Source organism: Adiantum capillus-veneris, chromosome 20 (genome assembly GCF_014529385.1).
Source record: "Adiantum capillus-veneris isolate H3 chromosome 20, ASM1452938v2, whole genome shotgun sequence".
In the NCBI taxonomy this organism is placed as follows: domain Eukaryota; kingdom Viridiplantae; phylum Streptophyta; class Polypodiopsida; order Polypodiales; family Pteridaceae; genus Adiantum; species Adiantum capillus-veneris.
Genome location: NC_140950.1, coordinates 44,817,946 through 44,962,124, shown reverse-complemented (window position 1 = coordinate 44,962,124; position 144,179 = coordinate 44,817,946). Strand labels below are relative to the sequence as shown.

The window sequence follows — 144,179 nt, the reverse complement described above, 5'->3', positions numbered from 1 at the left end:
GAAGCTGTGGCATGGCAGCTTCATCAGCGATGGTGGCCACAGCCACAGCCGCTCTTGCCCACCACCTACGTAATAGAATGTGCCACACTGCCACGTCGCCTTGTCGAGGACTTCACCCACGTACATGACACTAGCCAGAAAAAATCTCTCTCTCTCTCTCTCTCTCTCTCTCTCTCTCTCTCTCTCTCTCTCTCTCTCTCTCTGTGACCCACCACTCTCCTCCATCATGGTCCCGAGGCCCGTCATGCGCATGGACATTCGAGCCAATGTTGGCCCATCTACAAACGCAGCAGAGAGAGACAGAGATGCGCTCTGTTCGAACTTGCACCGAGAGAGAGGGATTTTCCTGCTAACTGCAAGGTTAATCAATCAGTCGTGCAATGAAAGAGGCGGCAAAACCAAGATGAGCACGGACAAGAGATAGAGCGGAGTATCCATGGGAGCTGCACGTAAAGAGGGCCACACAGCAAGTTGATCCATTGCACTCCAGACATGAAGCAACGCAAGAATGTGCTGAGATAGGTTGGAAATAAGCAGTCTGCGTAGAGCCACTCGATCACAAGGTAGCCCGACTAGAAACGGCAGGCCTGGCTTCGCATCAAAACTGACCCCATGCGACGTAGGTCTTTCCACCCATCCTCAGACCGTGAGCGAGCTCCTCACCTTGCTTTGATGGGCCATCACTTCGTCCTCAGCACAGTGAGAGAAGAAGAAGAAGAGAATTTTAACGTCGCAGGAAAATATCCCAAAACACCTTAAATCATTTCTCTCTTTTACTCTCCCCTCTCCACGTGCCAATCCTCCTCCTTTGCCCCCCTTTTTCCTTTTTGTTTTCAAAAGGATCTTGCGTGATTCTTTTAAAAGGAAATGAAAGAAACGTTTTGGGCACCTACTGAGATTGCTCCACGACGAACGACGTAGACTCTACCCAAGTCAATTTGTGCATCTTTTGGGAGGGGACTCATTATACTTTGCATGATTGTCCCAATATGGAGCTTTTACCCTAGTAAAGAGTCAAACTAGTGAACTTTTCTAGGACTGAGTATTCCTTTGAGTTTTTTTTTCCAGCAAGGTGAGATTCCTTTGAGTTTTGATTGTTAGAATATATCCCCTACCTCTATTAGCTCCATGATGCACTATGAGAGTCGTGCCCTTTATCAAAGAGGTTTGCCTTAATAGGGAGAGTACACACACACATACATAGTTGGACCACTACTAGTAACTCTGATATCTCTTTTCACATAAACCTTGGAGCTCCATTGTAAACTTCGATCCAATGGGTTTCAAGAGATACATAATCGTGGCCTTGGGTAATTAATGTGGCCTTGGGTAATTAATGCAACACCTCTTAAGGATGGCTTTACAATTGGACACTTCTACATTGTTGATACTAGCATAAATGCCCTGGGCAACATTAGGATAGCAAAACTGTGCAGAGCCGCATGAGAGCTATGGAGAGAGATTTTGGGCTTGGAACGATGCAGAAGGTGCGCACAGGAGTCCTCTGTTCAACAAAATAGACATTTTTAGTTTTGAAGCATTATATAGGTTTTTCGTTTCATTCGGGTAGAGTATGAGGCAAGAATCATGCTTAAAATACTAAGGCCACACATGAGCAAACAACGGGACAGCAAAGAGAAAGAATTGAACCCAAGTTTCCTTTTTAATATTTACGTGATCACTCAAAAAAGTTACGTGATCACAAAGCATTAAGAAACGTTAACAAACCATATAAATTGGAGTTTTTCAAAATGGTTTCGTCCCCCTTCATCCATTAGTTTAAGTGCATGACTTTGTCAACATTATCAAAAGATTCATCTTACCAACTAGATGTTCACTCTAACAATTTGAGTGATTACGTGAATTTAAATCCCTAATGGGATTGCTCCACGGTGGATGGCATATATAGACCATGTGCCCAAGTCAATTTGTATGTCCTTTGGGAGGGGATTCATTATACTTTGCATGATTGTCTTGGTATGGAGCTTGAACCCTAGTAAAGAGTCAAACTAGTAAACTTTTCTAGGACATAGTATTCCTTTGAGTTTTGTTGTAATAATATATCTCCTACCTCTATTAGCTCCATGATGCACTGTGAGAGCTTCTGTCCTTTATCAAGGAGGTTTGCCTCAATAGGGAGAGTACACACACACACACACAGAGAGTTGGGATAAAGACCGTAGTGCCACTTTCCACCTTGGCTAACCCTACACCACTAACATTAACTCTCATTTCTCTTTTCACATAAACAATAAAGAAACACACGCACGGAGACTCCTTCTCATGTGTATTGTCTCCCCCCCCCCCCCCCCCCCCCCCCCCCCCCCTCTCTCGTATATCCTCTCCTCTCTTCCCTTCCCTCACGGACACACCGTCCTCACAATTGGTATCAAAGCCCGAGTGTGGCATTCTGACCTTGTGCCCCTCCTCTCGCACATAAGATGGATGAAGCAGAGAAGCTTTGGGAAATAAGATCTTGTAGATCTGAAAAATTATGTATATGGGCAAGCAAGGATTTCATTAACGTGATCACGATCGGGTGATTACGTCAATAACTTTAGTATTTACACAAAAAAATCATGTGATCACGTTAATTATTAACGTGATTTTGATTTTGACCTGCAAAAACCTATAGAGCCGGTTAGCCCTCCGGGGTTTCTATTTTTCCCTGCGAGGCCCGCTAGGCTTTTTCATTTTCCCGACGGGCCCGCCGGGAAAATGAAAAAGCCCGGCAGGAGTAATTATATATAGTAAACAGTGTGCTAACCCCACTCTTTTAGCTAGGCAAATCTTTGGGGAGTGTATCCGAGTGCCGGGTATAGTCATCTCCTTATGAAAAGTTCTATGTAAAAAAAGTGTATGAACACAATTTGCTAGTCCAATTAGTATACTTCCAATGTTTTAAATGTTTTTGAAATTTTTAGGTCGGTGTGTGCTTTGTTTGAATTAGTATGTGCGCACGGAGAAAAATATAAGTTAAAAATTCAATATATGATGAAATGTGTCAAACTGTTAACATATATTGTTTGATCTGAATTAAGTTCTTATAGACTACTTGTTTGAACAAATTTCTATACGTGTAACAGATTGCAATTTTAAGTGAAGATTACTTTTTTAATTTTTATCAATATTTCCTTGCACATTTGTTAAAGTCTTCAAGTGGTGGTTAAGAGTTTACCTGAGATAGTGTGAGAGTGTTAGTGTCCTTTGCAACCATGAATTTGTATTTGATATGCTGGTTTTTTGTTGTCCAGTGAAAATATGACGCCAGATCAAAAGAAATGTATTATGCGTGCCATTCGTAAAGAATGTATTTTGGCAATCTCATCATGTGCAGCTGATCACATACAAAAGATTAGTGAAAGCAATGTCTACATCAAACACATCACTAGCTCTATATGGGAGAACACAGAGTGTAGGTTGTGACTTGAAGGCCAATACGAGTTGTTGCTTCCATCTGGGATACGAGAATTTGACCCCCACCACAAGGTAAGGACAGTGTTGGGCAATATGAAAGTATGTTGCAGAGACTTAAAGGAAGATATGCCACCTGCCTGCGACATGTCAAAATTAGAGCTCTGGGATAAATTGTGGGAAGAACAGAAGGTAAAGATGAAGCGTGTGAAAGTGTAGGACCAAGCAGTCTTACCCAAGAGATTGAAGATGGCCCAAGATGCGCAAGCAGCTTTGGGAGGTTGTTCTGATACCAGTAGCACAGGCACAATCATGCGCACTGCTTTGAATGCAAAGTGCTTTCATCTTGTCGGCATCCCTCACGAAGCCTTGGTAGAAGGTATGAGGATTGGAGCAGGCTTCTTCGATGTGTGCACATTTTACACCATCAAAGGCATCTCATTTTTTTCAGACAACATTACATATGTGGGAAAATGTAACAAGGGAGGGAGTGAGGCAAAATTTGACAGCTTTTAGACAGATCAAGAAATGCAAACGCTTCACCCCTCCATTGTAAGTTGCATTGGGTTTACTACAGAAGCTGCTTGGATCACGATATTCCCATACTACAATGGGGGTACCGTGGGCGACATAATGTGTCGCTTACCGTTCGCTCACAGATTGTTCAGACGACACATGCACAGGCTAGAACACGGCTGGAGGTCATTCCCTGTAGCAAATCTTCCTGTAAGCGAGATAGACACGGTGCGGATCAAAGCAGTGATCGAGAAGATGCCATCATTTTGTCATGCCTTAATCGACGGCGTTGCAGCTGCACACTCGGCTGGTATAGTGCAAAGTGACCGGGACCGTTCAAGATAATGTTGGACTTTACTCGCGCCAATAAACCCCGCGTCGGCGTCATTGATTGGGGTATGATGATCAAAACACCAGCTAAGCGCGTAGCAAATAATTATCTGTATCCAAGCGCACAGTCGGACGAAGCACTTTTGAATGCACATAGAGAAAGGAATGCCGAGATGGCTAAGCGACCGTGAATTGCTCCCGAACTATACGATCCACGGTGCACAGATGCATACACAAAAGCGAGCGACATTTATGCATTGGGCTACCTATTCGACATGCTGACAGATTTTTGGAGTGCAGCCAGAAAAGTTTATTTTCCCGAAGGAGTTTTTTACCACTCGGACGAAGATGTTATGAGGGCTATTCCGAATTAAAGTAGATTGTTGGATGAAGTTGAAAGAGCGGGACCAAAGAAGGAATGCTTTTGACGTGTTGATTTTCAAAGAACGTTTAAAGATAGACCCTAACCCTATCCAACGTCCACTTATTGAACTTGCACCATCATTTTATCCGATTTAAATATTTCTATGATATACATATGTCTTGTCCAAGGTATTCTTTTTTTTATTGAAGTGTATTATCTGGTTTGAAGTGATTCACCTGATTGAGTCAATTATCTTTAGTCATTTCAAATTTGTCATTTAATTGTCAGTAATTCAAATTTGCCTTGTGGTTCAATTAGTCGCATTTGTTGTGGTTTGATTTAGTGGATTCCGTGCAGTGTCCCAATGAGTGAGAATATATATTTGCCAATGATATTGAATATTTGTCTATCTGTTGACTGCACCTCCAAGAGAAAATGGTTGATGAAGAACAAGATATTGGCACCCGATCACTGCCTGATGATCAACAAAACGCGGCTGTTAATGAATTTCAGTGCATGAAGTCTCTAGTACACGGCATGTCGGCACAACAAGCGACGTGTACTGCTCGCCGACTCTCAAAGTGGACAAATCCAAACCATATGCAATGGAAAGAGATCAATAAAGAAGTGACAAAGGACATGATCAAGACAATATGGCCATGTGAGGATGTAGAGATCAAGAAAAGAAGGTGGAAGGTTTCGAAGCTCATTCATGATGAGCATACTTCTGGTCGACTCTCAAAGTGGGCCCATCGAGATTCACCATTTTTCCTGCGGGCCCGTCGGGGATACTAAAAATCCCGGTGGGCTCTGAATGTTATATATATGCGGGCCCCGATCGGGCATGCTGGGTGTATTTTCGTCTTGCATTCATCTTCAGAGAGAGAGAGAGAGAGAGAGAGAGAGAGAGAGAGAGAGAGAGAGAGAGAGCGGTTGCAACCACCGTTGCAGGTACGTCAAGAGGAGACAGGAGAGAATGATATAGGGGGTCGTGTAGGAGATTATATGCGTCGCAGGTGCACGGTAGCAGCAGCAGAGTACCTGAGCACATGATCCGGGTATGTGTTGTATGTATGCGTATGCGTTGTGTGGTGGCGTTCCTTTTGTCGTAGTGCGTGGTAGTAATAAGGTATCGTACCACACAATGGGAGTGTGTGTGTTCGCTGTTCTACGGAACAATGCTTATCACGGGGACATCACCTCGATGACGCGGGGAAGATGGTGTCCTTGTGGTAAGTATTGGCTTACTGTCTGGGTACTACGTCAATAACACGGTGAATCTAGTATCCTTATGGTAAGTCAACTTCCCTTCCCCTTTCCCAAAAAACATATGGGCATCGATCGGTAATGCGGCTATATGATGTTCGTATGCAGGCCATTGTTTTTCCTTAGATTCAGGCGGCACTCGATCGGTAACGCAGCTAATAGAGTGTCGTTTGTTAGAAGCATCTATTTTTGCATAAATATGGCGTTCAGGGCGTTAACGCGACCTCACAAACGTCATATATATAATTTGTATGTGCATGTGCAATTAATTTTTTAAGTATGAAGTATATGAAATACTTGGTCGGTAACGTGGCTGTGAAAAGTATTTCATATACAAAATGTATGAATTGTTTGATTTTGTTGTTTTTAATTGTCCATTTGAAATTATATACTAGCTAATCATATTTAAAAGAATACTTTATTCATCAATCATCACTATTTTAAATGTTCCATTTATATAAATTACATGTAAAAAAATATTTGCACACAAATTGCATGTTTAATATTCTTTTTTAATCTTTTTAAAGGACTCTCAAGCATTATCGCTATTTTTGATGCTTCATTTACATAAATTCTCTATAAAAAATCTAAATGCACACAATGTGTATGTTAAATATTCTTTTGTATCTTTTTAAAGAGCATCAATTATCATCGCTTTTTGATTGCTACATTTACATAAATTCTATGTGAAAAAAGTTTGTAACACAATTTGTTAGTCCAATTTGTATACTTCCAATGTTTTAAATGTTTTTGAAGTTTTTAAGTCGGTGTGTGCTTTGTTTGAATTAGTATGTGCACACGGAGAAAAATATAGGTTAAAAATTCAATATATGATGAAATGTGCCAAAATGTTAACATGTATTGTTTGATCTGAATTAAGTTCTTATAAACCACTTGTTTGAACTGCTTTTTACACGCGTTGCAGATTGCAATTTTAAGTGAAGATTAATTTTTCAATCTTTATCAATATTTCCTTGCACATTTGTTAAAGTCTTCAAGCATTGGTTAAGAGTTTACTTGAGATAGTGTGAGAGTGTTAGTGTCATTCGCAACCATGAATTTGTATTTGATATGTTGTTTTTTTATTGTCCACTGCAAATATGACGCCAGATCAAAAGAAATGTATTATGCGTGCCATTCGTAAAGAATACATTTTGGCAATCTCATCATGTGCAGCTGATCACATATAGCAGATTAGTCCGGCTCACCGACACCTGGAAGTGAAATTTGTCAGCAAGGTTGTGTCGGAGGAGAGGAAAACTGCTCTCTCATTCACTCACAATATGAAGCTGTAGGAGAATGCTATAATTGGAGAGAACTATTCTTTGTGTGTGTGTGTGTGTTTGTGTGTCTGATACTCTAGTGTATCAACTCAAGTGCTACACACACATGACACATTCATGTTGCTACACGTATGTGTGTGTGTGTGTGTGTGTGTGTGTTACACACACTTTGTCTACTTACTTTTGAGTGATTGTGTGTGTGTGTGCGTGCGCGTGTACATATGCATATTTTTGTCAGTACAAGTTGTAGCATCAAGTAGGGTTATGTTTTGTGCTTCTTTTTCTTGAATGTGTTTGCATGTGCACAAGAGTGACTTTCCAATTTGTGCAAGAAAAAAATGAGTTTCTTTAAAGCCTTCAAAATGAAAAGTAAGGCTTTAAAAATGAAAAGTAAGGTCACCATTCCAGTTTTGAGGCTTGGGTGAAAGTCACACCCAAACTAATTTTTTTGCAACCGTCGAGATTGAAAAAAACAAAAAAAAGATTGAAAATTTGTACAAAGGTTGGAGAACTGCAAGGTTTTTCCTAACTTCGAGAGTGACAGTGTCTTTGTAAAACATCAAGACTAAGTGTGTGTGTGTGTGTGTTTTTTTTTTCCCTATAAATTTCATATAGCAATAATCTTGTTATTTTTTTCCCCGATAAACTTCATATGGCAATAATCTAACTCAATCTTTATAAAACTAAAGATTATGGTGGTATTAGTGTTTGTGCATATTCGTACGTGCACACATCATGCTTGCGTACATGGATTTGTATAGTTTATGTGTGTGTGTCACACACACTCTCCCAAGCTTTCAAACTTTCCTTGCTTACTCCCACACAATCATGTAGCTACGTGTGTCTGCTCGCGCATGCACACGCGCTTGTGTGTGCGTGTGTGTGTTACATCCACTAAAGGCTTACTCCCACACACTTGCACTACAGCAATACCTACCCATTGCATTGACTTTTCCCACTACGGCTTGCGTTTAATTATGAATTTTTACTTAAATTAAGTCAAAGATATCTAGTTTTACAATATGCTTAGCTTTTCCTTTACAAAGTTTCAATTTGATTTACTTGTGCTACATGTAGGAGGCACCACCCATAAGAAATTCAAAAAATGTTGGTATTAATTTGAAATGGAAAGGGTGAGAATAGGAGGATTGAGAAGGAGAGAGGCAAGGCACATGGATACCATGCGTTTCTTCTCTCTCTCTCTCTCTCTCTCTCTCTCTCACACACACACACACACACACACACACACACACAGGTAGAGATGATGGACAAGAGGGGAGAGCAGAGCTCCTGTGTGTGTGAATTCGTTAGGCGATGCTGCTACGCCGAGGGGATCTTGCTATAGAGATGGAGATGCGTAGACCTTTGTGCACAAGGCAATGGAGAAAACCATGCGCATGGGAGGGGGCATGAGGCACAAGGGAGAGGGAGGAGGACACGAGACGAGAGGTCCGCGTGAGCGAATATTCTCCCTTAATAGATTTTATTTACATGAGAACCAGTAGGACCCCCATAATCTCCTTTTACAAGGCTTTCTATTTCCAACCTTTTGATTCATGCAGCGCTACCCTTAAGACTAAAGATCTTCCAAACTCACCTTATGCAGACCTCTTGACCATAGGGATTTAATATTTACGTAATTACGTGAAATTTTGTGTGATCACAAGGTCTTATTGACACATTTACATGATCAAAGTAAACGTAATCACACAGAACCCGATTAATGGTGACCTGCAAACCCACAAAATTTCTGTCGGGCTTTTCAGTATCCCCGGCGGGCCTGCCAGGATTCACCATTTTCCCTGCGGGCCCGTCGGGGATACTAAAAAGCCCGGTGGGCTCTCAGCGTTATATATACGCAGGCCTCGATCGGACCCGCTGGGTGTATTTTTGTCTTGCTTTCATCTTGAGAGAGAGAGAGAGAGAGAGAGAGAGAGAGAGAGAGAGAGAGAGAGAGAGAGAGAGAGAGAGAGAGAGAGCGCTTGCGACCACCTTTGCAGGTACATTGAGAGGAGAGAGGAGAGAGGGAGAGAGGGGGTCATGTAGGAGCGTGCTCAGCGTCGCAGTGGGCGGGAGCAACAGAGTACCTGACCACACGATCCGGGTATGTGCTGTGTGTGTGTGTGTATGCGTAGTGTGGTAGCGTGCCTTTTGTCGTAGGGTACCTTACCACACAATGGGAGTGTGTGTGTAAGCTGGTCTACGGAACAATGCTTATCACGGGAGCATCACCTCGGTGACACGGGGAAGATGATGTCATTGTGGTAAGTATTGGCTTACTATTTGGGTACTACGTTGGTAACACGACGAATCTAGTATCCTTATGGTAAGTCAACTTCCCTTCCCCTTTCCCAAAAAAACATATGGGCATCGATCGGTAACGCGGCTATATGATGTTCGTATGCAGGCCATTGTTTTTGCTTAGATTCAGGCGGCACTCGATCGGTAACGCGGCTAATAGAGTGTTGTTTGTTAGAAGCATCTGTTTTTGCATAAATGTGGCATTCAGGTTGTTAACCCGGTCATACGAACGTCATATAATTTGTATGTGCATGTGAAGTTAATTTTTTAAGTACTAAGTATATGAAATACTTGGTCGGTAACGCGACTGTGAAGAGTATTTCATATAGAAAATGTATGAATTGTTTGATTTTGTTGTTTTTTACTGTCCATTTGAAATTATATACTAGGTAATCATATTCAAAAGAATACTTTATTCATCAATCATCCCTATTTTAAATGTTCCATTTATATAAATTACATGTAAAAAAATATTTGCACACAAATTGCATGTTTAATATTCTTTTTTAATCTTTTTAAAGGATTCTCAAGCATTATCGCGAAAGTATGTTGCAGAGACTTAAAGGAAGATATCCCACCTGCCTGCGATATGTCAAAATTAGAGCGATGGGATAAATTGTGGAAAGAACAGAAGGTAAAGATGAAGCGTGTGAAAGCGCATGACCAAGTAGTCTTACCCAAGAGATTGAAGATGGCCCAAGATGCGCAAGCAGCTTTGGGAGTTGGATCCGATGCCAGTAGCACCGGCACAATCATGCGCACTGCTTTGAATGCAAAGTGCTTTCATCTTGTCGGCATCCCTCACGAAGCCTTGGTAGAAGGTATGAGGATTGGAGTAGGCTTCTTCGGTGCGTGCACATTTTACACCATCAAAGGCATCTCATTTTTTTCAGAAAACATTACATATGTGGGAAAATGTTACAAGGCAGGGAGTGAGGTGAAATTTGACAGCTTTTAGATAGAGCAAGGAATGCAAACGCTTCACCCCTCCATTGTAAGTTGCATTGGGTTTACTATACAGAAGCTCCTTGGATCACGATATTCCCATACTACAATGGGGGTACCGTAGGCGACATGATGTGTCGCTTACCATTCGCTCACGGATTGTTCAGACGACACATGCATAGGCTACAACACGGCTGGAGGTCATTCCCTGTAGCAAATCTTCCTGTAAGCGAGATAGACACGGTGCGGATCAAAGCACTGATCGAGTAGATGCCATCAAGTTGTCATACCTTAATCGACGGCGTTGCGGCTGCCCACCCGGCCGGTATAGTGCAAAGTGACCCGCACTGTTCAACATAATGTTGGACTTTACTCGTGTCAATAAACCCCGCGTCAGTGTCATTGATTGGGGTATGATGCTGAGAACACCAGCTAAGCGTGTAGCAAATAATTATCTGTATCCAAGCGCACAGTCGGACGAAGCAGTTTTGAATTCACAGAGAGAAAGGAATGCCGAGATGGCTAAGCGACCGTGAATTGCTCCCGAACTATACGATCCGCGGTGCACAGATGCATACACAAAAGCGAGCGACATTTATGCATTAGGCTACCTATTCGACATGCTGGCTGATTCTTGGAGTGTAGCCAAAAAAGTTTATTTTCCAGAAGGAGTCTTTTACCACTCGGACAAGATGTTATGAGGGCTATTCCGAATTAAAGTAGATTGTTGGATGAAGTTAAAAAAACGGGACCAAAGAACGAATGCTTCTGACGTGTTTATTTTCAAAAAACATTTAAAGACAGACCCTAACCCTGTCCAACGTCCACTTATTGAACTTGCACCATCATTTTATCCGATTTAAATATTTCTATGATATACATATGTCTTGTCCAGGATATTCTTTTTTTATTGAAGTGTATTATCTGGTTTGAAGTGGTTCACCTGATTGAGTCAATTATCTTTAGTCATTTCAAATTTGTCATTTAATTGTCAGTAATTCAAATTTGCCTTGTGGTTCAATTAGTCGCATTTGTTGTGGTTTGATTTAGTGGGTTCCGCGAAGTGTCCCAATGAGTGAGAATATATATTTTCCAATGATATTGAATATTTGTCTATCTGTTGACTACAGCTCTAAGAGAAAATGGTCGATGAAGAACTAGATATTGGCACCCAATCACTGCCTGATGATCAACAAAAAGCGGCTATTAATGAATTTCAGTGCATGAAGTCTCTGGCACACGGCATGTCGGCACAGCAAGCGACGCGTACTGCTCGCCGACTCTCAAAGTGGACAAATCCAAACCATATGCAATGGAAAGAGATCAATAAAGAAGTGACAAAGGACATGATCAAGACAATATGGCCATGTGAGGACGTAGAGATCAAGAAAGGAAGGTGGAAGGTGCCGAAGCTAATTCATGATGAGCATACTGCTCGTCGACTCTCAAAGTGGACCCGTCGAGATTCACCATTTTCCCTGCGGGCCCGTCAGGGATACTTAAAAGCCCGGCGGGCTCTCAGCGTTATATATACGCGGGCCCCAATCGGGTCTGCTGCTTGTATTTTTGTCTTGCGTTCATCTTCTGAGAGAGAGAGAGAGAGAGAGAGAGAGAGAGAGAGAGAGAGAGAGAGAGAGAGAGAGAGAGAGAGAGAGAGAGAGAGAGAGAGAGAGCGGTTGCAACCACCTTTGCAGGTACGTCGAGAGGAGAGAAGGATATAGGGGGTCGTGTAGGAGAGTATATGCGTCGCAGGTGTACGGCAGCAGCAGAGTACCTGACCACATGATCCGGTAATGTGTTGTGTGTGCCCGTATGCGTTGTGTGGTAGCGTTCCTTTTGTTGTAGTGCACAGCTGTAATAAGGTACCTTACCACACAATGGGAGTGTGTGTGTACGGTGTTCTACGAAACAATGCTTATGACGGGGGCCATCACCTCGGTGACGCGGGGAAGATGGTGTCCTTGTGGTAAGTATTGGCTTACTGTCTGGGTACTACGTCGGTAACACGGCGAATCTAGTATCCTTACGGTAAGTCGACTTCCCTTCCCCTTTCCCAAAAAACATATGGGCATCGATCGGTAACGCGGCTATATGATGTTCCTATGCAGGCCATTGTTTTTCCTTAGATTCAGGAGCACTCGATCGGTAACGCAGCTAATAGAGTGTCGTTTGTTAGAAGCATCTTTTTTTGCATAAATGTGGGGTTCAGGTCAATAACCCGGCCGTACAAACGTCATATATTTAATTTGTATGTGCATGTGCAATTAATTTTTTAAGTATTAAGTATCTGAAATACTTGGTCGGTAAGGCGGCTGTGAAAAGTATTTCATATACAAAATGTATGAATTGTTTGATTTTGTTGTTTTTAACTATCCATTTGAAATTATATACTAGCTAATTATATTCAAAAGAATACTTTATTTATCAATCATAGCTATTTTAAATGTTTCATTTATATAAATTACATGTAAAAAATTATTTGCACACAAATTGCATGTTTAATATTCTTTTTTAATCTTTTTAAAGAACTCTCAAGCATTATCGCTATTTTTGATGCTTCATTTACATAAATTCTCTATAAAAAATCTAAATGCACACAATTTGCATGTTAAATATTCTTTTGTATCTTTTTAAAGAGCATCAATTATCATCGCTTTTTGATTGCTATATTTACATAAACTCTATGTAAAAAAAGTTTGTAACACAATTTGCTAGTCCAATTTGTATACTTCCAATGTTTTAAATGTTTTTGAGGTTTTTAAGTTGGTGTGTGCTTTGTTGAATTAGTATGTGCGCAAGAAGAAAAATATAAGTAAAAAATTCAATATATGATGAAATATGCCAAACTGTTAACATGTAATGTTTGATCTGAATTAAGTTCTTATAAACCACTTGTTTGAACTGCTTTTTACACGTGTAACAGATTGCAATTTTAAGTGAAGATTAATTTTTCAATTTTTATCAATATTTCCTTGCACATTTATTAAAGTCTTCAAGTGGTGGTTAAGAGTTTACCTGAGATAGTGTGAGAGTGTTGTGTCATTCGCAACCATGAATTTGTATTTGATATGTTTTTTTCTTATTGTCTAGTGCAAATATGACGCCAGATCAAAAGAAATGTATTATGCGTGCCATTCGTAAAGAATGTATTTTGGCAATCTGATCATGTGCAGCTGATCACATACAGCAGATTAGTGAAAGCAATGTCTACATCAAAGACATCACTAGCTCTATATGGGAGAACACAGAGTGTAGGTTGCGACTTGAAGGCCAATATGAGTTGTTGCTTCCAGCGGGGATACAAGAATTTGACCCCCACCACAAGGTCATGACAATGTTGGACAATATGAAAGTATGTTGTAGAGACTTAAAGGAAGATATGCCACCTGCCTGTGACATGTCAAAATTAGAGCTCTGGGATAATTTATGGGAAGAACAGAAGGTAAAGATGAAGCGTGTGAAAGCGCAGGACCAAGCAACCTTACCCAAGAGATTGAAGATGGCCCAAGAGCGCGAGTAGCTTTGGGAGGTCGATGCGATGCCAGTGGCACCGGCACAATCATGCGCAGTGCTTTGAATGCAAAGTGTGCTCATCTTGTCGGAATTCCTCACGAAGCCTTGGTAGAAGGTATGAGGATTGGAGCAGGCTCCTTCGATGTGTGCACATTTTACACCATCAAAGGCATCTCATTTTTTTCAGACCACATTACATATGTGGGAAAATGTTACAAGGGAGGGAGTGAGGTGAATTTGACAGCTTTCAGACAGAGCAAAGAATGCAAACGCTTCACCCCTCCATTGTAAGGTGCATTGGGTTTAGTACAGAAGCTCCTTGGATCACGATATTCCCATACTACAATGGGGGTACCATGGGCAACATGATGTGTCGCTTACCGTTCGCTCACGGATTGTTCAGATGACACATGCACATGTTACAACACGATTGGAGGTTATTTCCTTTAGCAAATCTTCCTGTAAGCAAAATAGACACGGTGCGGATCAAAGCACTGATCGAGCAGATGCCAGCAATTTGTCATGCCTTAATGACGGCGCTGCGGCTGCCCGCTCGGCCGTTATAGTGCAAAGTGATCCGCACTCGTAATGTTGGACTCTACTCGCACCAATAAACCCCGCACTGGCATCATTGAGTGGGATATGATGCTGAGAATACTAGCTAAGCGCGTAGCAAATAATTATCTGTATCCAAGCGCACAGTTGGACGAAGCAGTTTTGAATGCACAGAGAGCAAGGAATGCAAAGATGGGTAAGTGACCGTGGATTGCTCCCGAACTATATGATCCACGGTGCACAGGTGCATACACAAAAGCGAGCGAGATTTATGCATTGGGATACCTATTCGACATGCTGGCAGATTTTTGGAGTGTAGCCAGAAAAGTTTATTTTACAGAAGAATTTTTTCACCACTCGTACAAAGATGTTATGAGGGCTATTCGAATTAAAGTAGATTGTTGGATGAAGTTAAAAAAACGGGACCAAAGAACGAATGCTCTGACATGTTTATTTTCAAAAAACATTTAAAGACAGACCCTAACCCTGTCCAACGTCCACTTATTGAACTTGCACCATCATTTTATCCGATTTAAACATTTCTATGATATACATATTTTTGTCCAGGGTATTCTTTTTTTATTGAAGTGTATTATCTGGTTTGACTTGGTTCACCTAATTGAGTCAATTATCTTTAGTTAGTTCAAATTTTTCATTAACTGTCAGTATTTCAAATTTGCCTTGTGGTTCAATTAGTCGCATTTGTTGTGGTTTGATTTAGTGGATTCCGCGCAGTGTCCCAATGAGCGAGAATATATATTTGCCAATGATATTGAATATTTTTCTATCCGTTGACTGCAGCTCTAAGAGAAAATGGCCGATGAAGAACAAGATATATATACCCAATCATTGCCTAATGATCAACAACAAGCGGCTGTTAATGCATTTCAGCGCATGAAGTCTCTGGCACATGGCATGTCGGCACAACAAGCAACGTGTACTGCTCGCCGACTCTCAATGTGGGAAAATCCAAACCATATGCAATGGAAAGAGATCAGTAAAGAAGTAACAAAGGACATAATCAAGACAATATGGCCATGTAAGGACGCAGAGATCAAGAAAGGAAGGTGGAAGGTTTCGAAGTTCAACCATGATGCGATCAAAGATAAGCTGAGAGGATTTATTTGGAGGTTTATGGCTATCCCCTGCACAATGTAGATTGTGCGCGTGAAAATGTTATATGTACGCTTTGTGCAACAGCGACCAGTAGACTTCTCGTCAAAGGAGACAACTGTTGCCACTCATGATTTAAGGGATAGTTGTGTCACTTTCACCCGAGATGAGCTCGCATTGATAGTGGAAGGCGCCGACCTACAATTAAAAAGAGACGAGGATATTCACACGACACAGTTGGCAGAGAAAGATGTAGGAATAACATGGCTTTCTATAGCCACCCAGACACCGCAACCCTCACAAGTCCGGATGGAGAAAAGCATTCACCGCTTAAGTCAGGACGTTCAAAATTTGACACAGCGAGTGAATCCAACACCTGTATAAGGGACACACATCAGCCACCTTGTCTTGCATCCGGAGTTGGTCCCCTCGTCTACTTCAGATGCATCCTCATCTTACCAATGTCCAGTTTGCTACAAGAATTTTGATGGATGGAGTGGATATTATACATTGACATGTGGTCGTTATTATCATTTAGTTTGTCTTATTCGTTTGATGCAAAATAGTAGTCAATGCGCAATCTGTTCACAAGATATTCGACAAGGAATATATATTATGTTTGGCATAGCAAACGAATATAAATTCAAGCAAGCACGCTCAGATATCCCTAGCACAATTAGAAATCTGTTTGATGAGCAAGATGCTACTTCAGGGCAACACAATTGAGATCGACAAACTATGTACTATTGCAAATATGAAACATTGTAATTACTCAAAACACATTTGAATACAAGGTATTTTACAATGGTTTTTGACATTTACTCATTCTACTCTCAAGCTATATTGAATTAGTTGAGTTGTTATCTGGTTCTAAGTCCGAGTCTTGTGGTTCTCCTTGTAATTAAACCTCCACATCTATTATCAAATTCTCTTCTATTTCGTCTACAGTGCATTGAGATACACCAACATTGAACTCTTCTTCATCTTCGTTTTGACAATCATACAACTAGGTTGGCATTTCCTCCTTGTAGCCAACACTTTCGATGTGATTCAATATCTTTTTGTTGCAATACATATACACTAATTTTTCTGCTTTGTCTGCTAATAGTCTGTTGCAAATAGTGTTGTGAACATACTTGTTCATACTCTAGTTTCTCTTTGAACTTGAGTTTACTGCACATTATGCCAGTACTTTCATTGCAAGGTGACGTAAGGTAGAGTAATGCTCTCCACCATTCATCATCCACCACTTCCATGCAGGTTGCTCTTTTGCCATTACCTGTACAAAATCATTTGCAAAAGGACCTTCTTTTAATCTAAATGCACTCATTTCTTTGATGCAATCAATTCGGTCCTTAACGTTGGAGTAGAACGTGTTGACCACGTGATAGAAATTGCCTACCACCTCTGTATTGGACATCAGATCTAAATTCCAATACTCTGGATCGAGCATGTAAGCCATGCTATGGAGTGGACTATGAGCGCTCTTCCACCTTGCATGAAAATACTTAGCCAAAATTTTTTACTGTTTGCCAGAGAATGGTAATCGCCCACTCCTTCTCTACTACAGACTCTTTCAGCTCTTCAGGATTTTCAAGACTCTGTTGGACTGACCACCATGTCATCCACACTTTGCCCAAGTTTGGCGCCCTTTGATCAAGATTGCGGATCGCGAACATAACAACAGACATGTGTGACATTGAGAGACGACGATCACGTTCTTGTCGATACATGCGTTGTTGGCATTGCGGTGTCATTTATTACATGGTATGCATCCATTACACTTCTCCACCAAGCAACCTTGTTTACATTGCCACATAGACATGTAATTTTATCTTTCACTTTTTCTTTCTGGGCAAGCCGCTATTCATCAAAGGCCGCACAATTGAATGTCTCAATCATAGCATGTTTATTACGAAGAAGTGATTCCTAGGTATAAAAGTGTGTGCAGAATCGAGTTTCAATAGGAAGTTTCAGCATCACTGACATGCGCATCCCATACAAAATCGAGAACTCTTTGTTGTTTCACGATAAATTTCACAACCTAACGTGCTGTATCAATTATTTTGGTGAACCATGTGGTTTCTTCGCTAGTATACCAATCTTTTAGCACCAACTTCAAGCTGTGCGTATTACAACCATTGGCAAAAATGTGTAGAAAGCACTTCTTTATTAATTTACTAGCGCTTTTATAATTCTTTGCGTTGTCCATGACTACTTGAAAGACATGTTTAGCACCAATTTCTTTAATTACATTAATCAAGACCTCAGAAATGTATTTGCCACTTTTAATTGCACCAAAACTATCAATCGCCTTTATAAACGTGGCCCTTGGACAAACCATCATTAAATTGATCAACGATCTTTTTTGAACATTTGACCAGCCATCACTCACAATCGTACATCCTCAAAGCGAAATATTCCCAGGTATTATTTTGCCAACACGCTCTTTGACTCCGATGTAACATTTGTCCAAGAAAACATTTCTTATCGTGTGATAAGAAGGAGCTGAAAATCTTGGACCCAACTCACTGATTTTCTTCCAAGCAACCTTCCAATGATTGTTGTCTACCATATCCAAAGCATTTCCAATAAAGAATATTGCTTTGGCGAGTGCAGTTTGTGCTTCTTCTAGAGACTGCACTCAAAAACTTTGATGTAATGATTTTTGACGCATTTGACAAAGTCCACCTTCATTGGGACGTTTAAAAGGAACACTGCCTAGAATTTTCTCTCCTTGTGCAGGTTGTTCTCCAAGGTTAGTTGGCGTCACTACAAGATCTGTGAGTTAATATTTGGCTCTGGGAACTCTTGACTCGAAGGCACAGAGCTATATATCTATTGTCTCTTGCCACCCTTTTTGGCGAGCTCTTCTCTCAAACGCTTTGCAACTGCAGGTGCTTGAGAATGTTCACATTTCTTACAACTGTTTTTGGCGCTACCCAAAAAATGATCCCTAATACGGGGTGCACCGCCCAATTTTGTGGTGTGACAAAGTTTACATTGCCACTCCATATATCGGCCGTATATGTCGTGAGCATAATCCCACTCTTTGCCAGGAGCTTTTTTATTCTTTGGCTTCTTCGTACCACTTGTGCCCACATTTTGCTCCATTGCTTTTAAATTAAAACTGAAGACAAAAGAACAAGATGTTTAGTTTTTGAAACATTTTTCTTATTTTCAATATATATTATAATTTAAAAACCATTCAATATGAAAGTAACCATAATGCACAATATGAGATTTTCAATGCACGCTAGTCAATCCACATATCGATCACATATATTGTGAGCAACCATATACATTGCGATGTAGTCTATGCATGGCATAACGGCTATAACAATGCTATGAATCTCTCTATGCAATTATTATTATAATGATTATTTATATATCCACTTTGATTTGCAAACAATAAGACACATCTAATTTCATTTGCTACAAAAAAACAAACGAAAGCAATAAAACATATGATTGGCCATTTCATGCACTAATAATCTATCGTAATACATAATGCACTCTCTGTATAAACCAATACATGAACTAACGCAAATAAATCTTTAATATAATCACTCAATTGAGGACTACTTGTACCCAGTGAAGGATTGTAGCCCACCCATGCAACCAATTCAATATATAAAAGCTATTTTAACCCAATCAAGGATTATAGCTCTTATTTTGTGGAGTGACAAGTGTAAATCAACTCAAATGCAAGACTTCAAGGATCTTTATATGTCCGGTATACTAGTAGAGGACATCCGATCCTTGACTATCGACTCGTCATTTATATATGCTCATCTTCTAAAACCAATTACAGCCCTCATTTGGACACATGGCTTCTTCGCAATGAGCATGATTCTCCAAGTTTTCAGTTGTTTTGGTTTTGTACCTTTATGTCGGTAAACGAATTAAAATTTTTTAAAAGTGGTTACTGAATTAAGAATCACGTTCGGTCCAAAAAAAGGACCTGTGACTCTGTAACCTTAGGTCACATTAGGAGAAATATGAACCTTGCATGGGCCTTGTAAGGAATCCTAATTTTTAGGGATTAAGGCTAATGGTGTGTAGGGTTAAGGGGACAAGGGCATTCAAGAAGCTAGTTTTGAGTAGGCTTTTCTAGCCCTTTTTTTTGACACATGTAGGATGTGGACCTAAGAGGTCACCTTCTCTCTCTAGCTTTTTGAAAGTGAAAGGAGTAAAGAGGTGTAGCCACATCATCAAAAACGTGGATCACTAAGAGCCAAAATTTGACTTTTTTTAAAAAAAAGTTATTTTTGACTTAAAACTCCCCCCCAACATATATCCATATCAAAAAAGTATTTTTTGACATTTTTTTAAACTTACAAGCACTAAAAGTCCAATTTTTCAAAAAAAAAACTCCCCCAAAAAAAAAAAACCTTTCTTCTCTCTTCCTCCTCCCTCCTTTCTCCCTCTCCTCTCCCTCCCTGCCCCTTCTCTCCTCCTCCTCCTCCCCTCTCTCCCTCTCTCCCACTGTCCCCTTCTCTCCTCCCATGTTCCTCCCTCTCCCTCCCTGCCCCCTTCTCTCCTCCTTCTCCACTCTCTCTCTCTCTCCCCCACTACCCCCTTGTCTTCTCCCATGTTCCTCTCTCTCCCTCCCCCCTCTCTCTTTTCATCCTTTGCTTCCTCATGCAACAACTACCATGGTGCTCAAGGACATCACAAATCGTATGCATACATATTTGCTTGTTCGCAACGTTTGCATCGAAGGTCGCACGTGAGGGTGAGCAAAGGTCATCCCAGGAACGTCGTAGCATCGGTGAGATGAATGTTGACGATTCTTCAATATCTTGCCAATACCATCACATATTTGAATAAAACACCCATTTATGCAAGGTAACAATATACTTCTTACTTTTGATTGTGTTCTTCTTATCATAAACTTTGAAGTCTAAGGTGTTGCCTCTACTTGTTTTGTAGTGCTTGGCACAAAGGTTGCTTTTATGCACAAATAGTGAAAGGCTGCAGGTTAGAGAGGCCAAGTGTCACCACTTTTCCTCTAAAACAGTCTTCTTTGTTACATCTTGCAGGTAGGTGCTTCAAATCCATGCTTATTAGGGGTGGTAGTCTCATCTTAATGTATATTTTTATATTGTTTATTCCCAGCTAGATAGAAATACTTGCAAATTTGTACAACATATACTTAACAAGTGTCTTCATTATATAGCTTGCAAATGTTGAATTCATACATGTTTTTGTTACAAGGTGACCTCTTGCTATGCTAGTTGAGTGGCGTTGTTTGCAAGAACGGCTGAAGGAACTGGCATAACATGAAGCTTTTACGGTGGCACAAAGCTCTCCTCAGCGGCAATGTGGCTCCCACTACACCAAAAATCATTACGCTGACATGAAGAGATCCCTAGTAGGACAATGCAAAAACTTTTCATCAACAGCAACACACTCTTTCCTAACATGAGGGCACTCCTACCAAAGATATTTTTATGTGATAGGTCACCCCAGGAGCATACCATGTCATGGAATGGATGCAAGAACTATGACCACACTACTCCTTGTAAAGTGTTCACAGATGTATGTTTATCAAATTTAATGAGAAGAAATTTGGACTTTTTTGTTTGTTGATGTGTAAGAGCACTCTAGGTCTACCATATTTTAGATTGTTTGATAAGTTAAATAAAATTTGTAGTCATTTAAAGTGTAAGTTTGTTTTTGTTTGGTAAGATTGTACATGAGTAGACATAATAAAGTATAAGAGATCTTGACGGAATAAGCCTCGATTAGATTCCTACCATGCACTTGTGACACCAGACCTCTCCTTGAACCTTTTGATTTCTATCATTGTGGGAAGTCTAAGGGTGGTCTATTTTCAAATTTTTAGCAATAACTTTTTTTTAAAGGAAATTTTGGTTATTTTAAAGTTTGTACACAGTCTAGGAGTTCATTCTGATTGTTTTCCTTTAGTTTCAATTTTTGATCGAGGGCACTCCTTGGAAGCCACTTTTGAAGGTGTTAGGGTGAGATTTTGAGAAAGTTTTGTATGTAGGAAATGCATTCCTTAACACAATAAAAAACATTGGTTCTTTGAGTATTTTCAGATTCCATGGTTTTAATGCCCGTTCGAGCCCGTAGATTAAGGAAAAAGTAAGAAATGTCTGTTTTACATCATTTTTTGAGAAATTGCCAACTTGCACGTTGATTTTTGGAAAATCCGAGTAGGATATGATTTTTTTGCATCACACGATAGTCGAAGAGCGCGACGAGATGAACAAATTTATGTGAGACAAGCCCAGACAGATTCAGAGCCAATTGAACACTAGAAGCTCTTGAAAACAGCCTAAAAGTGCAACACTTTTAATTTAAAAAAAAACAACAACGATGCTAGAATCATCCAGCCGAGTGTCTTCCATAGATAATGTATTACAATTACATTATCACATAGTCATGTCCTATGAATCTAATGGTTCAGAGTTGGATAATCAAGTCGCATCAATGGAGAGAACAACTTGCATTTCCATCTCATTAGGAAAAATATATTCCATATGTGTAGCAACAAGGTACCAACAAGGAAGTATCTGTTGTAGATAGGTTGCGGTAGATATTGGGGACTCTAACAAGTCTGAACAATTGAGTATGACATATAGTGGAATAAAGGGCGTTCACCAGATGAGCTAGTTGTAAACCCTTCAACCTTAAAGATTGGGTATAGTAGGGTGAGTGGTTTTAAGTCCTTGAAGATAAGCCAATGATATTTAAAGAAGAGTAGCAGAAATTATTCAGGCTTAGGAACTGAGACCAAGTTCAAGTAGAGAGCATGTACAAAGAATTTCAAGGGTAGCCGCTAGAGCAAAGGAGGAATTAGGTGGCCGAAACCTGTAGCATTCCCAAAGATCCAAGGGCAAGTAGGGTCTGTCAATGTAGAAACTAGGATGGTGAGTGCCTCATGGAGAAGAGCTACAAGGCAAGAGAGCCAAGCTTGGGTAATATCAAGGAAACAGGGGCACATTGCTGAAAGTAACAGTGGAGGTTACTCCCAGAAACAAGGAGAGCATATCTGGAGGGCGTCATTGGAGAGCTTTGACAGATGGTAAGGGAACCTTGGCACATGATCAAGTGGGAGATGGCTGAAGTAAACCAAATTTTGGCATACTAGTGTGGCTTTGATTGATGGCGAAAACAGAGCTAAAGTCGACAGATTTGTGAATGTGGCATAGTGTCGGCTTCCTGGCGAGGTTAAACCACAGGACACGGACCTGGGAGAAGGCTGCCAAGGTAAAGTGTTTCAAAGCACACAAGTTGAAGTGGATGTTGTTGTAGGAGTTGACTCGCCCATTCCCTATTGAATGCGGAATCTGCTGTAACAGACGAGGGCTTGCTGAGAACGCAGAGAGAGAACGTGACCCTGTTGCACCCAAGGGTGCTATCAAGCAGGGCTATGGAGAAGGTACTGAAGGGGATGATTGGCACAATAGGTGTAGGGATTTTGCGAGGGTAGCTGAAAGGGGATCTCAGTCATTCAGAACGGAGAGGGAGGATGATTGGCGCATGAGGCAAAGGGATTCTGCAAAGGCAGCTGGGGTGGTATCTCAACCATTGAGAACGCAGGGTGATGGTGACGATTTTGCAAAGGTAGGCCTAGAGAGAGTGCAAGGGAGAAAGAGAAGGAAGGCGAAAGAGGATGCTGTTCAGCGCCATGCTCTTGAGCCTCCACCACAGCTAGAGACAGAGCCCAATAAAACTGTCGTGGCCTTGTGACCTTTACCCCTTCATCACAAGAAAGGGAAATTGAGACTTAGTCCACCAATTGGAACACGAGGGAAAGGATGAAAGGGAGAGAGTACGGGTGAAAGCTTTGGTATTCTGATGTGGCAATGTAGAAGGGTTCCAGTAAGTAAATGGGCAAGAAAAAAAAGACAAAGGCATTTGAAAGTGCAACGCTTTTAATTTTCATATCAAAACTATATAATAAAATAAGCCAAGCTTGCGAAACTTTCTAATAAAATAGAGCAGAAAAATTAGGGAAGAGGGATAAATGTACAGTTTGACTGAAGAGATTGCATTCGACATGGCCAACGCGTTTCGACCATTACTGGTCTCATCAGGGCAAAAAATACAATCTCTTACTGGGTTTATATAGGAAAGGGGGATGGGGGGGTTGGCTTTGGAGTTAACCATGGGTAGGTAGAGCACGGATAAATGTGTAAGGACGTTAGTTATTGAGGGTTTCTTTCAAGAAACTGATATGATGGGTTTCTCAAATTCATAAATTGAAAGTGGAAGTTTGTAGTTTTCAGGGTAAAGATAGTGACTACTACAAACTTTCAAGAGTGAGGTACCATAAATTGAAAGTGAGTTTGTAGTTTTTCAAGGTCAAGAGGGTGAGTGCTACCAAAAAAAATTATTGCAAAGGGAGGCTCTTTCAAAAATTGAAGGAAGAATTTTGGCTTCAAATAATGGGGCCATTGTAGGGGGAAGAAATCTAGGTCCATAGGTTAATGACTTAATAAAACCAAAGTTTAACAAGATTGAAATTATGGGGGTTGGGGTGCTTGGAAACTATGCTTATAAAAAATCTAGGCATGATTTGGATCTCAGAGGCTCAGTGTAATTGGAAGGGGGTTATATCAAGGTTTGTTTTGGATTGATCTGCGTGTTAAAGGTTTGATGATGAAAATTATGGAGGTTGGGGTGCTTGAGAACTATGCTATAAAAAATTCTAGGCATGATTTGGACCTCAGAGGCTCAGTGTAATTGGAAGGAGGTTATATCAAGGGTTTTTTTGGATTGATCTGCGTGATAAAGGTTTGATGATGATAATTAATTGCAATAGGAAGTTTAAAAATTAAGGATAGAAAATCCAACAGTAATGGGATCCTAAAGATGTGGAATCTTGCAAAAGATGTTGACTTTGGGATGGTTTCCATGTTACTAAATTGGCTCAGGTATGGCATGCCCTCATGTGAGAGGGAGAGAGAGAGACATTCAAATCATCACCAAGTTTTGCAAGGTTCTGAAGGAGCTCCGGGTATCTCGATCTTGACTTTGGTTATATGGAGGAAAATAAAGGTTTAAGTGAATGATGTAGAGCCAGATCTCAATGCATTGGGTTGAGTAGCTTTGCGACATGAGCAAGGGAAAAGGTTGGGTTTTGAGACGAGGTTCAACAAGAGGAATAGGTTCTACAACAATGTTGCAGAGGCATGGTGGCTTTCACCTTTGTCTTTGTTTATAAAGAACATTTACATGGTACATAGCCCCATCTCTATCATCTCCCGGGTTTCCCATCATAAATGGCTTGAACACAGGCATGGCTACTCGGATCTACATGTTACCCCTCCTTCCTAAAGAAAATTTGCATCCACCCCAACCCCCTACCCCCCCTTGATCAGTACAGGCTTTTTTTGATGCATAGCCATGAGATAGAATTGGGCAAATTGATGTATCCATAGCAAACTCCCCCCCCCCCCCCACAATGGCAAATAGCTAAACATTGTATCATGCCATGCATAAAAATAAATCTTGTACTTGTCATTTTAGGGCCCCAGGGACCCTCAACATGAGGGGCCACAAGGGCGCGCAAATCAGCCATCCAAAATTTTTGGATGGCTGATTTGCGCGCCCTTGTGGCCCCTCATGTTGAGGGTCCCTGGGGCCCTAAAATGACAAGTAGAGGCTTTTTTTGATGCATAGCCATGAGATAGAATTGGGCAAATTGATGTATTCATAGCAAACTCCCCCCTCAATCAGCTATCCAAAAAATTTTGGGCCACAAGGGCCGCGCAAAAATGAAGCCATCCAAAATATTTTTTTGATGCTTAATAGCCATGAGATAGAAAATTGGGCAAATTGAATGTATTGATTGATGTATTCATAGCAAACCTTCCCCCCCCCCCGCCCCCCAAATTGATGTATTCCCCCCCAACCCCATAGCCATGAGATAGAATTGGGCAAATTGATGTATTATAGCAAACTCTCCCCCCCCCCCCCACAATGGCAAATAGCTAAACATTGTATCATACCATGTATTAAAAAGCTTTGTACTTGTCATTTTAGGGGCCCAGGGACCCTCAACAAGAGGGGCCACAAGGGCGCGCAAACTGGCCATCAAAATTTTTGGATGGCTAGTTTGCGCGCCCTGTGGCCCCTCTTGTTAAGGGTCCCTGGGCCTAAAATGACAAGTACAAGCTTTTTCTATGCATGGCCATGAGATAGAAGGGCAGTTTAATGTGTTCATAGCAACCCCTCCCCCCCCCCAAATGGCAGATACCTAAACCTTGTATCATGCTTATCAACCATTTTTTGCTTCCTTGTGTCCATCCCCTGTTCTTGGAAATATCTTGGTCCCTATTTGTGCCTGGATGGGCATTCTACGCGCCGTTGTGGTCCCTCTTGTTGAGGGTCTCTGGGGCTTCAAAATGACAAATAGGGGCTTTGTTTTAATGTATGTCCATGAGATAGAGTTGTAGTGTTTGATGTCCGGAGTATTCACTATGTCAAATTTTCCTATATCATGTCCGTTCACCACAATGGATTGAAAGTAGCCCTTATAGGCCTTACCTACACATGTTTCTGTAACTTTACAAGAATATAAATTCCCTTCTGTTGAACACGTGTGCTATGTTACATATACTTTAGTGAACTCGCAAGGTCAAAGGCCTCACAAATTTTGTGCACTCAGAACATTTAGCACTAGAAATCAACCAAACAAGGAGCCAATTTTTGCTTCCTTGTGTTCACCTCGTGTTCTTGGAAATGTTTTGGTTAAGCCATTTCTTTGGTATTTAAAACCACATGTGACCCCTATTATTATAGTATCCGACCAAAGGTTTCTTGATTAGCAGTTATATAGGTTCGAGTGATACATATCTTCTATGTTAACAATGCATGTATCTATAATTTATGTTTACACTTTCTCTATCCAAATGAGCTAAATAGTAAAAACCAAATCCGCAATTCAACAATTAAGTTCACAAGGTGATAGCTATTGGTATGATCTTTAACAATACCAAATAAATAGCTACCAATAGTGAATGAATAGGGATATTTAAGAAGGTTTGATACCAAAAACTTGTCAACACTACTCAAAAAGGTGAAAACTCAAAGGCTTTATAATATATATGATGAAACAAGAATCAATAATAATTCACCCCTATATATCTACACCTCCATCTCAAGTTGTCATTTCTCTAAGTCAAGCTTGGCATAGGAATAGTATGGAAACAATAACATTTTGGAAAGCAAGAATTTAGCTTTCTCAACTTTTGAAATGTTGCTATTGATATATATTCAACATCCCCAAATGAGGACATCTTGACAAAGGTTATGATCCACTTAATAAGAATAACCATTAGTGATTAAACTAAAATCAAAATATTGCATGAATTTCTTCATGGTGGAATGATTAAGACTTGAAACTTCAAACATCTTACAGACAAATCAGAATATCCAAAAAAATCAACAATATTTCTCAAATCTGTATGAAACTCCAGTAATCTAAATAAAATACTCTCACTCAGTGCGACACCATTTAACAAAAAGAAATATTTATATTGCATTTATAGAGGAATCCAGCCTCATAAAAATAATTACAAATGGAGACAATGTTGTTGCTGTTAGGCTTCTCTTACGAGTATTTGTCTTTCTCATCTAGAGATTCATATACACGAGTATTTGTGTGTCTATGACACTAGGGAAGATAGTAGTACTATAGGGATGGCTTTTCTAAGAGCTCCTAGAGAGTACCTATTGGTTCAAGATTCTACAAAAATCCTACTATTCTTATCAAAATCTTTTAACACGGTAGTGAAAGGTTCCTCACGGAACAAAAATAGGGTGATTTCCATCTCTGCACATGGTTGCTTGCTCATGTCCTCTCAAAACAAGTTGACTCTGTAAGTAAACAACAGATTATGTGAGCACAAAGTTATAAAGTACAAAATGATATCATTCTAATAATCTAATGACAACTATACAAAGAATAAATTATAAGAAAAATCTTTGATGACTCTCCATAGATAACACAACTTACTTACATTGTGAGACTCAATCACATGCTACAAAACTATAGATGGCGCACCAAAGCCATCAACAAAATAGCACCACCCAATGTTATGAGGTGTGAAGCCTAAACATTGAAAGCCATAAAGAGGTTAATTCCCTCCAGCATGATAAACTTAAAGATGGAGATGATCTTAAGCTCTGAATGTAAGCTACAAGGGTAGTTTTCTAACCATTCTATCTTTATGTTGGAGATGAATCCTTGCAATACCCATGTACTATTCACACCTCCTGTTCTTGTGGTATGCAAGTCATGTGAGTTGATGTTTTTTCCACCTTCGGGAGTAGAGGTTTCTATGTAGTGTGAGTGAATGAAAGTAGAAGGAGGAGAATCTTGTTTCATGCTGTAATGGAGGTGAGAGAAGGGAGAGGAGTTAGCTTGGTGTGGAACTATGTGGTGGGCAAGGGGAAGAGATGGGGAAGAAGCTTGCTTGGTGCTACAATGGAGATGGGAGAAAGCTAGTAGAGAGATAATGTTGGACTATAGGGGGTGCATGTGGTTGTTGCAGCCATGGAGAGCTTGGAAAAGGGTTTGTAGAGAGAGAAAATCACTTTTAGCTATAGAATAGGTTTGGAAAGACTTTGAAGGGTGGAAAATGATGTTTTGAAATTTTTTGAAAAAATTTAATGTTTTGGAATTTTTTAGTGCACGTTTTTTACTTTTGGAGGTCAAAAATACTTTTTTGACCATGAAATAGGTTAGGGGACCTTTTAAGGAGGGAAAACTTGAAATTTGAATTTTTTTGAAATTTTGAAATTTTTAGTGTATTTTTAAATCCGGGCCAAAAAGTGGGGGAAAAAAGGTCAAAGTGGTCCCCCCCCCCCCCCCCTTTCCCTAGCCACCTCCCTTACCTTCTCACTAGGTAAGAGGCCATTAAGAGGTGTAAGGCTACCTTGTCCCCCTACTTTTTTGAGGGTATAGAGTGTGTCCACCACCCTCTTCCTATTGGCTGGCCTCTAATTAACCTTAATCCCAAAGGGCCCCTAGAGGGTTCATATTTTTCCTAATGTAGAAAGATCCAACATTTTGTCATGTACCTCGAGTAAGAACATGGCAAGCACATGAAGCACTGCAGAAGAAGAGGCCAACATGGCTCAATTTTCCCAGGCTACCAGCTCCAGAGAGAGGCCAAGCAATAGAAGAATACATCGTGAAAACCCTAACGGGCGCCATGACATTCTTCAAGAGTCTGCCAGATCTCTCCTATACAATGCTATATAAGATCTACAGAATGCTACTCACATGCATACAGGTTTTCAATGAGCTTGAACAGACAGGAGATCCATGACTCTCATTCTTGGAAGGGAACAAAGGCCTATGCTATGATCTAAGTGGGCAACCCTCATAAGAAATTCTTTATGGATTTTATGCCCGATGCATGTTCCTGCCCTCGCATAATATGCTGGCTTTTGAAGAGGCATTCTACACTGGCTTCTTCTCCTGGCGAACGAAGATATTTGCACCGGTGATAAGCAACCTCACGTCAAGATTTGTAAGATACTCGGCGGTGGAACTGAAAAACAGAGTCACTATGCAATTTTTGCAAGTGCCAGAAAAAGAACGCAAAATCAGATACGAAAAGGCACCAAAAGCATTGAAAGACCGCGTCACCCGCCGTCAACCCGAAGACTACTTCAGCCCATAAAGCTGTGTCAAGGGACGACACAGGCAAAAAGGGGGGGAATGTTAGTAGAAGCTAACGCGGACACTATTTTTTGGAGTTCTCCTTGTAAAACAATTATTATTTTGATAAATCGAGAATGTTGTAACTTCTATTTTATTGGTAAACTTTGTAATTAATGAGCCGGGGCTACAAGCTTCCAAATTGTATCAGTCAGTCAATTTTCAGCTTTGGTAGAACTCCACATTATCACTTTTGACCACCCAAAAACCTTGGCTAATTTTTGTAAGTTTTTTATAAGTTTTTGGATAAAAAATACACAGCATGAGCTAACGGCGCTCACTTGTCTCCTTCTCGCGCTTCCTACTCCCTCTCTGGTTGTCACATTGCGAAAGCGTTTGTTGCATTGCAACCGTAGGTAAGAGCTCCACGCATTGACGTAAGCCATTCATAGTATTTCGTAGCTTTTGACGTCGCCGACCCGTGGCCTAATTTCATCATAACTAGAAATTTACACTTTTAAATCAAAAACTGAGCATAGACAGGGTATCGGGGCATCATCTCTAAGCATTTAGATGCATTCTGGGTCGAAAACAACTAGGTCAAAATCCACTACTGTTAATAATCGCGATTTTGGAACTTGACCTAAAGTGGGGTTTGAGGCCATAGGCATGTGTGCTTAGGTCTTGTAAACTTGTACTAGAAGTTTTGTTACGTTTGGATGTCATGTGATGCTGTAACGGATGTGATTTGCTTGCCCATGAGTGATTGGCTTTTGGTGATTTCAGTCACTTGAGTGTAGCTTGAGTTATATGCGAGTTGTTAGTTTTTTTCCGAGAGATTGACAACCTCTTGTAGCCTCTATGCACTAGGCGAGTCAGCTTCGTCCCATGGTTTGACAAATTAATCGTGGTTCTCGCTAATACTGCAATAAGATAGGATGGTGAGGTTAGACATGCGTCCCACATGTTCTTATGACGAACAACACAAGAAGCACTACAATTATTACAAGCAAGGTTCACATGCAGCACAAATTGTGGAGCATACAAAACACTGTTGGGGTGAGCCCAACTTGGGCGGACAAAGTGTGAACCTATGCTTGTAAATGCCTTTATAAGGCACAAGAAAATGTAATCTAACTCTCTTTACATTTGTACAGTCCGTCTTCTTCTCCTCTCCTCTCTCACCTGCTCCCTCATCTCCCTAGCTATGTCTATACGAGAAGCTATCCGCTTCCGCGCCAAAGCTCAACAACTGGTATCAGAGCTTCGGGGCAAGTTCTTGAAGGTATTCATGAGTTGAGGTATGAAGACGAGTTGCCAAAGAAGTGGGGTTGGTTTGTGTCATACCAGATGCTGCTAGAGTGAAGGGACTTCTTAGGAGCCATCATCAGCATGCGTGGCTCCGACATTCCAGGAGATCTCATTCATGGCTTCAGCTATTGCCCGCTGAATGTTTCCAGTGAGAAGGCTGTTGCAGCAGTGCTCGCTTGTGGTGCTCTCCTGTCTTCCCCCTCAATAATATAGCCTCAGCCGGGAGCTGGACAGGCCAAAAGCCCGTGAGAAGACAAGCCTCGAAGGGGCATAGCAAGCCTTGAGACGAGGGCAACAGCCCAGGGCCTGAGCAGATGAAACTAGAGATGGCGAATTGGAAGCATGAGGCTCAGGCCCGGATCTGGTGATAGAGAGGGGCAGCAGCAGCACGCGATGAGCGAGGGCTTTGAGAGCACTCCAGAGGGGCGAGTGGTGGCCAGCACGGGTCACCATGCTGGTGAGCATCACGGGTAGGCCGACAGTCACATAAGCTCCAAGGGAACTAAGCTCCCAGGTGGCCCACCTCAGGCAAGGAGATGGAGTCTAGAGGCTACGAGCTGCAGACGGTAGCGATGACGCACATACACACATCAGTGCTGACGAAGGCATTGACAAATTCTCAGGGCAGCTGCTTTTCCAGCAAATTCTATTTCTCAAGCATTATCACAAATTACTATTATTTTTCATCAAAATGGCCTTTTATTTAAGAGGTTGTTCACACAAAGCAACGTGTGCAATGTGCATGCTGTCTTTAACGACCACGATGATGAAGCACAAATAATGAAGCGATGTATTTCAAACCATATTGATGTATATGTCAATTGAACCCGTGGCATTGAACCCTACATCGGTCTTCGTGAGTATGATGATATTTTTTGTCAAGACGTATCATTGAGATTCTTTACTAACGGGATTAGACACTGTCGCGCATGTGTCGGCGGTAAGACCTTCCCTGTGACAAGCCTTGTTTTGTAAATTCAGCTCTCATGAGGTTATTGGGAAAACCTAAACCCAAGGTTAGCTAGAGTTACCCAAAAACTCTAGGGTTTGGGAGTAAACCAAAAACTCCGTGTTTTGGCTGCTACGCCTACCTCTACCTACGAGAAACGGGAGGCTCTCTTGGTAGCGTCAGGTTATGGGTACACCTAAAACCCTTGGTTGTGAGAAAACCTAAAACTCACGGTTTACGAGTATACCAAAAAACTCGTGGTTGAGAGTAAACTTAAAACTCTGTGTGTCATGAGAGTGAGAATCTAGTTCGAAGGGGGCGTTGTGATGACGACTATGCCAAGTTTGGCTGAAGGGGGCGATTGTTGGGGTCAGCCCAACTTGGGCGGACAAAGTGTGAACCTATGCTTGTAAATGCCTTTATAAGGCACAAGAAAATGTAATCTAACTCTCTTTACATTTGTACATTCCGTCTTCTTCTCATCTCCTCTCTCACCTGCTCCCTCATCTCCCTAGCTATGTCTATACGAGAAGCTATCTGCTTCCGCGCCAAAGCTCAACAAACACAAAGACTTCAATTTCACAAGGTACAAGTTGACTATTTTTCTCTCTTTACATTAGTGCGTGTTTACCATGGCCAGTGAGGATATCCCACCTACACACACTTTTGATTTTGAGAACTTAGATCAAAATCAAGGCACCACGGGTGCTGCTGACACTAATATGCATGATGATGATGATCTAGGAGATCATGGGCTTGTAGATATGGCTTCTTTCAAGACTTTGGAACATCACCAAAGCATATTTGAAAGCAACCTCTCTGCACTCAATGCAAATGTTACCAATCTTACAAAGTTACTTTTGTGAAATTTATGAATTCACAGACAGCTCAAAGAGCCACAAGTGGCACAGTTCAAGGGAACCAAGCTTGCACAACTCAAGGAGTCCAAGAGACAAGTGTTTCAGAAGATGCAGAAGGTAGCAATGCATTACTTAAGAATATCACCATTCCTTAGTTTCATAGGGAAGAGCGTGATCACAACAAGGATGCGGTCAATACGTTCTTACACAACTGGAGTGATATTCATAGATTGAGACACACCCCGGATATAAAGACGATTGTGGAAACAAGTCTATCTCTTGAAGACAAGGCCTATAAGTGGTGGATGACATTTCCAATAGATGCTCATCCTCCGTCTTGGGCTCCGTTTCAAGCTTCTTTCTCCAAAGAGTTTTTGGACTCTAATGAAGAAGATAAGAATTGGTTAGCATGGGATGCATGCCGCATGGCTGGCCTCTCTCTCACACAGTACCTTTTGAAGTTTTGGGAAATCATCTTAAAACTAGAAGGTCTATATGAATTCCAAAAGATACGGGTTTTAATAGGGGTATTGACAAAGACTATCATCTTCATGTCAAGACCTAACATCCTATAACTTTGGAAGAAGCCATGAGTCATGCTTAAAGATATGATGATGACCAAGGGAGGAAAGGAAATGTTCCCTACTCTAAGAATAATTTTGCTAAGAGCAATATAGCTAAGATCTAATGGCGAGGTAGATCTCCCACACGTCCCAAGAATAAGAGACAATCTACCTCTCCACACCCACAAGAGGCTAAGAAGCCTAAGAACTCACGAGATACTCCACGTGGGTCTCTCAGCACTGCTGATTTTGAGCGTGCAAAGAAACACAATTTGTGTTTAGATGTCTTTTGGACCAACATAGCAAGAAAGATTGTCCTCTTTTGCAAGGCAAATAAAAGGCCATGCACACAATGCAATACCTCACATTATATTCATCTCCTAAATATTGTGTTGTAGAGGTTCTTCATATGGAAGAAAAGCACTAGTGTTGTGTGCCTGCTTCAATGTGGCAGCCTACCTTTGGTCCCCATGATTTGATTTGCATGCATGGCACTATTAACGAACAATGTGTTCGTATTTTAGTGGATGATGGTGCAACTCATAACTTCTTGAACTATAAGCTAGTCAAGAAATTGAAGCTTACACAGACTCCCTGCTCTCACAAGTATGTGGTGGAGCAGATGTCTGGGAATGATAAAGAAGTATGGGACACGGTAGTTCAAGGGGTTGAACTTATTGTTCAAGATCATACGATGACCCTTGACTTCCAAGTTATGAACATGGACCGTGCTGATGTAATTTTAGGACGGGAGTGGCTGCATGGTTTAGGAAACACATTGCACACTAGTTATGAACACAACTCCTTATCCTTCATGGCTAATGGTAAACATGTGCTTTTTCTTGGTGAGAAAAATATACCATCTGCACCTCTTATATGTACAGTCGAGCTTTCTATTTTGCAAAAATCATATTTAATAGATAAAATTTGTTTGTGTTATTGTTTGTCTCCAAGTCTTGTGAATTCTCAAGAGCAAAGTGCGGTGAATTCTAGTAATGGTATGCAAAGTGCAAAGAATTCTAATGATAAGCAAAGTGTTAACAAATCTAACGAGCAAAGTGCTCTCAATTTCAATTCTATAGAGCAACGTGCAAATGTTGTAAAACAAACATTACAGGAATTACAAGATTATTCATCCCAGCATAACTCTAGTTTACTTTCTCCTTTTGCACGGAAAAAGCAAACTCACTCACTCACAGAGTATAGTGATGTGTTCTCAAGTGATTTACCACCGGGTTTACCCCCTACACATGATGTGCAGCATGGCATAGATGTCTTGCCAAGCACTAAACCGGTGAGTAAACCACCTTATCGTATGAGTTCTAAAGAATCCAAGGAGGTTGAGAGTCAGTTGGCTGACTACCTCGCTCGTGGTTTCATTAGACCTAGCACTTTGCCTTGGGCATCACCAATTCTATTCGTAAAAAGGAAAGATGGTACTATGCGCATGTGCGTAGATTATCACGGATTAAATGTGATAATCATCAAGAACAAGTATCCTCTACCTCAAGTGGATGAGTTGTTTGATAAACTCCACGGGGCAAGATACTATACAAAGATAGATCTTCGTTCAGGATACCACCAGGCGCATATCCTACTGCAAGATATCTCCAAAACTACCTTTAGAACACGGTTTGGGCATTTTGAATTTTTGGTTATGCCTTTTGGTCTAACCAATGCTCCAGCTACATTTATGACACTCATGGATAGTGTCTTACGTTCCTATCTTGGAAAATTTGTTGTGGTTTTCCTTGATGACATTCTCATTTACAGTAAAACTGAAGATGAACACATAGAACACTTACGATTAGTGTTCGAACAACTACAAGCTCACGCATTGTATGCTAAGCAAAGTAAGTGCGATTTCTTTAAAACACATACACGTTACCTCGGTCATGTGATCTTTTATTCTGGAATCAAAATGGACACTGACAAGGTCGTTGCCATTCTTCATGGCCACATCCCAACACAGTTGAGAAGCTTCAAATATTTTTAGGCATGGCTGGATTTTATGGACAGTATATCCGTGATTATGCCAAAAATTTTGTTCCTATGACGGATCAACTTAAAGCAAAAGGTAAGACCTTTTCTTGGGAAGAAGACCAAAAACGTAGTTTCGAATAGCTCAAGGTAGCTATAGCCACTGCTCCCATCCTAGCAATCGTCAACCCACTTAAGACGCTTGTGGTGAAGACTGATGCTAGTGATAAATCAATTGGTGCGGTACTTCTCCAGGAGGGAAGACCTATAGCCTTTGAAAGTAAAAAGTTAGATAGAGCTCAACAGAATTATTATGTCTATGAGAGAGAGCTCTATGCCATAATTCACACTTTACGAAAGTGGAGACACTATTTATATGGTGCCGAGTTTGAAGTAGTTTTTGACCATGATAGTATCAAATGGTTTACTACTCAAACAGACTTGAAGGTCCGTAAAGCTAGATGGACTCAATTCCTTCAAGATTATGATTGTAAGCTACGATATTGCAAGGGCCAATATAATGTAGTAGCGGATGCACTAAGTCGGAAGCCTCAGATTAATTCACTTGCTTTCACAAAAATAAAGAGTGTATTTTTAGAGTCATTACATGGCAAGTGTGCACAAGATCAATCATGTGCTAAAGTGTGGAGTGCAGTTTTAAAAAGGGATCCCTCACACTCACATATCTCTGTACAGCCAAACCAACATGTCTTTGCACATGCAGATAAAAACTCCAACACATAGAGCTCCACCCCACTCAGGAAGAGCTTAAGCGATGGAAGAATTTTTCCATTCATGATGGCTACCTACTCCACAAAGGTAGAGTATGTGTGCCAAAGGACTCAAACACTAGGTGCCAAATCTTATTTGAATGTCACGATAGTCCAAGTGCTGGTCATCCAGGTATTCGTAAGACGTATGCCTTAGTTCGACGGAAATTTTATTGGTCGGGCTTACATCATGATGTTCAAGAGTAGGTACTAAACTACCAATAGTGCCAAGTTAATAAGGCAGAGAGACTCAAGGTAGGTGTCCTTTTACATCCTTTAGAGATTCCACGAGGTAAGTGGGAGAGTATCTCTATGGATTTTGTAGTAGGACTACCTACTACAAATCATGGCCATGATGCCATATGGGTAATTGTAAACCGTCTCACCAAGAAGGGTCGATTCATTCCCACTAAGACTATAGTTAAGATACTAAAATTAGCACGGCTATTTGTAGAGCATATATATAACATCTAGGTCTTCCAGCTAGTATCATTAGTGATAGAGATCGAAAGTTCAATAATTACTTCTGGAGAGCTGTGTTCCAAAAGTTGGAAACTAAACTTAATCTAAGTACGGCTGATCATGCAGAAATGGATGGTCAAGCAGAAAGAGTAATCAAGTGGATATTCTACGAACGTACGTTAGCAAGAAGCAAACCAATTGGGAAGACTACTTACCTATATTGGAATTTTCTTATAATAGTTCAAAGCATGTGACTAGAGGGTTTAGTCGCTTTTGTATGGATTTCAATCACATCACCTATTGCGGTGAGGTTGGATAAGGAGAAGATACAACAAGCCAAGGATTTTCTCCAAGACCATTTTGACATGCTTTGAGTTGCTCGACAGAATGTTAAGCAAGCTCAAGATCGATATAAGAAGTACGTAGATGAACATCATCGTCTTGCTACTTCTGAAGAAGGAGACAAGGTTTTCCTCAAAGTTTCGGAGCATTCAAAAAGTCTGAAGATGGGAAAAGTTGCTAAACTTTCACCTCGCTATTGTAGACCATTTACCATTCTCAAACGTATAGGTCAAGTGGCCTATAAGTTAGCTCTTCCAGAGCACTCACGAGTTCATCCTATTTTTCATGTTAGCCGTTTACAAAAACAGCTAGGACAGAATGATAATGTCATTGTTTGACACAGGTGTGTTAGTTGACCTTATCAAACCGCCAAGCATCCCTCATGAGCCTGAAAAGATTTTGGATTCTCATGAGCTTTGCATCAGACATCATGTCAGACAACAGGTGTTGGTAAAATGGCTAGATAGACCTGAAGAAGGTTCTACATGGGAGAATGTCTCCGGACTTAAGAAACGTTTTCCTACGTTCATTTTCTAGGACAAAAACGATTCTCCAAGGAGGGGGGGTAATCTAAGGACATGGGTCATATGGGAAAGGCCATCGGCACGGCCGGATAGTGTGTACACTAGGGGGAGTCTATAAGATAGCACGGTTGGGTGGAGACTAGCACGCACATTACCACCGCCCTTTGAACATTCAATCCCAAAGGTTATGTAAGGATCAAAGAAGATCATTGCTTGTACAAAAGGAGGTTAATGATGGCTCCCTCATCATTCTCATCTTGTATGTGGATGACATCCTTATAGCCGGGAAGTCTAAAGATGAAATTGTAGTTCTCAAGGATGCCTTAAGCAAGAAGTTTTCCATGAAGAACTTGGGTGATGCACATATTTTTCTTGGTATGCATATCAAGAGAGATGCATGGAATACTTGAACCATTATAGCAAGAGTATATTCACAAGGTCTTGCAACATTTTAAAATTCAAGGGGGGAAAGCATTGAGTACCCTGATGAATGCATATGTAGAACTTAGCAATAATGATTGCCCCAAATCGTGCAAAAAAGGTAGATATGGAAAAGGTGCCATATTCTTTGGCAGTTGGAAGTCTCATGTTTGCTATGGTTAGCATGCGACTGTACATTGCATTTTTAGTGGGAGTGGTTAGCAGGTATACAAATCCGGGAAAAAATCATTGGGAAGAGTGAAACATATCTTGAGATACATCAAGAGTTCATCCAGCAAGTGCTTACGCTTTGGGAACAATGATGCATCCATAGTTGCATACACTGATTTGGATGATGCAGATTTTTTTGACACTAGGAGATCCACATCTAGATACGTTTTCTTGTTTGCTAGAGCGGCAGTCTCTTGGAGGTCATGTCTCTCAAATTGCACTTTGTCTTCCACCATTGATCCTGAGTATGTTGTATTTTCTAGTGCTAGCAAGGAAGCTGTGTGGTTATCTCGTCTAGTGGGAGACCTTGGTGTACACCAGACTCTAATGTTGCATTGTGACATGCATAGTGGGAGTGAATTAGCAAAGAACCCAATGTTTCATTCCAAGTCAAAACACATCGAGGTCAGGTATCATGTGATACGGGATATTTTGGCTAGAAAACACATTGAGTCAGCCAAAGTTCACACGGATGACAACCTTGTAGATGCTCTTTTGAAGAGCTTAGCTACAGAGTGGTTTGAACATTACATTGAGATGATGGGTGTAGATTGAATCCTCATGATGCTTCACATTTGTATAGGTTTGTACTAACATAGGTCACTTGGGCCACTATGGACTTCAAGTGGGAGATTGTAAGGGTGCAAGCCATTTATTGGTCAGCCGCCACCCATTACATTGTCTGAATTATTCTTTAGTACATAAAGTAACAAGGGATTAGTGGAAGGATTTTTCACTGAAGCTCCACCCCAAACCCAAGCGTACTATTCCTTGCATAGCGCACTGCATTCCTGGACTTGCACAGGTGCATCCACTTGGCTCACACTCTGCACAAAGAAGCCCACTCAAAAACTCCCACACTCTCTCTTGGCTCTCTGCAGCCGGATTCCCAAAAATCCTAGGCCAAAAAGAATTCAAAATGACTTAAAATTGAATTTTATAGGAGGCCTCTTCTCGTTTTGGGCATCTGTCCTCTCATTGACCATCTGGCATCTTTTTTTGGTGTTTTTTGGAAGACCGGTCTCTTGCTCTCTAGGTGCTCTCACTTTGAACTTTGGGGGGGGGGGGGGGGGGGGGGGGGGGGGGGGGGGGGGGGGGGGGGGCACAAAATCACCCTCACCACTAGCAATGCCTCTAGTAGGGTTTTTTTTGTCCTCAAAAAAGGTTGTGGGATGCATGGCCCATGTGAAAAGCCCCTTAGCAGCAACATTGCCACGTCATCTCCTATGCAGCACATTGCATGTTGGGCTTGTGGCTATGGTGGATGCCACTGAGAAGGATCCATGGGAGATGAGATGGAATGCAGCAAGAAAAAAAAATAGAATGAGAGAGAGAGAGAGAGAGAGAGAGAGAGAGAGAGAGAGAGAGAGAGAGAGAGAGAGAGAGAGACAGAGAGAGAGAGAGAGAGAGAGAGAGAGAGAGAGAGAGAAAGAGAGAGAGAGAGAGAGAGCAGAGTTGGCACAATAGAAAGAGAAAATAACATGATTTCTTTGATTGATTAAAAAGCTACTATACAGGACAAAGATACCATGCAAAAAGGCTCAACTTAACTAATGTTGCATGCATGCCTTAGGATATGTTCCCACGGGCTCAAAACTAAATTGAACTAGGATTTGGAAATCCAACAATCCCCCCTCAAGCCTAAACCACTGACAATGGACTTGGTATAGATTGTGGCAGAGTTCAATCACCTGAAATATGAGTAGAAGTCCCCCCCTTGACAACAACATAGGTGTGTGTGTGCATTTCCCTAAGACAACAATCAAAGTGAGAGAAGAAGAACTCAACGACAAACATAAATGGGAGGTCTTACCACTTTTCTTTGTGGCAGTGTCTATAACCCGTACCAAATTTTGGCATGACAATAACTTAAGCTAAACCAAGGCTTTTGATAGAAAAAAGACATTCTGTTGACAACAAAACAAACATAAGTTATGCCACTGAACTGGGAAATTTGATGTACCGAATGCTCGAGTCAAATCATCCAAAAAGTCACCAGTTTCTTTCTTTCTAGATGGGATTTAATATTGCATTCACCCTTTTGATCTTCCTTGGAATTGACTCCAAATTCCAATAATCAATTTTGAGATCATCCATGCTATAATAGTATTTGGATCTATTGTAAGAGCGTGTGAATTGCCATCCGTTGGATGTTGTTAAGCATTAGGAAAATTTTGAACTCATTTTTGGGCCTTTTAAGAGTGCCACATCATCAAAGTTGTACAAAAGAAAGCAACCCGGTAGACCCCTCTAAATATTGCTTAGAACCCCATGATATGACCTATCATTGGAAAGTTCTTGAAAAATGGATTCTAAAGAGCCAAGGTCCGAAAAGTTTGGATGACTTCTATGAAAGTTATGCCATTTTTTTTCAATCAGCCAGGTTTTGTTACCGTTACGGTAATCTAAAATCACCTTTTTCTAGATCTACATGAAGGCAATGTCCGATACATGCATGCTATATATCAATAGATAGCATTTGAAGAGTAGATTCTTAATATCCAACCTCCGAAAAGTTTGGATCTTATTTGCAAAAATTTTACCAATCCCCACTTTTTGAAAGCTATGCCACATCAACAATTCTTACAAGGCCCATTTTTGAGTCCAAACTTTTCCTAATGCTTACGAGCAAACTGCCAACATACCCAACCTTTTCAAATGCACTGCAAAATTGTTTGCCACTTACCTTGATCGCTTGCACTATTTATAGGAATTAAGCTCATTGTTTTCTTGCAGCGTGTTGATATGCTTGCAAAAATTTCCTGAGTAGGTGTTTTAAAATGTTTTGGTAACAAGTATCTCCAACCTCTACAAAGTAGTACAACAACATTTTGAAAAGTTGTTGTGAGCCACTTCTACCTAGCACCATCAATGACTAGCTTATGTAGGACAACGTTTTGATATGTTGTATGCTCAAAGAACCTTGCCAGCTTCGCTTATTGCACCAAGCATTCTAAAACACAATATGGAGAGAGAGAACTACCTAGAATTCAAGTTCCTTTTGAGATGCTTGTCGAAACTACTGACAACGCCTCACCAACCCACCGCATGTTGCACTACCTAGGAACCGCTTGAGAGAGGGTTTTCATATGCCCATGCAGGACTACTGCCCACAAGCTCTATGCCTTGGATCTTGATGATGCCTTGAAAATCCAACGTGTATCATATACTATCCTACAATACCTTAGACGCCACTTCTTTTTGCTCACATATCTAATGGCTGAGCCGCAAAATCGTGTCGGATCTCCACAGTGTCAACTCCAACACACTTGGCCCTTGTCGCCTTTTGACTTTTTAGGCCCCACCAACTTAGGCCGCAAAAAAATAATCATTTGCAACCTCACTAGTGGGGTCACTATATGTAAAACCTACATATCTCTAGCATTCAGGGGCTATTTTTAAAACCCCTTAGCTATGAATTTTTCACCAATAAAGGGGACCTTTTTTCTATTCAATCTGTAAATTTTCTTTAAATCATTTTTTCAACATCCCTTTTGTATGTGAGAATGTGACAAAATATCCCTATTGTTGAACCCATGTGATCGTCAAGTTTTATTGTGACCCCCCTCCCCCAAAGCAACCTCATGACCCCATTGGGACTCCATTTGAGGAACTGTCACTTCTTGTCAACTCCACATGATGTGCTCTACCTTGTGGAGTCTGGTCGAGGCCCAAAAAACCTCCAAATGGCACACCTACCAAAGCAGTCAACTTGGCACACACTCGATCCCCAAAAAATTTAGACTGGCCATAACTTGCACTCTAGAGCTTTGACTAATGAGATATTCTCTCTTTGAAAGCTTTTGGTAGATCTTTTAGTTGAAGGCGACTCAAATAGGTCTTTACCTTCTTAGAGTGCTCTTTACCATTCAAGTCCATAAGCTGGTAATAACTTGAATTGAAAGCCTTCTTGATAATGTATAGTCCCTACCATCTAGTCTCAAACTTGGCATCAAAATGATTATCAAGATGATCGTCATACCTTAGCACAAGATCTCATTCTTTAATGCCTTTGTCTTTTAGTTTCTTGTCGAGCTTTTCTTTTGCTGTATATTATTTCTCTTATAGCACTCATAAGCCGCTTCTCTCTTCCACTCAAGTTCGACTAAGGTAAGAAGTTGATCTGTCCATGTTTCTAGGTCATTTTGTGCCCCTTTTTTGTGAAGCCGCATTGTTAGAATGTTGAGCTCAATAGATTGCAAGGCCTCTTGATCATAGACCAAGTGAAATGGTGTGAAGTCTGTGGATCCCTATATGTGGTTCGATACGCCCACAAGGCAAGTCACCCCACAACTTTGTCTTGTTTTGCATCATCTTTCTAATGATGCCTGCAATGACACCATCAGCCTTCTCCACCAAACCATTTGATTGTGCATAGTACGGTGTGCTATGACAATATAGAATGTGAACCTCTTCACACAAAATTCTATGAGTAAACCCTTCCTGAACCCTAAACCATTATCAGAAACAATCTCCAAATATGTGCTAAATCTGCAACAAATATAAGTGTAGAGACTATTTTCCCATTTACCCTTTCCACACTTGAGCCTCTACCCACCTAGTCATGTAATCTACAACCACTATAATGTAGAGTTTACCATTTTTTGTTCTATGCAGAGGATCCATAGCATCAATGGCCACTTTTCAAAGGGTCCATTTGTGAGTACAACTTGCCTTGGACCATGCACCAACCTTTTGTCTCCATTAACCTATCAATTGTGACAACTTCTGCACCAATGTTGAACATCCACATGTAGGCTTGGCCAAATATACCCCGCAAGAAAAAAAAAATCACAGTTAACTCTTGGGCAAAATGGCCACCACATGCCTCCTCATGCAAACCTTCTAGAATGCCTAGAATTTCCTCAATAGTTTGTCCTCTTCTACACACTAGATCATTTTCCTCTTTTATAGAGGGAGCTTTCTAGGAAGAGATAGACACTTGCCTTCATTATGAGTCTCCTCTTCTGAGCTTTTGTGAAGTCTTGTGGAAACACGCTCTCCAAAATGTAGCCAATAATGGAAGCCAATGACTCCAATCCATGGTATCTTGGCTGCTTGATAGTTGTTGCCACCATGATGACCTCCAGTTCTTTCTCAACACATGTAACTGCTTGTTGTGCAAGTAAATCAACATCTTGATTTTGTTTCCTAGGAATATGATACAGTTGCACCTCTTCAAATTGATTAAACAACCGATGGATGGCATGAGCTTTTTTCCTCAAGATTTCATTCTTGCATGCCCAAATGCCTAAAATCTTCTTCACAATGAGAAGATCATCCCCCTTTTACATGAGATGTTATATACCTTTACTAATGCACATTTTCAAACCATGAAATAGTCACTGTCGTACTCTACGTCATTGTTGCTAGTTGAACCTGGTATATTGTTGGAATTAGGGTTGCAAAGAAACGCACACAACTTGGACAAGACGAAGGAATCTCAAGGCACACAATAGGGAGTGTGTTACTTAGTGTGCAATGGAAAGATAGATGGCCCTAGAGTGATGGGCGTATATACAATGCTCGGGGGACAAAACCTCCTAAAGAGGAAAAAAATGCCCCGGTGGTCCTAGTGTGTTCACACACATCACTACCACATGTATATGGTAACAAATCCCCCCTGGAGTGATGTGGTGAACGAGAGCTGGCACATGAGTAAAGGGAAGTGCCATGCCCTGAGGACATGATCAGTCCACAAAGGGGAGTAAGCCCAAAGCTTTGCGGAAAGCTTCAAGCTTCTCACGAGACAATGCCTTTGTGAAAAGACCTACAAGGTTGTCCTGTGTTGGCACATAAGCCAAGTTGATCTCTCCTGCTGAGAGCCTCTCCCTAACATAGTGGTAATGCACCTCAATGTGCTTTGTGCGAGCATGAAAAACTGGGTTCCTTGAAACTGCCAATGCGCTCTGTGTGTTAGTGTAGATAGTGTTGGTAGTGTCCTGTCCAACACCCAAATCAGACATAAGGCATCTGAGCCATACACACTCAACTGTAGATGTGAAGATTGTCCTGTACTCAGCCTCACAACTCGAAGTGGCCACAGTAGGTTGCTTGTTGCTCAACCATGATATACATGAATTGCCAAGCATGAAACAAAAACCACTTGTGGACACTCGCGTGTCAAAACAACCAGTCGAATTTGAGTCTAAAAAAGCGTGTAAATCTTGCAGCAATGATCCCCCCTTGGGATAAAACAAGCCAAGATGTAAAGTGCCACTAAGGTAGCAAAAAATCCTCTTGACAGCCTACCAATGCTTAGAGCTTGGGCTATGCATAAATTTGCTGACCTGTGCAAACTGAATATCGGACCTCGTTTTGCATACATAAATGAGGTAGCCAACAGCAGTTTGATAAAGAGTGACATCAGCAGGATCGTCAGCATCATGTAGACTTAACTTCAAATTTGTTTCCATGGGAGTGGCGATAGGTTTGCAATCCTCAAGTCCAAACTTACATAGCAATGTCTCTATGTCACTTTTCTGACACAAGGCAATACCACCATCACACTGCTTAAATTGTATACCCAAGTAATGATGCAACAGCCCCAAATCTTTCATCTTGAAAGTAGCATTCAAATCAGCCTTAAATTCAGCAATATGTCTCTCATTTAGTCCAGTGATCAGCAAATCATCAACATAAAGAACCACAATGAGAAGTACATCACCCTCACGCTTTACATACAATTTGCTTTCTGTTGGACTCTTACGAAAGCCTCGTTTGACCAAATGAGTGTCATCTTTCTCATACCAAGCACGAGGAGATTGCTTCAACCCATACAAAGACTTCTTACACCTGCACACTTTGTCCTCTTGTCCTTTTATGACAAAACCACGAGGCTGCGTTACATAAACTTCCTCAAATATGTCACCATTCAAGAAAGCAGTAACAATGTCTGATTGATGTACATCCCAACCAAAATGAGCTATCAATGCACATAGAAAACACACAGTAGTCATATGACAAGTAGGAGCAAAAGTCTCTTCATAATCTATGCCTCTTTGTTGTGGATAACCCTTTGCAACAAGTCGAGCCTTATGGCAATCGATCTCACCATCCGGCTTGTGTTTCAACTTGTAAACCCACTTCATACCAATGACCTTTTTGCCAGGAGGCAAATCACATAAAGTCCATGTGTCGTTTTCTATAAGTGCATCATATTCGGATTGCATGGCAGCCATCCAATTTTTTGAATTCTGTGCTTAATCAAAAGACCGAGGCTCCTCAACATCATGTAAGCTAGACATAGCTAAATCATAACAATCTGATGCATAAGATGCATGGCAAGAGCCTGAACGAGTTCGACTAGACAAAGGTGCATCCAATTTATTGTCACGCAAAGTGTGCACCATCCATTTTGTCATACCTCTAGCCTCCTCATTTTCAGCCTTTTCCTCATCAAGTACATCATGTACATCTACATTAGTAATAGGCTGATCTGTAACATTTTCAGAAACCCCCATAGGTTGTACATTTGCCTCATTGGAACTTACATTCGTATTACCACCACTGAAAAGAGGCAACAAAGTGTCATAAATGTCCTGTGAGCTTACATTACTGTCTCTAGTACATGAAAGCAAGGGCTGAACAGAATCTTCCACAAACACTACATCTCGTGAAACCAAAATACATTTTGTTTGCGGATGATACAACTTGTAACCTTTGCTTTCAGCACTATAACCAACAAAAATACATTTGACAGCCTTATCATCCAATTTTTTGTGTTGTGTTTGTGGCACCAAAGTATATGCCAAACAGCCAAAAACACGCATGTGCTCAATAGAAGGCTTTTTATCATGCCATGCTTCATATGGAGTAATAGAGTGCAAAGCTTTTATAGGACACTTGTTTAATACATAAGTGGCACACATGATGGCCTCAAGACAAAAAGAATGCGGCAAAGCTTGACTTTTGACCATACATCGTGCCATTTCCGTAAGTGACCTGTTTTTCCTCTCAGCAGCACCATTTTGCTGAGGTGTATAAGGCATTGTACATTGGTGTTTTATCCCACGACTAGCCAAAAATGCATTGAATTCATGAGACATATACTCCCCCCCTCGATCGAAACGGAGGGTGCCCATAGTACATTTCGAGACATTTTCAACCATAGCCAGAAATTGTTTGAAGCACATAAAAACTTCGGACTTTGCTTTAAGCGGAAATACCCATGCATGCCTGGAGTAATCATCAATGAAAGTCACGAAGTAAAGGTAATTGCCCAAAGACGGAGTTTGCATGGGCCCACAAACATCACTATGTACAAGTTGCAACCTGCATGTGGCCCAAATTGAACCATCCTTTGGAAACTTAGAACGCTGCATCTTACCCAAAATACAGCCTTCACAAACATGTTTGACAGGTGCTTCAAGAGGTGGCAAAGAAGCAACCATATCAGATTTTCGCAAACACAAAAAACTGCCAAAATTTAGATGACCAAAATGTGCATGCCAAAGTTTTGCATCTGAAATAGTCCTTGAATCTGCAGCAGCAGCATTTGCAAAATTTTGTCCAGACTTGTCATACAAAGTGATCTTATACAACCCACGGTACAAAAGGCCAAATGCAACAATTTTATCACCAAAACTAAGATCATGAACTGTACATCTGTCATCCACAAATTTGACTACAAGTCCAAGTCTAGCAAGTGTGGATATAGATAAGAGATTCTTCTTGATCCCAGGTACATAAAGTGCATTAACAAGTGTGAAGGAACTACCATTTGCAGCAGTAAGCACAATCTTTCCAACTCCCTAAACCAGATAAGAGGCATTGTTAGCACAAGTGACTGAATTCCCATGAGGGACAGACTCGAGAGAGGTGAACAATTCACAATGTGAGGTAATGTGCTTTGTCGCACCACTGTCGAAATACCACACATGTGAATCTGCAGCAACTAATAAGCATGCATCATGGACAGCAGGATTGTAAGTGCACTCCACGCTAAAAGCCCATTCAGCATCGACATCAGCATCACAGTCTCCTTTCACAGAAGACTCAACAATGGATGCATTTGTAGTGGAACCAGCATTTGCAGTGGAACCACCCTCTTTCTTCTTAGCCTCTTTGGCCTTCAACTTAGGACACTGCTTGATCAAGTGATCATTAGCTTTATAATAATGGCAACGCATCTTCTTTTTGCCTTACACCAGAATTACCAGACGACGTGCTGCCAGTAGAAGCATTAGGAATAGAAGTTTTGCCACTCGCAGTAGAACCATAAGAAGCGGTTGCATTGCTGTTACAACCCTTTCTTTAAGAAGCAATAAAAGCCTGTTCAACTGCATGTTGTCTAGTCCTTTTTTTTTTGGAAAGTGACTCTTGCAACAGCAATGTGCATAATGCATCAAACTTGATAACTTCAGGATTTCCTTGGGTCATAAGTCTCCAAGTACTAGCAAAAGTCTGGTAAGAATATGGTAAGGCATCAAGAACAGTCTGCACAAGGGAACTATCTGAAATGACTTCACCTGCTGTGCACAAAAAAGTTGCTCATTGATATCCTTAACACTAGCAAGGAAAGTGTCCATATAATCTTCCTCATGCATAATCTTCGACTCCAGCTCTTTACACAGCGAAGCAATTTTAGCCTCATTGCGACTTGCAAAGACCAGCCAAAATCTCCCAAGCCTGTTTTGCAGATTTTGATGAACGGATGTGAGAAACAATGGTGCGCTTCACAGACAACGCAATCAATGCATGAGCCTGCGCATCCTTTACATCCGAATGAGCTTGTTCTACCGTAGGCAAAACAATTCTAATAGCAGCAATCCTTGCAGTAAGACCTGCAACATCCTCAACATCGCCTGCATCCTCAGAACCAGGACGTACATCAATGCCCTGCACAATATTCTAGACACCCTTTGACACAAGAATGTGTTGCATCATATAAGCCCACATAGGGTAATTGTCCCCATCCAACCTGTCCTCGGCAGCAAACATCTTGAAGACATCTGTGTTGTTGTCAGCCATAGTAAATGTTGCACCTAATGTGAAAATTGCCCGAAAATAGGAGAAACGGAGCAGGAACAACACGTACTATATAGCAAAAACCGTAGAAGACTGTAAGGCACCTGCTATGAAAAAATTGGCACTGACGGAAATTCTGCACAAAATGACGAAATTGCCTATGCATACCTGCCTGTAGTGGAAACAGAGGCCAAAATGAGCCCGAATCAAAAATCAAAAATTAGGGTTTCAGAGAAATGCACAAAGCTTGGAGAAGATGAAGGAATCTCAAGTCACACAATAGAGAGTGTGTTAATTAGTGTGCAATGGAAAGATAGATAGCCCTAGAGTGATGGGCTTATATACAATGCTTGGGGGAAAAAATGCCCTGGTGGTCTTAGTGTGTTCACACACATCACTACCACATGTATATGGTAACATATATTGACCACCTCTCCACTTGGGTTGATCAACACCAATCCTCTTCCCCCTGCTTTATTTGTGGCTCGTCAAAAAGCTCCATCAAAGAACAAGGTAAATGCACTTGGGATACTTTTCGGTGGTGGCAATGGTAGGGTGTCTACTTGAGGCACTTTAATCTCCTTCTCATGCACCCTATAAGTGAGAATTCGTGCCATTTTTGCATGCACACTATCTTCTACCTTGAAAGATTATTGGAACTTTTGCAATTCCATCATCCACATTGAGATCCTAGCACTAAGATACATTTGAGATAACACCCAAGGAAACAAATTTCTGTAGCGAGAATTACAAAAGGTGTTGGTAGAAAGTAAGATCTAAACTTTCTCACTGAAAACATGAGAGAAAGCATCATGAGTTCTTCTTTTGTGTAGCCTTTCTCCAAAGCATTCATGACCCACTAGCAAAGTGGCTAGTACTGTGGGAATCTTGCTGTAACAAAACATCTCCAATAGTTTCCTTCCCAACACTAGTGCTAACAAAAAATGTGTATTCCCAATAAGGAGGCATGAGTGCTGGTAGTTATGACATAATGACTTTAATTTTATACAAATATTCTTCAAGCCCATCAGACCAAACAAACTCAACTTGTTGTGTCAATTTTTCCAAGGCGTGAAGTAACTCCGAGGCTAAGTGAATGAAGCATGACATCATATACTTCACCTTTTGAATTAATGAGATGACCTCCTTAAAACTCTTGGGTCATGGTAACTCAATAAGATCCTTTTCCTTTGAAGGATCTACCTCAATGCCTTTCCGTGTCGGGGTTGAGTTGATCTCCCATGTGGTAGAGTTTCTTCAGATCTCCTACTACCTTTTGTAGATGCAATGATTTAGAGCTATATATGCAAAAATCATCTATAAACACTCTAATGGAATTTCCAAAGAATGCTTAAAACACCATGTTCATGAAGCATTGGAAAGTTCCAGGAGCATTTGTCAGGCAAAATGGAATGACTCTAAAAGCATAACAACCTCACAGAGTGATGGAGGTTGTTTTCAATCGATCCTCTAATGTGATACCTATATGAAAGTATCCTGAGTAGCCATCAAAAACAGTGTACCTCTCATGACCAGTTACTTTATTTGGTATCCCATCCTAAAACGGGAGGGGAAAGTGATCTCACTTGGTTGCCTCATTGAGTGGCCTATAGTCTACACACACCCTCCACTTTTTATTCGTTTTAAAGGTGACCACAACTGGAGAGACCCACTCAGAATTCTCCACTGGATAAGTGAAACCTATTTCTAAAATCTTTCCTACCTCCTTGAGTAAATCCTGTTCGTTGATGACCCCTAGCCTTTGTAGCTTTTGAACAACATCTACTCCATGCAAGTTTGTGTAGTCTTTAGCAAAAATTTAGGAAACTTTCTTAGCACACATTTGAACTGCTCTCTTTCGTCCTTTGTAAGTGTTGTAGACAACATACCTTTTAGCATTCCTTCATCTTCCACACCTTGGTTCTCTTGAGGACCTACCTCTTCCAAGCCTTGACAAGAGGTCTCTTGGTTGCTTTTATTAAACCTTATCCCCATGACTTTAATGGAAGAATCCTCTTCAGTAATACTACCACTATTTTCTTCTTCTAAAGTGCTCTTGGTCTAGTCTTCCTCGTCTCACTCTGAGATGATTCTTCATGGATCTCCTCTTGGTCTTGCTCCTTCATGTCAAAGACAACCTTCTTATGATTGTCATTCCTGCAAATTAACTTTCTACATTCCCAATCCTACAAAGCTCGCATTTTTCATTAGTTGCGGTATTTGTAAGATAAATGGGTAACCATTTCCTTTGGTATACATAACATAGAAATCCACTACCTTCTTAATGTCAAAGGCCTCCACAAAAACATTTTTAGACCTTTCCTAACCAACCTCCCTTTGATATAACAATCTAGCACGTATCATTTCCTCATTCATTGCATCTTGTGAAATTTTTACAATAGGCACACTCTCTTTTACCTTTTTGCTAGTGCTAACAAATTTCGTTAAATCCCTCCTAACATGTGGACACAATGCAAGAAACTGAAGCCATAAGATATTAGGGCCCTTACCTCTCATGTATTCCAATAGGTTGTACAGAGACATACCATGGAAGTCTTGGAGGTTGATACAACATCGAGTCCTCTTGGCTTCCTTGGTCTCCTTCGCCTTCTTTTCTTGTCCATGGTCACTTTGTGGCGTGACTCCTCTTTCTTCTTACCTTTTCCATGGCCACACTTAATTCCATTGTTTTCCATGTCAACCTCATTTGAATTTGTCACCTCTACCACATGCATATTTGGATCTGGCAAAGGTGGAACTCCTTCCAATCCTCGTGGAGGTGGTTTTGCTCCATTTGGTCTTTGTGGAAGCATTGGTTGTTGACTAGTTCCTTCACCTGCATTCATCACTAGATATTTCAATTTAGGTCTTCTTGGCTCTCCACGTGGCCAAGGACAATTATACATCCCATGTCCAGAATCTCCACAATACCAACATTGCAAAAGTCACCTAGGTCATGGCTCTCGCTCTTCAGGTTTCTTTGTTTGTCCCTTGGGACCTACCGCTTGTGTAAGATGAATTGACAAGTTTCTTAAGGATTCATTTAACTTTTCAATCACCTCAATTGTTCCCTCAGGATTATCTCTAGATGTTGATGATTGCAATTTTTCTAGGCCCCTTTGTTGGAACCTCTCCACTTAGGTGCACAAGTTTTCTATACTTCTCAAAAGCCTTAGTTTCAGTTGCATCAAAGATAGTAGGTGCACGCATCTTATCTTGAGTGTGGGAAGAGACCAGCTATGAACTTCTCCTTATTTAAGAACTCTGTACCATCACCAAGGTTAGAAACATTTCTCACCCATAAGCCCAAAGACATAGAAAATCTTGTTTATACATGCAGTAGTCATCTAAGCCTTTTTGCTTGTTCGAAACGATGTCTTGCTATAGATATTGAGCATTTTGGGGGTCAAAGAAGTATCTCTTGACATGATAAACAACTTCCTTATAGCTTCCCTTAACCTCCTGAGCTAGAGGGATAGCATCCTTCCTCAAAAACTATCTCAAATGTTTTTAAGCATTCCTCATCCCTATCACTCCTTTTATGCAGCAAGCCATTTTGAAATCTTTACCAGACTCTCCAAAAGAGAGAGGATATCTTGACATTTGGCGTTAAATCTCCATTGAATCAATTTCAAAGTGACAACACGTTTCTTTTTTTTACAAATATTTACACAATAATTTTTTTCTAAATTACAATCTATTCTACAACAAAATACAAATATGCACATCAAATGATCTATGATAGTCAACAAAAGGCAAGATGATAGGGTTTGGTGATGCGAGAATTTCTCCTACTCTTTGGACACCAAAATAAACTCCATACATTTTTTAAAATGGATCTTTCTACCAGTAGCAAAGTTTATTCTAATGTGTGGAGTGAAATAAAAGGGAAACCCTCTAGTCCTGGGCCATTATCCATAGTCTATGCATGACCTAATTCTTAAATTAGAATAAAAATGTATACGTCCAAACTAAGGTCGTACCTAATGAGAGGCAAAATAAAAGGATTTACTAAAGCATTTATTTCGACCAACCTTAGAGGGTCCAAAATTCTACGAATTACTCGTTGATATTGTAATTTACTGCTAACAATAATATGCACCTTTTGCCTTGCAATGGAAAAAAATGGTTCATTTTTTTTTGTGATTCATTATGCGAAAAGATAAGTATTCACACAATATGCAACAACAATAGACACCAAGCCCTCCTCAATGGGAGCACCAAATTTGAGGTGGTCCGGGGCAAGCAACAAGAGAGGCAACGTCTAAACACCCCTCAAGGCTCCCGTGCTACTCAATTGGTGCTCGAGCAACCATAAACATGAAAACAACAACAACAGATCCACAGCCAAACAAGTGAAGGGGCACCTAGTTATGGTATGAAAACTAGGACGCAAAAGAGATTTTGTCATGACTAAGAAGATGCGCAACAAAACACACACAAGCAATCTCACACCAAGACACACACTAAAGGAAGCTTGCACAAAACCTAACCCAATGCATGGTAAATGCTAAACATTGCCAACACATGCACACACTGTCTTAGGGTGTGGAAGACCTCTCACCATGATACCCTCTTACAACAAACACAAATTTGGCAATGAAAACACACTTAGCACTTATTTAAACAAGCTCAAATAATAGAACTTAAAAGACACAAGTCACTTTGCATTTGCCAAAGAACTTTACACGAGTGGAAGGACAAAAATCCTAGAGCCAAGCACACCTTTGAAGCACCAAAACCTCAATTGTTGATAGTGGAAGAGCATGTGCAAATAGTGGTTTGAGATAGGTTACTCACACTCTCTCACTTTGCAATGTGTATCATCAAAGCTTCTCTAACACCAAGTGTGAAACTCACAAGGTGATGACTACACCTAAATCTCTCCTTGCATATAGAGTGTTGGGGTGCTTTGTGAGATGTTGGTGATCATTTACAAGAAGGAGAGGATTCTTTTTATAGGTTGGAGACCCCTCATTAATATTATTAGAAATCCTAATTTACAAGCTAATCAAATCAAGGTTATGGTTTTTTTTAATATCAAAATATAGTGGACCTTCTTTGTCTGCTTGAGTCATGGATGTGGGCTCAATAGAAAGTCATGATTGATGGTAGATGGAGTGAAATTAGAGTGTTAAGAAAGAAGAGACAAAGAGAGAGAGAGAGAGAGAGAGAGAGAGAGAGAGAGTTTTTACTATGTACATGTCTTGATGTGAGGTGCCTTTTAAGGTTAGGTCAATGGATATTTTGTGTTAGTAGGTTAGTGGTTCGTGTTAGTAATCACTAAAAAGTTAATGATATATTTACAGTAGGTAGAACGAGGTGGATGGTTGAAGTAATATGGGTAAATAAAGTGAGAATCCTTGTGATGGTGAATCTTGAAGAAATTTTGAACTTACTTGTGTAGGTTCTCAAAATGACTGGTGATCCTCTTCTTCTTCTTCTCTTCTTGCATTGTCGTCGCCAAGGTTGAATCACCATGATGAAAATTCCAATGTTGTTTGATGAGAATCTCCAATTATCAAGCATTAGACATGGTTTTACATGCTGAATTATATCTATATATATATAGATATATACATATATATATATATATATATATATATATATATATATATATATATATATATATATATAGAGAGAGAGAGAGAGAGAGAGAGAGAGAAGGTAAGAAGAAATAGTAATTTAGAGGTAACAGAGAGATGCATAGAGATGGTGTATGTACATATAGAGCTCATATAAGAGCTATGGAAGTGAGAGGGGAGGTTAATGGTGAAGAGGGTTAGAGCAACCATTAAAGGTGCATATTTGAGTGAGGGATAGAGAGGAATGAGTGTGTGTGTGTGTGTGGAAGTGAATGGAGGTGAGAGAAGACAAGGGTGACTTTGTGAGAAAAAGTGGACAGACTGTGTTCACCAAAAACATCATATCTCACTGGTGGAAACTTTAGAAATTATGAAAAATTTTGAGGTGATTTTTTCATCTTGTGAGCAAAATATTTAATTTGGATCATCTCCTCAAATTTGGAGTTACATCAAAAATCTCACCAAAGTCCCTGTTTTTTCTCTTGCAAAAGTCTTCAGTGGCCTCCCTTTTGTTGAATTTGCACAATCTTACAAGAGTGAGTCCCTCCTTGCATGAGAGCATGAACTAATAGATTCTTGAGGGTTTGAAAATAGGCATGTATCAAGATTATTCACAAATACGAAATATGGATATGATGGAAAAAAACATGTTAGTATATAAGCAAGTCATGGAATTTAGAATAGTGTCTACTAAAAACAAAATGCATGAAAATATAGGGAATCAAATGAGGGGGCCCTCATTTGTTTTTATTGATTTAGGACTATTTACAAGAAGAAAGAAAGAATGCATGCAGAAAAATGATAATTTTGTAAAAGAGAATGACTAGGTGAAAGATTTTTTTTTTTTCTCGAAGTGGATTCACACCAATATTTAGAGAAGCTTGCATGAAAATATATCTTTATATACTAAAGAGTATGCACATTGGTAATAAAAAATGTCATAATGTGAGTATAGCATACTTAGGTAAATAACGCACACTTAGGTAGAAATAATTAAATAAATAAATATAAAATAAAATGCATATATTTAGGCCCTATATACAATGAAATATTTACACAAAAACGATCCATATTTGTTTTTATTTATATTTTTGGCTCAACTCACCCAATGATTGGCTACCTGAGGGTTTTAAGGAGATATTAGAAATGTCCCCTAACTCACAGACGCCTATTTACAGTGAAAGGGTGAGGATATCCATAATATTTGAGTGATTTTGATAGGGTGAGGTAGCTCATATGGCAATTTTGGATAACGAGAAAATGGCTATCACTATGACGCATGAGCCACAAGCTGGTTGTATCAAGTGCTAGGCCACTTAGGAGGGATATGCATGTACTTGAGAGAAGAGGAGGATAGTGAATGTGAGGCTCATTGAATGAGCCTCATACCCTATGGCTCATGTGTCATGTGTGTCATGATCATGGACAGATTAGAGATGATACCCATGGCTAGGTATATCCCTACAAACTCCCCCATAAACCTAGTCATGGTGATGTTCTAGCAAAAGTGGTACATCTAGGATATTTTGGTACATCGATACATCATAGTGGATCAACATGATTCATCACTATGGTTCACAAGGTTTTCACTTATCATACCTATGTTTAAAAAACTAGAGTACACCAATATGTTCACAAATGTGATTATATGATCCTAAAGTTTTAGAAGTCGAGAGTGCATCATGTCCTTCTTTATAATTGTCTCTTTTGTTTCCTTTCATTAGGAAGAGAATGGGGTCTAGGAGGATCTCTTTATTTGGAAATTTAAGGGAATCAAACCTCTAGTATTAAGAAAGAAATCAAAGGCATCTTTTGAATTCAAACATGCTAAATGGCTAGTTTATTTGAGTTCAAATTTCCCCCTCAAAATGAAATTTAAAATCTAGTGAACAAAGCCATGATCCTACTTAGACATGTACATTGTCCTTGTAAGATTGTTGACTAAGAAGTATATGCTCTTCAATTGCCACTCCTAAGCATATGCATGATATGTGATCCTACTTTGACATGTGCAGTGTCCTTGTCAGAATGTGATCCTACTTTGACATGTGCAGTGTCCTTGTCAGAATATAAAAATTATAGTTCTTAAGTTTTGGCCAACCGTCCAAATCTCAACTCCTCTAATCAAAACTATGGCTCTTAAGTTTTTGAAGTGCTTTGTCAGGCCACTTTTAATTATGTACCCAGGTAATAACACCCCTTGAAAAAATATCCTAGGGTTTGTTCCTCTGCACATACTCTCTAGGAGTTCATTAGGGTGGGGTTCTAGAGAAGGGTAAGCCGGAGTAGGTAAAAAAGTGTTTGTAGGTTTAATTAACCACATCATGGGTTTCCTAGTTAATCTAGCTAGTGTTAGGTCAATATAGAAAAAATATTTTAGCAGGGTCAGGTTAGTAATTTCAGTCACATGTATAAAGGAGTGAGATAAGCAATAGATGTATCATATGTGACATGTGTGTGTGTGTGTGTGTGTGTGGGTGTGTGTGTGTGTGTGTGTGTGAATATACCTAGAATAGTGAAAAATGGGAGATATGCTCTACAAAAGAGGGAAGAATTTGCCCATGTTTCCATGACATTAGTGCTTATAAAAAAACCCAAACAAGAACAACCTAGCTAATTGTTAATCTCATGAATCTGTGGTACCCGGTTAGGCCATGTAGGAATCTCATAAGAGTGAAAAAGCACTCTATTTGGTGATAGAAAAGGATGCCTTTTGGAAGACTAGAATCTCAAATAGAGAAGTTGTGGAAGGGCCAATCTCTTGATTTCTTTGCTCTACTTCTCTCTCTCTCTCTCTCTCTCTCTCTCTCTCACACTCATTAATCACAAGGTGCCTTATTTGTACTTCTGATAGGACCAAGGTTACCTCATGCACATCATCTCCTCACCATCTCATTCACAAAAGAGGGCCGCTAATTCATATTAATCTCGGGGGGTTCACCATTCAGTACCCCCCTATATAACGTGTGTTCGCGGGGTATTAAAAAAATCCCTCTTTTAACATGTCTGAATGAATAAAATGACCCCTTATTTTAGGATTTTTTCCCAAAATTGAATTTAAAAACCCCTTATTTTAATGTATCTCTATTAAATTGCTTAAATTTTTTGCATTTTAAAACCCCTCCTTTCGAACTCACGTTATACATTAACATGATAACATAGTGCACCCCCGAGATATTAATTAGATCCACAAAGGATACCTCACAGAAATGAATAGGAAGACCCTAGAAACGATGCAGCCCCAAACTTCCTAATTGATTATGACACCTCCCCCTCTCTTTTCTCTAGTCTTACCCTGTATTTTTGTAGACATCGATGACAAGTAGGTTTTCTATTGACACCTGTGTTCCACATGTTTACTAGCTTGATATGTATTGGTTGCAAGTAAGAGGGCATATCTTTGCAAAAGTGCTTGGTAAAACTAAGATTGTTATGCCACTACACCAACTGCCTTGTTCTCCCTTTCATTGTACTACATGTTCAAAGTGTTAGGGTTTAAGCCAATTGTGAGTGAAATGGTGAGGAGATGGTACATGAGGTAATGAATAATAAGGAGTGGTGATATTTTCTCGACAATCTCCTTATTCTTTGGTTATAATGAATAATAAGGAGTGGTGAGATTTTTTCATTGAGAGCTCCACCAAAATCTATGTCTTTTCTCCTCTCCTGCTCCCTCCCTTGCTCGCACTCACACACGCTCCCTCTCTCGCACTCACCAAGTGATATCACAAAGAGCTACGGTGGTTTCCCTATCCTCTCCTTGCGTGTGCACAAGCTTTGGAACGAGCCTGAGATTGCATACTTTAAAGCAGGGGTACGGTCAATTTCTTGAGCTCAAAAGTCTAAAGACATGAAGCTTCTCGGCTTGGTTTAAATTTCATAGTATTGCCACAGGCAATGTTAGTTTTTGAAGGCACAGTAGAGCTGGAGCTTAAACATTAAGCAACGCTGGAGGTTTCCTTTTACATTAGTGCAATCACTAAGAAAGTAGTAGAGTTGAACTTCTTTTTTGTAGTAACACTGGAGTTTTGCAAGCAATAGCGTTGGCAAATAAAAAGGAGCTCTGTAACACAACAAAACAACAGAGAGAGAGAGAGAGAGAGAGAGAGAGAGAGAGAGAGAGAGAGAGAGAGAGAGAGAGAGAGAGAGAGAGAGAGAGAGAGAGAGAGAGAGAGAGAGAGAGAGAGCTCTGGTGTTTTCTTGTTGTCTGTGTAGTCTAGCAGAGAGGGTGTGTGTGCAACAACACACACACACACACACACACACACACACACATTAAAGAAGCGAGAGAAGAGAGAGGGAAGCCCTCGGGTGGCCCCTCTCGGCATTCTGGCATAGAGAAGTGTGTACAAAGTGAGGCTCTGTGTAATACACAACACCCTGATTTTTAGTTTTTGGAGGACCTTCTTCGGCATCAAACCTCCTCGCTGATTTTCCTCATCTTTATGGCATCGGCGACTTTGGCATAGAGTGAGGAAGGGAGAGAGAGCACATCGACTCTCCTTTGACGCTTTCGGCATCGACATCAATGAGCATTCCCATCCCCATACTCGCATCTTTGGCGAGCAGTGTTTTGAGACACACAAGAGTGCGTATTGATGTATGTTCTATGTGGTTCAAAGATTTATTTTCTCTAATTTTCAACATAGTCGTGTCAACTTACAAGTACAGGTGGAGAAAGAGTCATAGGTACATGTCTTCTGCTATTTTCATAGAGCTTGTTACTGCTATACTCATTTTGGCACATGTATGGCATTTGTGGTTACATGCTTAGCAGTTGTCTATGGTTCACAAATTCTAGCTTCATTGGTAGCTATTTCATAAGATTTTGATAGGGTTCCCACTGTTTTAGTGGGAGGTTTTCAGTATCAGTTCTATGCGTGTGGTTCATGTGTGTTATCACCTTATGAGTGTTTCTCCTCTATTGAGAGCAATTTTCACTTCCAGTAGGGAGAGGTATCAATATAGATTTCTTGCACTCTTTTTGGTATGTTTATGCATGGATCATGCTACACTATCAGTGACTACCATTACATGTATATTGAGTTGCGGTTATTGCCATTGTACGTCGCTTGTGGAGTTGATTTGGCTTCATATTTTGACAGTTATCTGGTCGTTTTTGAGACTTAGTACGAAAGAGTTCTTTCTGAGACTGCGGCTAGTCATTGAGTCTGCCTAACCTTTTGTGATGGTCATTCCGTGAGGTTTTCTAAAGTCGAGCACTGGGGGCGAGGTTACGTAGTGTGAGGTGGATTAGTTTGTTAGAGATCCCCATTCGTGGCCTCGCCATAGGTTATGTATAGATGAGTATAGGTGCTTTTGACGTCGAGTTGGCGGTCATCCGTACTCTATTAGTGGTTTATACTACCATTTTATGTCATTTCATGCTCTGAGAACATTTGATTTTATTTATGTGTTGTCTTACATTTTTTGGGTTGAGATCTCGTTCCCTGAACAGAGGAGACTCTACTTGATTTTTCCTACTAGTCCTCCATATGCATTCTCGGCATACTTGATTGTTCACACAGCGATTTGTTGCATATTATTTTTGAGATTTTCTCTTGTTACAGGGAAAAATCTATCAAAATTCTCTCATAGATTTTGCCATAAGTGTTTTGGTCACATTCTCTTAAAATGTGGTTGCTAGTAGTGCTTCGGACAAGGATGAGTACTACATTAAGAAGTTTGACGGCCAAGGATGATTAAGAATATTGACTGTATAAACTTTGCAATCTGAAAGCAGCGTATACATGATGTGTTGATTAATAAGGATTTGATAGCACCATTGCGAAACAAAAAAGAGAATGCATACACTGATGATCAATGCGAAGATTTGAATGAGTGTGCTATGGCGACCATTCGCCTGCACCTTGGTGAATCCATTTACTTCACAATAATGGATAAGACCAATGCCAAAGATTTATGGATGCCTTATGTGCATCATGGGATGGTAAAAGTGCCTCAAACAAGGTCTTTCTCATGAAGAAACTTATGCTCATGAATATGAAAGAAGGCAGCAATGGTAGCTCTTATTTGAATGAGTTCAGCAATGTCGTTTTACATCTTACTTTCAAAGGTCTTAACTTTAATGATAAGATTAAGGCCATCTTTTTGCTATGTTCATCGTCATCGTCATGGGATACATTCAATAAAGCCATAAGTAACTGAGCACCTGGCTGAGAGCTAGTGTTCAGTGATGTTATGGGCATGTTGCTCACTAAGGAAATTAGACGTCAGTCTCTTGGTGCGAGTGGTCATGGTGATGTGTATATGACTGGTGGCATCTGTGACAAGACAAGGCAGCATGGTCATAGTTGTAGCAAGAGTCATGGAAGAGACATGAAGAACGTTGTCGTGCGGCTCTACTCCCATGCTAAGAAAGATACCAAAAAGATACATGTCGAGCTTATTTGAAGCTTACTTGATGAATGATCAGTGTTCAGGGCTTGGTAACAAGCTACCTTTATGATTAATGTATGTCAGATGATGCAACTTAAAAGGGCAAATAGATGTCTTGATGATGCTAAAAAAAAGTATGCTTAAAGTGAGAACATATGGGAGTTTAGGATCTAGAATTGTAGTGCTTGAAGTGCTCTACTGGTCTGTCTTTACGGCTCATTGATTGGAGCTATGATGCAAAAGTTATGACAGGTTGAAGTTTGAGTCAATTGCAGATCCATACCAGATTAGGCAACTACAGCTAAGATGACAGAAATAAAGTGAATGCATGGGCTTAAAGTGCTCACTTTGTGGAGCGCTTTGGTATTTTCAGATCAATGATCGGAATTACGGTTACCAAGGCATCGCCATTTTAAAATTTCATCGAGAGCCAGTTCCGTACCAGTCTCGTCGGCTCGGTCGGTGTGCCATCTAGGAATTTTTGAACGACCAAGTTTCGGAACTTTATCTTTTGTGGTACACTAATAATTATAGATGCGAGAGGATTTTAACTCGGCACTACTTTACTCAATATCTGTGTTATCAGTGCGCTTGGCAATGCTTTGATCTGAACTTATAATGCTAATTGTTACGCAATCCAATGGTTTGCAAGGAAATGCTTTGAGTGAATTATATGCCAAATGTGGTGCCTTATGAAAGCACATAAGGTTTTTGAAGAGCTTTGTGTCCGGAATGTCGTCTCTTGGAATGCAATGATTGCGGGGGATGCCCAACACGGCTATGGCAAGGAGCTCTGGTCGATTTTCATCAAGTGTGAAGGGAATTCCTATTGAATGTTGTGCTTAATGATGATTTGCCTGATATGTATACCAAATGTGGTGCCCAAGGGGAGCCAACCGCCCAAGGGGATAGGCTCAAAGGCCACCCAAGAGGGTGTGGCAAACCAAAATACAACCAAAAGTCGGCGGCCCAAGGGATGCCGCCTGTAAGGGCTTAGCCCAGTGAGTGGGAAAAAGAAGAAAAGAAAGCCATGGCGTGCAGGCAGAGAGGGACGCAAGGGATCCACACACACACACACACACACACACACACACACACAGAGAAAAGCGCTTGCGCTGGTCAGAGGAGGTGTCGCATGACGCCGAGCAAGAAAGAGAAAACACCTAGCTTGCTAGCGCGCACGGTCTCGGCCCCGCAAATTTCGTGTTGATCATCCTACCCGTTTCCACATCATCAAGGGATAGTTTTTATGCTCCCTAGCAACAACGGCACCGTCGTTGCTAAAGGAGGGAGGAAAGCTAAAATAGAGGGAGGGTTATATATGGCAAGGAACATGGGGGAAGGGGTAGAAGAGTATTGTGTATTAAGGAGAAAAGGAACATTGAGCCGTTGCATGAGCTGTGGCATGAGCAAGACGGAGGAACTCTCTCTCTCTTGTGCTTAAGCAAAGGAAAAAGGAGGCACTCACTCACGTTGCTTAAGCAAGGAAAAGAACACATGAATCTCTCGTGCTTGAGCTAGGAAAGGAGAGGCTCTCTCCCGTTCAGAACCTCAAGGAGGAGAGACACTCTCTCTCAATCTCGCTCTCAGATACAAGAAAACACACTCTCTCTCTCTCGTGCTTGAACAAAGAAGGAAGCCATTCTCTCTCTCTCTCTCTCTCTCTCTCTCTCTCTCTCTCTCTCTCTCTCTCTCTCTCTCTCTCTCTCTCTCTCTCTCTCTCTCTCTCTCTCTCTCTCTCTCTCCCCCGTTCTTGGTCGAGCAAGGGAGGAAAGAAAGAGATTATCTCTCTCTGCATGAACAAGGGGAAGAAACTCGATGTCTCGGTCTCGCTTTCAGATCTAAGCAAGGAGAGTTACATAAGCAAATTGAAGGGAGGTAAGGTAGGGCACAAGAAGACCATCGGATGAAGTTAAGTGGACTGAACCTGGAAGCCCAACATAGGAGAAATCTTGATCATCAACACAAGCTTAGATTTAATTAACCCGTTTTGCAGAATCACGGAGCTGTTGACGGCTCGGAGAAAGTTGTAAGGGGAGTTTAAACTCCTAAATCGTCAATTGAATTGTGTAACAACGACACTATCTCAACAATTCTGCATCAATTTCATCAGTATTATCAATTTTCAAGCGGTTTTTGTGCATCGTTAGCATTACCAAGTAAACTCTAATTAACATATTGTGAGGTACGGAAATTCTTGGCTCTCAATTTTCCTACAGCTAGTAGCCCGTTGGCTCACGTTTTGAACCCAAATCCCATGACAACCTGAACATTGAACACTTGAAGAAGGATTTTTGTGCATTGCAACGTGACAAAGGCAAAGAAAAAGTGAATTTTGACACACCTAAGAGCACCATGAAGATAAAAAGAACTTAATGTTGTTGAGTCTCTAGCTGTTGAGACTATTCTTGATGTGATGAAGACATCAGATGTGTTGATCTTCACCTCGAATTTGAGTCATGATACATTGTTAGCTCTTGATGAGTGTTATGCCCAGCATTGGATAGTGTGCTCAGGTGCTAGTTTCATGTGACTTCTCATGAAGAGTGAATCTCCACATATACTGCTACACATGGTACAATGAGGTTGGGTAATTCTTATCAGCTCGATATAGACGGCTTTGGGGACATAAAGCTTTGTACGCATAATGGAATCAAGTTTATGTTGCAAAGTGTTAGACATGTACCCAAATTGACAAAGAGTTTGATGTTTGTAGGAAAATAGACAATTTGGGTTACACTACTCTTTTCGCACATGGTTTTCAAATAATCAAAAGAAAGGAAATTTGGTCATACTTAAAGGCTAGAAATTTGGCTTATTGTATTCACTCTGTCTTTTGAGTGAAAGAGAGTTCTATTTTTGTAGCCGAGCTAACCTCTACAAAGTTGCGGCATCCGGCTGGGACATTTGAGTCAAAAAGGAATGAAGGTATTGCAAAGTTTTGATTATATCCCCATGTTAGATTACTCTAATTTTTCTTTATGTGAGCATTGCATTTATGGAAAACAGACTAGGTTGACCTCAGCTCCTTTAGATGAGGAGTTTAGAAGCCATCCAGATCTTGTTCATAGAAACTTATGCAAATCTATGCATGTCAAATCTCTAGGGGAGGCACTTTACAACCTAACATTCATAGATGACTCTACTAAGTCTACCCTTCTATTCATGACGTGACTTGCCACAAAAGCTCAAGAAGAATATCACCTTTACCCTCAAGCCCACGGTCAAAGTTGGACTGCTACATCAGAATGGCAATATTCCCTACGAAGGAGCACACCCCCATAAAGAGGATGGGGTGATGTAGGCCATGGTCAAAGAGGAAGAGGTTGGCAAGCCACACCTTAGAGACCATCAAGTTTAACATCTCCTCTTAAAAGACAGGGGCAAGCATTCTCACAACTAGACTCCTCAAGTAGCTACCATACTCTCAGCTTTACTCCATCTTACCTGAGTCACACCCTTGTTGTAAAGAACACATATGGAAAGCCATAGTATAGGATGATTCAGAGCTACTAAAGAGCTAGTTCATGTATGTTGTCATGGCTACTGGCCACTACAAAGAGTAATCAAGATCATCATTAACAAATTGATGCATATAGCATAATATATGAGTAACTCATCAAGTTTAGGGTAGATGGAGCTAGGATTTTGAAATGCAACTACAAGCCTGCTCTTGCTAAGTTGTGGCACAAATCCCTTGTTTGCATAATCATGTGCATCATCATACACATGCGACAACTCATCCCACCAAATTGGTGCGTGCAATCATCCATGTAATGATTAAAACTTACCCTTTACCTTCATTGATTTTCATGGCTCCTCCTTACATTCTTGTTCCGAGAGTATAATGAGAATAGTTCTTCATGGGCAAGTTTTTTGAGTTGCTTCTAAGCACTAATTGAAGTGGAATATATGAAGATTACAAAATTGAGGCAAAGCCCCTTGGAAGAGCTACGTATGCCAGTTATTTGGATCTAGTACACAAAACAAGTCACTTATTCACTATTGCACACTACTACCTATGATCTCCAAGAAAATGCAACTCTTTCCTTGAAGGTACTAAAAGGTAACGTCGTGTCTTCTGAGAGACATGAATTACAATAAGGTCAATTCATCTTGACAATGGGGGTTCTTTTGGAACTCGGTAGTCCAAAGATAACAAAAAGATTGTGGGTTTTTCCAATATTAGATGAAGGTACTAGAAAGGTGTCCTTTTTGTCGCAAAGCCATAGGGAAGAAGTATGAAACATCATCTATCTCCTGAAAGAATTCATGTCATTCTGAAAGGCTGGGTCTTCGCTTTATGAGCTAGTCTCTTTCATCTTTTGTTCTTTAGTTTAGCCTTAGTAAAATAAGTCTTTTGAAATAGACGTACATTCCTTTGAAGCTTATTTTAATATAAAATTCAAAATTTCAGCAAGTTCTTTGAAATACTATATCTTTTCAAACATTTACAAGGATGATTTTATTTCTTCTCCTTTTGCTTCGATCGGAAGTTTCCAAATTCAATGGCGGTCCTGTACATCAAGGCACTCTTTTTCAGGGGGCTTATATGTTTTAACATATCTACGTGATCTTCACCTTGTTTAGAGACCTTTCAAAGCACTGACCATCTTACTATATACTAAAGGACGTTGAACACCCTAAAAGTAGGGAGCTTTATATGTTTGACACATGGCAGGAGCTTTTCACTTCTAGAGCCTCACTAAACAATGCGCGCAACCAGAGAGAGAGAGAGAGAGAGCGAGAGAGAGAGAGATGAAATGAAATGTTATATTAATGTCTTCAAAAGGCCACAATGACCTATGAGACCTGAAAGTTACAAAGTGGTGGATCTGATACAAAGTCAAAGTAACAAAATAACCTAACAACAGTACAAAACAAAGATATATACTATGGGGTCCTAAGTTGGTCGATGTGAGTCAGGCAAAAAACTAAGCAGAATAATGGGCGGTTTATTGGGATAGTTGAATCACAAGAGATCTAGCATCAGTCGTTGGCGAATCTCATCAATTTCCTCCATGGTTAGTAGTCTGACCAGGCGTCGTGTATGCCTGGCCAACGTGCTCCAAATTTTCTATCGTAGCCTTCGTCGTGCTGTGTAGTTCTTCGTAGTCGCAGACGCCTGGATTTCCCCAGTTCAATTGCTCGGTCAATCAGTGTGCCTCTGGTGTGAGACGGGGGGGGAGCTCTGTTGTGGGAGTGGCTCTTGCGGCTGTCCCGTGTCTGCTCTGAAGAAGTCAGTGATCCGTCTTTGAGACTGGCTAGCCTCGAGCAAGAACAAACCCAGGCATCTTCGTATCCCATGACTCTTGAGAGTGGTCCAAAACCCTCTCTGAACAAGCAATGGAAGCGGCCTCGTATCTCATAGTAGACGGGGCAGCGGCATGTATAGTGTAGCTCTGTCTCAAGTTCCATGTTACACAAGGGGCATGTCCTGTCCTCTGCTGGTACTCCACTGTATCTCCCAGTCTCAATCCGCAATTGGTGAGAAGATGTGCGTAACTGGCCAATAGCACATCGTATCCCATGAGACAAGTGGGTATCCATGTATCTGGGTCTCGCCACAAAACCATCTTCCGTAAGTTGGAGGAGGTGGTCTCTGTACACAGCCATCTTCGTGCCCAATTCTTGTGCTGGTTGTATCCATGTCGTCCTGGTGTTTAGCTAGGTCAGGTCTTGGCGGATGAGCTTGGTGATCTCTGACTGTGTAAGAGTGAGAGATGGTGCATCCAATGAGTACTGGAATGGTGGCAACATGTCTATGTTGAACCCATGTGCCTGAAACCATGATGTCATCTCCCCATACAAGCATGTTGTATCTCCTTGTATGGCTAGCTGTCGAGAGGATTCAAGTGCTATGCGAGCATATCTGTCTCTAGGAAGTGCCCATGTGCGGTTCATGAAGGAGACTGATCTGGTGAGCGCCTCCACCACAAGTGGGGGGGACGCTAGCTCTGCTCGGATAATGGCCCGTGGTACTGATGCCTTGGCTCTAATGAGCCGCGAGATCATATAGGCGAGAGGTTTCTCCATGTTCCCCCATCCGTCTGAGCGACCCGACCTCCCGTGGTGATCCAATGAAGGTCCCTATATCTCGGTTCCATAGAGCAATGCTGAAGCCACCAAGGTGTCAAAGAGCCAAAGCTTCGTCCGGAGCTCCTGAAATTGAACCTGCGAACACATCCTCTCCAATCTACACAATGCTGCGTGGGCTCTAGTAAGTCTGGTCTCTATTGCTCTTCTGAGTGAGAATGCAAGTCCGCTAAAAACCACTCCAAGGTAAGTGTAAGCGTCTGTGTACTCCACAGTCTCCTGGCCGTATGTGAATATAGGTGTTGACCTCCTGATCCACTGTGGGGTGGTATTAAACACCATAACCTTGGTTTTCCCCACTTTCGTGGACAAACGTATGCAAAGCATCCAATTGACGTTGCATTCCTTATGGGGATTCGAAGATCAATACTATGTCATCAGCATATAACCAAAATGGAATCCATGTCCCTACCAACTGAGCACCTTTATCCCCATCGCTGTCAATGTAGTCAAAAACCTCATCCACATACATACCGAAAAGAGTACGAGAGAGCGGGCAACCCTGCTTCACCCCAATAGTGGAGTAAACCGGTGTAGAAAGTCCCTCCGGGGTGCGTACATACCCTACTACTAATCTGTACAATGCCATGATTCCGCAAATGAGTTCTGTGGGTACTCCCATTTCCTGTAGTCTGCGCATCAATCTAGCTCTGGGTACCATGTCGAAAGCTTTGTAGAAGTCCACAAAGCTACAATAGATCTGTCTCCCATGAGATCTACCTTCTTCGATGATGGCCCTGAGTGTTAGGATATGGTCAAGAGTAGAGAAGCCTCTCATGAATCCTGCCTGCCCAAGTGCACGTATCCCTTCCCTCTCTGCCCATCTACTCAACTGTTGCTCGAGAATGGATACATACAACCGTGCCAGTGTGTGCCCAATCATAATAGTGCGGTAATTCCCAGGCTCCATGGGGTCTCCTGATTTGAAGATAGGTACGATCCTAGATAGGCTCCAAGAGTATGGGAGGCCCTCACACATGGCCCGGTTAAACATAACTGCTAGAAGCTCTGCTAGTAGGTCTTTGGCATGCATGAAATGCTCAGCGACTAGGCCATCATGATCATATGCTCTCCCAATCTTCATCCTGTCAATAGCTTTCTTCACCATCTCAACGGTGAAAAAGACACATGCGTGTGGGCATGGATCGGGGGGGTTGGGGAGGGCCGGCTGTCCAGGTACTGTGTACAAAGATGATGCATACTACCCCCAGGTCTCTGTGGAGGAAATAGCGGGGGTGGGGGGGGGGGGGGGGGGGGGGGGGGGGGGGGGATTGCTCATGGAAGAGCCGCCACGCCTCACGCGAGTCCTGACTCAAGAATAGCTGATATAGAGAGAGTGTGTGTTTGTGTGTTGTCAAAAAGATGTCTTCTGAGGCCCTTTTCCGTCCGTAAGGCGGGTGTTGCACTCGTTTACACAATAACTTGATGCAGCCACCAACAATTATTTGCGGAGCAAGAAAACATGAAGTTCATAATCCACATTTCACTGCTCATTACTAGTTACCACAAACAAATGTGCACGATGGTACTCATTGGGCATGACAAAAACAGCTTCCAAGTGTCGATGAAAAACAATAAGATGGCATGGCATGAGAACAGAAGTGCAAAAACTGTTAAGGTCAACAAGAAAATATAAAGATAGACCCTGTGATATAAGCAACATCTTTCTTTTTTTTTTGGGAAAAATAAAACTTGGCTTCTACAGCGCATTATGCTTCACATCCAACCTAGCTGTCCAAATGGCCTATTGTCAACTGAGACAATCCTGAAAGCTTACAAAAATTTGGATAGCCCTTACACCTGCATTTATTGCATGCTAACCTGGGCCAGCACTCCGCATCACCCCACACTTTTGTGTATATTGGGTAGAAAGTACCAACAAATTGCACAGCTCATGGAGCTCCACTTTTGCAGGTATTAACCCTCTTGGTGAAAGGGAAAAAAATCTTAAGCCTCTCACACTTCAATTGCAGCATATCGCTCAGCCACCCCATCTCCTTTCTGTTTCTGGAAGCGAATGTACCGCAGAGTGCTGGCCAAGAAAGCATCTACCATAGGATCTTGGGTAGTGTTTTCACTTTGCAGTTCAGTCACAATCAATTCAATGAGGCCCTGGATAACACTGTTGGTTATGTGTTGATTTCCGTGTTCAAAGTAATATAGATACCTGCCAGAAGACAATATCAGAAGGTTGGATTCTTAGTCCAACACTACACAGAAAACCAAAAAAAACAAAACTCGAGAAGTTAAGGGATACACACTTGTTCAAAATCTCCACAAAAAGAGTGACTGGGCCGCCACTTCCCTTTGTCACACTTGCCATTTGTTGAGCAGCATTTGCAATACGCAAGGCACGTTTTAGACAAAGTAAGACCCTGGAAGGGTAAATTGTAAGTATTATCAATCCTGAAATGTTCACTACTATTCATATGATTTCATGATACGTGAATGAACTAGCAATGCCACTTTACCTTTCACCATCTCTGACGCCTCCTTCAACTTCCACCCAAAATAAATGAGAGCAAGCATAAACTGCTCTACATTGGTCTGGCTTCTTCAAAAGTTTTGCAGAATACTGCACAAGACCGACCATTAGCATCTTGAATCCTTGACTGCATTCCAAATAGGGCAACAACTTCTAAGTTACTGACCCCAGTTGCTTTGTGTGTGAGTGTGTCCCTGTTTTCCACGCCAAAGACATTCATCCTCTGAAGTGTACCGATAATCAAATGAATTGCTGTTACCTGTGCTTTGGAGTCCTGTTCCAACAAGACTCATCATTAGCTCTAGCAAAAACCCTAGTAGACAATAAAATTGATGGATGTTCTGAAAGGATTACTGATCTGCTAAATTATTTATGACAAGGAAGAAAACAGTGGCAACTACTTAATATGTCAAAGCATCCCTGTTGTATTACACTCAGAAAAGACGTGGTAGATAATATTCAATCTACAGCATACTGGTTTCACATGGCTGCTAGCAATACGAGATAACTCTCTGATGGCTATATTTTGAAAGCTTAGGGTGATGTACAGTATTCTAGCTCATCAAGCATACTTTGCACGTTGTTTAGTTTCATCCACTTAAATGTGCTGGGGTAAGTCTTAAACCCAAGCTCATCTGTCACACTCTCAAGGTACCACATGTAATGGAAGATGCTCTACATACCTCACATATGACGTCAGCCAACCTACTCCCTCCATGCCTATATAAGTCTTTACTTGGCATGAAGGTGATAAGAAATCAAGCTCTCTATTTGTCTCCTGAGTCTTAACGTTAATTTCATTATGAATGCAACATTGCTTAATCCCACAAGTGTAATCACAGCCCACCATCGATTTCCTAACCACCCTTCCTTATTACTCCTTTGATCACCTAAGCTAGACAAATATGGTCTTTGATCACATTGGTTGACATTAAAATCTAGCCTTATAGGACAAGAACCTCCTTTCAAACATCAAACAAAAAGCGGTTATCACCACTTTTTGGCCGGTCAAATGACCTTCCAATCCCTACTCCACCCTTTCCTAAAACTTGGGATCTGGACTTGGGAGGTTCACCACGAGCTGTACACACCATGTAAGTGTTTCCATCAACATGTGAATTTATCCTACGCTCCGGACACCTCTTTGTTACCCCAATTTGCTCGATTTTCTTCTGGAGATTTCATTTTTTCTCGATTTCCCACAAGCAACTTCACCTCAAATGGGATCAAGTGCATGGTTGCAATCTTTTGAAACAGAAGAGATTACAACTATGTGCACCCATGCTGATCCACACGCTGAGACCACACTACAAGCATGGCAATTCTAGAAAGTTTGTTGGGAGCAAAGGCTAAGCATAGTAGAATTTCTTTGAAGACACAGTTTTATGAATTAACCACGCAGGTACAAAAGCCTTATCAATAAGCTGAAGGGCATTTGGACACAACTCATCTACATTGAAGCTCCATTGTAGGAGACGGGAAACCTTGCAGTGCTTCTCAAAGCAAGGCGCTCAAGCTATGAACATATTGTGACTATCCTCAAGGATACATGACGTCAAGTATTCCCTTCAAGAAGAGGAAAGGAAGCTGACTACAGAGGACAAGAAGACTATTGTAGGTGCCTATGTTGCTGCTACATCCAACAAGAAGAGGTGTCATGTAAGATTTAACATTCAATGAGTTACACATTTCTGCTCTGGCTGTGATAGTGATGTACTTCAAGATCTCTGTTTGTACCTACACCCTTGTTTAGGGTTGTAATGTATCTGCTTTATGTACACCAAAGAGGAGGCTCTCTGTTTGTTGTAGAACCCATGTCTATCACTCTTTGGCTAGCTACTCTGTGTAAACAAAGCTTAAATAATGGAAGGGTTGTTGAGGTAAGCTTAGCTTGTACCCAAATTTCTCTCTCTCTCGCCACTACTGTGAATGCAACTTTTGATATAGCCTCCATAATCCAACTAATTGCTTACTAACAATACGAGATAACCTTCTGATAGGATTTAGATGTCAACATGTTGTGCTATTCGTTCATGGTAATCTAGTTCATGGGTGAGACTAGAAATGTTAAAAAAATAGTTCATGACTACTTAAACAAATAGTCTAGTCTCACCCCCTCTAGTTCATGACATGTTAAACAAAATAGTTCATGACTACTTAACAAATAATCTAGTCTCACCCCCTCTAACGCCTATTAGCAATATGACAGATCTATTTAGACAGCTTATGGCAACGTGCAGTCGTAAGTAGTGTGTGAGTTCAACACACATTCCGTAACTTCATGATTACAGCTCTAGCGAGAGATGAACAGCTGCCTTATTACACTGAACTTACAGCAATTTCTTCTTCGTACAGCACAAAAGCCTGTGTAAAGAATTCATAAGCAACAGGCTCCAAATCAGAATCATTGGCCGCCTGCAATCAAAATTCCTCCATTATAATTATTAACATTCTAAAGTTCAAAGTTACAACTGTTACACAAAGAGGACCTCAGGCTTGCAATCTCACCTCTGCACATTGCAGATATAGACGCAAAGCCAGTTCAGGAGCTGGAACAGCAGATAGTGCTTCCACAGTCTGTAAAACCCATTCTTCTATCAGTATTACGAAAAACAGAAGTGGTTTGATGCCCTGTGCAGTTTGCTCACCTGGAGTAAAAATTGGAAGACTTTTTGAGAAGATGCAGCACCTTCCTCGGCTTCACTATTTTCACCTTGCTGCTGCAGTAGCCTCACAAGCTGTGTTTGTCGTGCCATACAAGCTAGTTACAAGATAGCTCTACTTGGACTTCATGTTACATACAAAGGACGAGCTAACCTTAAGTGCAGAAAATACTAGGGGAGGAAGGGTGTAGCCAAGTCTTTTGGGACCCCCCTTCAAAAAGTGCTTCCTGGCAGTTAGAAGAATCTGCATCCACATGAACAAACAACATGCATAGGAAAACCAAAAGCAATTAGGAATGTAGAAGGAACCATTATCAAAATGAACTAATTGATTATCACAAGTCAATACCATTCACCTTAAACATCTCATCATTGTCTTTGTTTGTTAGCATTTGCACAAGTCTGGCGACTAGATTTTGTTCTTCCATGAAATCTTCTTCATCTAGCTGTAAAGTTGTAGTGCACAACCAACTGCATCAATCAGAAAAGGTAGCACCAAAGTCCTACGTTAAGGCAAATAGCATCTGCCCAAAATGCAATCAAAGCACAGATTTTTACTTCATCCAGTGTAGGAGCACCATCACTGTCTTGAATTATCTCTTTGAGAAGCTCAAAAAGTGCTTCAACCTAAATACACGGAGGAATGTAAGTAACATCAAACAAAAATTTGCGTACAAAAAATCGCAAACTCACGTATTCACTCACTTTGTCCGCTTCCATGATGAATGTGCCATTTTTCATAATGCTTTGAATGATGACAACAGCCATAACCTTATTTGTCCCATAGTCAAGATGTTCCATGACCTTTGGATAGTTCGTAAGTGTTAATACGGTCACAACATTGTTATATTTCTCAAGAGGTGCACTGAGAAGGGCAATGATCTGCTTTGTTGCTTTGCTGTCCTTCACTTTGCCTACCCCCTCTAGCTTCTTCACACATGCACCCTGCATGTACATTAAAGTCACAGCTTAACAAATTAACCCATAGGTCTTTTTGAGCTGCATCTACTTTAGAGCAACCATACCAGCACTTGATCCACATAATCCAAGCGATCCACATGAACCCGTAATGTAAACGTTAAGAGTGATACATGCAGACTAACAGCCCCGACCAGAGGCATATCTGGCTGGGCCTCTATCACCTGGCAGAAGATTGACACAAACACTAAAGCAACTGCTAAACAATGTCTCAATGTATTCAGAACCATGACTAAACAACTATTGCAGAAATACCTTTACCACAGCCTCACTCAGTTTTGAGAATGCCTCCACTTGCAAAAAATCAGCAAGCACCTGCTAAATTCAAGTGTCAAATCTTGTCTATTTCAAAAAATTGCCGAGATAAAAGTTTTACCTGAGGTGTAGAAGCGGCATAGTTTGAGAGTCTCTCCATCAGTTGTGACATGACCGTTTTCACATCCACTGTTGGCTGTTTTCTCAACCGGAAGGCACAATCAACTTACAGCTCATAAAAAGGATGCTCAATAAAATAGTGAAAGATTCTAGACCTGAAGCTGAGCACAGGCCCCAAGAAGGGTCTCTAATGTCTGAAGATGGTATTCATCTGGAAAGACCTGGATGATACAGTCCATCAGGTAGTACTGGGCAAGCTCATCCTTGCAGTTGACTACCTGAAAAAATACACTTCATTCTTTCAGCAATAGCTATGAATCATTGTACCTCATAAGCAATACGGCACCCTTTTCGGTATACTTGCTGACCTGCTCCAAAACGCGAGGAAGAACCATATCTCTATACATACCGAGATCAACACCTTCCAGTTGGCTCAAAACATGTAGATTTTTGCCCACCTTCAGAATGCCAAAAACCCTTGAGCCGTTTACACTCAATAGCAAAACAGACTTGTACATGCATGTCAGTGTCTGGCATCCAGCCAACATGCATGCCCCTACAGTGGATGAGGCACAATTTGATCTAGCTCACAAACTTTGGACTTGCTCTTCAGCAGTATGACGTACATACCAGATCTCGTAGCTCGCTCCTCTCTTTCTCCCGCTTTTCTTTCTCCCGAGCAGGCCCCTGCAGACCAGAAAACTTCCAAAATGGGAGCTTGCCACTGAATGGATCACCACATTACAACACTGCCTGCATGAGCACAACTATTGTTTAGCTCACTGGGGCCCCTCTATTTCTTGGGCGCATGCAGGAAAACCCAGGCCCTAACCTATGGATCACTAGTCAAACCTAATATTCTAGAACTATCTGCAATAAGTCAATAGAAGTAAACCTAACCTGGTGTTGCATTCGGACCCACAACTTGTTCATTTCAGTAAAATTTTGAATAACAAACTCTACTGCATCCACAACAGTTCCTCCCTCCCTGCAGAGATGAGAATGTTTGTTTTCATGCATGTGGGAGAAAAATAAATTTGCATAACAAATAAACAAAGCCTTGCAAAAGACAGCACACGGAAATTTAGTCAGACTACCCTTGCCAAAAGATACCTGTCTGTGCAAACAAATTAACACATGGAGACTCACCCTTCAAACTCTGAAGCTGCATCTGGTAGCTTGTCCTTGCTTATTTGAGATAAATAGCTTCTAAGAAAAAGTCCTCGAATAGGATGCTGTATCCCACGGCACATTTCTACCAGATCTTTGAGCACTTCTTTTGCAGGTGCATCTTTAGATTTTATATACACAGAGCCTACTGTACATAGAAGATACCTAAACCAACAGACATCTTCTTAATAAGTTGCAGGAGAATGAAACCACCTCAGATTCTTACTCATAACACAAAGCTTACAATCTGGGTAAAATGTTGCCAGCATGCTGAACAAGCTCATATAGATAGGCATTTGTGCAGCCCCGTTTTGTCTCCTCTCTGAAAAAAACTTCCAACATGCGTAGTTCATCAAATGTTTTCATATCTTTTGCATGTTAAGACAAACGTGCCATATGCCAACACTACACCTGATAAAAAAATGCTTTACAAGAAGTAATCAAGGCGATTCATTTTCAAACACTTCTAACTATAAATTACTATCCACAAAAGTCAAGTAAGGAAGACATCCCACAAAATGTTTGAGATTGGTCGCCCAACAACTTTTGTCTAAAAAAGGCAATTCTAAAATGCTTGTGATTGACCTAATGCATTTCATGAAAACCATCAGTTTTTTTGCTAACAAATCAAATGAATGTACGGATTTGACAGAAAATGTAGCCCTCAATAATAATGAGCCAAAATTACCAGTAGCACACCCTTGAGTTATACATGAGATACATCTATTGATTAAAGGATACAAAGCTCATAATATTTTTGTGGAGAAAGCTTGGACGTTCTGAGCTCTGCAAGCATCTGAGCAGAAAATTTTAATGCATCTCGCAAGTTGTTATTATCCTGAAATAAACAGGAATAATTAGCACATTTCAAAGATTTCATGACGAAAAAAAATAAAATCAGAAAGACACAATATATCCTGTGTGTGCCGTTTTACTTTGAACTTACTGCTTGCTCTTCAATTTGTAGTATGTATTATTTCACAAGAGATAAATGAGCCTGAATCGAGTAAAATAGGACCTTATGGGTACATAAGGAGGATCTTAAAAGGATGGAGTGAACAAATATCTCAATACAACAGAACAATCTTAAAAGTTGGCTACACAAATATGATAGCATCATAGCTGAATCGTGCAAAGAAGCGGAATAGCTTTAAAGATACTGCCATACAATTATTGGCTCAGTTAACTGATAGGTATTCAAATTTCTACTCTTCCTTGATAATTATGTCAAAGGTGCAGCAAAAAAGGTGATCGGATGAGATCAAGTCTGATATTGTAAGAAAAACCGCTCGATCTCCTCTATGCCATGCTTGCGGAAAGGTAAGAGAACATGATGCTTTTAATATTCTCTTTGACCCCGGTTCTACTCATAATTTTATATCTATAGAGTTGGCCACCAAGCTAGGCATACAAACCTACGAGATGGGAGATGTCCTACCCGCAGACGGTGCTTTCAAGGGGCAAGAAGCTTCAGCATTTCCTTTCAAATGCTATTTCCCAATGAAAGCAGCATGTGTCCCTTTAAGAAATTAAGAATTGAAAAGAAAGAAAGCATTTGCTTTCAATTTCAAATTCTAATCTTGAACCGTTTCAAGTGCAAAGACAAGCTTTCTCTTCTTAAGTTAAAAGCCGACGGCACCATGGTCCATAAGCTCTAGCATAATGCTCACTTGCTTTGAAAGACTATACCCTTGGAGTGGAGAAGGTAATCCTATAGCATAGCGCTCAGCCTCACACTGAACCCTCAAGGTGAGACTTTTGCCAAAAGGAAACTGAAAGTTAGACATCCCAGAATTTTTAACTATAATCTTCCATAGTTTCGTGGCTATCATGTTCAAGTTAGCCCATTCTGCTAGAAATTGTATTTGGAATAAAGATGTCACGTAACATTAAGCAAAAGCATGCTTGAATGGCTTGCCATGTCCTTGGAGCATGAGGCTACGTGGATAAAGAATACCACCATTGTCCAGGAAATTCCGAACTGTGTTAGAATTGTGCACAAGAATGAGCAAGCACTTGAATAAAGATGGATTCAAAGGAAACCTTGAGGAAAAAACGGATGCTTTCTGAGAAAGCCAGTTGCTTTTCGGGAAAGCAAATGCTTTTCCATGAAGAGGTCAATGTTAGCATTGCATTAGTGCATGAGACTACATCCAAGGACGCCTACGTTGTGAGTGTATAAGCATTATTTTCAACTTATAAGGTTTTGTTGAGTTTTTAGCAGGTTCAGATCGTTTTTAAAAGTAAACCAATCGCCCACTTAATAAGTGGACAGCCATCTCATTAAAAAAAGTAGCAAAAACCCAAGGCACCCCCTCTTTTTGTTGGGTCTAAAGGCCCTTTTGGACACCTCTCATATGTATTTCTTCATTCTTTTATACCTTGGGTGTGAACCACCCCTAGTTAAGTGACCCTCAAAATGTCCCACATAATAAAACCCAAGGCTTTTGAGTTTGTGCCTTATCAAACACACGAAACCAACGTACAATCTGTTCTCTCTCTCTCTCTCTCTCTCTCTCTCTCTCTCTCTCTCTCTCTCTCTCTCTCTCTCTCTCTCTCTCTCTCTCTCTCTCTCTCTCTCTAAGAAGCGTGCAAGGAAAAGTTTCCAACAAGCCTGCCACACGAACAGCATCGAAGCTTGTCTCTGCATGTTTGCACCTACCAATTTACTCGAGTTGAAGGTTTCTATCAAATAACACTGCAAAAATCTGTCATTTGTCGCATGTAAGACATGCATGCAAGCACCTCAGCTGAATATCGCCTGCTGGAGCAGCCCTCAAACACACAAAGGACCATCGTCACTCAAGCTCGCCATTGCATCCTCAGCACCTCAGTGCGCGTGCACACAGTCTACTGCAGGTAAAGCGTGTGCAAGCTTTGAGGTTCAGCAGGCCGCATGTTGGATTGAGCAGTGTCGATTGTGTGTTGGCCTGAGTAACACGCACAAGGAGCAGAGAGCAAGTGACGACCACGTGCTGAGCAGCAAATACGCAGCAAGGGAGTTTTCTCTCGGAGGATGGACCAACCAGATGAGTTGGATGATACAAGTAGCTTCGTCACCCCACAAAAAATGCAAGCGACTTTCAAGCGGAGGAACAAAGAAAGTATACTCTCGCCGGGTTCTCTACGGGCAGGGAAAACCATCAGAGTCAAGGATGATGTATTAATGGAAAGAATTCAAGTAATGATTAAATCAGAGCTCAGCTTTATGAGAGATGATATGAGGAAAGAGATGTATGCAAATGCGGATAACTATAAGAATTCTATGTATGCAGATATGAGGAAAGAATTGGATGAAGCGATGCTTGGTAAACATGATGAGATGTACGCATCCTTGAAAGGGGAGATGCAGAATTTAGTGCCGGCAGAAGTGAATGTTATGGAATGTATTATGCAGAAAAAATTAGATGAGGCAATTGCAAGCTTTGATGCCTGGAAGACAAATGTGGAAAAGTGCATAAAGGAAAAGGATGCAGCGATTGAAGAGCTTAAAGCGGAGCTTGCAGCTTGCAAGATTATGCCCAAAATGGAGAGGGAAAATCAGCCTTCGATGTTGAAGGAGCTTGAGGAAATTAAGGAGCAAGTGGAAACTTTGCACAAAGGGGAAGAGCAAAATTCGAAAGCGGCCTCTTCATGGGCGGAGCACCTTTTTAAAACACAAGAGCAGGTTGACGAAGCAGAAAAATGGATTGCGGGTGCAAAGAAAGGAAAGGCCCAGATGCCAGAAGCCGTACAGACTTCTACCATCATCAATATGACCATTGAAGAGGAACAGAAGAGGAAGAATAGAGCCCTACATGTGCGTATTACAGGTATCAAAGACACTGGAAATGTAGAGGATGAAATGAAGGAACTCTTGCAACGCATGGGCATCCCGGAACCTACGCATACAGGTGCTTGGAGAGTAGGAAAGAAAGGAATTGACGGAAAGGGAAATGTCAAAGAGAAAGCACTTATTTTGCGATTCCCAACTATGGAATCAAGGAAGGAATTCCTAAAGAAGAGACCAGCACTTAAGAACACAGGGATATTCATGGGGGATGACCTTACTTTGGCGCAAATAACACATATGCAAGAGTTGATGCCAGAGATTAAGGCAGCAAGGGAGAAAGGAAAAATTGCATTTTATAGAGGAGGGAAAGTAGTGGTTTTGGAAAAGCGCACAGCATGACGGTGCGAGACCTATGGGACCACACTCCGGATGGCGGCATGGAATTGTAATGGATCTTATAGGTTGGATGTGAGTGCTTTTGAGGATAGCTTCAGAGATAGAGACATTGTTTTTTACTCAGAAACGCATTTGATGGCTGGACAGTTGATGCCACGTGTGACTGGTTATTTATGGGAAACAGCTTGTAGAAGATCCCAGCACAGGAGCCGGGGTTCAGGAGGTGTAGCTGTCTTATTCAAGGAGGAATTGCAGCCACTATTACACATAGTTCGAAGAGATGACCAGGCGAGATACATGTGGGCGAGACTAAGAGCTGGGACGGGCAGATTCTTATATATTGCTATATGTTAGTTTCCCCCTAGTACTTCAGTCTATGCCTCAGCCAGAGGACAATCTCCTTTCTCTATACTTGATGATGACATATGGGAGTTTTCTAGAGATGGAGATATCATTCTCCTGGGAGACTTTAATGCCAGGACGGCCAACTCCCAAACGGTATTCTATGATACCTCAGAGGAGATACTCAAAGAAGTGGATATTTCGGAGATGGGGCTTGACAGACACTCAACAGATAGGGAGCATACAGAGTATGGGAGATATCTCATGGAGATGACGGCTATGCATGGTTTGGCCATACTTGATGGAATAGAGATTTTTCCTTCTTCTGGGGGATTTACATGCTTTCCACACAGACATGGGGCTAGTACAGTGGATTATGTCATGACTTCACCGAGCTTCATTTCTAGTATTCAGGATCTTAGTGTGGGATCTAGACCTGTTGGAATAGCAGTGGACCATGCTCTTTTGACTTTTTCAGTCTCCTTCCAGTACAGTGCTTCTCAGACACCACAAAGGATTGCACACACACGATATGCTTTTACACCAGAGACCGACTCGGTGTATGTAGAGGAGATTTACAGACGGATGTGGACAACCGAGCCAGTTTATACTGTGGAGGAGATTACTACTCTATTGACTGAGATCTTGCATGGGGCAGCAGCAGAGGCATACCCACATACTCGACCAGATCAGAGAAGACGTTCTGGGAGCATACCTCAAAATAGTTGGTATGATGATGAGTGCAGAGAGATGAGAGATCAGATGAAGCGCGAGCTTGTACTTGGGGTGATCACATATAAACAGTCTCGGAACGTGATTTGTATCAACTCTTTTTGAGTCGAGATTCAGGGGAGGCCTGGAGTTTCTTCCATGAGCACTCTCCCCCCCCCCCCCCAGTGATTACTTCTCCCGAAATTTGGGGTCGGTATGCAGTATCATTATATACAATATCGAGGCAACCGCCTCTACCAAACCCCCCAGAGCCATGCCCAAACACCAGTACCTTCTTTACCACTGAGACGGTGAAGAAGGCCATTGACAGGATGAAGACTAGGAGAGCATATGATCATGATGGTTTGGTGGCAGAGCACTTGATACATGCTAGAGATTTATTGTCAGAGGTTCTTGTGCGGTTGTTTAACCGGGTCATGTGTGAGGGACTGCCCACGTCTTGGAGTTTATCTACTATTGTACCTCTCTTTAAAGCAGGGGATCCCAAGGTACCAGGGAATTACCGTACTATTATGGTAGGGCACACATTAGCACGGTTGTATGTGTCCATCCTGGAGCAGCAATTGAGTAAATGGGCAGAAAATGAGGGCATACGAGCAGCAGGACAGGCTGGATTCAGGAGGGGTTTCTCCACCTTGGACCATATTCTTACACTCAGAGCCATTATTAAGGAGGGTAGGGCACATGGGAGACGGATGTATTGTTGCTTTGTGGATTTCCGCAAAGCATTCGACACAGTACCGAGAGCCAGATTGATGCGTAGGTTACAAGAGTTGAGAGTGCCCACAGAGATCATTTGGGGGATCATGGCTTTATACGGCTCAGTGATTGGCCACGTACGCACTCCTGAGGGGATTTATGACATTGTGCATTCCACTATTGGTGTGAAGCAGGGGTGTCCTCTGTCCCCTACACTATTTGGTATGTATGTAGATGAGGTTTCTGACTACATTGACAGAGAAGGCGACAGAGGTGCTCAGCTAGCAGGGACATGGATCCCTTTGTTACTATATGCTAATGATATTGTGTTGATATCAGAGTCACCAGAGGGCATGCAGAGACAGTTGGATGCATTACACAGCTTTGCGGAGGATAGTAGATTGTCTGTGAACCTTGGTAAAACCAAGGTTATGGTGTTTAACACTACACCGCAGTGGGTCAGGAGATCGGCACCTACACTCGTATATGGTCAAGACACTGTGGAATACACAGATGCATATACATATCTTGGGGTGGTATTCTCGGGACCGAGGTTTGCTCTAAGGAGAGCAGCAGAGACTAGACTGTCTAGAGCATATGCAGCACTGGGAGGGCTAGAGAGGATGTGTTCGCAGGTTCAGTTTCAGGAACCACGAACAAAGCTATGGCTTTTTGATACTTTGGTTACTTCAGCTATGCTTTATGGGGTATAGGTGTGGGGACCAGGTGTGGGGACCATCTGTGGATCATGACAGGTGGAGGAACATGGAGAGGCCCTTGGTATCTATCTCGGATGATTAGAGCCAAGTCCTTCGTACCACATGCGATTATTCGAGCGGAGCTAGCAGCCCCTCCTATAGAGATTGAGGCTATTACCAGATCAGTGTCCTTTTTGTACAGCCTATGGGATACACGTGGAGGCAGATACGCTAGATTGGCTCTGGAGTCTTCTAGACAGTTAGTGACGCAGGGAGACACACCATGTTGGTATGCGCAGATGACCTCTTGCTTTCAGAGGCATGGTTTCAACCTAGATAGATTGCCTCCTTTTCAGTATTCCATGGATGCACCTTCACTACCAGTCACACGGACGGAGATCATTAGACTTATTCGTCAGGATCTTATACAGTTGGACACCAGGAGGACATGGTTAGAGCCAGTGCAGAAGTTAGGCACGAAGATGGCTTTCTACAAGGAGCATCTTCTCCAACTCTCAGGAGATGGGTTGGTGATTCGTTCGAGCTACATGGACACTCATCTGTCTCATAGTTTGAGATGCGCTATAGGTCAGATCCGCACATCCTCGCACCATTTGGAGATTGAGACGGGCAGATTCAGAGGGATACCACCGGAGAGCAGGATATGTAAATTATGCGGTACACAGCCAGAGACAGAGTTACATTACATATGCCACTGCACTGTGTATTATGAGATACGAGGGCGTTTCCATTGCTTATTCAAGGAGGGCTTTGGACCCCTAGATAGAGTCATGAAGTATGAGGATCAGAGATGCCTTGGCTTATATCTACTTGAGCTACAGCAGCATAGGGATAGTCTGTTGAGGAAACATGGGACACGACAGTCACAGAGACCGATCACAGATTTCTTTGGATCGGGAAAGCCAGGAGAGCAGCCACCAACGCAGAGTTGTGCCCGCGTGCATACCAGAGGCACCCTCATTGACAGGGCGATTGAGCTTGGGAGATCGAGGCGACCACAACCGAGACACAGGAGCACACTCCATAGACGGAGACTTCAGCAGAGGATCAGGGACATCCTAGCACGACATCCGAGAGTGTCATTGAGAACTTACTCTACACTTCATTTTCACTGTCACTACTCACTTCTCATTTTTATTTTTTGCATTCAGTACCTTTGTACTTTTGTATTCAGACATTGTACTAGTTTCACCACTTTGTATCAGCTGGTCTCATAGGTCATTTTGGCCTTTTGAAGACGTTAATATATCATATCATATATCCTCTCTCTCTCTCTCTCTCTCTCTCTCTCTCTCTCTCTCTCTCTCTCTCTCTCTCTCTCTCCCCTCTCTCTCTCTCTCTCTCTCTCTCTCTCTCTCTCTCTCTCTCTCTCTCTCTCTCTCTCTCTCTCTCTCCTCTCTCTCTCTCTATCACAGATTTCTTTGGATCGGGAAAGCCAGGAGAGCAGCCACCAGCGCAGAGTTGTGCCCGCGTGCATACCAGAGGCACCCTCATTAATAGGGCGATTGAGCTTGGGAGATCGAGGTGACCACGACCGAGACACAAGAGCACACTCCATAGACGAAGACTTCAGCAGAGGATCAGGGACATCCTAGCACGACATCCGGAGTGTCATTGAGAACTTACTCTACACTTCATTTTCACTTTCACTACTCACTTCTCATTTTTATTTTTTGCATTCAGTACCTTTGTACTTTTGTACTTTTGTATTCAGACATTGTACTAGTTTCACCACTTTGTATCAGCTGGTCTCATAGGTCATTTTGGCCTTTTGAAGACGTTAATATATCATCCCCCCCCCCCCCCCCCCACCCCCCCCCCCCCCCCCCCCCCCCCCCCCCCCCCCTCCCCCCCCCCCCCCCCCCCCCCCCCCCCCCCCCACCCCCCCCCCCCCCCCCCCCCCCCCCCCCCCCCCCCCCCCCCCCCCCCCCCCCCCCCCCCCCCCCCCCCCATTTTTGCTTAGTTCTCATCGACCAATCTAGGATCCCATAGTATATATCTTTGTTTTGTACTGTTGTTATTTTGTTACTCTGACTTTGTATCAGATCCACCCCTTGTAACTTTCTGGTCTCATAGGTCACTATGGCCTTTTGGCCTTTTGAAGACGTTAATATAACATTTCGTTTCATCTCTCTCTCTCTCTCTCTCTCTCTCTCTCTCTCTCTCTCTCTCTCTCTCTCTCTCTCTCTCTCTCTCTCTCTCTCTCTCTGTGCGCTTGTTTACATCCATCGCCAGCCCCTCTCTTCCTTCAAACTGGTATCACAGATAAGTTCTCTACTCCCGCGCGAATTCCCTCGCGAGAAATCTTAATTTTCTCTCTCCTGCGCAGGTATTTTCTCTCTCCTCCCCGGACTCGAGGACCACGATACCTCAGCCTACAGGTGCTTATATGCTAAAAACAGGTTGAAAACAGATCATTTGGGGCCGTTTTTTCTTGCAATGCATTGTTACGTTCCCTTGCACTTTTACACTGTTTTCTGAGCCTGTAAGAGGCTAAAATTACAACTTGCAGCCTGCTGTTATAAAATACAGCAGTGATCTATTTTGCACCGAAATGGCTTCCAATGCATCTACCAGTAGCAGTGAGTCAAAATCTTTGATGGAAATCAAAAGATTTGATGGCACGGGTTTTGATTTGTGGAAGGAAAGAATGCAAGGCATTCTATTCCTTAAAGATTGCTGTTAGATGCAGCGGAATGAATGTTGTTCTTTCTCAAGATGAGTAATCCATAATTTGCTCAAGGTTCCTTTTAGTTCTTATGGAAGGGAGAGCCTTCCGTTCTTATGGAGAGTGCTATGATCCCGAACAAAGTGAGTGGACAATGTGCGTGCAAGTGTATGCGACTGAGAGATAGAGAGAAGAGAGATACGACACCAGAGACGTAAAACCCTCCTCCGAAGGCCCCACTCTCGTCGGCGAGAGTGGTCTATGATTGATTGCACATAGTACAATGATGGTGCATGGAAAACTGATGCAACTTGGGACTATGTCGGTGACGACGACGGAGATGGCGACGACGACCTAGGGGCTGAAATCTGTAACTTTCTGGCTGCTGAAAACCTGCTGATTGCGGCTGTTTTGGCGGCTGAAAAACGCTGTTATTCCTGCTGAAAAAACGCTGAACTGCTGCGTTTCTTTATGCTGAAAAACGCAACCGATCTAGTCAAAAGTGACTGGAACGGACGGCCAAAAGCTGCCTCATACGGAGTTCGATCAATAGAAGAAGAAAAGGAGTCATTTAGAATAGCCTGAACCAATGGGAGATAGAGCTCCCACTGAGACTGCTGATCATGAACATAAGATTTTAACATATCAAAAGCCAACCGATTATAAATTTTTGTTTGACCATCTGATTGTGGATGAAAAGCAGATGAAAAATTCAACTTTGTGCCAAAATTTTCAAAGAGTACGCGCCAAAAATTGGACGTAAACTTAACATCTCTATCTAAAACAATCGACTTTGGCAAACCACAGAGGGGGTACCAATGCTTAATGAACAATCGTACTACATCTTGTTAAACATCTTTACAAGGAATCAACATGCAACATTTGCTGAAACGATCAACAATTGTTAAACATTGAGTATTCCTTGAATGCAAACTTGATGGTAGGTTAATCACAAAATCCATAGAAATATCATGAAAAGGTCCATCGGGAACAAGCAGCGAAAGCAAGAGGCTTTGCTGCTTAACCCGAGGAGCTTTTACTTTTTGACATATAGTGCATTGTGTGACATAACAAACCACATCTTTTCACATTTTAGGCCAATAAAAAAATCGTTCAATTTTTTCCAATGTGGTGTCCATTCCCCTGTGCCCACCCGTGAGAGAATCATGTGCATCATGCAATATGGTTGGCTTGAGAGAGAGCAACACACATAAACGCTGACGAAAAAATAACAAGCCATCACCAATGAGATAGTTGTTGGGGCCTTGGGAAGCAAGAGCTTGCAACCAATACTTACCAAACTCGGAATCCGCATACTGATTCTTCATGCTGTCAAAAGACTCACCCTGTATAGAAAATGTGGTTCTTGACTCAAGAGCCAAAATCTGTCATTTGCGACTCAACGCATCTGCAACACGGTTAGCTTTTCCAGGCACATACTCAATTAAACCTCCAAATTGCTCAAAAAATTGTGACCACCGCACTTGGCGATCACTCTAATGTACACTAGGCATAAACTGGAGCCACTTGAGGGGGCTTGATGATCTATGCGCACTATAAACTCTCTACCATACAGAAAATGCTTCCAATGCTTAAGAGAGTGAATGACAGACAAAAGTTCTTTATCATAAACTGAATAATTCTTTTCCGCACTATTGAGCTTCCGGCTAAGGAAAGCTACAGGACGACCATGCTGCTGGAGCACAGCGCCTATGGCGACATTGCTCGCATCCGTCCATATATATCATCTAAAAAGATGAACATACATACACCGACCATATCGCTGAAACGACCTACCATGAGACGGTTGAACATACCCACGGCACCTGTCAATCCAAAAGGCATAACAATATACTCCCATTGCCCTCGCTCGGTGCGAAAAGCGGTCTTGAAAATGTCGCCTTTGAATACCCATACCTGATAGTATCCACTTTTGAGATCGACCTTGCTGAAAACCTTTGCCCATTGAGCCTATCAAGGATATACTCAATTCGAGGCATCGGAAACTTGTTCTTGACGGTCATCTTCTTTAATGCCCTGTAATCAACACACAAACGAGACGAACCATCCTTCTTCGAACAGACAAAATAGGAGCAGCAAAAGGACTTACACTAGGACGTATGAATCCTCTAGCCACCAACTCCGTGAGTTGTCGCTCTAACTCTTCCTCCTGTGTCTTGTTCAAACGGTAGGGAGCCTTACTGACAGGCTGTGCTTCCTCCATAAGCTCGATGCGATGGTCCTCCGGCCACTCGGGTGGGAGACGAGGTGGAAGATCATTGAAACCGGCCTGTTAGCTTCAAAAAGGGCGGTAGACTTAAGACTCAAATCTTATTTGCTTTCACCCATTTCATTTGTCGCTCACTTTACCTGTACTTTCAAGACACAACAAAGGGGAAAGGGATACAGGCTGCTAGATTGCACCTGTATGAGAAGACCGACACCAGATTGGCCCTTAACTTAGGCGCCCCTTTCGGTATTTCTTTATTGTTTAAAAGAGGGAATAAACGATGTGGTTCCCTACAAGCTGCCCCGCACAAGCTTGGCTGAATTTCAACTGTTCCGGCCCGATTTCGGCAGCATAACTGTACTAGGACCCTTCACAGTCAGAATTCCCACGCATTGACGGACTTTCCCGACGTATACGGGCACTTTGCAAAACCTGGCGAGAATCTGCAGCACGCTGAATTCTCTGTTTTCAGCCCCGAAAATGCGCCAGATCACCTGTACAGCGGCCCCCTCGCATCCCCGAACCTCTTGGGGGTATTAGGGACCGTTTAGGGCCAAAACCCTAAACCTGCAAAAATACACAGCAGGCTGTAATTTACTGTTTCGGGCTCCGTTTCGTGTGCCGGTCGCATCCGTAGCAAGTCCTCGAGCTCCCGCACCTGTAGGGCTACTTGCCCTTTGAATCGGACGAGATTTCTGGCGTGAAACCTCTCCGAATTCACCTGTACCTGCGGGGGATTAGCCGCTAGCTAATCCAGTACCTGTGCAAGAGGCTCTTGCCTCGGCAATCGCGCATGAACCCACACAATTGTACATTGGTCAATTGAAAAGCCCACTAGAGGGGCATAACATACTGCCATAGGGGAGAGAGAGGGCAGTGCGTAGTGTGCAAGGCATCACTTCTGGCACCGCACTGTACATAGGAGGGAAAGGAAGCACTCCATAGCTCTTAACCTGTGACAAGAACTTGCAAAATAAGCCTCCCAGCTATAAATTCAGCGCCACTTCTTCTTGCATGAGGAAAGTGCACAGAAATGTGCCACTTGGCGCATTTACAAGCTATTTCCCGTTTCGGGGTTGCCGCCTAAAAATCTCCCGACCGGTTGCCCGGTTGACTTCACGGCGGTAATGACGCGGACACATTTTCAGGTCCCAAAATAGCAGTTCCCTTAATTTTAGGTGATGCTGCCATTGTATCTTTCTAGGTCATCTGACCCTCTTTGTACACTGCAGCCACATCAAAAACTGAAATGTAGCCTATGTAGCAAAGGATTCCACTTTGGCTAGTCAATGACCCCACTTTGGCTAACCATAGTCCTTGTCCAACCTTAGTGCTCTCTTGCCCTCAGGCTTGGACTCCCTCTGGACAGCTCCACACTATCTATGCAATGCAGGGCAGTTAGATTTCCCAAGGGGTGTTTCCAAAAGGCGAAAGTAAATAAATAATAAGAAAGAAATCAACAAAAAGGATAGATAGCAGTCACACGCTCGTGACATACCCCCCTCTTGAAATCTCAAACGTCCTCGTTTGCATCTATGTCGTACATGCTCACAGTCAACACTGATGTATTTAACACCTGTCGACACATGTACGACACATACATGCTCATTGTCAACCCTGGTGTATTCAACACCTCGTCGACACATGTATTGCCTGCGTGGTGTGAACCCTGTCCCAATGACATAGTGGTAGCTTTGCACTCTGCCATTGCTTTGAGTCACTAACTTTCCAATGACAAAATGGTAGCGACACATTTTGCCACTGTCTTATAGTACACGTTGGGCCCAGTAACACTTTCGCGCATACCCAAACCCACAGTTTAAGAATGCAGTTACACATGTATCCTTTAATAGAAGCAATTATTGTATCCTTGACAAACTGACAAGAAATACTCACTTCTATAGCACTAACCAAACTTTTGGACATTGCATAAGAGCAATTGCTGACATTCAAGATAAAGTGATAACACAGTTGGTGACTCTGCAAGTTCACCTTCTTACATCCACTTAGCATCCATTGGTGAATAGTTTCTGAACTTCACCAAGTAACGCCTAGCAACCTTGCCTTTCACTTTCCTTTCTTTGTGTGCCAAAATCTGTTCGGGAACCAAGATCTCGTCAAGTTCCTCGACTTCCGGCTGATCTTCAACTGGCATATCTTCTGGCACATCACCCACATAGGGTCTGAGAAGACTCACATGAAACGCATTGTGAATCTTCCAACTGTCAGGCAACTTCAACCTATATACAACATCACTGATTATGTCGCATACTTGAAAAGGCCCATAGTAACGCATGCTGAGCTTTGGAAACAGTCTTTCCTTGCCCTTCATCTTCTTTAACCTTGCCTTTTCAAAGCGTAGGAGCACCCAATCACCAAGTGAAAATACCACTTCACGACGGTGACGATCAGCTGCTTTCTTTTGCTTTGCCCGAGTCTTTTCTAAGGCCACTTTGACCTTCTTGTACATTTCATCCATGTCCTGAACATACTTATCTGCTTCAAATATCTTGTCCTTTGTATGCAGTATGGGAGGAACTTTCTTGCCACCTTCAACTATCTCAAAAGGTGCCTTGCCAGTTGATGAATGCACTGTATTATTGTATGCATACTCCACCAATGGCAAATATTGCTCCCACTTTCCTTTATGCTCTGACACATAGCACTTCAGCAGATCTAGGACAGTAGAATTTGCCTCTTCTGACTGCCCATCTGTTTGAGGATGAAATGACGAAGAGAATTTGAGCGTTGTGCCCATATTTTCAAACAAGCCTCTCCAGAACAAACTTGTCATGCGTGGATCACAGTCGCTAACAATCGATTGTGGCATGCCATGATACTTGAAAATATTGCTCATAAACAAGCGTGCCATCTGATCTGGCTTTATCTTCTTCCTGACAGGAGTAAAATGAGCCTGCTTGCTGAATCTGCAAATGATGGTCCAAATACCATCGTTTCCTGTCTGCGTTCTCGAAAGATCAAAGATAAAATCCATAGCAATACTTTCCCATGGTATGTCTGGAATAGGTAGTGGTTGCAATAACCCTCGTGCCTTTTGCCCGTCAAACTTGACCTTCTAGCAAATTAGGCATTCTCGCACAAAGGCATCCACATCCCTTCTCAATGTAGGCCAATAGAAGAATGTCTCAACAGCTTTAATTGTAGCATCGATACCACGATGCCTTGCATACGGTGGGACATGACTCTCTTCCATAACTTTGCGTCGCAATGGCTTTGTGACACATAATCTGCCATACATCATCATGAACCCATCTCTGAGAAGATAGTGTTCATGACGTTGTCCATCTATTAGCTGCTCAAAGACCCTTGCAAAATCTTCATCATTTGCATACTGTTCTCTCGTATCATCAAGTTCATGATGATAAGGAATTGACACAGCTGAAATTTGTAGCTTCCTTGACAAGGCATCAGCCACAACGTTCTTCTTGCCTTCCACATGCACAATCTGAAAGAGGAACGTGGACAAGATATTTGCCCATCGCATATGCTTCTCAGATAACTTTGCATGTGTCAAGAAGTATCGCAAGGTCTGATGGTCCGTTTGGACAACAAAGTCTACACCTAGCAGGTAGTGTTTCCAACTTAAGAGCGCATGAATCACGGCCTGCAATTCTTTTTCATAGACTTGCATAGTCTTTTCTGGCCCTTGCAAGATTCTACTCTCATAGGCTACTACCCTGCCATCTTGCATTAGCACTGCACCAATGCTACTACCATAGGCGTCACACTGGACCACAAATGACTTCCTAAGATCTGGCAACACAATGACTGGATCTGAAGTCATCTTTTCCTTTAAGAGATTAAAAGCTGAAATCTCTTTTTGTGTCTATCGAAAGGTGACTGCCTTCTTTTGAAGAGCATGTAAAGGTGAAGCAATCTCAGCGAAATTTCGGATAAACCTTCTGTAATAGGAGCATAGTCCCAAGAAACTTCGAACATCGTGCATCGTCTTCAAATCTGGCCATGACTTGATCGCTTCAACTTTTGCAAGATCCATTCTGACACCATCCTTTGAGACAATGTGTCCCAGAAAGTGAATCTCTTCCAGAAAAAACTCACTTTTCTTTGCATTGATGAGCAACCTATGACTGCGTAGCTCTTTGAACACAATGGCCAAGTGATGCCTATGCTCCTCTTCATTCTTTGAGTAGACTATCATGTCATCATAGAATTTATCAACAAACTGCTGGTGTGGACGGAAAATTAAGTCCATCATCCTATTGAACGTAGCAGGAGCATTTGTGAGACCAAAGGGCATCACTAAAAATTCGTAAAGGCCAAACGTTGTTCTAAAAGCAGTCTTGTGCACATCCTCTGATCTAATGCGGATCTCATGGTACCCACTCTTTAGATCTATCCTGCTAAACATAGCTGCTCCTCCTAATTTGTCCAGAATATCATCAATTCTAGGTATAGGGAACCTATTCTTGATGGTATTCTTGTTCAGTGCACGGTAGTCGATGCACATACGCCATGAGCCATCCTTTTTCTGCACCAACAACACTAGAGAACAGAATGGGGATGAACTGGGCTGAATCAGCCCCTTTTCTAACAGCTCCTGTACTTGGCCCATTATCTCTTTCTAATGAGCCTCACTAACCCTGTACGGAGGCTTATTTGGTGGACTACTGCCTGGCACCAAATCTATCGCATGGTCCTCGGGTCTCTCTAGCGGTAATTGAGACGGTAATGAATCGGAAAAACAGTCACTATACTGTTGTAAAAACATTGACCTTTCTTTATCTAGCACAGATAAATTTGATTCATCACAATCTGACACTTCACGTGCAAAAACCAAGTACGCAGAAAGATACTTTTTCATTACAGAAGTAATAGCAGAAGCTGATACGGTGGAAATAGACTCCCCTTTAAGCTTTACATCCAGAATGTGAGTCTTTCCCTTGCTCTGTACAGTGATCTTTTTGTTGTAGGCATCCATGATTCCCTGTACACAAAATAACCAAGGAATACCTAACAACACATCACATCCGTCCAGTAGCATGATGTAAAATTCTTCAGCATCTACATAGGACTGGATATGTAGGCGCAACTTTCCGATGATGGGTGTCACAGCCTCTGTATGGCAAGGACATGCCAAACCTGCCTCTGCTGTATACCCCATCTCTTCAGGTCTGATTCCCAACTTTGAAGCCAATTCTGGGGAAATGAAGTTAGCTTTGGCCCCTAGATCAAAGAAGATAAGCATTGTTTGATCCCTGACCTTTCCCCATGCTCTGCAAAGCTCACTTGCATCTGAATTTGGCTTGTCGCCCACCATATCTGGCACTAGACCAGCCATGGGCTTCTTTCCTTTCTTGTCTTCCTTATCTTCAGAATCAGCTGGCCTTTTCTTTTGAGGACAATTGTAAGCAATGTGGCCAGGCTGCTCACAGATAAAGCATTTGTTCTCTGACCTCAGGACCTTCTTTTGCTCTTCCGACTTGCGAGGAAAACGTCTTTTCCATTTCTTCGCTGGTCCCTTTTCTGATTCAACCGTAGCTTTGTCTTTCCCTGCATTGGCTGGCTCCTGAGTCCCTTTAGGAACCTCATTGGGAACGTGCTTCTTCGCTGAATTTTTCTTGGCTGATCCTTCCTTGACGCCAGTATTGAATTCACAATCTTCTCCCTTGAGCAAACCATTGTCAGTGTTTGCTACCTTGATGAGCTGCGTCAAAGTAGTGACTTTGGTCTTCGTGCAGTACTTTCTCAATCCTTTGGGTAGGCCACAACAGTATTTTTCAATCTGTTCTGTCAATAGCACAAACCTATAGGAAGTTACTGGAAGTAGAGCTTTCCAAAACTTCCGATTGTAATCATCCAGATTCTTGCAAGTAGCAGCATTAAGCTGGTGCCATTCTGTCATGACATCTGCTTCAAAGTCATCAGATAACCATGCTGCTGCAAAAATCTGCTTGAAGTAAATCCATGTGGACGGAGCTTGCCCTTGAAGCAATAAAGTTGTCCACCATTGTCCCGCATTCCCTATCAAGAAAGTGGCTGCCTTGCGGACCTTTGAAGCCTCTGTAAAGTTTCCCCCTACATAGGCCTTGTCAAACTGCTGGAGGAATGAGAGAGCCTTCTTCCTATCATCAAACCCTGTAAAGGTCGTGAATGTCACACCTTTGCCACCTTCTTTGTACGGAGTTGGCCTCTCCAGCGGCGTTAAATTGTCATATGGAAGTGACTGAAACATGGTAACACTGTTAGGGTTCATTTGTGTTCCCTGACCGCAATTAAGTTGACCTGGAAATGCCATATTTGGCTGCTGATTTGTAATTCCAACCATACCAAAATTTGCCTGTGGCATCCCAAATTGGCCCTGAGTGCTTTGAAACCCCGGTTGCATACCCATGACACTGTATATGGGGTTAGGCGTCATCGTTTGAGCACCCCCGAACACTGTTCTTGGCGTGTAAAACTGATTTCCAAGTGCATGACCAGCCATGCTCCGGAATACCGATCCACCTCCAAAATAGCCAGGGTGTACTGAAGGTGGTGGAAAGACCTGTTGCATAGCCTGTAGGTTGCTTCCCTGCCCATTAGAACCAGCTATAGGCTGCTGAAAAGTGGCTGGCTGAAGTGGTACAGCTTGAAAGATTGGCATCTCAGCCACCTGTTCTTGCACCTTAGGCAAAGGTTGTGGAGACTGTATGTTCTCTGTCAAGTGTACAGGTGTTTCCATTGACTTTGCAGTATGAATCACCTGTGCTCGAGCCTTAACAGGCTTTTGAATGTGATTCAGTGACCCAACTTGCTGGGACGGAAGAGGAGGCAGTAGCCAACTGGGTCCTGAATATATCATCATCCGTCTGTGGTGGTCTTGAAGACTCACCCACTTCATGTGTCTATTGACCCTGCGAAGAGGAAACCTCTTCAGTCACATCATCTGGTCTGTCAGCCATGATTGCAATTTCCTGTGTCTGGTCTATGATCCCCTGTGTCTTCAAGCCCAAACTGACCAAGGCTCACTTCTATGGGAAAAAGTGATTTAATCCCGTCGATGGAACCATGAAACCGGCCTGTTAGCTTCAAAAAGGGCCGTAGACTTTAGACTTAAACCTTATTTGCTTTCACCCATTTCATTTGTCGCTCACTTTACCTGTACTTTCAAGACACAACAAAGGGGAAAGGGATACAAGCTGCTAGATTGCACCCGTATGAGAAGACCGACACCAGATTGGCCCCTAACTTAGGCACCCCTTTCAGTATTTCTTTATTGTTTAAAAGAGGGAATAAACGCTGTGGTTCCCTACAAGCTGCCCCGCACAAGCTTGGCTGAATTTCAACTGTTCCGGCCCGATTTCGGCAACATAACTGCACTAGGACCCTTCACAGTCAATATTCCCACGCATTGACTGACTTTCCTGACGCATACAAGCACTTTGCAAAACCTGGCGAGAATCTGCAGCACGCTGAATTCTCTGTTTTCAACCCCGAAAATGCGCCAAATCACCTGTACGGCGGTCCCCTCGCGTCCCCGAACCTCCTGGGGGTATTAGGGACCGTTTAGGGCCAAAACCCTAAACCTGCAAAAATACACAGCAGGCTGTAATTTACTGTTTCCGGCTCCGTTTCGTGTGCCAGTCGCATCCGTAGCAAGTCCTCGAGCTCCCGCACCTGTAGGGCTACTTGCCCTTTGAATTGAACGAGATTTCTAGCGTGAAACCTCTCCGAATTCACCTGTACCTGCGGGGGATTAGCCGCTAGCTAATCCAGTATCTGTGCAAGAGGCTCTTGCCTCGGCAATTGCGCATGAACCCACACAATTGTACATTGGTCAATTGAAAAGCCCACTAGAGGGGCATAACATACTACCATAGGGGAGAGAGAGGGCAGTGCGTAGCGTGCAGGGCATCACTTATGGCACCGCACTGTACATAGGAGGGAATGGAAGCACTCCATAGCTCTTAACCTATGACAAGAACTTGCAAAATAAGCCTCCCAGCTATAAATTCAGCACCACTTCTTCTTGCATGAGGAAAGTGCACAGAAATGTGCCACTTGGCGCATTTACAAGCTATTTTCCGTTTCGGGGTTGCCGCCTAAAAATCTCCCGACCGGTTGCCCGGTTGACTTCACGGTAGAGTAATAAAATGTTCCCCCTGTCATTCCGGAGGTAATGACGCGGACACATTTTCAGGTCCCAAAATAGCAGTTTCCTAAATTTTAGGAGATGCTGCCATTGTATCTTTCTAGGTCATCTGACCCTCTTTGTACACTGCAGCCACATCAAAAACTGAAATGTAGCCTATGTAGCAAAGGATTCCACTTTGGCTAGTCAATGACTCCACTTTGGCTAACCATAGTCCTTGTCCAACCTTAGTGCTCTCTTGCCCTCAGGCCTGGACTCCCTCTGGACAGTTCCACACTATCTATGCAATGCAGGGCAATTAGATTTCCCGAGGGGTGTTTCCAAAGAGCGAAAGTAAATAAATAATAAGAAAGAAATCATCAAAAAGGATAGATAGTAGTCACACGCTGGTGACAATCATCTTGCAAAAAGAGATGTTTAAACTTCGTAAACAACTCTGAATACTTAGCTGGAGCCTGAATGCTCTTGGAAAGTGGAGCTGCATAGATGAATGCCGCTTGTGCTCCTCGTCGTAATTCATGCTTTACCTGCACATGAGAGATGAGAGGCAAAGAATGCAAACCCTCCTCAACACGAATGATAAGGGAGGAATCAGTGTTTGCATGTAAAGTGAGTGTTAGTCCCAAAATCAATGAGAGCGTTGAGTTCACGAAACCATTTAATGCCCAAAATCATATCACATCCTCAGAGAGGACATAAGAAATTTCCTACGAAAAGAAGCTTGTTGAACGGTAAACATCACATCAAGGCACTCCTTCGTGATGAGAGAGTCCATACCAAGAGCGAAGCCAGAAACCTCGAGAGAAGATTTCTGACTAACCTCTAGGCGGGCTCTGTCAACAAGAGGGAGACTAATCACATCATGCATACTACCTGGATCAAACAATATGATAAAACGCTGCCCCTTTACATGACCATAACACTTCAGGAGAGACTCATCAAACGTGTGTCAGAGTCGGGAGAAGATGCAGGTTGGTTTGTGATAGTGCTTGTGGTTGTTGTGGGTGCCTTTGGTTCTTTAGGTGGGACTGGCTTAGGACAGGCCTTCTTAATGTGACCCTTGACGTGACATTGAAAACATTTACCTTTTTTAGCATAAATCACTTGTTCTTCAGCCGTGATGTATCCTCCTATAAATCCTTGTGAAGCTTTTTCATTAGGGGTAAACTTAGGTTTTGCAGGTGCTTTAGCTTTACCTTTAGATTCATTGTTAGAGTTCTTTTCCGAGGAATTAGAGGAAGAAGGGCTAGGAGAATTACCATTCTTACCGTTCTTACCATTCTATGTGTTCTAAGAATTCTGCCGGGTTCCTTGAGAAGTCTTGTTTTCCTTAGGCTTTCCTTTGTTGTGCTTCATCTCGTGTGCGAGAGCAATCGCTACCGCTTTGTTGAGATCGATTGGATCAAGTACCTCGACATCATACTTGATATACTCGTCCAATCCGTAAAGAAATGCCTCCTTGCGCTCCGAATCTGATTTGCGTAATTGAGTGCCGAGCTACAAAACACGATTAGAGAAAGACATAACCGGCATACCATTTTGCTTGAGAGCGTGCTAATCGTGCGAGACATTGGGGTGGCATAAACCACGCCTTGAGCTTGTCTTGGAAATCAGCCCAATTGCAGGAAGAGACGTGAATTCGTCGGCTTCCTCTAGGTGCGCGGCTAGATGTGCCTCTTGCCATGAGTGGTACCAATTGATGGCATCACCGGCAAGGTACATAGCTGCCGTCAAAACTTTGCTATTTCCTGTCTTCTTAGTTGTCGTAAAATAAGCATTAAATTGATGCAACCAAGAATGAATAACCGTAGCATCCATCTTACCATCATACTTACTGAAAGTCGACTTCTCTGTGATCGGGTTGTTGGAATCCGTATCGTGGCTTGCGCCACTTTATGAACTCCCACGATCCTTGGGTGGTTCGGATTTCGAGGCAAGTACTTGTCGAACCAATTCTTGAGTTCGTAGTTCTCTTTGAGCCTCTCGCTCGATCTCCAAGGCCGCGCTTCGTGCTGCCTCTTCCGCCTTTCTTTGTTGTTTTCTTTCTTTGCGTGCGTCGCGCTCGCGTTCTAAAGCAAGGCGATTTGCTTCTTGCTCGCGGTCCTTAGCAAGGCGATTTGCTTCTTGTTTGTCCATCATGGCCATCATCTGCTTGACCATTGCCTCCATAGGGTTTGGTACACTTGGTGGCGTAGATGGCGAAGGGGGAGGGTCGAAAAAGTCTCCTGGTGGAGAAAATTCTTCGTCGCCTCTCTCATACTCATCACCTGTATACGAAGTATCCATTCCGCTTTGGGTGACGACCATGCACTATGATCTTTGGTCCTTAAGTCCACGAGGAACTTGGGTTCTTGAGGGTCTTGGATTCTTGGGTTCTTAGGTTCTCGAGGATCTTGAGGTTTTCTTTTGCTTGCAAATCGCGTTTGAGAAGGATCTTCATCCGAGTTCTACTCCTTTCCGCGGGCGCACCCCTTGGCGGCCTTGCACTCACACCAAGGTTGCTTTTTCCCACCTCACGTCGATTGGCCGGCAGCTAAGTGCACGGTCCGCTCTCAATGAGTGAAAAGAGACACAAGGGGAGGCTGGACAAGCCCTTCTTTCTTGGGATTCCTGTCACTCTTCAAAAAACACGATTAGGAATCGACACGCCTAAGCGAACTTGGGTTCGTGCGACCTCAACAAGCAAAAAAAATTCTTGTGATTCTTGTGGTTCTTTCCTTGAGTGATACTGAACACTGCCAAAGCTCTGATACCAATGTTAGATGCAACAGAATGAATGTTGTTCTTTCTCAAGATGAGTGATCCATAATTTGCTCAAGGTTCCTTTTAGTTCTTATGGAAGGGAGAGCCTTCCGTTCTTATGGAGAGTGCTATGATCACGAACAAAGTGAGTGGATAATGTGCGTGCAAGTGTATGAGATTGAGAGATAGAGAGAAGAGAGATACGACACCAGAGACGTTGTAAAACCCTCCTCCGAAGGCCCCACTCGTCGGCGAGAGTCGTCTATGATTGATTGCACAAAGTAGTACAATGATGGTGCATGGAAAACTGATGCAACTTGGGACTATGTCGTGACGACGACGGAGATGGCGACGACGACCTAGGGGCTGAAATCTGCAACTTTCTGACTGCTGAAAACCTGATGATTGGGGCTGTTTTGGCGGCTGAAAAACGCTGTTATTCCTGCTGAAAAAACGCTGAACTGCTGCGTTTCTTTATGCTGAAAAACGCTGGGCAAAACGCTGGAATCTGCAGTTGCTAGGGCTGCGTTTTTGCTGCTGATTCAATGCTGAAATCGCTGAAGTTCCTGCGGCGATTAAGGGCTGATCTGGTAACGCTAGATGCAAGAGTAATTGCGATCAAGCAATGGCTGAAAAAAAAAGCCAAGGAAGGGGAGTGACTGGCGATGAGGAAAACGCTATGCTGATGGGGGATGCTTGAGGAGTTCCTACTGAGAGAGAGGGAGTACCTGCTGCCTGGGGACCTATTGTGCTCCTTGCTCATCTGCCCAAGAGTGCTAACTTGGGTTTGCTTATATATTAACTTACCCAATTTGCCCTACTCAATTCCCAACAAAAGTCACTTACTAAATAAGTGAAAAATGTCAAAAATAGGGAAAATAGGCTAAAGTCACTGGAAAAATCCCCAAACTCACTCTGATGGAATCTGATGTAAATGCTTATGCTTATGCTTATGCGGTGTGCAATCAGAGGATATGCATCTACACTAAGTGACTGGGCATGCACGGTCTACGAATAGACTCACAAAAGTGCCAGATCACTTCTAATCTAGACTCACTGGACTTGACGGAAACCCTGTTATGGTGTAGCTTGTCCACGGACACATAGGATTGGATGTGTCACGTGACAATTGCGAAGATGCATTGCTCGCACCTAAACCTGAAAACTTGTCAAATGCAGATTGGGCAAAGCTGAATAAAAAGGCTATTGCTTATATCAAAATGGCTATGTCAGATGATTTGCTTATTGACATTAAGCGTCTTGACACTGCACATGCTATCTGGCAAAAGTTGACTAGTTCGTATGAGAATAAAACTCCTGTGAATCAAGTTCATCTCATGCGGAAACTTGTAAACATGGAATTAGATGAGGCAAAGCCTGCATCTGAGCATTTGAATGCGTTTACAGGTGTTTTGAGTCAGCTTCAGAATTTAGGGCTGCAGCCATTTGATGACAAGTTGAAAGCTATCTTTCTTTTGATGACTTGCCTGACAGTTGAAAGCGCTTGTTGTGTCATTGTCAAACAATGTTGCTTTAACCTATGATGGTGTAAGAGGCTCCATTCTCAATTAGGAGATTAGGAGGAAAGCAAGTGGTGAAGGCAGTGGCACAGCTTATCATGTAAGGGCAAGTCAGAGAAAAGGAACCATGTGGCCAATAGGGACAAGAGCAGGAGTAAGAGCAAGGGAAAATCTCAAGACATAACTTGCTATCAATGTGGACGCAAAGGGCATAAAAAGCCCGATTGCAGGTTTTACAAACAAGAGCTTGAGAGGAAGAAGCAGTAGCAGGGTAAGAAGAAGAAGGATACAAAAGATGCTAAAGGTGATGATGACACCTCTTCTTCTTCTAAGGATGTTGGCAAGGCCAATGTGCAATGTGGCCTCCAGTGTGGTCATAGAGGAAATTGCCGATGTGGACGAAGCACTTGTCGTAGCTTCGAGTACTTTTGATGAGGTTGTGGCTATGGCAAGTGATAAGTACATCACAAAGCCAGATCTGATTGATGCTTTGCTTTCAACACATGATGGGCTGTCTCAGTCTTGGATAGTAGTCAGTGGTGCCTCATTTCATGTAACTCCATCTTTGGAGTCTTTTGCCACATACACTACAGGTAGCCTGGGTAAAGTTTACTTGGGTAAATGTCACAAGCGGGAGCGCATAGCAATATAGAATACATTCGGATAAATAGGATTTATCACTTATTACTGAAGCCAGAGGATATAGAGAGAAATAGATAGATAAAGAGATAGAGAGTGAGAAGATCGACACAGTACTGGGGACCAAAAGATGGGGCTGGTCCCCCCCCCCGTAATAGTATCTTTATTACTGAGGAGAAGTCTATACAAGCACTTGAACCGAACGTATTACCACGTTCGTTCTAGAATAAAACTTGGTGGTTCACGGAAGCCTCAGCTTCCGATTCCTAGGGCAAAACCCTATTCCAAGGAACTTCCGTTCCTTCTTCCAAATCCTTAAGAACCAAGGTTCTCGCCTCTGGATCTCACCTTCCAGACTCAGGACATGACATCCCTGCAACTCTCTTTTCCAGCTCTGTTTCCAGAGTCCTCTTCCCGCAGAACAACTCTGCTTTCCCGGACACGAAGTCCTTACTTGGGAATCCCAACTTCCGGATCACAACTTGAGAGACTACCTCTCTCCGATCCGTGGATCTACTTCCCAAACTCGGGTACGAAACCCTTGGGCTGATCTGGCTCTAGTTCCTCAGAGCGCTTTCCCCTAGAGAGGCTCATGCCTTCCTCTGCTCCTACTCCCTCACTAAGAGAAAGTACACCTGCAATCAAATACTCAGAGTTCATAACATGAAAATCGTTACCTTGAAAGTCTCGACGCTCGAAACGTGACTCGGTTCTCGAAAAACAATTCCCTGGAAGAGATCTCTACATAGAAAATCCTCTCTTCCAATCCTACACACAAGAGGTGTGTTCTCGGGTTCCTTCTCATAAATCAACCCCGTCTACGACGTTTATGGGCTGAAAACAAAGAAAAACAGCAGCTTGTCGCGATGGAAACACGCTCCGTAGGCACTTCTTCGCGAGGGAACTTGCGCACTGGGTCTTGGCGACAACAGGTACACTTGGGATAGTCATGGGCATCACCGGCAAACGTCTTCTTTGCGGGTGAACTCTGCAACAACATCTCCTTCTTGCAAAAACTGATCCTTCTCCTCTGAGTGAGGGCATGTGATGCTTTTATAGCTCCTGGCCACGGCACGAATAGCTGCTCGCATAGAGATAGCGATCGTTTTTCCTTTTTTTCTTTTTTTTTTTTGGCATTGTTCTGTCAGAACGAGAGAGAGAGAGAGAGAGAGAGAGAGAGAGAGAGAGAGAGAGAGAGAGAGAGAGAACGTTGGCTAATCTGTTGCCTTATTTATGCCCATTTATTAAGTGGACGGCCGGCATATTTTAAAAATAGTCTGAAACTGCCCAAAAGCTCAATAAAACCTTAGAAGTTAAAACGATGCTTTCACAGCACTTCCTAGGTGTCCCTGGATGCAATCACATGCATAGTTGCAATGCAGATATAGACTTCCTCACAGGAAAGCATCTGCTTTCCCGAAAAGCAATCCCGCTTTCTCAAAAAGCATTTGTTTTTCCTCAAAGTTTCCTTTAAACCCATCTTCATTCAAGTGCTTGCTTTTGCTTGTGCACAATTCCAACACTGTTCGGAATTTCCTCTCGACTATGGATATTCCCTTTTCTGATGCACTTGTCACGCACCTTGTGACGTCACTTAAAAATAATAAGTGAAAAATGTCAAAAATAGTGAAAATAGGTCTATGCACTGTAAAAATGCTACTGATGGGTTCTGAGTGTAAACTGATGATCATGTTGTGTTGTGCAACCAAAGGATATGCATCTAATCTAAGTGACTGGTCATGCACGGTCTACGAACAGACTCACAAAAGTGCCAGATCACTTCCTATTCTACACTGACTTGATTGAACTGAACCCTGGTCCTGCTGTAGCTTGTCCACGGACACATAGGGATGGATGTGTCACGTGAAATCCCCTCCTTTTCAAAGTGAGGTACTAGTACCAAACTGTATGGCATTGAGGGAGATCGCCAATAACATCCAGAATCCTGGAAGGGACTCTTCGCCGGCCCACTCTGACGTGTGGGTTGTGCGGTACTTGAACTTCATAAAGGTTTACAACGCTTGCTTCTTTGGGCCGTGCCGAAAGCGACACAAAGTCTCCTGTGGCTCCTTCGATGCTACAACTTCGTCTAGAGTCACGCTTCTTCAGTCTTCAAGAATCTCCACGGCTGAAAATTCATGAAACCACTTCCAACACAAAAACATGAACATACCCATTCCATGTAAAGTGAGTGGAAAATATCTTGTCTTCCTCAAAGACTGTGCATGCAATGTAGATGAACAAAGAGACGGAGTGCTAACCCGTTCACCACACACACGCAAACAATGAGATCGAAGCTTGTCTTGCTGATCTAAAGCAATCAACTTTGGCAATTCACAATGGAAATGCTCATGCTTGTTGCTCATACTTTCATGTGCTCTTTCTACAAATGTGTCGTGCCAAGGAAGAGACATAAAATGTGACTTCCTTGAATGCATACTTTTCAGCTTTTCATGAATAATCCGCATACATTCGTGCTCATTCATGAGTGAAACGTGCTCAACGTACAATATGTCATGCCTAGGAAAAGAGATCACACATAGACGCTGACAAAAATACAAGAAACGATCACGAATGAAACACTCGAACAATGCGTGCTGACAAATCATCCGAACACATAGTACTTCCTGTAAGGGTTCCTTGGACCTAGGCTCGAGAGCCAAGATCGGTTCTTCGTGAGATCGAATCTTCCTAAGGGAGTTCTTTGGACCTAGGCTCAAGAGCCAAGATCGGTTCTTCTTGAGGGGGTTCTTTGGACCTCGACTTGAGAGCCAAGATCGGTGCTTCGTGATTGATCGTCTCTGCAATGAGGTTAGCTTCACTAGAGAAAGTATCAACTAACACATCATCCTTGTGAACAATCACATCTTTATCCTGCAAATCATCATGGTTGTGAAAAATTACATCTGGATCATGCAAACCATCATGCTCGTGAGAAATCACATCTTGATCATCATGCAAATCATCATGCTTGTCATTGTCATCCAAATCATCATGTTTACCATTATCATTCAATTCTTCATGCTTATCATTATCATTCAAATCATCATACTTATCATCATGCAAATCATGTGTGTCATGCTTTGCAGAGGAAGAGACTGAGAGAGTCTCCTTTTCCTGAATCTCTTGCATCTGTGCCTGCACTTGAGAAAAGAGTCGCAACAACTCTTGCATGTGTCGCGCTTGCTCATGCTCACGCTCTATGGCCGCCTTTCTTTCTGCTTTTATTTCTGCGTGTCTACGATCCATTTCAGCTTTTCTTTCTCTGCATTCACGATCAAATTCTGCCATTCTTTCTGCTTTTCTTGCTTCGCGTTCAAACTTCCTGTCCATAAACACTTGCTCCAACTCCTCCATAGGAGTTAGTGCAATCCTTGGCGTAGATGGGGAAGATGGAGGGTCGGAAAAACCTCCTGATGGGGAAAATTCTTCTTCGCCTCTCTCATGCTCATCACCTCCAAGCGAAGTATCCATTCCGCTTCAGGTGATGACCATGCACTATGATCTTTGGTTCTTAAGTTCACGAGGAACTTGGGTTCTTGCGAGTCTTGGGTTCTTGGGTTCTTGAGGGTCTTGAGGTTCTTGAGGGTCTTCTTTTGCTTGCAATCTGTGTTTGAGAAGGATCTTCTCTTCCCCCAAGTTTTGCTCTTTTCTGCGAGCGCACCCCTTGGCGGCCTTGCGCTCACACCAAGGTTACTTTTTCCCACCTCACGTCGATTGGCCGGCCACTAAGTGCACGGTCCGCTCTCAATGAGTGAAAAGAGGCACAAGGGGAGGCTGGACAAGCCCTTCTTTCTTTGGTTTCCTGTCACTCTTCAAAAACACGATTAGGAATCGACACGCCCAAGCGAACTTGGTTTCGTGCGACCTCAACAAGCAAAAAAAATTATGTGGTTCTTGTGGTTCTTTCCTTGAGTGATACAGAACACTACCAAAGCTTTGATACCAATATAAGGTGCAACGGAATGAATGTTGAACTTTGCTTAAGAGGAGTGCTCCGAACTATGCTCAAGGTTTCTTTTTATTCTTATGGAAGGGAGAGCCTTCCATTCTTAATGAGAGAGTGCAATGGATACGAACAAAGTGAATGAACACTGTGCATGAAAGTGTATGAGACTGAGAGATAGAGAAGAGAATACGAAACCAGAGACGTAAAACCCTCCTCCGAAGGCCCCACTCTCTATGGCGAGAACGGTCTACTAGTTATTGCACAAATCTCCACAATGCTTGGACTTGCCGACAATGTCGACGACGAGACGGGCTGAAATCTGAAAATGTATAGGGCTGAAATCTGCAAATCTTTATTTGCTGAATTCTGACTCTATGTTGGTGACAACGATGCGACGACGACACGCTGAAAACGCAAATGCTGAAATCTGAATTTTCCGGGCTGAAACTGTAAACCTTGCGGAAACTGACCGTGCGGCGAAGAACTGCTGTGGGAAGGTGAGATCTGCGAGGTTCGGGGGTTCTTTTGCGAGTGCTAAGGGCTGAAAACTGAAAACGCTGGTGTTTCTTGAGGTTCCGTCACGGAGAATCTGCAAAACGCTGGGGTATGATGCAGATGCAAAAACGCTAGGGCTGAAAATCTGTCGCTGTCGCCGGTTGTTCTGCAAATGCAAAACGCTAGGCTGATCTGCTGTGTCATGGTGACGTCGGGGCTGATCTGCTGTGCACAAATCACCAAGGCTGATCTGATTCAAAAACGCTAGGTCTTCAGATGGCTGAAAACGCTAGGGCTACTGCGGGTGTCGGTCTTGCTGAGAAGTTGCCTGTTGAGCAAGGTGCTCCTGCTGCCTCTTCTGCCAAAAAGTGCTAACTCTGGTTTGCTTATATATTAACTTAGCAAAATTGCCCTACCTACTTTCCAACAAAAGTCACTTAAAAATAATAAGTGAAAAATGTCAAAAATAGGGAAAATAGGTCTATGCACTGTAAAAATGCTATTGATGGGTTCTGACTGTAATCTGATGATCATGCTGTGTTGTGCAACCGGAGGATATGCATCTAATCTAAGTGACTGGTCATGCACGGTCTACGAACAGACTCACAAAAGTGCCAGATCACTTCCTATTCTAGACTGACTTGACTGAACTGAACCCTGGTCCTACTGTAGCTTGTCCACAGACACATAGGGTTGGATGGGTCACGTGACAATCACCTAGTCCTTTCCTACCGAACTTACGGTACAATCTCCTTCGCGATGCTCTATGTCACCCATCCTATGACGCATCAGAGATATCCGTTCCCAGATGGTCGGATACTTCTTTCCGATGCTCCCTGTCACCCATCCGATGTGACGCATCAGAGGTACCCATTCGTGGTGGCGTTACAGATATTCCCGTTCTCAGTGCTCCTGTCATTACTTTGAATGACGCACTAAGAAAACTCTGTACTCTGATGTCTCCAGTGAGAAAAACCCTCACTTAAAATTCCAGTAATTCATTTAGAATTATTTTTCCTTGGTGTTCCAAGCGAGAAAACCCTCTCACTTATAAATCCAATAATTCATTTAGAATTATTTTTTTTATGTCAGATAAACCCAATTTAGCAACATCCCTCTCACTTATAAACAGTTGTCCTCAACTGTACATGTCCAACTGAACTGCCTGAGGAGAAACCGGAAAAATTCCAAATCTTGCTCAATGGTGAGTTGAGCTGGCCCTTTCTCAAAAGAGAACTTAAAAATTAAATTAAACAGAAATTCAATAATTCAATACTTACCATACCGGTTCATGTCCTTCCTCTAGTATTTCGAGGATATCCTTCACCAATCATCAAACTTATGAGCCATGTAAGAACTCGTCATTCGCATCTTTCCAACAGATCGAAAGTTTCCTCATCGGAGAATCTGTTAACTCACTTTCACCTTCTCAACCCCGAGAAGTATAATCCTTCTAGAAATCAATCTAGGTCTCTGTCCTTGCGCATAATCCTGCGATGTTAGTCCTGAGGGTATTAAACCTCTTATGTCCTCCCACATAGGGAATGCCCAAATCATAGAGTATTAATCTCGATGTCTTCCTTCACAAACAAATTCTGCGATCACCTTAAAGAAGGTTCTTGTTTCGGGCCGTCGCTCAACGTAGGCGGACAATTCCAATCCGAAGATTCCTTGTGCACGACGGCACTTCCTTCCAATCTTTTTCTCCTCGGAGTTATTACCACCAACAGTGTTTTCCCGACGCCCATTAGAGTCTCTTCCTTACAGAATCGGAAAAAATGATTCATTTTGCGAGCATCAATGACGCCTTGCAAAATGTCGAGCAGATAGGATTCTAGCCATAGCATTTTCTGAACGTACATTCAAACTCGGTTCATAATAGAGCGAACCCTCTTTGATTCTCAGGGATGTTCTCCCATATGTAATTCTTACCATTTTGAAACGGTTGGCGAACTATATTCTTACGAACATAATAGTTAGAATTTTTTCCAACAGCATGTAAATGCTACTTGGACCTGCTCATGGAGAAACATATACCGCAACCAAAAGTTGCTACTGTAATGGTAAAAAAGCACATAGGGTACTCAATGATCAACGACCATCAGAAAACCTCTTCTTCGTAGAGAAACTCAAATTCCTCCTACCGAACACATCTGAAATAGAGATTCTCGTGTCGGAATATCCTTACGCGCAAAAAGGCGCTCAAGAGAGTATAACAAACTCTCGTCCAGTTCCTTGGCATAGGTCTGCATCTTCGTGTGTTATCCATGTATTCAATGGTTCCTGTCCCACTGCAGGGATTAGATTCTATGTACACTAAGGTGTACACTTTCAGCTTTTATTGCTGACTCCACCATCTACTGCTGCAAACTATTTTGCAGATACGTCTACAAAATTCGGGCAAAAGTCCTTCGTTGAATTTCTTCATCTTTCAGAGAGGATCAAGAGTGGAGCTACCGTAGCAATAGTGAACCACTACTTACTTTGACTCGCTCGTGTTCCTATTGGGCAATCCGATCCCAATCTTCGTGGATGCCTTCCTCAAAGCATAGAGGAAAAAAATTTGTCGAAAAATTCAGCCTTGAATTGAAATTAAGTCTTATTGTAAGTTCCTTGCAAAGCTTTGGTATACCACCAAGTACTTGCAATCCCCTTGAGGTGTTTGGTCACATGAATCATCTTCGACGCTTCTCAGAAATTGTTGTTTGCAAAGGCAACTTCAAACTGTCGAATGAAAGCGGTAGTTCGGGACATCTTCCCTTCCGTCAAAAGTATCAAACTTGACCGGAGTGTTCTTGTTAGGGAATAAAGGCCTAAGTGCCTTGTACTTATTAACTTATAAGTTAAAAGACTTATAAGTGAGGGGGCCCAAGTGTGAATGGCCCCCTAGTCACTTACTCATATACTCAAATGTGAAGCCCAAAAGAAATAGCGTGGCTTTTCCCAAAAATTCAACGAGCTCTCTCTCTCTCTCTCTCACGTTCTTCCTCAGCGTGTGCTCCTTCTGCGCCAATCTCCTCTTCTCCTTCACTCTCATGGCATAGAGCAGCAAGTGGGCTCTCTCTCCTGCTCCCCCACACATGGTATCAGAGCTTTAGGGTTTCCAAGAGAGCCATCTTCGCAACACAGATCAGAATTCTGTTCTTGCTCGCTGCGGGAAGGATATTCAACCGTTTTCGATCAACTCTGTCACGAAGGGATCCTCTCACCGTGTAGAATCGACCTCCGGTGACAGTTTCCCCAAAATTAGGGTTTCAAAAACTGGCGAACAGCAGCCTATTTCTGCTGAAATTGACCAATTTCGGGGTCAATTTGATGCAATTTCATTAGGGCAAGTCTCACAGGTCAATCTTACAGGTGTTTCCACCAACGAGGTTCTGAAAATTCAGCAAAACAGGTGTTTACAGGTCTGATTTTTGCCCTAAAACAGGGAATTTCAGCAAGCAAATGATGTATACACCTTTTGGAAACCTTTGGTAAGGGTTTGGCAGTGAATGTACGCCGTTTTGGGGTGATTTCGCGTGAAATTTGCTCGCTGTTTTTCTGTAACAGCAAGCTGTTTTTTGCCCGATTGCGCACATTTGGGCGTGTTTAGGTCGGCAAAACAGGGTTTCAGTGTTTGCAATCACTCAGAATGGCTTCTAGCAATGAAAGTGGCAATTTGTTGCACATTCGCAAGCTTGAAGGTGCCCATAACTTTGCTATATGGAAGAAGCAATGTTATAATGTGATGTTGCAGAAGAAACAGGCGAAACCTATTAAGTTACAGGGTGTGAAACCGGTTGATATGGAGGTTGAAGAATGGGAAGAAGTGGACGAGTTGGCTCGCTCCACGATCATGCTTTCGGTGTCTGACAATTTACTCTTCAATGTAGAGAATGAGCAGACAGCATGGGGCATGTGGAAGCGTTTAGACGAGTTGTATGCACAGCAGAGTGCTGCCAGTAAAGTGTATTGGCTTAAGAAGCTTATGGATCTCCGCATGAAGGAGGGCACGCACATGTCAGTGCACCTCAATGAATTCAATTCTATTTTCAGCCAACTTACAGAGCTGAAATTCACGATTGATGAGGAGTTCAAAGCTACTTTTCTGCTATGCACATTGCCCGAGAGTTGGGATGTATTCCGGACAGCTCTTAGTAACTCAAGTGCGTCACTTAAGTATGCAGATGTAGAGAGTTCTCTCTTGATGGAAGAGATGAACAGGAAGAACACCACAGGTGGGTCTTCTAATGCATTGCACTTGAGAGGCAGGTCTCAACAGAGGGAGAAATCTGACAGTAAGGACAGGGCACGCAGCAAATCTCGTAGGAAAGATGTTGTGTGTCATCATTGTGGAAAGAAAGGGCATTATAAACGGGAATGCTATGAGTGGAAGAAAGAGAAGAACAAGGGTGCTGAAACTGATGCAAAGGACAAGGGAAATGCCAAGAAGAGCACTGTGTTGATTGAGGAAATCAATGTTGCTAGTAGTTGTGACAGTGACAGCAGCACTGATGTACTCAATGCCTCTTCTGTGGATGCACATACCCTTGCTATGGGTTCTGATGTGGACATGCATACTTGGATTCTTGATTCAGGTGCCTCCTTTCATGTAACACCTCATAGGGATTGGTTTACACAGTACTCAGGTGAGGTGCAGGGCACTGTTTATTTGGGAGATAACTATGCATGTGACATTGCAGGTATTGGCTGTGTCCAATTTTCCTTTGCTGATGGTATGACTTTTGTTTTGCACAAAGTGCGCCATGTGCCACAACTTAAGAAGAGTTTGATTAGTACAGGGCAGCTAGATGATGCAGGCTATCACACCACTTTTGGTGATAGCAAGTGGAAAATTTGTAAAGGGGCCCGGATTGTAGCCAAGGGTTGTAAATCGGACACTTTGTATCCTTTGCATGTATCTAGTGTGCGTGACCATGTTGTCGCCGTAACCGAGCAGCCAAGTGTTTCTTTGTGGCACGGCCGGTTGGGACACATGAGTAAAAGAGGAATGGAAACTCTGTCTCGTTGTGGTTATTTGCCGTGTTTGAGGTATGCTGATTTTTCTCATTGTGAGCACTGTATTTATGGTAAGCACAGTCAAACACCGCACAAAAGGTCTCTTTCTTTGAAGTCTGACAGGTTAGACTTAGTGCATTCCGATGTATGTGAAATGCCACAGTTGTCCTTAGGGGGAAAGAAATATTTTGTCTCGTTTATCGATGATGCTACACGTAAGGTGTGGGTGTATCCAATACGTGCTAAAAGCGATGTTTTGGATACTTTCAAGAAGTTTCTTGCGTTTGTTGAGAATCAAACTGACAAGAAGCTTAGGTCTTTGCACTCAGACAATGGAGGGGAGTATGTATCAAAAGCATTTATTGACTTTTGTGCTACTAAAGGTATTAAAAGAGAGCTCACGGCTCCTTTTAATCCCTCTCAGAATGGAGTTGCAGAGAGGTTGAATCGGACTATCCAAGAGAAAGTTCGAAGTATGCTGTCACATGCTGCATTACCTCATGGTTTTTGGGCAGAAGCTGTGCAAACAGCTATTCACTTGATTAATCGCTCACCTAGCAAGGCTTTGGGTGGAAAGGTGCCTGAGGAGGTGTGGTCTGGCAAGCCACCCTCATATGCACATTTAAGAGTGTTTGGTTGTGAGGCCTATGTTCACATCCGGAGTGAACTGCGCACCAAACTAGAACCAAAGTCTCATAAATGCATTTTCCTAGGATATGGTGAGAATGGTGAAATGGGGTATAGATTATGGGATCCCGCATTACGGAAAATCATACGCAGCAATGATGTCATCTTCAATGAGAATTGCATGCACAAACAGCCCACAAAGGTCGAGGAAGTGCGCCGGGTTGTTTTTCGTGAAGATGTCACATATGGACAGCCAAGAAGGCCCAATGTTCAGCAGCCTTTACATGCTGAAAATGCTGCTGAAAATCAGCCATTAGCTGCTGAAAATCAGCCCCAACAAGTTGCCATTGATGCACCACAGGTAGGGGAACAGGTTGATGCTCCTAGACCGCCCGTTGTTGCGATGCAATCGGCTGAACAGCCTGCTGTTTTTGATGGTTTACAGGCTGAAAATCCACCTGTTATGGATCATTGGGTGCGTAGGTCTACTCGGGTGACAAGGCCCCCCGATAGATATGAACCGTCTTTGGACTATGTCATGCTTACTGATTGTGGTGAGCCGTCTTGCTATAAAGAGGCTATGCAACGGGAAGACAGTAAGAAATGGTTCAAAGCAATGGTTTCGAAAATGCAGTCTTTGGAGAAAAACCATACATGGGACTTGGTTGATTTGCCTAAAGGGCATCAGGCTCTGCCATGTAAATGGGTTTACAAGACCAAGGTCACATCTGATGCTTCTTCTAAGTACAAGGCACGTTTGGTTGCTAAAGGGTACAAGCAAAAGCATGGTGTGGATTTTGATGAGATTTTTTCTCCTGTTGTAAAGCTTGCCACATTACGTCTTGTTTTAGGCCTGGTTGCTTCTGAAGATATGGAGTTAAAGCAAATGGATGTCAAAACAGCGTTTTTGCATGGCGATTTGCTTGAGATGATCTATATGATGCAGCCAGAAGGTTTTGTGTCAAAGGGGCAAGAGAAGAAAGTATGTAGACTCTTGAAGAGCTTGTATGGTTTGAAACAGTCTCCCCGTGCATGGTATCACAAGTTTGATACATTCATGAGGTCTCAAGGATACAAAAGAAGTAATTCTGATCACTGTTTGTATATCAAAACGGCAAGTGATGGATCTCGTCTATTGCTGATTTTGTATGTTGATGACATGCTTATTGCGGGTAAAAATGTCACGGAGTTGGATGCATTACAGCAAAGCTTAAAGAATCGCTTTGACATGAAGGATCTTGGTGATGCTAATCATATTTTGGGCATGCGTATCTCTCGAGATAGACCTAACAGGCGTCTGTATCTATCTCAACGAGATTATGTTAATAAGGTGCTACATCGTTTTCATATGGATGGGGGAAAGGCACTTGGTACTCCGCTGCCTCCATATGTAAAACTGACTGCACATGACTGCCCAAACACAGATGATATGCCGGCTGAAATGGCCAAGATTCCTTATGCATCAGCCGTTGGCAGTTTGATGTATGCTATGGTTGCTACACGTCCGGACATTGCATTTGCGGTGGGAGTAGTAGGCAGGTACATGAGCAATCCTGGCAAAAAGCATTGGGAAGCAGTGAAGTGTATCTTGAGATACTTGAAAGGCACTAAAGACTTGTGCATTTGTTTTGGGAAGAGTGAGACATCTGTGCATGGCTTTACAGATGCAGATTTTGCTGGACATCCAGATTGCAGGAAGTCTACCTCTGGATATGTGTTTACATTCACAGGAGGTGCAGTTTCTTGGATTTCTAGACGGCAAAAATGTGTTGCTTTGTCTACCACTGAGGCTGAGTATGTGGCTGCCACTGAGGCATGCAAAGAAGCTTTGTGGCTCATGCGTTTGGTAGAAGAGCTTGGCATTAAGTCACTGGTTCCTGTGCTACACTGTGATAGTCAGAGTGCTATTATGCTTGCAAGGAATCCTGTTTTTCATGCCAAGACAAAGCACATAGAGGTGAAGTATCATTTTATCAGAAGTGTGCTTGATGACAAGAGCATTACACTTATCAAGGTGCACACAGATGACAATCCTGCAGATCTTTTGACCAAGAGTCTTCCAGCAGAGCGGTTTGCATATTGCCGACAGATGATGGGTGTTGGATGAGTAAGTGCATGATCAGCTGATGTATCATAGTTAGTTGATTCTTTGATCTCCCAAGGTACATTGCCTTTAGGTGGGAGGTTGTTAGGGAATAAAGGCCTAAGTGCCTTGTACTTATTAACTTATAAGTTAAAAGACTTATTAGTGAGGGGGCCCAAGTGTGAATGGCCCCCTAGTCACTTACTCATATACTCAAATGTGAAGCCCAAAAGAAATAGCGTGGCTTTTCCCAAAAATTCAACGAGCTCTCTCTCTCTCTCTCTCACGTTCTTCCTCAGCGTGTGCTCCTTCTGCGCCAATCTCCTCTTCTCCTTCACTCTCATGGCATAGAGCAGCAAGTGGGCTCTCTCTCCAGCTCCCCCACAGTTCTCAGGTTTAAAGACCTTCTTCATATCCTTCCCGTAATGACAGGATTTCATGGCTATGGTTCTGGATTGATGTTCATGGATACTTTCCGGATGCTGAAGGATCTTGAGCATTCCGCTCCTTGGATTCTCTAGGTTCTTGAGCATCATGCTCTTGTCGCCTTCTCAGAGAATCCCAAGTCTTGTGTCGACTTCTTACACAAGACTTCTTGCAGAGAGAAAAATTTTCCCAACTCTGCGAGCTTTTCCTGCAGGGCTTAGTGTTCCGCCTGCTTACTTCTCTCTTGGCTTGTCATGGCTTCTTCCCATGTCGTCCTCCTTTACAGAGAAAGAGAGGAGACCATGCTCTGATACCACCGTCACAAACGAGAGCACATAGCAATATAGAATACATTCGGATAAATAGGATTTATCACTTATTACTCAAGCCAGAGGATATAGAGAGAAATAGATAGAGAGAGAGAGAGAGAGTGAGAAGATCGACACAGTACTGGGGACCAGAAGATGGGCTGGTCCCCCCCCCCGTAATAGTATCTTTATTACTGAGGAGAAGTCTATACAAGCACTTGACCTGAACGTATTACCACGTTCGTTCTAGAATAAGACTTGATGGTTCCCGGAAGCCTCAGCTTCCGATTCCTAGGGCAAAACCCTATTCCAAGGAGCTTCCATTCCTTCTTCCAAATCCTTGAGAGACAAAGTTCTCGCCTCTGGATCTCACCTTCCAGACTCAGGGCATGACATCCCTGCAACTCTCTTTTTTAGCTCTGTTTCTAGAGTCCTCTTCCCGCAGAACAACTCTGCTTTCCCAGACACGAAGTCCTTACTTGGGAATGCCAACTTCCGGATCTCGGATGTCTCCAGTGAGAAAAACCCTCACTTAAAATTCCAGTAATTCATTTAAAATTATTTTTCCTTGGTGTTCCAAGCGAGAAAACCCTCTCACTTATAAATCCAATAATTCATTTAGAACTATTTTTTTTATGTCAGATAAAGCCAATTTAGCAACATTAACAACTATGCATGTGACATTGAGGGTGTTGGCACCATTCACTTGGCTCTTGAAAATAGCCAAGAACTTGTTTTGCATGATGTTAGGTATGTGCCTGGCATTAAGAGAAGTTTGCTATCAGTTGGGCAACTCGATGTAAAAGGCTACTTCACTACTTTTGGTGGTGGCTTTTGGAAAATACAAAAGGGTTCTATGCTGATTGTAAAGGGTGGTAAAAAGGGAACTTTATACTATTTGCATTGCAAGGCCTTACTTGGCAAGTTTGTTGCTATGGCTGAAGTTCATTGTCCAATGGAACTTTGGCATAAGAGACTTGGCCATATGAGTGAGAAAGGACTACAGGTTCTCTCCTCTCTTGGGAGATTTGATGTAAAAGGTCCTGGCCTTGAATTTTGTAAAGATTGTATCTATGGAAAACAAGTGAAGTTCTCTTATTTGTCTGGTGTCTCTAAAAAGTTGCATGCTCTTGATTTAGTACATTCAGATGTGTGCACTATGCCTGTGAGTTCACATGGTGGTGCACGTTATTTTGTATCTTTCATTGATGATTTCAGTAGAAAGACTTGAGTGTATGTACTTAAAAACAAGAGTGATGTTCTTGATGCTTTTAAAAGATTTCATGCTTTTGTGACCACACAAAAGGGTCTTAAGTTAAAGGCCATAAGAACAGATAATGGGGGAGAGTATGTATCACGTGAGTTTAATGTCTTTTGTGAGATGCATGGTATTAAAAGAGAATTAACAGCCCCTTACAATCCATCATCTAATGGCGTAGCTGAGAAGTATAACTGCACAATTTGTGAGACGATACGTTGCATGTTGTCCACAGCTAATCTTCCACAAGCATTTTGGGGAGAGGCTTTGAAAACTGCAGTTAATGTATGCAACCATTCTCCAAATCGTGCTTTGGACAATGGCATCCCTGAAGAGGTTTGTTCTGGCAAACCTGCTTCATATGACCATTTGCGTGTTTTTGGCTGCGAGGCGTTTGTGCATGTGCCTGTAGATCAGAGGACTAAGCTAGACATGAAATCCATCAAAGGCATCTTCATGGGTTATGGAGATGAGGGTGAGACGGGTTATAGAGTATGGCTATCTGATTACAGGAAAGTAGTACGCAGCCGAGATGTAGTATTTAATGAGGTTAAATTGCTACAAAATGCTACACATGTAGACCATGACAAAAAGAGGGTCAAATTTCATAATGACCAGCCAGCCATAAAGCCATCTTTGGCTGAAAATATGGTGCCTATTGATGCTGAAAACGAGCAGCAACCATTTGTGCAACAGCCAGAAGAGAATGGAGAGAAAATACATGCACAAAATGGGGTAGAGCACAATGACCAACAAGCTGAAAATGATTTACAGCAGGGTATTAATGCTGAAAATCAGCCGCTAAACGATAACGAAATCATTCATGAGGATGTAGACACTTTACCTGCTACTGTAGATCATTGGGTGAGGAGATCTACGCGTCAAAGACGTCAACCAGAGAGGTTTCAGCCATCTTTGGATTGTATTCTGTTGACTGATGAGGGAGAGCCTCTTACATACAAAGAAGCCTAGTCTTGTGAAGACAAAAGTAAGTGGGAGCTTGCTATGAAATCTGAGATGCAATTGTATACAAATAATACATGGGAGCTTGTGCATTTACCCAAACGTAGGAAAGCTATTCCTAACAAGTGGGTTTATAAGATCAAATGTGTTGATGATAAACCCAAATACAAAGCGCGTTTAGTTGCTAAGGGTTATGCACAGAAGGAAGGCATTGACTTCCAGGAAATCTTCTCACCTGTAGTGAAGATGTCTACTCTCCGTGTGTTGTTTGCTCTATGTGCTACCTTGGATTTGGAGCATGATCAAATGGATGTGATCACTGCTTTCTTACATGGTGACTTGGATGAGGAGCTGTATATGCTGCAGCCTGAGGGCTTTGTCATTCCAGGAAAAGAGCATTTGGTATGCAAACTAAAAAACAGCTTGTATGGGCTGAAACAAGCCCCTAAACAGTGGTACAAGAAGTTTGATACTTTTATGCTCAATCATGGTTTCAAACGCAGTCAAGCAAATCACTGTCTTTACACTAAAAAGGCTCACGATGGTAGTCTTATTGTGCTAGTCCTATATGTGGATGACATGTTGATTGTTGGCAAGCATAAGGAGACTCGGAATGCTTTGAAAAAGGAGCTGAATTCAGCTTTCTCGATGAAAGATTTGGGTGCAGTTGAACATATTTTGGGTATGCGTATTACGAGGGATAGAAAGAAACGTCTTTTATTCCTTTCTCAAGACAAGTACATCAAGAAAGTGCTTGAGAGATTTAATATGGTTGATGCTAAGCCTCTTGGTGTGCCTTTACCACCGCACACAAAGCTTAGCAAGCTTGATTGCCCAATAGATGATGTAGCTGCTCATGCTATGAAAAGCATTCCTTATGCTTCAGCTTGTGGTTCATTGATGTATACCATGGTTGCTACACGACCAGACGTTGCTTATGCAGTGGGAGTTGTTAGCAGGTTTATGTCTAATCCTGGCAAACCACATTGGGAAGCAGTAAAGAGCATATTCAGGTACTTAAAAGGTACACTAGACACATGTATATGTTATGGCAAGGGTACACTATCATTGTGGGGATTCTGTGATTCGGACATGGCAGGTGATCTTGACACTAGAAAGTCTACCAGTGGATATGTATTCACACTTGCTAGAGGTGCTATTTCATGGTGTTCAAGGTTACAGAATATTGTGGCACTGAACACTACAGAGGCTGAATATATTTCAGCCACAGAGGCTTCTAAGAAAGCTATTTGGCTTGGCAGGTTGGTCAGAGACTTTGGTCTTCCTGCATATGCTCCAGTGCTTGGTTGCAATAGTCAGAGTGTTGTATGCCTGGCTAAGAATGCCATGTTCCATGCTCGTCAACACATTGATGTGCGGTACCATTTTATTCGACAGGTATTGGATGATGGCCTTGTCACACTGACAAAGGTCAAGACACAGGATAACCCTGCAGATGTTCTCACTAAGTGTCTTGCTAAGACACAACATCAGCATTGCTTACACTTAGTGGAAGTTTCTTAAAGGTACCACATCGGACCTTTAAGTGGGAGGTTGTTGGGTCTAAAGGCCCTTTTGGACACCTCTCATATGTATTTCTTCATTCTTTTATACCTTGGGTGTGAACCACCCCTAGGGTCACTTAAGTGACCCTCAAAATGTACCTACATAATAAAACCCAAGGCTTTTGAGTGTGTGCCTTATCAAACACACGAAACCACCGTACAATCTGCTCTCTCTCTCTCTCTCTCTCTCTCTCTCTTTTTTTTGGAAAAAGTCAGGGTTGTATATTACTGAGTACAATATAATCCCCAACGGATGCCAAAATAGCCTATCACGTGGGGTGTACAAGCTGAATGTAAGGAGGAGAGCCACTATAGTGACAACTCGACTAAAACAATCTCATGGTGGTCGGTGTGACGAGTGGAGGAGAAACCACCGAGGAGGGGCATAATGCCACGTAATCTGGCCACCTGTAAGTGTGAAGAAGAGTGGGGATCGTGCCCAACGCCGAAGGAAGGCAAATCGGCGAGCCTCGGTTGCTCGAGATGTACCTAAGGAAGAATCCCACTGCCAAATCACGGTGTGAATGATGTCCAGCCAAATGGCAGTGATAGTATCCTGAAGGAGCTGTGGAGCCGCACTTAGAATGTGGAGACAACGAGCTCTCCAAACATTCCATAGTGTAATACTAGTGATGACTGAAAAAACCCCATCACGTGTCTGAGAATCCCCCTGCCAAGCAATCTCTCTCTCTCTCTCTCTCTCTCTCTCTCTCTCTCTCTCTCTCTCTCTCTCTCTCTCTCTCTCTCTCTCTCTCTCTCTCTCTCTCTCTCTCTCTCTCTCTCTCTCTCTCTCTCTCTCTGTGCTTGTGGGCTTGTTTGCATCCATCGCCAACCCCTCTCTTCCTTCACTTTTTAGCAGAAGACAAGGCGATCTCTCTATTTCCAACCCTAGGCACCCCCAATCTCTCCTATTCTTGCTGGGAGGATAACCCCCTATTTGTAACAAACTTGGATACCCCAAGTCAAGATTCTACCGCGACACAGCAGAGAATCACTTCAAAACAATTCACAATTCACACTTGAGTCGACACGGCCCGGCGTAGTTCTGTGCCTAGAGATATTGGCCCCAAAGATTGGCGCCCCTTTCGGTATTTCTTTTTGTATTAATCTGTGTTCAAAGTACAAGAGAGTAGGTAGGTGCTGAGTGCTCACTCTCAGACTTTGCGTCCAGATGCTCTGAAGAGTGAGGCCCTGCCCACTTATTTATTGGTTACAAGGGATGCCCAAAAGCAAAGCCCCAAAAGCATTCATCTTTTAAAAGCTTTCAAAATAAAGCAACTGGCTCAAAAGCTGTCCCAAAATTCAACCAACGTAAAATCAGGAATTCCGTACAACTGTGTTAGCGCAAAAAGCGAAAATTCGTACGACAGGCCACGTAAGCACTGTCAACACTTATCACGCTGCAAAATTCGGAACCTGCCACGTCAGCCTGTCAACACTTGTTTGGGTCTGCTGCCACTATGTGAGTGTCCACGAGCATGCCACGTCACCCATTTGAGACATACCCCCTCTTGAAAGCATTGTAATCGCCCTCGATTACGCCTGCAAAACAGACAGAGGCCATAAACTGCCTTAGCAGACATTGACTGTTAGTATCGACGCACTAGGCACAACACATTTTAGCACATATACCAATCGACAGTCACATCGCAGGACATCACATGACAAATCACATTCAAAAATCATTCCAAGTCTTAGACCATGATTAATCGGCAACGTATTTAGCAATCGCATCTAGATCCAGTCGGGACCTCACAAATGCCCGATTAATTAATCCATATTGCAATCATGTCTATAGAGATTTATGAGACCGAAATGCTGCAGTCATTTCGTCTATCAGTTCCTGTACTCAAACAAGTCAAGTACAAATCAATCAGTATCATTTTCATTATCGGGAATACCAGTTCATAAATTCATACAATAGAATATTATCAGCTCAGCAGTATCCCTAAAACCCAAAGGGACATCAATGACTCTATATCAAAAATCGGGTATTCTGTTAACAAAGGAGTGGAGTGACTCCCCTCTTGTGCAAGCCCGCTGCACTAGATTCGCCCATGCTGAAATCGGGGTTCTATAGGAGTAGACTATGCTAAACCAAATGCTTCAAGGTAAAGTTCCACAATCTGAGGAGTATCTACTAGGTCCTCGTCCTCCATCCACTTGGCATCCAATGCGGAATAGTTCTTGAATTTAACCAAGAACCGCCTCATCACTTTACCTTTAATCTTTCTATCTTTATATGCTAGTATCTGTTCTGGAACTAGTATCTCCTCGCTTTCCTCCACTTCGAGTTGCTCGTCTGGCTCCCCATCATCGGACACATCGCCTTTAAAAGGCTTCAAGAGACTCACATGAAAAGCATTGTAAATTCTCCAAGCATCGGACAGCTTTAGTCTAAAGGAGACATCGTTTATCTTTTCTTTTATCTGGAAAGGTCCATAGTATCTCATGCTAAACTTTGGAAAAAGCCACTCCTTTCCTTTTTTCTTTCTCAGGCGTGCCTTCTCAAAACGTAAGAGCACCCAATCGTCTTCCTTTAATTTCAAATCGTGACGGTGTAGATCTCCTTCATTCTTGTGTCTTTCCTGAGATTTCTGTAAAGCCTCCCGGACCTTGGCAAAGGCAGTGTCCAAGTCCCTCGTGTACTGCTCGGCTTCAAAAATCTTATCTTTCGTGCTTAGGAAGGGTGGAACCTTCGTAGCACCTTCAATTATCTCAAATGGCATCTTCCCCATCGAAGAGTGGATCGTGTTATTGTAGGCAAATTCCACCAAAGGCAAAAACTTTTGTCTAACCGAGACCGATCACTCTAGAATCCGGCAATTCTCCAATAGATTACGTGCTACTGCGGACAGGACATTACGACGGAATCATTCCGAGCTTTTAAGCAGCGAAAATTTTTCACTAAGCTTGAGTACTCCTACGTCCACACCCCCTACCCTTTAAGGGAAGATATGGTAGTGCTTTTTGTACAAGTGAAGAAACACTCTCTTTATGAGGAAAGAAGCAAGAGCCAGCTACGGCCTATGCTCGCGGAATTCCAGATTTGAAATCCCGGTTTACTTGATGAGCGGGTTTACTCTGAGATCGAGTCAAGGGATCATAACATTGAGCGTTTTCGCTCTAAGGATCTTCAAAAAGGAGAACTATCTTCCAAGTTCAAAAGCTCTAGCACAGCATGAGTATTATGTACACCTTCGGGTACATGGATAGCACATGAAGATGCAGACCTTGTTGTCAAGGTGACTCGACTACTAATCGAAAAAAAAAATTGCTAACCAGAATGAGATGAGTCAACTTATTTTTTAAGATGTGGATTTTCATTTGAAATACCTTCTTTGAGCGCCTTTTTCCGTGCAATGATATTCCGACACGAGAATCTCTATTTGGAATGTGTTCGGTAGTTGTTTCTCTATTGAGAAGAGGTTTTCTAATGGTCGTTGATCATCGAGTACACTATGTGGATTGACCACTCAAGTAGCAAGTTATGGTTACAACATACGCTTCTCCATAAGAAAGTCGAGTAATATTGGCATATTACTGGTATGAGCATGAACTCTTATGTTCATGAGTGTATGTTTGGTTAACCGTTCCAAGACGGAAAGAACTACCTTCACCACATTTGGGAGAACATCCCTCGGAATATACATTCAAAGAATGCTATGGCTAGAATCTTAACCGCCTAAGATTTTGCAAGCCCTCATTGATGCTTGCAAGGTGAAACATTTCTTATAACCTCCGCCACACTGCAAGTGGTAACAACCCGCAGGCGGAAAAGACAAAAAGAGGTTCCATAGTGCACCACGGGATCTTCGGATCGGACCAAAACGGTCTATCTTACATAAAGGCAAGGAACAAGAACTTCTCTGGTGAGATGACAAACTCTGTTACAGGATCTCTTGTGAAAACTCGTCCAATTCGCAAGGGAAATTGTCCCATTGCATGCGAGAGCTTAGGAGACACGTGTAGACACGTTTGCTCCACTAAAAATTCTGCAGGTTTAGGGTTTCGCACCTAAATTGCAAAGTAATGCCAAGGGAGCCTCGAGAAAGCCTTGGGTGCTTGTACATGACAATTTAGAGAGATTTCCCGCCAGGAATCTCGTCTAATTCAAAGGGCAAGTAACCCTACAGGTGCGGAAGCTCGAGAGCTACCCACACGAGTGATTGGCACGCGAATCGGAGCGCAAAACAGGGAATTACAACTTGCTGTAATTTTTTGCAAGTTTAGGGTTTTGGCCAGTTTTGATGCCTACAGGTCCCAAGAGCTTCGGGAAAGCTAGGGAATCTCCGAAAAGGTGTTTTGGTGCGAATTGGAGGCCAAAAACAAAGATTTCAGTGTGCTATAATTTCTCGCCAGGTTTTGTAAAGTGCTCTAAAGTGCGTGGAATGTAAGGTGCAACGGAAGTGAATGTTGAACTTAGCTCCAGATGAGTACTCCGAACTGTACTGAGAGAGTGCAAGTGATCACAAACGAAGTACATAAACGCTGTGCGTGAAGGTGCTGAGATTGAGAGATAGAGAGAGAAGAATACGACACCAGAATGTTGTCAAACCCTCCTCCGAAGGCCCCACTCTCTATGGCGAGAGCGGTCTACTTATGATTGCACAAATCTCTACAATGCTTGGACTTGCCCTGACGATGTTGACGACGATGAGGACGATGACGAGACGGGCTGAAATCTGAAAATGCTAAGGGCTGAAATCTGCAAATCTTTATCTGCTGAATTCTGACTCTATGTCGATGATGACGAGGCCACGACGACGCGCTGAAAACGCAGACGCTGAAATCTGCGTTTTCTGGGCTGAAACAGCAAACTATGCGGGATCTGACCGTGCGGCAAGGATCTGCTGTGGGAAGGTGAGATCTGCAAGGTTCGGGGGTTCTACTGCGGAAACTGACTGCTGAAAACTGAAAATGCTGAGTCTAGCGCTGATTCCATCGCGAAGATCTGCAAAAATGCTGAGGTGTCTTGCAGATGCAAAAACGCTAGGGCTGAGAATGATCTTGCGGGGAAAACTGCTATCTGCTGTTGTGAGGGAATCTACTAGCGCTGAGAATCTTCTGCTTCTTGCTGTCGCCAAGCTGTTGCCAATGCAAAAACGCTGGCTGATCTGGTCCAAAAACGCCAACCTTCTGCTGTAATGCAAAAACGCTAGGCCTCTTGGGGGTTCTGTTGAGAAGTTGCCTGTTGAGCGTATGCTCCTGCTGCCTCTTTTGCCAGAAAGTGCTAGCTCTGGTTTGCTTATATATTATCTTAGCAAAATTGCCCTACCTAGTTCCGAACAAAATTCACTTAAAAATAATAAGTGAAAAATGTCAAAAATAGAGAAAATAGGTTTTAATGCACTAGAAAACTCCCTTATGGATTCTGATGGGAATGTTGATGATCATGCTGTGTGCAACCGGAGGATATGCATCTACTCTAAGTGACTGGTCATGCACGGTCTGCGAAAGACTCACAAAAGTGCCAAATCACTTCCTATCCTAGACTGACTTGACTGAAATGAACCCTGGTCATGCTGTAGCTTGTCCACGTACACATAGGGTTAGATGTGCACGTGACATCCCCTCCTTTTCAAAGTGAGGTACTGGTTCTGAACTGTATGGCGTCGATACTTGAACTTCATAAAGGTCTGCAAAGTCTTTTTCTTTGGGCCGCGTCGAAAGCGACACAAAGTCATCTTCAATGCTTCCACTTCGTCTATAGTCATGCGTCTACCTTCTTCAAGAATTTCCGAGGCTAAAAATTCCTGAAACCACTTTCAACACAAAAACATAAACATACCCATTCCATGTAAAGTGACTGGAAAAAATCTAGTCTTCTCTACAGACTATGCATGCAACGTAGATGAACAAATAGACGGAGTGCCAAACCGTTCATCAAACACACGCATCTTGGCTTTCTGATCTAAATCAATCAACTGTGGCAAAACACAATGGAAATGCCTATGCTTGATGCTCAATCCTTCTTGTGCTCTTTCTACGAATGTGTCATGCCAAGGAAGAAACATAGAATGTGACTTCCTTGAATGCATACTTTTCAGCTTTTCATGAATAATCCGCATACATCCGTGCTCATTCATGAGTGAAACGTGCTCAACGTACAATATGTCATGTCTCGGTAAAGGGATCACATAAAGACGGTGACTAAAATACAGGAAAACATCACGAATGAAACATTCGAAAAATGCGTGCTGACTAATCATTCGTACACATAATACTTCCTTTGGGGGTTCTTGAGACCTAAGCTCGAGGGCCAAGATCGGTTCTTCTTGGAGGGTTCTCCTGAGGGGTTCTTTGGGCCTAGGCTCGAGAGCCAAGATCGGTTCTTCGTGATTGATCGAATCTGCAATGAGGTTAGCTTCACTAGAGAAAGTATCAACTAAACCATCATTCTTGTGAACAATCACATCATCTTCATGCAAATCATCATGCTCGTGAGAAATCACATCTTGATCATCATGCAAATCATCATGCTTGTGAGAAATCACATCGTGATCATCATGCAAATCATCATGCTTGTCATTCAAATCATCATGCAAATCCTGTGTGTCATGCTTGGAAAAAGAAGAGACTGAGAGAGTCTCCTTCTCTTGATCCTTTGCAACCTCTGTCTGCACACTAGAAAAGACTCCGAATAACTCTTGCATCTGTTGGGCTCTCTGTTCGGCCGCTAAGCGCACTTGCTCTCGCTCACGATCCAATTCGGCTCTTCTTTCTTTGTGTTCACGATCCAATTCGGCCATTCTTTCTGCTTTTCTTGCTTCGCGTTCTAACTTCATGTCCATCATCATCTTGTCGAAAGCTGCCATCATAGGATCTGGTGCAATCCTTGGAGTAGATGGGGAAGGGTCGGAAAAACCTCCTGATGAGGAAAACTCTTCTTTGCCACTCCCATACTCACCACCTCCAAGCGAAGTATCCATTCCGCTTCGAGTGATGACCATCCACTGAAGTCTTGGGTTCTTAAGTTCACCAAGAACTTGGGTTCTTGCGGGTCTTGGGTTCTTGAGTTCTTGTGGTTCTTGAGGGTCGTGAGTCTTGAGGTTCTTGCAGTTCTTGTGAGTCTTGAGTCTTGAGGTTCTTGCGGTTCTTGAGGTTCTTCTTTCGCTTGCAATCTATGTTAGAGAAGGATCTTCTCTTCACCCAAGTTCTGCTCTTTTCCGCGGGCGCACCCCTTGGCGGCCTTGCGCTCACACCAAGATTGCTTTTTCCCACCTCACGTCGATTGGCCAGCCGCTAAGTGCACAGTCCGCTCTCAATGAGTGAAAAGAGGCACAAGGGGAGGCTGGACAAGCCCTTCTTTCTTGGGTTTCCTGTCACTCTTCAAAAACACGATTAAGAATCGACACGCCCAAGAGGTCTTGGGTTACGTGCGACCACAACAAGCAAAAAAAAAATCTTGTGGTTCTTTCCTTAAGTGATACAGAACACTGCCAAAGCTTTGATACCAATGTAAGGTGCAGCGGAGGTGAATGTTGAACTTAGCTCAAGATGAGTACTCCGAACTGTGCTCAAGGGTTCCTTTTACTTACGGAAGGGAGAGCCTTCCGTTCCTTTAATGAGAGAGCGCAAATGATCACAAACAAAGTACATAAACACTGTGCGTGAAGGTGCTGAGACTAAGAGATAGAGAGAGAAGAATAAGACACCAGAATGTTGTCAAACCCTCCTCCGAAGGCCCCACTCTCTATGGCGAGAGGGGTCTACTTATGATTGCACAAATCTCTACAATGCTTGGACTTGCCGACGATGTCGACGACGATGAGGACGACGACGAGACGGGCTGAAATCTGAAAATGCTAAGGGCTGAAATCTGCAAATCTTTATTTGCTGAATTCTGCCTCTATGTTGATGACGACGATGCGACGAAGATGCGCTGAGAATGCAGATGCTGAAATCTGCGTTTTCCGCGCTGAAACAGCAAACTACGTTGGATCTGACCGTGCGGCGAGGATCTGCTGCGGGAAGGTGAGATCTGCGAGGTTCGGGAGTTCTATTGCGGAAATTGACTGCTGAAAACTGAAAACGCTGAGTCTAGGGCTGATTCCGTCGCGAAGACCTGCAAAAACGCTGAGGAGTCTTGCAGATGCAAAAACGCTAGGGCTGAAAATGATCTTGCGGGGAAAACTGCTATCTGCTGTTGTGAGGAAATCTGCTAACGCTGGGAGTCTTTTGCTTCTTGTTGTCGCCAAGCTGTTGCCAATGCAAAAACGCTGGCTGATCTGGTCCAAAAACGCCAGCCTTCTGCTGTAATGCAAAAACGCTAGGTCTCTTGGGGGTTCTGCTGAGAAGTTGTCTGTTGAGCGTGTGCTCCTGCTGCCTCTTCTGCCAGAGAGTGCTAGCTCTGGTTTGCTTATATTTATCTTAGCAAAATTGCCCTACCTAGTTCCCAACAAAAGTCGCTTAAAAATAATAAGTGAAAAATGTCAAAAATAGGGAAAATAGGTTTTAATGCACTCGAAAATTCCCTTGATGGATTCTGATGAATTCTGATGGGAATGTTGTGTGCAACCGGAGGATATGCATCTACTCTAAGTGACTGGTCATGCACGGTCTGCAAACAAACTCACAAAAGTGCCAGATCACTTCCTATCTAGACTGACTTGACTGAACTGAACCCTTGTCATGCTGTAGCTTGTCCACGTACACATAGGGTTAGATGTGCATGTGACATGGAAAGTCAACGTTTACTTGGGATTTAGTCCGTGGAGACTTCTATTGTGGTTATGCTGTTGAAATTGGGTTAGAGTAGGGGAATTTCAGCCCGATAAAAGTGGAACAGCTTGTAGAAGTTTACAGGTTTTTCTCAAGTGTATTAAGAATAAAGAAATACCAAAAGGGGCACCAGTCTTTGGGGCCTCTAAGGTGTCGCTATCTGCTTGGGAGCATTCTAGCTGCCAAGACGTGGTTTGTTTGAAGTGTAATTTCGAGTTACAGATTGTCTCTGAAGCTTCTTCTATGTAGTAAAGTTAATCAAAGTAAAGATCGGGTGAAAGCTAAAGTCTACCACCCTACAAGCCGTTTACACGGGACACGAAGATTCTTGACATGAAGAATCTGAGAGAGATTCTTTAGGTTCTATTCTTGAGTGATTATACCGAACACTGCCAAAGAGCTCTGATTCCAATGTAGTCTACACCGGAAGTGATTGACGGTGAATGCTCAAGATTAGTGCTCATTGCATACTCAAGATTCCTTTTACTGAATGGGAGAGTTCCTTTTACTTCATGAGATATGTGCAAAGACTAGAGAGAAACGAGAGAATGATAATGTGAGTGAAGGTTCTGTGAGTGATAGAGAGAGAGAGAGAGAGAGGACTGACACAAGATGGGGTCCCAAACCCCCTTCCAAGGGCCCCTCTCTCTATCGCTAGAGAGGTATTTGCTTTAGATTGCACAAATCTTGATACAATGGTCCTAGATGTTGATGGGATCTTGCTGTAGGTGCTTGGTTCCGCAAGGCTAAAGGCTGGAATGCAAAAATGCTAGGGATCCTGGCTGTGATCTGCAATGGCGATGAGGCTATGACCTGATCTGCTATCGACGATAGGCGATGGGCCCCAAAAGCTGGTTGATCCGAGGGTTGAATCTGAAAACGCTGGCTGATCTGGTACGATGAGCTGAATTTTGAAAACACAGGCTGCTTTGGTGCAAAAACGCCAGAGGGGTGCTAAGGTACTGCGGGTACTTGGTAATTGTACTGCAGGTACTGACTTATGCTTGAGAAGTGACCCCTAAGGTCACTTATATCTGGGATTAAAGCTGGGTAGGGCAATGTCACTTAAAAATCCCACGATTTCTAAAATGATGCAAAAATGTCACTTACTAATCTACAAAAGGAGACCATTCGGCACATACTGGCAGGTTTCAACGTTTATTGCTCCGAATCTATGGAGATTCCTCCACTTCCTTAGCCTAGCCGGAAAGTAAAACGACAAGCACCTGGAGCGAAGGATTTGACCTTCCGCAACGCGCATGGATGCCTTAAGAGCAATCCCCTAACCAGCAACCCACGAGCAACTTGTACTTGAAAGGTGTTCTTTAGCTTTAATTAAAACACTATTTTCCCAGCTCCATGCAGATTCGTCAAGCTCCACCCTTGCCCACTGGCTCCTGCGCATCATATTTTTCCTTGACCTGCTGCCTGCCCGGAGTGTGCGACCTTCCTCTCCCTGCTCCTCACCTCATCGCCCACCACTTGCAAATTTCTTGGGCCTTTCACGAAAGAAGTTCTTTGGATGCTCTAAAATAAAATAATGGCATCTTTTCTAGCTTCCATGAATGAACAATTTTTCCAGAATCATTGCAACATACTAATAAGTTGATGAACTATTAATAAAAGGTGATTCACATGCAGATAAATACCTAGGCTGGGTACTACTCGCCAATGCCTACACCTAGCAGGCATTGGCTATGCTTATGTGCAATCAGGGGGTATGCAACTAATCCATAGTCACATGGGGACGGGGACGTGATGGGTCCCGGGGACGGGGACGTGGCAAAGCAAGGGACGGGGGACGGGTCAGGGGACGCGTGTTAAAAAACACTTGTTCTATACTAGACAACAGTAGGAGCACAAGATTGCAAAGAAAAAGTGGGGTTTGCACTCATAAATATCAAAATATAACATGTGGTAAGAACGCGGCGAGCACGCGTTGCACATGTTGACGTGATGATCAATCATCATACTCAAAGGGGAAAAAGTAATGATGTACAAGTGAAGAGTGGGTTAGAAGAGTCTAGTGGGAGACATGGCATATAGCTCTAGACTCTGAAAAGCCTAAAAAAAGGGTGTGGGGTCCCCTCTGCGTCCCATGTGAGGGACCCGTCCCCGTTGCGTCCCCCCATCCCGTCCCGCGTCCCCCGTTGCGTCCCTACCAAAAAGGGCCACGTCCCCGGGTCCCCTGTTTTTATGAACTAATCTAAAGTGCATGGACATGCACGTCTTGCGTACACACTCACAAGGGTGCCAAAACACTTGCTAGGCTATCCTAAACCCTAGAAATAGGAGTTAGCTTGTTCACATGCACATAGGGTTAGATGAGCACGTGACATATACAACTCTGATCGTCCGAATAAATGGTGATTCCCTACTACGGAAAACAAATCTCCAAAAGCAACCTCCATAACCGAATAGACTCACATATAGCACTGCAAATAGCACGATACTCCGTCTCTATGGAAGATAATGCAATTGTGGGCTGCTTCTTACTACTCCAAGAAAACGTTCCTAAACCAAATGAAGAGGGTATGCAACTAATCTAAAGTGCCTGGACATGCACATCCTGCATGCACGCTCACAAGGGTGCCAAAACACTTGCTAGGCTATCCTAAACCCTAGAAATAGGAGTTAGCTTGTCCACATGCACGTAGGGTTAGATGTGCACGTGACATATACAACTCTGATTGTCCGAATAAATGGTGGTTCCCTACTACGTAAAACAAACTCCAAAAGAAACCTCCATATAACCAAATACTCACACATAGCACTCGATACTCCGTCTCTACGGAAGATAATGCAATTGTGGGCTGCTTCTTACTACTCCTGTTAGGCGCAGCGGAATGAATGTTGTATTTTCTCAAGATTAGTGATCTTTATTGCTCAAGGTTTCTTTTAGTTCTTAGGGAAAGAAAGAGCTTTCCGTCTTGTAGAGTATTGTGGTCACGAACAAAGTGAGTGGATATTGTGCGTGCAAATGAATGAGACTGAGAGAAGGAGAGAAAAGAGATAACGACACCGAGAGGTTGTAAAACCCTCCTCCGAAGGCCCCACTCTCGTAGGCGAGAGTGGTCTACTTTGATTGCACAAAGGTGTACAATGCGTATGCAATGGACTGATGCAATGGGACTGTGCCGATGACGACAACGGTGATGACGACGACGACCTGATGGCTGAAATCTGGGATCTTCTAAACGCTGAAATTCGTGACTGTTTCGGTGGCTGAAAATGACTGTTTTGGCTGCGTTTTCTTGGGCTAAAGATGGGGGAACTTCTGCAACCAATCTGGGATGTATCTGCTACCTTGCTAAAGGTAGCAATCTGGGATGTATCTGCAACTAATCTGGAATGTATCTACTACCTTGCTAAAGGCTGAAAATGTTGTGTATCTGCGGCAGGTTGGGGCTAAAAGTCAAAACGCTGCAGCAATGCAAAAACGCCAGCAAGGCTGGTTTGAAAACGCTATTGCTGAGGTGATTCTGTCGCGGGAAAACACCGAGGATGGGGCTGATCTGCAAGGGGACAAAGCGCTAGAAGAGGGAAGCTTCAAGGCGATGGTTCTGCTGGGAAACCCCGATAAGAAGGAGGTCCAAAAACGCTGGGAGGTTTTGGGGGGTACTGCTGAGAAGTTGCCTGTTGAGCGGGAAGCTCCTGCTTCCTCTTCTGCCAGAAAGTGCTAACTTGGGTTTGCTTATATATTAACTTAGCAAAATTGCCCTACCTACTTTTGTTGGAAAGTCACTTCAAAATAATAAGTGAAAATAACCAATAAATAGGAAAATAGGCTAAATGCACTAGAAAATTCCCCTAACTGATGCTAATGGATTCTGATGGGAATTCCGATGATCATGCTGTGTGCAACCAGAGGATATGCATCTATGCTAAGTGACAGGGCATGCACGGTCTACGAATAGACTTACAAAAGTGCCAGATCACTGCTAATCTAACTTGACTTGATTGACGGGAACCCTGCTACGGTGTAGCTTGTCCACGGACACATAGGGTTGGGATGTGTCACGTGACAACTCCAGGAAAACGTTCCTAAACCAAATGAAGAGGTGTGACCTATAGTCTATCGTCATGAATCTGGATCTCGACCCCAATCAATATCACTCCGTCCTCAAAGAGTAGTCCTAGAGTCTACACCTCCAGCAGCATACCAAATGCCAACGACTTTGACAACTTCAAATACCCAAAGATCCAAACAACCTGCTCAACATAGAACTTGGCGCGCTTCGAAATGAGTAAATGAAGAAGAAGACGAAGAAGATTGTCTTAACGTCGTATGAAACTATCCCAAGAGACTTTAAAGATCTATCCGACGAGGAAGTCCAAGCAGGAAGATATGTCAAAACGGGTGTTCAACAATCAAATAAGAGCATCCATGAATTTCCAATACTTTGTAGCATCAACATCGGAGGGGTCATACAAGGACAACTTATGGTTGGGATCCATTCGAGTAGAGATTGGCCTAGTCGATCATGCAAAAACCTCCAAGGAGTCATGGAGATAGCGTTGTTAATAGAGAAAGATGCCCCCCTCTATCTACAATATCTCAAATCCAAGAGAAATCTAGCAAGCTGAAATCTATCATCTCAAACTCTTTGGCCAAGGTCTCCATAGTACTGCGAATATGCTGGTCATGGCTACTTGACACTTGTGACAGCAAGATATCAACATAGAGATAACAAGCGTCACCAATTCGATCCTCCCACTCTAAAAAATACAAATCTAGGGGTATGCAAAAGAAAGCTAAAAGGAACCTTGTCACCCAATCCTAAGGCTGAAAATCCTAGAGGTTGCTCCACATACACCTCCTCCTTCAAGTTGTCATTGAGAAAAGTTCGCTTGACATCCATCTAAAGCATAGAAAATCGGTGATGGGCCGGAACTCCTCAGTTGTTTACTTTGTGGCTTTGATTTAGCACTCGCCTATCCAAAAGTATAGGTTGCTTCAGCCATGGACCCCGCTAACTGGCACTTTTACACTAAGGGAGCTTGTGAGCAGCCAATCACTGAAAGCACATGCATTTAGTGCTTTCAGAAACTTGTAATTTAACTATTCAAAGCTTGTAGCTTTTTGGGCCATGTTCATATAAATTTGAGGCCAAGGCTAGCCATGTCACATACTCTATTGGACCAATGGGCTCTCATCAGCAGTTGTACGAGCAACTCCATTAATATCAAACGAAGTATCACCAAGGCGCCTAGTTTCCCAGGCTGGCCAACCATTTAGTTGCAGACAATCCTAGCATTTAGCTGCATCATTGTCTGGACGGGCCTTGTTGGATTGGCCACCCGTCTTCTGTCCGGTGCCCACTTTGGCCCCTTTTATTTTAGTACGTCCCCATCTATTTTGGTTGCGTAGTTGGGCGATTTACCCTAGCTCCTCTGACCCTTATATGTATAGGGACACAGGAGGCCTGGGCTATTATCTAGATTTAGCAAAGATAGGTAAAATTCAGGGGTCAGCATTTGAGTGTTTACTAACGGATAAATCAGTGCTTTACACTTTGACATAATTTTGTTGCAAGACTTGGCCTCTTCATGCATCTTATACTTAGAAAGTCAAAGATACCAAGAAGACCAAGTAAAATAGTACCAATTTCGATGTCAAAAAGGTGCACAACCAAAAATATCAATCTGTGGTCAGATTCGCTCATTCAGTCTTCATCAATCAAGCCAAGTTAATTTTGCAGCTAAAACGTCTGATGAAAGGAAAATAATGTCCTAACAAACGGAAAATCTATAAGCTCCAAGTGACTTACATACTTTGGGCACAGACGGAGCCATGTGCGAATCCACATTTATAGCTGTGTGACAATTCTATACCTTGTCACAAAGTGACTTTGAAAATCTATTGGGATAGCACAATTTCAGTTATATGCAAAGAAAAATTGTCCAAATATAGTAGCTTTTCATTGAAATAGTAAATAGATCATTTTCAGCCTCCCTTGAAAATAAAGAATGCAAAAAATAATGCAACCACCATATATTGATCTAGCATTAATCACACGAACATTGTTCCTGTTTGTGGCTAAAGCACCACAAGAACTTTCACTCGCTAAAAATGGAATTTCTTCAAGCATGTTCCATTAGCTTCATACTGCAGGAGCCCCAACATTTTCCAACCGTGTTGCTATTATCAATGTGGTTACATTCCATCAATATAATTCACACGCACTAACAACTTAGAAAACAGATCTGTGATTTTCAAGCTTAAGTCAGACCTGGGCTCCATTAGAAACAGAGAAGTAAGGCATACCAGAGCCCTGTGCATGTAGAAAGCATGATGCTGCACAAGAGCAAGGGCATCAGCAAGCCATTTCTCCTGCTCTTCGGTGCTAGGGACGCCATCAGCGATGGAACTCTGCATGTTTAAAGTGACGTGGCAGCGTGCTGCGATATAGGAGGATGAACACGATCTTTCAGCAGCATTCACGCGCTCGCTGTTAGGGTTTGGATTGCAGGAGCTATGCAGCGATCCTATTCACAGAAGGCTGCCTGCTTGCCTGCAGCATCTGGTTCAATAGCCTAGCACTTTTGGGGCGTACCTTGCCACGTTCTTCCATCTAATTTGACTTTACTATGACATAAGGGTATAAATGCTAGGTGGGCATTGGGCCTCCACAAAGACCACGTGTGGCCCTTTGGACTAAGTGACATTGGGAGTCGGAGGGTGGGATCTATGATGAGGGGATTGCGGACCGTAGATCTTGGCGGCGATGTCAAAAGTAACTTTTGGTATTTTAGATTACTTTGTTTAGATTACAAAAAGTAATCTAGGGTACAATTACTTAAAGGTACCCTAAATTACTTTGGGCACTATTGCCTTGCACACTTGTTTTAAGTAAATTCTAGTTAGCATTGTTCATAAGTAGGTCACGCGTTCAAATCTCACGGATGCAAAATGGGGTGTCCTAGATTATTTTTGAAATGCGAGTACCCCAGATTACTTTTCGTAATCTCGGGTACCCTAGATTACAAAAAGTAATCTTGGATACACGCATCCCACATCTATGGCCCATAATCCCCTCATCGTAGATCCCACCCTCCCATGCCCATGTCACTTAGTCCCCAGGAGGGATGGCCTCATCTCTATATGACACGAGGTCCCTCCAAGAGGGATCTATCGCTACAATCACTCATACACGACAAGGAAACATCTTTCTCGGGTGAATTAAAGGTGAACTACTAGTAAACTAGGGGTGAACTAAGGAGGGTAGTGAGCTAAAATTATGTGGGTAAGCCACACCTCCCATTGCATGATGAGCGTGATAGGCTGATGTTAACGTCGCCCCCCCACACGCACAACATGGGGATCATGGGTTTGAATACCTCAGAGGGAGTGGACGGTGAACTAGGGGTGAACTGCACATTTTTTCTCCTTGACCCTTGATGATTGGACGGTGTAGATCGTCCCCGCATCGCGGACAACAAGAGTTGTAGATCCCTCCTGAAGGAGCCCGTGTGAGATATTGACAAGGGGTGGAGGGTCATGTGAGATCCATTGTCCACCATTCGTGTTGATCGCCCTCACCTCAAGCTAGGGCTAAAGACAAGCTAGGGGAGACTAGGGAGCACTAGTTCACTCTATTGCAGGGAGTTCATGCCTACTTTGATCCTCCCTTTTTGCTCCTCCTCCCACTTGCAACTTGTTTGTTCAACCAACCGGATTCATTGGATCACTAGCATAGTTCTAAGGAAAAGAAAGCAAAAGACAAGATAGTACAAGGAAGACCAATGCTAGACAAAGTATGTACTTTGGTGTGCAAAATAGTGCATTTGGTCTTGTAATATCTAGGCATGATTATCCACTTTGTTGTCCATAGACCTTTGCATCATACGACATAAAACTTTCTATGAGCGGATGAACATGGTCTTTTATTTGCAAGTCGCAACCATGAAGAAAGAGCTAAGAGAAGATTCCTAGAGCTTACCCCCATAAACACCTTTATACATGCAACCTCCCATGAAGGCCTCTTTAGGCAGTGTTTAGATGGCGCACAAAAGAAAGGGGAGCAAGAGCATGCTACATGTTTGGAAATTGGCATTCACAGATTGGGGGAAGATAAATGCACGGTGTTTCGGACCCACCACAAAAATGGGTGGCCCTCCCCCTCTGAAACAATGTTGTTCCAAGCGAGTTCCAAGAACTTTTGCAACTGAAAAAGCAAGCTCACGTTTGATCTCTAACGTGCCTCAACAAGGTGAAATTGCAATCGTGGATCTGTTGCATGTCAATCTGGGGCTCCATGAGTTGTGTGAATGTGAGAGGCAAGAAGTTGATCGAGTTTCTCAAAAGCTCCCTATGCAATTTAAACACACCCTTAGCTGCAACCAACAAGCTTGCTTAGGCAAAATAGCAACACTTATGAAGGTTTGCCAAACCTTTAAATTCTCTTTTTCATCTTCCTTGCATTCTACACCTCTTAGTAGCAATTGCATGGTCGCTACCAGGAAATAGACATTCTTTGTGCGAAATAAGTATTACTAAGTCAATACAAGTATCAATCTATCTTTATGTTAATATCTGCACCCATAGTAAAATTGGGTATCAACATTGTTGAAAGGCAAGGACATTGTGAAGCACGCATGCAATCATCTTGATCCTATAAGTTTACAATAGAGCAAAAAGGACTAGTGAGGGCCTTTTACCCCTCCCCCCTCTTTATCTCTTTTGTCTTTGTTTCCTAGTTGCCCTATCTCCATTTCCATCCCCTCCCCCCTTCTTTATGCAGACACATATACATTTCTACACATACACACACAAACACAAGAATACGAATATAAACACAAGAGTACACACTCAAAAACACATGCGCACGCGCACACACACACAGATAGAGATTAAACACAGGGAGAAACCTTTTGGCATAGGCCTTCTCCACTTCTAGAGGGAACTTGCTTTAGGCTAAGAAAGCTTCTATTTGACATAGTCAATGAATCACAAGCCTCTGCCTAGAGCTATGTAAGGGCCTCTTCCCTCCTCTTTGAAGTTCTTCATCATCCTCTCATCCACCACTATCTCACCCCCATCACTCTCTATATTTTTCTCATTCCCTTATATCAATTTTATCATATTTACTCCTTGATTTGTTCATGTGTGTGTGTGTGTGTGTGTGTGTGTGTGTGTGTGTGTGTGTGTGTGTGTGTGTGTGTGAGTGAGAGAGAGAGAGAGAGAGAGAGAGAAAGAGAGAGATATTTCTAACGTGGCATCAAAGGTTGTTCAATAGCCTAGCCTTATTTGTTTGTCTTTTATCTATAGCTTGTTACTTATCCATGATTCATTCTCTTGAAAGCCTATAGGTTAGTTTTTTCACTATAGGTATTTTTCTATTTTTGAAGTGGCATAATACGCTTATGAATAACCTTTATATCAAATCCTCAATATCTTTGAGAGATTACTGTCATTAAAAGTCTTTATTTCATTCACTTAGCCTTTTTGAAGGCCTGGTCTTCATCAATTATAAAGACCATTTAAAAAAGCGGCCATCAAAACCAAGGAAAACCCCTGGACTTGATGGTCTTCCCACTGAATTTTTTTAGACAATCAAAGAGCTGATTTTTCCCTTCATTCTAAAAGTTTGGGAGGAGTCTGTGAATCATGAAGCCTTGTCATACACCATCAACACTAGGGCTATCAATCTCTTGCACAAGAGGGGACCAAGAGAGATATTGTCTGATTGGCGCCCTCTCAAAATGCTCAACTCTATTTACAAAATTTTTGCCAAAGCTATTACCACCAGGATCAACCCACACCTCATGAAATAGATCTCTTCATAAAAAAAGGCTTCATCAGAGGAAGAAATATCATGGAGGCAGTCATTCCGCTCTAGGAAGGCATAGAATATGCTCAAAACTCAGTTCAGGACTTGCTCTATTTTGACAAAGCTTATGATCGACTAGAGTGGTCCTTCGTCTTACTGAGCCTGGAATTGATGGGATTTGGCCCCATGCTCCTTAAGTTTGTCAAGACTCTATTTGGCCATGCCAGAGCGAGGATTACCTTCAATGGTCTGCTCTCCAAATGTTTCATCCTGAACCGCTCAGTGAGACAAGGATGTCCTTTGGCTCCTCTACTTTTTTCCATCGGTGCCGATGCTCTGAACTGTCTGGTCAAAGTCAAGATGCACGAAGGAAAAATCAAAGGAATCCAACTCCCTAGAGGTCAGGCTTAGCAATGCCTCTCGCAATTTGTTGATGACACAAATGCCCTTCTCGCAAATGAAGAGGAATCCCTCTGGGAATTCTAGCAGTGCCTTCACATTTTTTGTATGGCATGTAGGTCCAAGATTATCCACTCCAAAACTGGGGTCAAACAAGGTGACACTCCTCTCCCTTAATGGCTGCTTGCAACAACTGACTACATATTGTTAAGAGATCATGAACCCTTCAGGTTACTGGGAATCCCTATGGGACTTGAACTCGCTCTGAAAGAAAGATGGAAATGGGTAATAGACTGATTCCAAGCTAAACTAGAAAGATGGAGAGGCTTTCAAGGGTCCCTCATGGGAAGAGTAATGGTCAATAATCACTTCCTCTCAGCCTATGTTGTGTTTTTTCTATCATGTTGGAGACCTCTTGATGGCCACCTGAAGGATATAGTAAACATTTGTCGAAATTTTCTATGGGCACGCAACTTCATTTCTCACAAAAAGACAACCTTCCCAAGGACAAAGGAGGCTTAATGATCATCAACATTGCCCAACTCGCGGATAAACTTGCATTTAAAACCATCAGTCAAGCTCTTCTGGACTCCCAATCAGAATGGGCAACTCTCTTATTCAGGAACTTCAAGAAATTCAAAATTATTGGTCATCTAGGGTGGGTGCAGGTCCCTCTTTTTCAGTACCCACCCTTCTCTCGCGAGAGATTGTGACCTGCACCGTTCTCTCTAGGGGGCATGGAATAGACACAGGTCAAACCTGGTCCCCAACTAGAATTCTGACCACAATCAGGCATTGTTGCTCAATGACTCAATTTGGTGGCTCTAGGTCACTGGACGAGAGCTTCAGGCAAACCACTCAAGGATGGCCCTATCCCTCCATAAAAAAGGGGTCAGAAGTTGGGTTGACGCCTGGTCTCAGTCGACTAGGATTGACTCTCTTAATTGAAATTTTCTCTAAGGTTTCAACTCCACCCTTGGGAAATTTCCTACCTCCAATGAAGACTTCACCAGAGACCTGACTCATGACATTGGCTCCTCAACAATAGCCTCGAACTCTCCCTCAATGGGATCACTTGGAAAGGGGGATTTAAGCTCGCTAACCAAGCACCCATGTAATGAATCTTTTTTTTTAAAAGAAGCTAATTTTTTTCAAGTCAAGTTAATTTTCTCACTCTTACAATGGCAAGTGTGGCATTTTCAACCTTCACTGGTAAGGTGGGTGAAGATGCTTGAGGCTTTCTAGGAAACTTGGAAATAGCCTATGTCATATTTGGGAGGGATGATGATGCTTTGCGTTTGCACATTTTTCCACTTTTGATGAAGGTGGAGGCAAGGTCATGGTACAATGCCTTGGCACAAGCAACCAAGGAAAGGTGGGACTTATTAAGAGTAGCCTTTGTCAAGCGTTTTGGAGAGGGCACAACATCGGAAAAGCTATGGTAATTGTTGACAGAGTTGAAGCAAGGTAGCATGCTAGAGTATGCATCATATGACTCAAAGTTTGTAGATCTATGCGGGAAAAGGGTTGCATCGCTGAGAGAGGATGAGGGAGCACCTGATTTTGTAAAGAAGGATCAGTTTGTGACTGGGTTATGGCCAACTCTTAAAGAGAAGGTAAAGGGAAGGTTTCCCGGTACGTATGAGCTAGCAGTTGAAGTGGCACACCTTAAAGAAAAGAAATTGGGCCTACAAGCGGGGAATGCCAATGACGAGAAAGCCAATAGGACCCAATCACCACTAGCACCACCTGCAATAGCCACCTAGAGGAGTCAACCACAAGAATCAATCAAAGATCAGCAAGACTTGCTCAACCGAATCACCAGGTCACTCGAGAATTTCTCAGTCCATTTGGTGCAACAAGGGCATGCACACAACCTCAACCAAGATCAAGGGAGAGGACAATGAAGGCAGAACTACGAGCACCACTGCTACAATTATGAAGAAGATGGTCATGGTATGTATTAATGTCCACTCACAAAGAGGCATAATTTCAATAGAGGAGCAAGGAAAAACCAAATCTCACCACCAAGAGCAAGACTACCACCACCCAAACCACCACAACAAGCACCACTTATGCAAATTCTACAACCACTGATTCAACCACAACAACCTCTCATTCCACCCTTACCTCCACCACCAGCTGACAACTAGACAGTGAAGTGACTGTTATCAGCCTTGAAGGTAAGGGAGGGGCAAAAGTGAGAGAACACATCAAAGGAGAGACAAAAGGTAAGACCAAGGTAGAAGGGGTAGACTCCATGGGGGTAAAGCATGCTAGGCATGGTGAATCTTCCCAAAAGGAAGAAAAGATGAAAGCCAAAGGGGAATCTAGCAAAAAGCCTTCCAAGTCATGACCTAAAATTGACATTGTAGATTTCTCTTTGGGTGAATGTTCTAAATCGTATGATTTGGCTCAAGATGCCTCTATGCAGGGCCCAAAGATCACATGGCCTCAGTTGCTTCACCTTGCACCTAGGTTGAGGAGACAATGGACAAAGATGGTAGCACGAGATGACCGAAGCCAAAGATACGTGGGGCTATCTTTGGGAGGAATCTAGAGGGTATATTACCAGTGATGGATGCACACAGCAAAGGGAAAAACATCGCTAATATCTACATCAATGGTGGTGCACAAATATGTGTCACGAGTGTAGAAAATGATGCACTTTTGGTATGCACCATACTGGGCCAAAATGGTAAATAATGTAAAGTTCAATTTGTTGGCATTGTGAATGCACTTAGGGTAAAGGCGTTCAACACCAAGGTGGACGTGGACATCTTTGTCATGCCACATAAGGGAAAGGGCTATCCTGTCATTTTCGAGAGGCCTTAGCTTATAGCTATGAAGGGTAAGCAGGACTGGGACACTGGAATAATCCAGATGAAGGATGCAAAAGGGAAGCCAATACTTTATGACATGAAGATAGGCCGGCAACATGACATGGATCTAAAAACCTCTGAAGATGAGTTTTCTAGTGACTCTTCAACCACTTCAGAGGAGGAGTTGCCAATGACCGAAGGAAGCGACAATAGCATTGAGGTGATGGGGATCATTCTCAAGGACCCTTAAAAAGTGGAGCAACATGATGCATCATCATCAAACCAAGGGGAGCCACTAGGTATACAATCTCTAGTAGAAGCAAGTAAGCTACACCTAATGCTCTCTAGTGAGTTTTGTGGGAAGGAGTGTGAATATTATATTAACACTCGGTCATCAAAAATTACAACAAGGCATGAGGTGTAGTTTTGACTGCCATAAAAAAACCCAAAAATAGCCCAAAAAACTAAAAAATGAGCTTTCAAGCTTGCAAGTTTTTTTCAAAAAAATTTATGGCTAAATAATCTTAAAATTTCTATGTCATCCTTCATTTAACAATGAAAGATCTTGAACAATGAAAATTTGACAAATTTACAATCACATGTTTGACTCAAAAAATTTACATCTCCATAATCACATCATTTTTTGACCAATTAATAAAACAAAAACTTTGTGCTTTCACTATTGTGATAAAAAAACAAAATAAATAACAAGCTTATTATTTACAATCCCCAAATTTTTCATCTTTAAAAAAAAGGTAACTAACAAGATTACCTCTACTTTTGAAGCAAAGCTTCGTAACAAAACTAAAAAATAAAATTAACTTTTAATGCAAGACATATTTAAACTTACACAAAAACTAAAGTTTTTCTAAAAGTTAAGAGAAACCATTACAATAAACATAGGCAATCTATTTTCCAGCTCTTCACAACAAAAACTTGGTCTTAATACTAAATTAAGCCCAAATATCTATGGATTGATTATAAACTCTTCTTCTTCCTCTTTGTCCTCCTCATCTTCTTCATGATTAGTTGGAGGAGAATCATCATCCACCACATTTGGCTCCTCATAAGGTTCCAAATCAACAAAATGCATTCCTTTGTCTGGTCCAAAGGGAGGTTGTGGTTCGCCTGATGCATCCACAACCCTTGGATGTGTTGCCATGTTTTTCATACCAACTTCTTGAAGTTCCTAGCAACTCCTTGAGTACAGTAACACGTTTCTGGATGAATCTTACTTGTAAAGGATCCATCTCAACGGCAACAATATTTTGTCAAATCACTCACTGTAGTTGTCCCTATATCAACAAATATACAAAACTTGACATACCTTTATCAAAACAAATATCATCAATGTATAAATTGTAAAATTTAGTAGTACCTGTTCCTACAAAAAGATCTAAGATCCATTCTCCTTTCATTGAGAGAAGATCAATAAAATCCATCATCAACGGTTGTGGCTTTTGATATGAATTCATGATCTCAATAGAATCACCAAAAAGATCTCAAAGTTTTCTACACACCCCTGGTCTATCAAAAATATTTGTGTGATTTGGTTTCGCATCAAAATTGAAGCTACCTCTACAATTAAGACCAGAGGGAGAAAAAAATCCCACGATAGCAAACTCTGCAGCAAAGGATAACCTATCCAATTGATAGCCTTTCATGTTAAGTTTTGTCTTGTCAAAAAGACAACACTACATCATCATCATGCAAAAAAAAGGGAATGCTAAAAAAATTATGAACCATCTGACTTACCAAATGCATAATTGATAGGTCATGGAGTTATCTGCAAAAGCCTTTTTAGCAGCAGAAATTTGATCAAGAGCATGAAAGAATACTAACACCCAAGATTCAGTGATTGTGACTTTTTTGAAAGCTTCTATGACCTTTTTGTAAGCACTAAGACCATATTTAACATCATCATTTACAGATGAGGTGCTTTGAAGCCATAAGGAGCATTTGCAATTCCAAGAGTGTAGTGGCCTTTGGGAACAAAGCTCTCCATGTTCTCAACTTTGTCTTCAAACACAGAGTATTGGACAGGCAATGTAGTAATATCATCCGAAATAAATGTACAAATGTCAAGAGTGCTAACAATGTTTTGAGCATCCTCAAGTCTTCTTCTCTCAGCTCTAGCTCATCCTAAGTGTTGTTCAAATTCTTGAGGAATACTTTTAATGGAGCTCTTGAAGTACGATTTTGTAAAAGATAAAAAATAATAAAAAACAAAATAAAACACTATCATGTATTCTGGAATACTTTCAACATATTACATCGCTGTTTCAAAAGATGAGAACACAATGTTTGTATTTTAGACAAAGATGTGAACAAGATGATTGTTTCAAAATTAAACCAGAACGAAATAGTTGTATTTCAAAATGAAAAATACTTGAAACAATCAAACACTTATCGCATTTTTAAAAAGAAAAATAAAACGCTCCAATACAGAGTGATGACTTGTAGTTAAATGATGAGTTTGCACCTCGGTCCAATCCTTACAAGTAAGCTTTTCAATCACGATGTGTTGCATGTAAAGAAATGTCTTTTGTCTAGAGAAAAGAAAAAAAAAAGACAAATAACAAAAAAACAATGTAACAAAAGAATTTTACTGAAACTTACTTTTCAAACTCTTTAGACATCTCATCAATAGACAATGTACCTTCTTTGACTTGAGCAAGAATTGGAAGAATGATATGTTTCTCTCGAATTCCTTGAACACCAGGGGGAGTAATCTTCATCTCTTCGGGAGGGTTTTTAAGGCTTCTTCACTGCCACCTTTTGCTCTTTGTGCTGTAGTAGGAAGCTTCACTTTTTGGCCCTTAATTTTTCCTTCTTTCCAAAGCTTGAAAATATCTTCTTGATAAAGGTCACCATCATGAAAAGCCAATTGAAAAAAGTTATCATATCTTCGGATGTTATGCTTAGCACCCCTCTCACCCTTCTTTGACTTCTTTGTTGTAAGTCCTACTTGTTCATAGAGTCTGACTTTGAAAGCTTCATCTGCCTTTTTACCTTGACTTATATGATTGACCCACTCATTGTTGTGAAAATAACGTATCTTCATCTTCCTTTTTACCTTGATTTAAATGATTGACCCACTCATTGTGAAATAACGTATCTCCTGAAGAAATGACATGGAAAGTCTCATTTTTGAATCCACATTATGATCCCATGCCAATGTTTTAGCATCCTCATAAGAAAGACCTCCGTAAACCCATGCTAAAACTGACTTGTAGCTCTCAACAAATGGATACTCTGCACAAAGCTCTTTTTTGGCAACAAGAGAGTGTGTTCCACCAAGGACAAAATACCTGTAACTCTCAATTTTTCACTTAACAAAAGATGCTTTATCTGGACAAGTCTTTGGATCAAGAAGAACAAGAAGTGGAAGAACATTGGTGGTTGGTTTTTATTTCATCTGTAACTTCAGATTACTTACATGAGAAGGAATTATGGAACGAACTTCCAAAGGTCTTGTCTGAGTAATTGGGTCAAGTGGTGGGTGATCAATTTTATCAACAAGCAAGATGAGAGGTCTCTCATCAATCATGTTAAACCTTTTGGTCCTCTCACGGACAATGTTGAAATCAATGTCCCCGGGAGCAGTTTTAAAAATGTGCACTCAACTTCAAATGTCATTTTGAAAAATCTTTGCAACTAGAAACTAAAGATCAAGTGTAATATTTGTATTCTAGAATACAAGTACAAAGCACTATGGAACGAACTTCCAAAGGTCTTGTCTGAGTAATTGGGTCAAGTGGTGGGTGATCAATTTTATCAACAAGCAAGATGAGAGGTCTCTCATCAATCATGTTAAACCTTTTGGTCCTCTCACGGACAATGTTGAAATCAATGTCCCCGGGAGCAGTTTTAAAAATGTGCACTCAACTTCAAACGTCATTTTGAAAAATCTTTGCAACTAGAAACTAAAGATCAAGTGTAATATTTGTATTCTAGAATACAAGTACAAAGCACTTGTCTCATAAAATTCATAAGCTAATTTCTTTATTTCTAAAATAAATGTGCTTCACACTGGTGCTTTAGAATGAAAGTGCTTGATACTTCATTCTAGTGGGCATTACATTTGTATTCTAGAATACAAGTCCAGAGAACTTGTATTCAAGAATACAAGTGCAAAGTACTTGTCTTCCAAAATACAATTCTAGAGCACTTGTTTTCTCTAAAACAAGTAGCATGCAACTCTATTTAACATATACATGAAACTAGTGCTTGTTTTTCATAACACAAACTTCAAACATAATTAAAAAAGTTTAGTTTCGCTTACTCGTTTCCTAGTAAGCATGGCATCTTTGAATTCATCTTGTCAAGAAGTTGGATACACTTCTTCTATTTTGAAATCCTTGCGTGCAAGCTTGAAAGCATATGTCTTCTCTTTGTCATTCACAATTTTTTTTTCTTTCTCTTCTACAAGGCAATATACAATGTCTTGCAATGTATTTTCTCTGACATCAACAAGACAACCTACCACTTTGAAAACACTTTCCTCATTGATGGGACCTTTATCGTCAACGACACAAAGAGATGGGAATCCCTGAGGAGGGAGACTCCTCCACCTCAACTGAAGAAGAATCAAGTACAGAGCTAGAGACATAAATGCCTCTAGCTTCAGGGGGAGGGCTAATGATGGTCGTTTTTCAAATTTTGCTCCATATCTCAGAGGCCACCGGGTCTGTTTTGCACTTCTACCTCTCAGTAGGTTGAGAAGGACCCGCCCCCATGGAAGCTGTTTCTATAGGGTTTGACTTGTTGGAATCCTCAATCATTAGGCTATATGATCTTTCTGACAAAGTGTCAGAAAAAATTTCCTCTAGAATAGATTCTAAAGGATGCAGCGGTCTTTGATTCACGCTTCCTTCAGTAGAGCGATTTCTCCCTTGATCTAAGATGCTGGGATTTATATTTTGGTACAATCTCCCTAATTGCAAATTCATGAAGAACTGGTATTGCAAAATCCAAACTGCGTTACCTCAGTAGCTAGCTTGAATTCCTAGTTTTTATCTTACTTGCTAGGTAGTATTCTCTAGTACGTGCAATCTATCAAAGAATGCTTGATAGCTATGAGTTTACAACCATTCCTGTTAGTTTTAGCTTTCAACGATAAAATTGAATGAGGTTTTTCAATGAAACACAATTTTACTTACAACATCAACAATCCAGGTCCAATTTCAATTTTGAAAAAGCCACCAGGTTCCTGGGACTACCTCTCTATGTGGTAAAATTTTGCTTTTGTTCTAGCCTAGAGGAACATGGATCGCGATCCATGTTTGGAAGGCAAATTGACTTTTCCTTGTACCATCAGGTTCAGCATGATTGGTAGGTACTATGGCATCAAAGTTTTTGGAACTGGACCTCTGGATATGAAGTTAGGTCAATTTTGACACTTTTCTAGAGTTCCTGCCAGTTTGGGCTTTTGGTTTGGTTTTTTGTATCCAAATTCAATTTTGAAAAGACCATTAAACTCCTCATGATGTCCTCCTGCTATGGTGCAAATTTTGCATCAAAATGTGAGAGAGGAACATGGATCGTGATCCATGTACCTCAATGCCAAAATGTTTTGAAACTCGACACACAGCTGGTTCTTGGTCTTCTAATGCGGGCTATATGGTTTTTGAGTGCTCTAGAGTTTTTTTAGATCAATCAAAAGTCAATTTTAGAGTCTGTTCCAATGGTTTACCCCTTGACCTGATTTTTGCCCTTTTGGTCCACTTTTGGACATTTTCTGATAAGAGTTCTTTGGGAGGAAGTACTTCAAATGTTATCACTTTTCTTCCTTTCCACTATCAACTCAAAATTCCAAAACTTCCTCAATTCTCAAGGTTTTGCTCTTCTTCACTCAATTTCTAGATTTAGATGATCTTTTAGCACTCTATTTTTGACCAAACTCAAGGTTCTTATGCCTGAGAGCCTGTTCTAAGCAAAGGAAATGATTTCAACTCATTTTGCCAGAAAGGTACATGGATCACGATCCATGTTGGACAGGCAAATTGGAATTTTTTTGCACAGTTTGTCTCTAGCAAGCTTGTCTATCCCCTTTTTAAAGGTTTTGTTGGGTTTGGTTCAATTTTGAATCTCTGACCATCAATTTTTCAACTTTCAGAGCTATGGTCTTCGGCACCAAAATAAGGTTTTAGACAATTTTTTCCTTGATCCTTTTGGCCCCGAATGGTGGTGTGAATTGTTACTTAACCTACTCCTATAAACTGAAAAAGATACACAAACATGAAAGAATTTAACAGTACAAAAACGACAACGAAGTGTGTGGTGAAACGGTCCTTTCCAAGCATGGAAAAATAAAAGAACAAAAATACTCTCTTGTACTTCACTCACAGCTTCCTTTGGTCATAAGGAGTAGCACTGGCAAGTCTCGGACTCCAGTCTCTACTAAGCACTAAACCTACGCTTAGCTGCTGATAGCCGTTTTTCGGCTTTCCATAATTGTCATAGTGAGCTACCTCACCCTACCAAATTCACCCAAACACTATGGCTATCCCTACCATTTCACTGTACATACGCGTGTGTGAGTTAGGGGACTTTCTCCATATTTTCTTAAAAACCCTCAGCTAGCTAGTCACTGGGATAGTTGAGCCAAAAAAAATAAAAAAATAAAAAATATTATGGCCCATTTGTGTGTAAATATTGCATTGTATATATGGCCTAAATATAGGGATTTTTTATAATTATTTTGGTATTTTATTTAAATAGTTATACTTAGGTGTGTGTTTTATTAAACCTGTATATGCCTTCTTTCATTCTCTTACACCATAAGTATTTTGCCAATGTGTACATACTCTAACCTCATATTTTTCTTTTATACAACTCACCCCCACATTTTCACCCTCATCCTCGTGAAAACAAAAATTGATTTCTACTCTCTTAGTCACGTTTATTATATTATTTACTTGCATACCTTTTCCTCTTTCACCCAAAATAATACAAAGAGGGACCATATCATATGATTTCAATATCTTTTCATATCCATAATTTCTCCATATTTTATTATTATTTATACTCATTATTCTAACACCATGTGCTCATTGAGCTAAAATCCATGAATAGTCCATACACTAGTCCCACCATGTATATATTGCTTTATTCACCAATAATCCTCCTCCATGCATATGTAAAGGGCAACTTGGATGCTTTGTATTATGATATGACAAAGGAGGGGCTCACTCTTGGATGCATTGTACAAATTCAACAAAGAAGGGGGCCACTAAAAGACTTTTGCAGGCATAAAAAACAGGCTTTTTGGTGAGATTTTGGCACCCATCTCCACTCCGAATTTGGAGCGGTGGTCAAAAGAGAAAATGTGGAACAAAAGCTGAATAGTCACCTCAAATATTTTGGTGATTTTTGGAGCAACCACCGGTGAGCTATGATTTTTTGAGTGGACCCCAGTCTGCCCACTTTTCTCACAAAGTAACCCATAGTCTTCTCTCACCTCCTTTCCCACTTCCACACACATACACTCATTCCTCTCCATCCCTCACTCAAACCTACAACTTTCATGGCTTACTTTATCTTCTTCACCATTTTCATCTCTCCTTACTCCATAGCTCAAAAGATTATCATCTCTACACACATATAGCTCAATTTCTCTCTCTAGAATCAAATTCATATTACCATAACCTCTTCATCCTTTCATAAAAGAGAACAAATCAGCAAATAACCAATCTCAAGCCCTCCAAAAGGAGGAGTTTGATCATGGAGAATTCAACTTCCCCATGGTCACAAGAACTGCACCGACAAAGTTCTACAACCGCTTCATTCATTGGAGGAGAAGGTGGAAAATCTCATTGACATCTTGTGG

General features: G+C 42.1%; 1 protein-coding gene across 1 annotated transcript; it reads right to left on the bottom strand.

Annotated features, from left to right (window-relative positions):
* Positions 1–67,365: 67,365 nt before the first annotated feature.
* On the bottom strand, positions 67,366–129,935 carry LOC147432447 (vacuolar protein sorting-associated protein 35B-like). Its single transcript, XM_086492398.1, has 22 exons — positions 129,623–129,935; positions 74,125–74,221; positions 73,628–73,751; positions 73,363–73,548; positions 73,114–73,201; positions 72,844–72,900; positions 72,582–72,671; positions 72,369–72,491; positions 72,215–72,289; positions 72,094–72,153; positions 71,886–72,002; positions 71,566–71,805; positions 71,419–71,487; positions 71,217–71,306; positions 71,015–71,104; positions 70,846–70,935; positions 70,706–70,774; positions 70,532–70,612; positions 68,364–68,471; positions 68,184–68,287; positions 67,974–68,087; positions 67,366–67,879 (listed from the first exon to the last, which is right to left on the bottom strand). Exons 1-22 carry the CDS (start codon positions 129,731–129,733, stop codon positions 67,669–67,671), a joined length of 2,394 nt encoding a protein of 797 aa, XP_086348524.1. The 5' UTR covers positions 129,734–129,935; the 3' UTR covers positions 67,366–67,668.
* Between the last annotated feature and the right edge of the window lie 14,244 nt (positions 129,936–144,179).

What these genes read in the sequence shown, in the direction of transcription:
- LOC147432447 (XM_086492398.1), bottom strand. Translation starts at nt 129,733, where the DNA reads ATGCAGAGTTCCATCGCTGATGGCGTCCCTAGCACCGAAGAGCAGGAG. An exon ending in TCACACACAAAGCAACTGGG is followed by an intron (nt 68,288 to 68,363) that starts GTCAGTAACTTA and finishes GGTCTTGTGCAG; the next exon opens with TATTCTGCAAAACTTTTGAA. An exon ending in TTTGTGGAGATTTTGAACAA is followed by an intron (nt 67,880 to 67,973) that starts GTGTGTATCCCT and finishes GTCTTCTGGCAG; the next exon opens with GTATCTATATTACTTTGAAC.